The sequence below is a fragment of the Hevea brasiliensis genome, chromosome 14, assembly GCF_030052815.1.
Source record: "Hevea brasiliensis isolate MT/VB/25A 57/8 chromosome 14, ASM3005281v1, whole genome shotgun sequence".
Classification (NCBI taxonomy): Eukaryota; Viridiplantae; Streptophyta; class Magnoliopsida; order Malpighiales; family Euphorbiaceae; genus Hevea; species Hevea brasiliensis.
In genome coordinates this window covers 83,558,131-83,700,913 of record NC_079506.1, presented here as the reverse complement: position 1 = coordinate 83,700,913, position 142,783 = coordinate 83,558,131, and the positions used below count along the sequence as shown (strand labels likewise).

General features: G+C 32.2%; 13 protein-coding genes and 2 non-coding genes across 21 annotated transcripts; 9 read left to right on the top strand and 6 right to left on the bottom strand.

Annotated features, from left to right (window-relative positions):
• Positions 1–21,584: 21,584 nt before the first annotated feature.
• LOC110658646 (ubiquitin-conjugating enzyme E2 14) lies at positions 21,585–25,843 on the top strand. 2 transcript variants are annotated; one of them, XM_021816356.2, is made up of 6 exons: positions 21,591–21,798; positions 21,917–22,019; positions 23,007–23,104; positions 23,228–23,328; positions 24,622–24,699; positions 25,529–25,843. In XM_021816356.2, exons 1-6 carry the CDS (start codon positions 21,753–21,755, stop codon positions 25,604–25,606), a joined length of 504 nt encoding a protein of 167 aa, XP_021672048.1. In that variant the 5' UTR covers positions 21,591–21,752; the 3' UTR covers positions 25,607–25,843. The 2 variants fall into 2 exon arrangements, with proteins under 2 accessions (XP_057989558.1, XP_021672048.1); XM_058133575.1 differs by lacking the exons at positions 24,622–24,699; positions 25,529–25,843 and adding an exon at positions 23,537–23,660 and having other exon boundaries at positions 21,585–21,798.
• A 2,334-nt stretch (positions 25,844–28,177) lies between these two features.
• Positions 28,178–29,962, top strand: LOC110658647 (CASP-like protein 4C1). Its single transcript, XM_021816357.2, has 3 exons — positions 28,178–28,924; positions 29,270–29,405; positions 29,502–29,962. The coding sequence occupies exons 1-3, from the start codon at positions 28,695–28,697 to the stop codon at positions 29,721–29,723; spliced, it is 588 nt and encodes a 195-aa protein (XP_021672049.2). The 5' UTR covers positions 28,178–28,694; the 3' UTR covers positions 29,724–29,962.
• Positions 29,963–31,239: 1,277 nt separating this feature from the next.
• Positions 31,240–32,556, bottom strand: LOC110658645 (dolichyl-diphosphooligosaccharide--protein glycosyltransferase subunit 4A). Its single transcript, XM_021816355.2, has 2 exons — positions 32,399–32,556; positions 31,240–31,470 (listed from the first exon to the last, which is right to left on the bottom strand). The coding sequence occupies exon 2, from the start codon at positions 31,468–31,470 to the stop codon at positions 31,357–31,359; it is 114 nt and encodes a 37-aa protein (XP_021672047.1). The 5' UTR covers positions 32,399–32,556; the 3' UTR covers positions 31,240–31,356.
• TRNAR-CCG (transfer RNA arginine (anticodon CCG)) lies at positions 32,064–32,136 on the bottom strand. Its single transcript has one exon. It is a non-coding gene; the product is annotated as a tRNA-Arg (tRNA).
• A 1,056-nt stretch (positions 32,557–33,612) lies between the features above and the next one.
• TRNAH-GUG (transfer RNA histidin (anticodon GUG)) lies at positions 33,613–33,684 on the bottom strand. Its single transcript has one exon. It is a non-coding gene; the product is annotated as a tRNA-His (tRNA).
• A 160-nt stretch (positions 33,685–33,844) lies between these two features.
• LOC110658644 (meiotic recombination protein SPO11-2) lies at positions 33,845–37,298 on the bottom strand. Of its 3 annotated transcripts, XM_058133573.1 has the most exons (12): positions 36,191–37,298; positions 36,016–36,099; positions 35,795–35,924; positions 35,576–35,713; positions 35,390–35,478; positions 35,117–35,245; positions 34,937–35,031; positions 34,797–34,859; positions 34,631–34,707; positions 34,420–34,547; positions 34,152–34,312; positions 33,845–34,078 (listed from the first exon to the last, which is right to left on the bottom strand). In XM_058133573.1, exons 1-11 carry the CDS (start codon positions 36,656–36,658, stop codon positions 34,178–34,180), a joined length of 1,536 nt encoding a protein of 511 aa, XP_057989556.1. In that variant the 5' UTR covers positions 36,659–37,298; the 3' UTR covers positions 33,845–34,078; positions 34,152–34,177. The 3 variants fall into 3 exon arrangements, with proteins under 3 accessions (XP_057989556.1, XP_057989557.1, XP_057989555.1); XM_058133574.1 differs by having other exon boundaries at positions 33,845–34,312; positions 34,412–34,547; XM_058133572.1 differs by having other exon boundaries at positions 33,845–34,312.
• A 5,398-nt stretch (positions 37,299–42,696) lies between these two features.
• LOC110658642 (UDP-glucuronic acid decarboxylase 6) lies at positions 42,697–47,275 on the top strand. 4 transcript variants are annotated; one of them, XM_058133571.1, is made up of 13 exons: positions 42,697–42,718; positions 43,484–43,586; positions 44,440–44,526; positions 44,745–44,832; positions 44,939–45,030; positions 45,161–45,225; positions 45,307–45,395; positions 45,841–45,918; positions 46,016–46,109; positions 46,225–46,291; positions 46,399–46,462; positions 46,570–46,610; positions 46,886–47,275. In XM_058133571.1, exons 2-13 carry the CDS (start codon positions 43,497–43,499, stop codon positions 47,084–47,086), a joined length of 1,056 nt encoding a protein of 351 aa, XP_057989554.1. In that variant the 5' UTR covers positions 42,697–42,718; positions 43,484–43,496; the 3' UTR covers positions 47,087–47,275. The 4 variants fall into 4 exon arrangements, with proteins under 4 accessions (XP_057989554.1, XP_021672038.2, XP_021672039.2 ...); XM_021816346.2 differs by lacking the exon at positions 42,697–42,718 and adding an exon at positions 42,752–42,920; XM_021816347.2 differs by lacking the exon at positions 42,697–42,718 and adding an exon at positions 42,946–43,042.
• Positions 47,276–48,003: 728 nt separating this feature from the next.
• Positions 48,004–55,095, bottom strand: LOC110658641 (methionine--tRNA ligase, chloroplastic/mitochondrial). Its single transcript, XM_058133570.1, has 13 exons — positions 54,389–55,095; positions 53,915–54,058; positions 53,661–53,810; positions 53,112–53,279; positions 51,760–51,884; positions 51,488–51,581; positions 51,238–51,336; positions 49,536–49,716; positions 49,309–49,424; positions 48,891–49,046; positions 48,442–48,570; positions 48,159–48,300; positions 48,004–48,120 (listed from the first exon to the last, which is right to left on the bottom strand). Exons 1-13 carry the CDS (start codon positions 54,710–54,712, stop codon positions 48,092–48,094), a joined length of 1,857 nt encoding a protein of 618 aa, XP_057989553.1. The 5' UTR covers positions 54,713–55,095; the 3' UTR covers positions 48,004–48,091.
• A 9,476-nt stretch (positions 55,096–64,571) lies between these two features.
• On the top strand, positions 64,572–72,060 carry LOC110658640 (ACT domain-containing protein ACR9). Its single transcript, XM_021816342.2, has 6 exons — positions 64,572–64,902; positions 65,241–65,459; positions 65,555–65,660; positions 67,150–67,501; positions 71,119–71,403; positions 71,494–72,060. The coding sequence occupies exons 1-6, from the start codon at positions 64,746–64,748 to the stop codon at positions 71,638–71,640; spliced, it is 1,266 nt and encodes a 421-aa protein (XP_021672034.2). The 5' UTR covers positions 64,572–64,745; the 3' UTR covers positions 71,641–72,060.
• A 1,780-nt stretch (positions 72,061–73,840) lies between these two features.
• On the top strand, positions 73,841–76,041 carry LOC110658639 (uncharacterized). The gene is made up of 3 exons (XM_058133569.1): positions 73,841–73,952; positions 75,107–75,199; positions 75,360–76,041. The coding sequence occupies exons 1-3, from the start codon at positions 73,852–73,854 to the stop codon at positions 75,874–75,876; spliced, it is 711 nt and encodes a 236-aa protein (XP_057989552.1). The 5' UTR covers positions 73,841–73,851; the 3' UTR covers positions 75,877–76,041.
• Positions 76,042–76,420: 379 nt separating this feature from the next.
• On the bottom strand, positions 76,421–77,317 carry LOC110658637 (enoyl-CoA delta isomerase 1, peroxisomal). The gene has a single exon (XM_058133568.1). It carries the CDS (start codon positions 77,232–77,234, stop codon positions 76,515–76,517), a length of 720 nt encoding a protein of 239 aa, XP_057989551.1. The 5' UTR covers positions 77,235–77,317; the 3' UTR covers positions 76,421–76,514.
• A 4,019-nt stretch (positions 77,318–81,336) lies between these two features.
• Positions 81,337–106,809, top strand: LOC110658636 (uncharacterized). Its single transcript, XM_021816338.2, has 18 exons — positions 81,337–81,895; positions 83,366–83,445; positions 85,055–85,105; positions 88,224–88,745; positions 88,878–89,135; positions 90,107–90,172; positions 94,345–94,524; positions 95,575–95,626; positions 95,750–96,034; positions 96,883–96,993; positions 100,315–100,506; positions 100,616–100,891; positions 102,313–102,936; positions 103,946–104,436; positions 104,525–104,585; positions 104,680–104,748; positions 105,091–105,788; positions 106,404–106,809. Exons 1-17 carry the CDS (start codon positions 81,659–81,661, stop codon positions 105,166–105,168), a joined length of 3,633 nt encoding a protein of 1,210 aa, XP_021672030.2. The 5' UTR covers positions 81,337–81,658; the 3' UTR covers positions 105,169–105,788; positions 106,404–106,809.
• A 3,254-nt stretch (positions 106,810–110,063) lies between these two features.
• LOC110638367 (uncharacterized) lies at positions 110,064–115,968 on the top strand. The gene is made up of 6 exons (XM_058133567.1): positions 110,064–110,302; positions 111,626–111,737; positions 112,691–113,653; positions 113,761–113,810; positions 114,355–114,519; positions 114,652–115,968. Exons 1-6 carry the CDS (start codon positions 110,159–110,161, stop codon positions 115,075–115,077), a joined length of 1,860 nt encoding a protein of 619 aa, XP_057989550.1. The 5' UTR covers positions 110,064–110,158; the 3' UTR covers positions 115,078–115,968.
• On the top strand, positions 115,152–118,173 carry LOC110638363 (uncharacterized). The gene is made up of 7 exons (XM_058134663.1): positions 115,152–115,307; positions 115,432–115,621; positions 116,097–116,113; positions 116,181–116,309; positions 117,233–117,331; positions 117,408–117,533; positions 117,997–118,173. Exons 1-7 carry the CDS (start codon positions 115,152–115,154, stop codon positions 118,171–118,173), a joined length of 894 nt encoding a protein of 297 aa, XP_057990646.1.
• A 9,218-nt stretch (positions 118,174–127,391) lies between these two features.
• On the top strand, positions 127,392–131,458 carry LOC110638379 (disease resistance protein RPS5). Its single transcript, XM_021788932.2, has 3 exons — positions 127,392–129,442; positions 129,531–130,304; positions 130,634–131,458. Exon 1 carries the CDS (start codon positions 127,723–127,725, stop codon positions 129,382–129,384), a length of 1,662 nt encoding a protein of 553 aa, XP_021644624.2. The 5' UTR covers positions 127,392–127,722; the 3' UTR covers positions 129,385–129,442; positions 129,531–130,304; positions 130,634–131,458.
• Positions 131,459–142,783: the final 11,325 nt, after the last annotated feature.

Below are 142,783 nucleotides of genomic sequence, written 5' to 3'. Positions count from 1 at the left end.
TGATCAGAAAGCCAGCCACAAGTATTGGATAGATGTGCAGCTCAGATAGGGTGACTATGACTCTCATGATATTGAGCGGAGTCATCACCGATGTCATCGACCAGAACCGAGCTGCAGTTAGGACGCCCGATATGGTGAGGGGCCAAATGAACTTCAAGAGGCAGTTACCGAAATTAAGATTGAAATTAGCAGTCCTCTTGCCCGAGATCGGTCCACCCATTACATTGGTAGACCAATTCGAGATCGGCACGTTCGTCACTTTCGATCTTGATCGGTAAATTAGTCCGATTCCATCACTGTCATCAAATAACATTCTTATGGTTCTCCGATCATCGTGGTCATAAACTTTCAGGCGAAGGGCGAAGGAAACAGTCGGGGAAAAGATCAAAAGCGGCCATAATCAGAATTTTTTACCGGAGAAGCTTGAATTGGAGAAAAAGAGCATTGAAAAAAAAACTAAAGGAGAAAAGTGAAATGTGAAGGGGATTTCCCCGTTGGTGCATATATATAGGGGGCTGGGCATTTATTGCATACAAAAACCAAAGCGGATGCATTGGTAACTGAAGAATTAATTACGTTGACCAGAGCAAGTCAGATAAGGAAGAAAGATATAGAATGGGAGAGTTCGGGGAATGAGAAGGGCCTTGATGCTAGAGAAATCGGAAAAGGAGAGGATCATAATAGGGAGATCGGAAGAAATAGAGATTAGAGAGTACAGAGAGATTGAATAGCCTTCAGATAACTCTCTTCATAATCAGAGCCGAGTTAGTTAAAGCGTTGCAGGCATGATCAAATCTTCACTGCACGCCTCATTTGCAGAAACGCCTACCTAGCTGATAGACACCAAAACAGTTATGACAGTCCTGTACATTTCGATCTCCACCGATGATCACAATTGTAAGGATGGACCTAGAGCCCTTGGATCAAAAAGCAGACGACAAATTTAGCGCTTTTTATTCTCAGCCTTCGGATTCATATTGTAAGGCAAGACCCTGAGCCGTTGGATTAAAAGAAGAAAGGACAGATATTCTGAATAAAATCCCAACCCTCCATTTTGATTCTCTTTAATTCTCAGGCATTGGATTGTGTCCTTTTGAATCTAAACCCTCCGTCTCCCCTGATCAAATCCTGACCCTCCATGATGAGCACCCATTCCCTATAAATACCTGCATGCAATACTGTACAAGGGACGGACAAAAAATGTGGTGGTGATTATAGTGGAAAGACTCTGAAACTTGATCAGTCTTGCTACTTTGCCATTCTGAGCTTTTGAGAAACTTTAGAAACCAGTTTTCTTAAGTATCTTCATCGGAGGAGTTCTGAACCCTGAAATTTTTATTTTCAGTGCCTGTTCATTGCTCTGTAAAGCTATTTTCTTTGTTCAGTTTCATTCTCACCGCCCTAATATCAGTACATTACTCTCCAAGCTCAACTTCATTCCGACCTGGTTCCCGCTACTTTGAGTAAGTATTAGTTTTTTTTGGCCATCAGCTTTCACCTTCACAAGATTTGTAGACACCGGAGTTAGCCCATTAGTCTCCTTGACTCCTCACAGGTAAGTGTCTAGACTGTCATTTTATTGAATACTTGTGCTTTAATTTTCTCCATTTTTATTCTTAAAATTTTTGTTATATTCAGTCGCACTAAAATCCCAAAGTAAATTGTCCAGGCCAATAGTCATTTCCCGAGTCTTCATTTTCTATTCATTCGTAAACTCTATTTATCTCCTCATAATTTTCATTTCCTTTGAGCATAGATGTTCAGGTCATGGACAACATGTAGATAATCTAAAAGATATTGGTAGAAGTATCTTAACATGAGAGCTTCAGGCCTAAATGAATAAAAAATGACAAAAGATAGGCGTAGCAAAAGGTCGAATAAATCAGAAATAAGAATAGGTCAAATAAACAAGTTATGAGATCGGGCCTCAAAAACAAAACTAGGCAAAAGTACTATAGATTGGGGATTAAGATGAGATCGAATCCTGGGTTAGCAACAATAGAGATCAGATATTGCTAGTCGAAGAGTTCTAATAAAATGATCAGACGGAAGATCGGCAAAGAGTTCAGTCTTTCATCCACTGTCTAGTTATAGGGTCTCGAAGGCTAGGAAAAGCTTTACCCGAACTTCCTGTGTTTTTGGTACCTCGCCCCCTAAAAATGAGGAGTCAAGAGAGACCCTTACTTAAATTCTTAGTCTCAAAGTCCTTACAAAACGCCATTCTAGCAAACATTAAGAGCTTGGGAGAGAGTTCTTACCCGAGCTTAGCTTAATTATTAAATGCAAAATATAGGGAGATTGGAGGAGAGTTCTTATCCGAAATCCCTCGCTTAAAACTTTAAACAGAATACTTTAAGAGATCAGAGGAGAGTTCTTACCCGATTCTCGTCTAAAATTTCAATAAAATATAGGGAGATTGGAGGAGAGTTCTTATCCGAGATCCCTCGCTTAAAACTTTAAACAGAATACTTTAAGAGATCGGGGGAGAGTTCTTACTCGATTCTCGTCCAAAATTTCAATAAAATATAGGGAGATCGGAGGAGAGTTCTTATCCGAGATCCCTCGCTTAAGACTTTAAACAGAATACTTTAAGAGATTGGGGGAGAGTTCTTACCCGATCCTCATCCAAAATTTCAATAAAATATAGGGAGATCGGAGGAGAGTTCTTATCCGAGATCCCTCGCTTAAAGCTTTAAACAGAATACTTTAAAAGATCGAGGGAGAGTTCTTACCCGATTCTCATCCAAAATTTTAATAAAATGTGGAGATTGGAGAAGAGTTCTTATCCGAGATCCTTCACTCAAAACTTTGAACAGAATACTTTAAGAGATCGGGGTAGAGTTCTTATCTGATTCTCAGCCAAAATTTTAATAAAATATGTGGAGATCGAAGGAGAGTTCTTATCCGAAATCTCTCACTTAAATTAATACATCAAGAGATCGGGAGAGAGTCCTTACCCAAATTCTCTCGACTAAAACCCGAATTAAAACACCACAACTTCGATACACAAAGTAACCCCTAGACAAAATCTGCTACCCGACACTTACTCACTAAGGGTCATCTCATGTACTCATGTCCTTGAGCAGCCCTGAATAGTGAAATATCAAATATTCCTTTTACCCTTATGAAGGATTAACATCGTCACTCCAACCCCCAAATTACCAATTTCAATTTATAAAGAGCATAATATTAAATCTGCTTACCCTCGTTGAGGGACGAGGTGGGTTACCTAACACCTTCCCCACTCGTATACGGACCCCGAACCTATAATCTCTATTTTTAAAGTGGTTTCTTTTTAATTTACCTTTGCAAATGGTTTTCTTTAATTTCCCTCAAAATTAAAGTGGCGACTCCTCATTTTTCCCACTTCGGTGAGAGCTCGTCCAGACGACCGCAAAAACCCTTGCGGCAATATATTGAACGTGATACTAAAGAAGAGTTATAATATTAGGTTGTGTTTGGATTTTAAAAATTGAATTTCAAATATTTGGTTTAAAATTTAAAATTTGAAATTTATAAATTTAAAATTTTTTTATTTAATTAATAAAAAAAAATTTATAAAAATACTTAAAAATCACGACATCACGTAGAGATAATACATTTGATTATAATGACAATGACAAAGTAAAAATAATTATTTTATATCTTTAATTTTTCAGTTTGTTATGAATATTTGAGATTTGAACTAAATTTAAATTTATTTTCTTTTACAATATCGAAATAATACATTTAGTTCAAATCTACATTTATAAAGCCAAATTTCTCAATCCAATCATAACATTAATAAATAAATTTTAATTTACTAATATTAAAATAATTAAAAAAAAATGAGTCAAGACTCCAACAAAATAAATAAATAAATAAAAATCTTGCACTTAGCAAAGATTATTAAAATAAGAATTATTAAAATATAATTTGTTAATCATTATAATTTTTTGAGATTCAAAACCATTTCAAATTATGTTTAATATTATTATTGAAGATGATATTAATAAAAATATTTTCTTAAATATGTTAATTAAAATTTAATAATTATTAAATTAATTATAAAAATTTTAAAATAATAAAATAATTATTTAATAGTATATATATTTTTTTTACCATTTTTAGCCTTATAAAATTGTTGTTGGTCCAAAAGCTTCAGCCCAAATCCAACTCATTTTTGGGCTGAAAATGAAATTTGTGAGGAAAATTAATGAATCTATGAGAATTTTCAATGTAGTGGTCTTCCTTCCTTTTCTTAATAATTTTATTTGAGGAAGTGTTATTTTATCAGTAATTTAACAAATTAAAAAAAAAAAAACTAAATTGTAAATTTGACATACAAATCATGCATCAAATGATAAAACCATTTAAAAGTATATATAAAGTTACTTTGGAAAAAATTATTTGTAAGAAAAAAAATTTAAAAGAATTTTCTTATGATTATGTATGAATTTTATTTTTTTTAAGTAAAAAGAATTGAATTCTTTTTATTTCAAATATGATAATTAATAAAAATAAATTAATTGAATTAAATTTATATAAAATTATAATTTCCAAACAAAGATAAGGATTCAAGCTTTATCATCAAAGTATTAAAGAGAGGAAGAAACAAAAATTAGGTTAAATATTCAATTTCATCTTTATATTTATTGGGATGTTTTAATTGAAGTTAATTTTTTTAATTTAAATAAAAAAAAATCAAGAAGAACAATTTCTTGAACATTCTCAATAAATATTGGAATGAAATTGAACATTAAGGTGAAAAAAAAATTTATTGAAAGTTTGTGCAAGTTATTAACAAATTAGTTGCAAAACTATCATAGTTCCAAAGCTTTAGTATAATTGGTAAACATAAAAATTTGTTCTTTTATTAATTTAATTTTATTCAAAAGTATTTTAAATTATTTAAAAATTTTAATATATTGAAGCGATGTAAAGAAGTTTGTATTTAGAGTCGTTTAAAGGGATATGAATTTTGAGAGTATTTTCGTTATATAAAAAAAAAATTGAATTTTCCCTTTAAAATGGACTTTATAAGGCTCAAATATTCACATCTTAAAAAAAAAAAAAAAAGAGATAAGCATAATTGGGCACTTCGTGAGGTGGATAGCCAAAGACCTTTTACAGCCACTTCTATGGATTTACTGAGATTATATAATTTATTCATAATCTAATTCTTAAATTTGTTTCTAAATTAATTGGAATAAATTTATCACACCTCTATTTTAATATTCTAATATTTTATATTCATAATTTTCTTTTTATTTATTACATCCATCAATTTTTATTTTATAATTAATTGATATAATTTTATTTATCAATAAACACTACAACAAATGCTAAAATTATAGGTAAAAATTTTATAGTAACATTAATTTTATTACCTATAAAGCTAATATATAATAATAATATAAATAATTACTGTTAATGGTATATAAAAAAATATATAATATCAATTATTATTATCATTAAAAAATTTTATAAAAAATAATTATTACAGTGAGAACTATTTTTTGCAGCAATCATAATTTTATTATAAAATATATCTAAGATCACAATTTTATTCTAGAACATGCAATAATCTATTTATTGCTATTATAAATTTATGATAGTAAATTTTATATTTTTAATAGTTTTACTGTAAAATCTAACATTTATTATAGTGAAATAATTATATTATTTATTATGTGACATGACCATATCTTACATTTAAAGCTATCTTGGACTTTAAAAAAAAAAAATACAAAGAAGGGAAAAATCTAAAAGGAATAAATTCATTGATTATGTGGCACCATTTTGGGCCAGCTCACACTCTTTATGTGCCAATGAAGGATATCCAAGATCTTATTTGTAGGAGTCTAAAGCAAATGTCAATTGAAATTTGCTTGCCACTAAATTGGCCAAATTGTTAGTTACTATGTTGGCTTCCCAATGGCAATGACTAAGAATCACTTGCCAATGCTGATCCAACAACTCATGACATTGAGCAAATAAGTTCACTAGCTTGGAATAAATTGAATTTTCCCTTTAAAATAGACTTTATAAGACTCAAATATTCACATATTTTAAAAAAATAAAAGAGAGAATCTGTAATCTGTGGGGAAAAAAGCCATAGATGGGCATAACTATGCACTTTGTGAGGTAGATATTCAAATCTTGGCTGAAATACCTTTCACAAGCATTTCTATAAGTATAAATTAATTCTATGAATTTATAGAGTTTGTACAGAATCTAATTGTTAAATTTGTTTCTAAATTAATTGGAATTTCACACCTCTAATTTGTTATTTTAATATGTTATATTCATGATTTTCTTTTTATTTATTGCATCCTTCAATTTTTATTTTTATAATTAATATACATAACTTTTTATTTATCAATAAATAATTGTTAAATATACTATTTATTATATATTTCACCTTTATAATATATTAAATAGTATTTTATATACAACATTTTTTTATTCAATAAAATCCTAGTAAATCGAATAATAATTGATGGTATACACAATAAGAGGTAACCATCTCTTTTTTCTATTACACAAGTGATTTTCTTAGAATAGGTAGATGGGTAGACTCAAATTTAAAACATCTTCACTCCTTACACCTTAAGGGTCTATTTGGTAGGATGAGAAAAAGCTTATTCTTATTTACTCTTATGGTGCGTTTGGTTTGGTACGGGTTAATAAATATTAAAAATTAATCTTATAATTTTTAATACTGTTTGGATGCTTTAAAGTGAATAAGTTAATTTTTAACATCATTAATATTTAACCTCTTTTTAAAGGTTAAATGTTAACCTTGGGGTGGATAGATTAACTGCAGCTAAACACACTATTTATATATCTCATTCCTATTTCTTATCAACTATTTTATTTTTTGGTCTCTTCATCTCAAAAAACTCTTCATCTCCAATAAAAAGAAGGTATGATTTTTTTTTTTCAATAACATAAGCAAGATTATAAATTTTCTAGGTGTGAAAAATATGGATTTCTATCTTGTTTATTCCATTATGAGTTGCAAGAATTTATATAAAATTTTTATTTTGTCAAGTTGTCCAGTGTGTGTACACGTGTATATAAGTTGGCAAGATAAAGAGAACACGATAATATTATGGTAGATAATAAAAATACAGTTAATAAATTTTTTAAATTAAATTATTTACAAATAAAAAATAATATTATCAAAAATAAAAATAAAATAATTTTGATATTTATTATTAAAATATAAAAATAGATGTTTATATATTTTTATGTGAGCTCAATTTTTTAATTTTGTACCAAACATCATTAATTGTTACACCATTAATTATCTTTTACCTCCTTAATAATTACTTCCTTAAATTTTACAAGGTTAACACTTAATCCTCAATTTTTTAGTAACATTAATTTTATTACCTATAAAGCTAATATATAATAATAATATAAATAATTACTGCTAATGGAATATAAAAAAATATATAATATCAATTATTGTTATCATTAAAAAATTTTGTAAAAAATAATTATTACTGTAAAAACTATTTTTTGCAGCAATCATAATTTTATTATAAAATATACCTAAGATCACAATTTTGTTGTAGAACATGCAATAATCTATTTATTGTTACTATAAATTTATGATAGTAAATTTTATATTTCTAGTAGTTTTATTGCAAAATCTAATATTTATTGTAGTGAAATAATTATTAAATATATTATTTATTATATTTTTCACTTTTATAATATATTAAATTACATCTTATATATAACATCTTATTTGGATTATAAATTCTCTAATAAGTATATCAACATATCCAAGTAAATGTGTTAAATGTATTATTTTTAAATAAATAAATAATAGAAGATGGAATTACACTATTTAAAAATATATATAGCACCAAATGATAACATTATTATTATTATTATATATATATATATATATATATGCTCCCATGTGACATGACCATATCTTACATTTAAGAACTATCTTGGACTTAAAAAAAAAAAAAATACAAAGAAGGGAAAATCTAAAAGGAATAAATTCATTGATTATGTGGCACCATTTTAGGCCAGCTCACACTCTTCATGTGCCAATGAAGGATATCCAAGACCTTATTTGTAGGAGTCTAAAGCTTTTTATGCTTTTTAATCATTTTTCACCTTTATGCCTAGTTTATTGATTTTTCTTATAAATTACTTATAAAAATTATTTTATTCACAGGCCATGAAAATTTCTCATTTCTTTTTGTTTTATTTTTTAAAAAAAATGATAATGAATTAGATATGACTTTTTAAAAAAAAAAATTACAATGAAAAAAATAAAATATACATATTTTAAGTGTTAAATTTTATTTTATTTTTTTAATTTATAAAATATGTGAAGAAATGAAAGAGCATGGCAGTATCTATAGACATATATATTTTTTAAATTTAAATACTATTATTATTAATTAATATTTTTTTTAAAAAAATACTATTAATAATAAATGATATATATAAAAAATATTTTAATTTTTATACAAATGAAAATATATCTATATATGTATATATGTGTATAAAAAAGCAAGATGGCGTCCACTGCCTAGAATTATCGCTGCTCATACATAGGGGTGAGCAATTGGTTCAAATAGAATCAAATCGAAGCGAACCAAATTAAATTATAAAAACCGATCCATCAATTTTAGAAACCAAAACGAACCGAAATTGGTGAAAAATCGAATCGAATCGAACCGCTTTATTTCAGTTCGATTCGGTTTAAATCGATCGGTTTGATTTTTGATTGATTTTTTAATTTAGACTTGATTTTCAAGTTATTTGGTCTAATTTTAACTTTGGTTTGAACCTAATAACTATTAATCAATGAAATTAAACAATTAATATATATAAAATTAAATATAATTCATAAATTTTCCATAAAAATAAATTAATTTAAAAATCAATTCGGTTCGATTTGACTATATAAATAACTATTCGGTTTGGTTCGGTTTAAACGATTTTTTTCTCTTCAAAACCGAACCGAACTGAAATAACCGAAATTTTTATAAATTAAAACCGAACCAAACCGATTTAATTTTAAAACTGAACCGATTGAAACGAATTGACTCGATTTGGTTCGGTTTGATTTTTCGATTTGAACCGAATTCTGCTCAGCCCTACTCATACACCTTTAAAATCTCAAAGATTCTCAGGTTTACTTTAGTATTGATGTTGGTAGTTAGATTAAAAAAAATTATGTTAAAAATATTAAATAATATTTTTTAAAATTTTTAATTTTAAATTAAATTTAATATATTTTAATCATAATAATCTTAAAAAATTAAAATAGTATTTTAAAATTTATTTAATAATATTAAAAAAATATTTTATTTCAAAAAATAGTTTTGAAACAACTCTTTAACTTATTAACCACAATCTTAATATAGTTTTAAGCTCTACCCTAATTTTCTGCTAGTGAAATTGAGTGGGCCATGTTGCTGTTATGTAATTAAATTTTTAAAATATTTTTTTTTTACAACAATATATTGATAGAAATTATTTTATAAAATACCTGTAAAATTATTTTTCTAATATTATTTATTTTTCTTAATTGTGGAGTTTAATATTTAATATAATTAGAATTTGTTATTTATTATAAAATTCTTATTACTTTTAGTTTTCCTTCAATGCGCTTTCGCTCTACCCTATGTTTAGAGGAGATGAAGGGCAACATAATGTTTTTTGAAGTAAACTTTTTTGAAACAAGATTTTTTTTTATATAGTTTTTAAATAATTATAATTTTGTAGTGTTTGAAAGAAATTAATTTTTTTTTAAAGATATTTGAAGGTTTTAAAAAGAGATTAAAAGTTGGTTTATTTTAAAAAAATAGTTTTTTAAAATTTTTTTTGTATTTTTTAATGTTTGGAGAATTTAAAAGTTTAGTTAATGAAAAATATTTTTTTAGTCAAAGAAAAAATTAAGTAATTTTTAAAAAAAATATTTCTTATTTCCATAAAAAGAAGTAATTTTATAGACTTTAAAAGTTTTATTAAAATATGAAAAATACTTTTATATATAAATATATATTATTAGTTTAACATTGTAATGAGAAAATGGACATCCTTTTCATGAAAAACATTTTATTATAAATTATTTTCTGTAGAAAATATTTTTTATATATAAGTTATTTTCATAAAATAAATAGAGTCAAAAGCTCTATTTGTTTTGTGAAAAATATTTTCTTGAAAAATATTTTTTTCTATTTTTAAACGTTTGTGACACTAAAAAAATAATCAACAAAAAATATTTTCTTAATTAATGGGAAAATTAAGTCATTTTTAAGAAAAATAACATTTTTTTAAAAGAGAAAGGCATTCCAAACTATTATAATTTTATTAAAATATAAAAATACTTATACATCTATAAAATAAAATATTTATTATTAGTTTAAAATTACAACAAAACAATAAAAAATATTTTCATGAAAAATATTTTATCAAAAAATAATTTCTATTATTTTTAGATATAAATTATTTTTCATAAAATAAATGAGCCTAAATTATTTGAGTTCACCCCAATAATTTTTTTTATTATGTATACTTATAAATTTTAAACTAAATAATAAATAAATATTATATATTGTATTTAAATTTTAAAGGCTACTTCATTGAAATAATTTCACTCATAATATTATATTAAAATCTAACTATATTTTTGTCACGACTCAACCTATGGGCCGGACCGGCACTAAGACCTGCGCCAGCCTAAAGCCCCCGAGACCCGTAGTAAGCCTAACTATTCGTTAACCCAACTCCAAGGCCCATTTGGGCCCAATTTCAAGAATTCAACTGGACAGAGTCCGGCTACAAAATGGACATTTCAACGGGGAGTTTTTGACTCACCCGACTTGTAAACAAAATAAATACTCAATTGGAGAGCTCAGCTCACCCTCCACATACTCATATCAACATAAAAATAAATGGGAGCTCAGCTCCCTCATCCAGTCCATCAAAAATGCATGTGATAATAATTTTACAGGTCCAAAATAACAATTTATATTACAGACCCAAACCAATTAAATATTTCTAACACATGCAGAAATTCTAGAAATTTATAGAATTACACAAACATGAATAAATAACCTGCGAGGGAGAAAGCAGGTTAACCTCAAAAATATCCTCCTGTGGCCTGGAAAAATATTAAACAGGAGTGAGCGTTCGACTAAGAGAGTAAAATATCAATTTTAACCATAATCTCTATAACTATCTGAAACTAATGCACCCTGTAGAGTGAAATGCAACATCAGCAATAAATTCACATCATAACAGCAAAAAGGTAATTTGGAGTACTCACACACCCAGTAATATCAATCATAATATATGAGAGCTGATCCCCTATACAGCTCTCTTAAATCCAACTTGGTGCCAGCGAAGAACTCAAGACGGACTTTCGCTTAATAAACCAAATCGGGGTCCCAGCGAAGAACTCAAGCCGTGACTACTCCCGAAGGATCGGGTCCCAGCGAAGATCTCAAGCCGTGACTACTCGTCCTATCCATAGTACACACCACATCACACGCATGCCAATGCACACATACTGCTCCAAATTACCACAACAACATCCATGGCACTTTAACAGTTATGAATGCAACATAAAACGTGCCTATAGTTTAACTACATAGATACATCCATATAAGTGATGCATGGGCATGCTTAAATATATAATAATATCGAAATTATAATTAAAATTAATATTTTACTCACAGACATGACAGCAGTCACTGTGGCGGCTGAGCGGAGGAAGAAGGCTGTCCCGGCTCATATGACAATTACATTACAATTATTTAACACAACTGACTCAATACAAATCATGAAAAGACAAAATACGTCCTAAGTCGTGCTGAAAATCCGGCAGAGTCTCCCCTATACCTAGGACCTACCCAACCTGCAAAAGGGCTCAAAACACACTTCTATATTCGCAACTCATATATCCACAATTCAATCACATCACACAGCCCCTCTTGGGCCCATCCAAACAGTCATTCATCACAATATGTAAAATTTCAATTTAGTCCTTATAATTGATCATTTTTGCAAAAACTGGCCAAATAAGCTCTAAAAATTCTAAAACTTTGCCCCGCGGTCCTTAGCAATATTACTAGGCTATTGCAAAAAGAATCATAATTTTCTAAGCTACCATGAATATTTTATGCATTTTTAATCCTATTTAAGCACTAGAAAATTATGAAAAAGCAAGGTTCGGGTTTACCTTTGCAGATTCCGACTTCGAGAACGCACTCGAGACGTCTGACAATGGGGGGGTAGCCACAACCTCGGTCCAATTCGGAGACTTTTTCCGGTAGCCGGTCTGTCTAGCCGGAAATTCACAGACCCGGACAACTGTTGAATTTTTGCAAATTGAAGATACCTACACGAAGCCCATAACACGGGGGTTAGTACATAAATTTTACGGAATTTTCTAAGCTCATTAAATACTAGGAAAAACACTGCGAAGTTCCGTGGGACCCACCAAAAAACAGTGTCGAAAAATTTTGAAATTTATATCGGCTCGAAGCTCTCGACAAGTGGAGCGCTCTGGTACTCTCGGTTTTCTCGTGGGTTTCACGGTTTGCGAGAAATCTAGCCCAAAAGTCAAAATGGGCTAAAACTTCCCGGGCAAAAAATTGGACAAACCGCCTAATGGATTTCGGTGTTCTTGGTGTCTAAGGAAAGCTCTCGACGAGTAGATGAGTTTAGACATAAGACCCGGTCCGATTAGTGGCCGGATCGGCCGAATTTCATCCGGGAAGACGAAGCGGCGTGCTTAAGCGTCGCGTTGCTTCGGGCGCCGTTTTCCGGCATTCCAGGCTGCGGCCGGTGGGCTGGGACGGCTGGGGATGGGTGCCGGCGAGCTGGGGTAGCAGGGGAGGCAGCGCCGCGGTAAGGAGAGGAGGGAGGAGAGAGAAAACGGGAGAGAAGGGGAGGGAGGTAGGGACATGCGCGGGGAGGAGGAAGAAAAAGAAGAAGACCGGTTCGATTCGACTGGTCTGATCCGGTCCGGTTTGATTCGGCCGGTTCTATTTAGGATACAAAATTTTGAATTTTTACTCTGCCTTGGGATCGAAAACGAGGTCCAAAAATTCTGAAAAAATTCTAGAAAACCCAGAAAAATTTATAGACTCCAAATATATTCTTAGTTTTACCACGTGGTCTTTAAATAAATTTTTAAAAATATCAAAGTTTATATTTTCGGAAAATCGAACCCGATCTTTAAAATCCAAAAAATCTTAAAAAATTTCTTAAAATTTAAATAAAATTAAAATATCAATAATACTCATAAAATAATAAAATTTAAAATTTTGGGGTGTTACATTCTTCCCCCCTTACAGAAAATTCATCCTCGAATTTTACACAAGGTAGAATAAAGTACATGATTACACATTGAACAGATAAGGGTACTTGCTACGCATGTCCCGTTCTGACTCCCAGGTGCACTCTTTCACTGACTGACTCCTCCACAAAACCTTAACCATAGGGATTTGTTTTGATTTTAGCTGTCTCACTTGGTAGTCCACTATGGCTACAGGTTGCTCCTCAAATGTCAAGTTCTCTTTTATCTTTATTACATCCGGCTGTAGTACATGAGAAGGATCTGGAATGTATTTCCTGAGCATGGAGATGTGAAACACAGGATGAACATGAGAAAGGTTGGGTGGTAGCTTCAACTGGTAGGCAACTGCTCCAACTCTATCAGTAACCTCAAAAGGTCCGATATACCGAGATGCCAACTTGCCCTTCTTTCCAAATCTCATGACTCCCTTCATTGGAGAAACCTTCAGGAATACATAGTCGCCTACTGCAAACTCCACATCCCTCCGTCTGGGGTCTGCAAAACTCTTCTGCCTACTGAAAGCTGTTTTCAATCGTTCCCTGATTAAAGGAACTACCTCTGAAGTGTACTGCACTAGGTCTACATTATGCACCTTTGCCTCTCCCATTTCCGTCCAACACAGAGGAGACCTACACTTTCTTCCATATAGTGCCTCATAGGGTGCCATCCCTATGCTGGAATGGTAACTGTTGTTGTAGCTAACTCTACCAAAGCTAGCTGATCATCCCATTGACCTCCAAAATTCAAAACACTCATGCGAAGCATGTGTACCAGTGTTTGGATTGTCCTTTCGGACTGTCCGTCTGTCTGAGGGTGGAAAGCTGTACTAAAGTTCAACTGTGTGCCAAGTGCCTCCTGTAACTTCCTCCAAAACCAAGAAGTGAACTGGGGCCCTCTGTTAGATATTATGGAAGCCGGAACTCCATGCAATCGGACTATTTCTTGAATGTAGAGTCGGGCGTACTGTGCCACAGAATATGTAGTCTTCACAGGCAAGAAGTGAGCTGATTTGGTTAGACGGTCTACAATTACCCATATCGAATCATATCCTTGCGTGGTACGAGGCAACCCAGTCACAAAATCCATAGTGATCATTTCCCACTTCCATTCTGGGATAGGGAGCTCTTGCAGATTCCCTGACGGTCTCTAGTGTTCAAACTTCACCTTCTGACAAGTTAAGCACTTGGACACAAAGTCTGCTATGTCTCTCTTCATGCCATTCTACCAATAGCTATCCTTCACATCATGGTACATCTTGGTAGAGCCTGGGTGGACATTGTATAGTGTATAGTGTGCCTCTTACATGATTTCATTTCTGAGATTGTCCACATCGGGCACACATATCCTAGAACCTTGCATAAGGGCGCTATCATTGGCAAACCCAAACTCACCACCTTCACCTTGCTGTACTCTTTCTATGATCTTCATCAATTATTGGTCTCTGTGCTGGGAAACTCTAACTCTGTCCCGCAAGTCTGGCCTCACTGAAAAATGAGCCAACAATACCCCCTCATCTGAAAGATCTAGGATTAAACCTTGATCCATTAACTCATGTACTTCCCGAATCAACGGTCTTTTCTCTGCTGAAATGTGCGACAAACTGCCAGAAGATTTTCTGCTCAAAGCATCTGCTACTACATTGGCCTTCCCAGGTTGGTACTGGATAGTGCAATCATAGTCTTTCAGAAGCTCCATCCATCTCCTCTGTCTCAAGTTTAAATCCCTCTGTTGGAAGATGTACTTCAAATTCTTGTGGTCGGTGTATATCTCGCACACTTCACCATACAGGTAGTGTCTCCAGATTTTTAGTGCAAAGACTACAGCCGCCATTTCCAAATCATGGGTGGGGTAGTTCTGCTCATGCCTCTTCAGTGGCCTTGAAGCATAAGCCACTACTTTTCCATTCTGCATCAAAATGCACCCTAGGCCAACTCTGGAGGCGTCACAGTACACGGTGTATCCTTCACCGCTCATAGGTAGTGTCAACACAGGGGCAGTGGTTAGACACTCCTTAAGCTTCTGGAAACTCTCCTCACAGTCATCTGTCCAAATGAATGGAACATTCTTCCTAGTCAACTTAGTTAGGGGAGCCGCTATCCTGGAAAAATCTTGCACAAAACGCCTATAGTAGCTGCTATAGACCTGAAAACTTCGCACCTCGGTGGATTGTTGTAGGCCTAAGCCAATCGATTCTGACTTCAATTTTCTTGGGATCCACTTGAATACCTTCACTAGAAACCACGTGTCCCAAGAATGAGATGCTTTCTAGCCAAAATTCACATTTTGAAAATTTGGCATATAGCTGGTGCTCCCTCAAAGTCTGCAACACCATTCTCAAGTGCCACACATGTTCTTCCTCGGTCCGAGAGTATACCAAAATGTCATCTATGAATACGATGACAAAATGGTCCAAAAATGGCTTGAACAGCCTGTTCATCAAGTTCATGAAGGCTGCTTGTGCATTAGTGAGTCCAAAAGACATCACCAAAAACTCATAATGACCATATCTTGTCCTGAATGCCGTTTTGGACACGTCATCATTCCTGATTCTCAACTGATGGTAGCCTGATCGTAGGTCTATCTTGGAAAAGAATCTAGCCCCTTGGAGCTGATCAAACAGGTCATCGATCCGAGGAAGTGGATACTTGTTCTTCACAGTTACCTTGTTCAGCTATCTATAGTCAATACACAACCTCAATGACCCATCTTTCTTTCTTACAAATAGCACAGGAGCACCCCAGGGTGAAGTGCTCGGACATATGAAACCCTTGTCCAAAAGCTCCTGTAGTTGCTCCTTTAACTCTTTCAATTCTGCTGGGGCCATCTTGTAAGGCGGCATTGATATGGGGTTCGTACCCGGCATAACATCAATGCAAAACTCTATTTCCCTTCCTGGTGGTAACCCTGGAAGCTCCTCAGGAAAGACATCCATGAATTCTCTGACAACAGGAACATTTTCCATGTTGACACCTTCTACAGATGTATCTCTTACCAATGCCAAATACCCTTGACATCCACGCCTCAATATTTTTCTAGCACTAATTGCTGACACCAAATTATATGGAGCCATGCTCCTGTCACCATCAAAGCTAAACTCTTCCACACCAGGTATGTGGAAATACACCTTTTTGTTCCTGCAGTCTAAAGTGGCATAATGAGTTGCCAACCAATCCATCCCCAAGATTACATCAAAATCTATCACTAGTAGAGGAACCAAGTCTGCTAGGAGGATCTTTCCGCCCACTATTACTGGGCTACCCAGAAAAACTATATCTACATCTATGTTGTCACTAAGTGGGGTAGCTACCGACAAATGGCATTCTAAAGTTGTAGGGTTTCTACCCAACCTCATGGCAAACACAGGGGAGACAAATGAGTGCGTAGCACTCGGATCTATTAAAACATGAGCCTCATAGGAACAGACCAGAAGAATACCTGCCACAACTGCATTTGAAGCCTGAGCATCCTGATGGGTCAGGGTGAAAACCCGAGCTTGACCCCTACCATGAGTGGCAGAACCCTGATACTGACTTCTACCTCCTGATCTGCCTCCAAATCCACGTCCCCCTTATCCTCGGCCCTGTTGGCCATCGAATCGATGCCATCTTTGGAAGCACCCGGATACAACTGACGAGAAACATTTGCAACAGAACCCTATGACCCCATCTGTGGCTCGCTGAACATGGGGCATTCCCTAGCAAAGTGACTGGTTGGCCACACACAAGCATACTCTGAACCCATCATACAAGGTCTGAATGTCCTCTTCCACATTGTGCACAAGGTGCCAAGGAGGATCTGAACTGCACCAGGCTGCCAGACTGAATCGTGACCACCGCTGGATCTGCACTCGGTGCGAACCCTCAAGGTTTGTGTCTAAAACCACTCTTCTTGTTCCTACTTCTTCCTCTGAAATTACTCTAGCCACCACTATCTGGAGTACCCATGTGGGGAACACCTGAAGAACCCTCTGCTCTATTTTTCTTTGCCCTACTGCTGTCATCCACAGCATAGCTAATCTCTATCTGTTTAGCTCGATCAACTACCACATCAAAAGACTGATCAGACATCATGGCCAGGTTTGCATACCTCCTGTCCAGCCCCTTTAGGAATCTCTTCACCTTCATAGTTTCTGTAGATACTGTTGTAGGGGCATACCTGCTCAATTCCAGAAATTCTGTAGTATACTCATCTACAGACCTGCCATTCTGTCTTAAGGCCTCAAAGGCCCACTGCTTTTAATCCCTGAAGCTTTCTGGCACAAACCGATTGATGAACAGTTTCACAAACTGAGTCCACGACAAACCCTCCATCCGAGGTAATATGTAGTCATTCATCCATTGTCTAGGCATAGGCCCTATGACATGTTGCATACACTCTATAAGTCTTCTATCAGTCAACTGCAACTCTGTTCCTGCCTGTTTGCAGGAATCTAAAAACCGATATGCATCATCTGACACATCATAAGTACCAGGCACCAACTTCTTGAAATTGATTATCTGTTTGTAAGGCTCCCCTATTTTCCGCATGTGACTCCTAGTAGACTCTTCCCAACACTTAGATAATTTTTCCCTATGAATATGGAGCCTAAGCTCTGATACCACATTTGTCACGACCCAACCTATGGGCTAGATTGTCACTAGAACCTGCGCCAGCCTAATGCCCCCGAGGCCCGTAGTAAGCCTAACTATTCGTTAACCCAACTCTAAGGCCCATTTGGGCCCAATTTCAAGAATTCAACCGGACAGAGTCCGGCTACAAAATGGACCTTTCAACGGGGAGTTTTTGACTCACCCGATCTGTAAACAAAATAAATACTCAATTGGGGAGTTCAGCTCACCCTCCACATACTCATATCAACATAAAAATAAATGAGAGCTCAGCTCCCTCATCCAGTCCATCAAACATGCATGTGATAATAATTTTACAAGTCCAAAATAACAATTTATATTACAGACCCAAATCAATTAAATATTTATAACACATGCGGAAATTCTAGAAATTTACAGAATTACACAAACATGAATAAATAATCTGCGAGGGAGAAAGCAGGTTAACCTAAAAAATATCCTCCTGTGGCCTGGAAAAATATTGAACAGGAGTGAGCGTTCGACTCAGAGAGTAAAATATCAATTTTAACCATAATCTCTATAACTATTTGAAACTAATGCACCCTGTAGAGTGAAATGCAACATCAGCAATAAATTCACATCATAACAGCAAAAAGGTAATTTGGAGCACTCACACACCCAGTAATATCAATCATAATATATGAGAGCTGATCCCCTATACAGCTCTCTTAAATCCAACCTGGTGCCAGCGAAGAACTCAAGCCGGACTTTCGCTTAATAAACCAAATCGGGGTCCCACTGAAGAACTCAAGCCGTGACTACCCCCAAAGGATCGGGTCCCAGCGAAGATCTCAAGCCGTGACTACCCGTCCTATCCATAGTACACACCACATCACACGCACGCCAATGCACACACACTGCTCCAAATTACCACAACAACATCTATGACACTTTAACAGTTATGAATGCAACATAAAACGTGCATAGAGTTTAACTATATAGATACATACATATAAGTGATGCATGGGCATGCTTAAACATATAATAATATCGAAATTACAATTAAAATTAATATTTTACTCATAGACATGACAGCAGTCACTGTGGCGGCTGGGCGGAGGAAGAAGGCTGTCCCGGCTTACCTGACAATTACATTACAATTATTTAACACAACTGACTCAATACAAATCATGAAAAGACCAAATACGTCCTAAGCCGTGCCGAAAATCTGGCAGAGTCTCCCCTATACCTAGGACCTACCCAACCTGCAAAAGGGCTTAAAACACACTTCTATATTTGCAACTCATATATCCACAATTCAATCACATCACACAGCCCCTCCTGGGCCCATCCAAACAGTCATTCATCACAATATGTAAAATTTCAATTTAGTCCTTATAATTGATCATTTTTGCAAAAACTGGCCAAATAAGCTCTAAAAATTCTAAAACTTTGCTCCGCGGTCCTTAGCAATATTACTAGGCTATTGAAAAAAGAATCATAATTTTCTAAGCTACCACAAATATTTTATAGATTTTTAATCCTATTTAAGCACTAGAAAATTACGAAAAAGCAAGGTTCGGGTTTACCTTTGCCGATTCCGACTTCGGAAACGCGCTCAAGACGTCTGACAATGGGGGGATAGCCACAACCTCGGTCCAATTCGGAGACTTTTTCTGGTAGCCGGTCTATCTAGCCGAAAATTCACAGATTTGGATAACTGTCGAATTTCCCCGAATTGAAGATACCTACACAAAGCCCATAACACGGGGGTTAGTACATAAATTTTACGAAATTTTCTAAGCTCATTAAATACTCGGAAAAACACTGCGAAGTTCTGTGGGACCCACCGAAAAATGGTGTCGGAAAATTTTGAAATTTATATCGCCGCAAAGCTCTCGATAAGTGGAGCGCTTCGGTACTCTCGGTTTTCTCGTGGGTTTCACGGTTTGCGAGAAATCTAGCCCAAAAGTCAAAATGGGCTAAAACTTCCCGGGCAAAAAATTGGACAAACCGCTCAATGGATTTCGGTGTTATTGGTGTCTATGGAAAGCTCTCGACGAGTAGATGAGTTTAGACACAAGACCCGGTCCGATTAGTGGCCGAATCGGCCGGATTTCGGCCGGGAAGACGAAGCGGCGCGCTTGCACGTCGCGTCGCTTCGGGCGCCATTTTCCGGCGTTCCAGGCTGTGGCCGGTGGGCTGGGGCAGTGGGATGGCGCCGTGGCCGGGGTGGCGGGGAGGGCGCGGCAAGGGGAGGAGGGAGGAGAGAGAAAACGGGAGAGAAGGGGAGGGAGGTCGCGACCCGCGCGGGGAGGAGTAAGAAAAAGAAGAAGACCGGCTCGATTTGACCGGTCCGGTTCGATTCGGCCGGTTCGATTTAGGATATAAAATTTTGAATTTTTACTTTGCCTTGGGATCGAAAATGAGATCCAAAAATTTCGAAAAAATTCTAGAAAACTTAGAAAAATTTGTAGACTCCAAATATATTTTTAGTTTTACCACGTGGTATTTAAATAATTTTTTAAAAATCATCAAAGTTTATATTTTCGGAAAATCGAACCCGATCTTTAAAATCCGAAAAATTTCAAATAATTTCTTAAAATTTAAATAAAATTAAAATATCAATAATACTCATAAAATTATAAAATTTAAAATTTTGGGGTGTTACAATTTTATTAATTAAAATTTAACTTCACTTAAAAACATTTTAGTGTTATTAAAAAATCTTAAATTCATAAAGTTAATGCATGCTTTCTTATTGGTTTATCTATAGATTATAATCTAGATGTTAAATTTCAACCATATATTGCCCACTCCAAAAGTTGATGGTTGGAATTTTAAAAGTTAGTATTTTATTTTTATAATTAAAGTAAAAATTATATAAGCTAGAAATTTCATTTTTTTTAATTCAAAAGTAGATTTTATAATCATATGTCATCAAATTTTAGAATATTTATAAAAGTACATTTATTAGTAATTTATTAATAAAAAATAGTTTTATTTATATTTTAATATAGCCATACATTTAAATAGTGTTAAAATTATAAAAATATAATAATTTCTATAATTAGTTAGTCTAGATTAAAATGGAAACTTTTTTATATATTTTATCTCTTAAATTTTGCATAAAATGATATATATATTTTATAAAATAATTATTGTAAAATATTATTAAATTTAATTAATTAATTTAATATAATGTCTCTATCACATAAATTGATTTATGAAATTATTATTTATATATGTATATTAATGTACATATCATTAAGTTCATTAATCTAATATATTTTATACAAAGTAATTATTTTACAAAAAGTTAGTATCAATTTATGATACAAAACATAAAAATTTTATAAAATTTTAAATTTTCTATTTTTTCAAAATAAAATAATCATAAAAATATCTTATATATATATATATATTTATTAAGCATCATTTATCAAAATTTATTAATGATCTCTGCTATTTTTTTAAATAATAATGAGAAAATATAAATAAATAAATATGGTTCTTTAAAGAAAATGAGAAATTATGAATTGACCATTCTAAATTAAAATTTCAAAAATTTCAAAAAAAAAAAAAATTAAAAAGGGCACATCCGAAACTTGGCCCACACATGACCCCTTCCCCCTATAGCCTACTCGGCTACTCACCTTGGCCCTGGGTTTTTACTTTATAGGGATAGAAAGCAAAGAGGAGAAAGCTTCGGAACTTGCAATTCCCTTCTTGCTTCCTCTCCTCAACATATACCCACAACGGAATTACCAAGCGGAAGACCTTCTCTTATATTTAATCTCGTTGTCTCTCTTTTTGAGCTTCTTCTCCCTCTCTCTGTAGTCGGTAGCTAATAAATGGCGGCGTCTCAAGGCAGTCTTCTCCTCCAAAAGCAGCTCAAAGGTCAACGTCCGACAACCGAAAGAACCAACCAACCAAAATTTGCCTTTTCCTTTTTCGTTTTCGAATTGGGTTTTCTTTCTTTGTAAAAAAGTTATGATTTTTAATTATTGATTTGCAGATCTCTGCAAGAAACCCGTTGATGGATTCTCTGCGGGTTTAGTCGATGAGAACAATGTATTTGAATGGAGTGTTTCAATTATGGGACCCCCTGATACCTTATAGTGAGCACCAATTCTTTTATATATCTTTTGTGAATTTAAAGTTTGGGGTTTTAAATATCCTGTGAATTTTTCTTTTTACCTTTGAATTCTGTTTAGGAGTGTTAGATTGTCTGACTGATTATAGGTCTAGCCTCTTTTGTGCGGATGTGTTGGATATTCTTCTTATTTGTTTTACGATGGAATTTTAATGTGGCTGATTGATTTTGTTTTCAGGGTTTATGGGTTTTTGTCTTGGGGACGATTAGATTGAACCCATACTGGTTTTGGCCTTATCATTGTTAAAATATTCAAATTTTTGTATCTTTGAAGTTTGAACTGCAGTAATTATTGATTTTGATTATGATCTTAACACCCTTCTTGAGAAGCTAGTGCTTAGCCTTGGTATTGATTAGTCACTTAGTTTATTTGATTATCTGACTTTGATTATTGGGTATAGCCTCTTTGCTGCGCATGTTTGTTGGATATTCTTGTTATTTGTTTTATGATGGAAATTCAATGTGACTGATTGACTTATTGGGTTTTGTTTTGGGGGCGATTAGATTGAACGTATACTGCTTGTGGCCTTGTCATTGTTAAAATTTACATTTTTCTTGTTAGAATAATCGAAGTTTGAACTCCAGTGATTATTGATTTTGATTATGGTCTTAACACCCTTCTTGAGAAGCTAGCAGTTACAGGTTCTAATCTTTGTATATATTGTTCACTTAGATTATTTGATCACCTAATGAAGCCATCTATGAATTTATTTGCTTTTGGGCTTTGTTGCTATAGTATGTTTTGTGATAATCCAGACATGAGGCTTATAGAGTGGTACTTATCTGTTTATATAAAAATATATAAAACACAACTGAGCTTCCAGAAGTGTAACTTAATATTTTGTTTTATGGACAACTGTATCCAGAGCTTCCATGACAAGCAAATCTGTTGTGTTTTGGATAATGAGGACTGAAATACGTTATTTACTAACAATCAATCCTCTTGTTGCAGCGAAGGTGGGTTCTTTAGTGCCATCATGAGCTTTCCACAGAACTATCCCATCAGTCCTCCAACTGTAAGATTCACTACAGAGGTGTGGCACCCAAATGGTGTGTACTTTGGTTCTTAATTTTCCTGTTTTAGTTGTATGTTAACAATTTAAATTGGTGCATGCCTGAAAGCATGCATATTTGAGATGATCAAACTGGTAAAATGTTGTCACCTATTAACAGTTTACCCAGATGGAAAGGTTTGCATATCAATTCTTCATCCACCTGGCGATGACCCAAATGGCTATGAGCTTGCGACTGAGCGATGGAGTCCAGTCCACACAGTATGTGATGCTATTGTGTTTTTGTGTTGTTGCATTTATCATTGATATTTCTGGTTTGAGATAAATATGTTGACTTTTTTTTTACCTGCTTTTGGTTTTGCCAATTGACTATTGGGTGGATTATGTGCTTACTGCTTTGGTTATATTTGTTTATGTCTTTTCCTTATGGTTGCTTGTTCTCTTTGTTTGTATTTGTTGTGAATTCTAGAAGCTGCGCAGTAATTATGGCCTCACGTTATTCATGAAATATGTTGTTTTCTACTGCTTAATAATCTAACCATTGGACGGCTGCAATTATTTGGATAAGCCATCTTGCAGTTCTGATTACTTCATTCGTGGATGAGGATGAGTGCCAGCAGAGATATGCATATGGTAACTCTTTGCTTCATGCATGTTTTTAATCAACTTTCTGGCGTGATCATCTGATGGCTGTTCTGATTGGCAGTGCATCTTGATGATGGGCAACTGTAAGGACGGAAACTTGAAATGACTGCAGGACTGAATTTCACATCAGCTCTTAGGGGCTTAATTGTAGCCCAGATTGAGGTGCACTTTCCTGAGCTCTGGCACGACTGTAGTTTAAAAGAGATTGCTTGGGTTAGGATTCCTTAATATTGTAAACCCATCCTATGCATGGGAAACTAGAGCAGCCAATTTGTGAAGGAAAAGGAGATTGGTAGTGATGTTGATATGGTAAATGTTGGAATGAAAGTGATTTTTTTTTACTTAATTCATCTTTGTTTCTTTGCCCAAAGGGAGGAGCTAATGAAGGTCGGAAAATCAGAAAAGAACTTTGTGAAGCAGGATGGGTGGAGAGTAATATTTTCCTTTGCGGCAGACATTGATGGTGTATATCTTTCTGTATCATGAAGTGAATTCATCATTACGCTCTAAAGATGACTACAAATAAACGTTCCAATTGGCAGTGATGTTATGAAGGAGTAGTTGCTAAGAACAAATTTAACTGTTGAAGGAATACATCTAACTCGCCATTTGCATGAGAGGAAATTCAAGAAGTAAAGTTTGAAATATTTCATAGCATTAGATTGATATCACATGCTGCATTTTATTTTGTTGATGTATGACTTTGACCTGATCCTGACAAGTAATTAACTGCTAAGTATTTCTTATTATACTAATTTTTCTTTTCTTTTCTTTTTAATCAGGTTGCATGTTTTCTCTAAATCTTTTTGTAGTACTTGGTCGGCCAACTGGTCTCATTGCCTTTTGCTATTCATTGTCCTGTTACTAAATCTATTTAATTTTTTTTTCTAATGTGATTCTAATTTGCAGGTCGAAAGCATTGTTTTGAGCATCATATCAATGCTTTCAAGTCCTAACGATGAGTCTCCTGCCAATGTTGACGCTGCGGTAAGTATAAGATATCATTTATTTTGGTTAAAGATGCCTTTTCACAATCGCTTTTGAGGTTTGTTTCTTTGCTAGGGCTTGATGTGGTGAATTTAAGATTCTATGACTTCAGAAAATTATATGAATATTTTAAGATAGGATTTACGAATATAATGGATTATTGATATGAGAAAAATATGGGATTTAATATTAAATATTATACATGAATTTTAAGACTAAATGCAATCATTGCAATTGATGAACCATTGCCATCATTGCTTGTGGTGAACCTCCAATGTTGTCACCATTGATCTAACCATCACTCCAACCAATGAAGCACCACTACTTCATCACTATCTCAACCTTCTCTACTATCATTTGGCCATCATCAGTGGGTCATTTCCAATAGGGTGAACAATCAGTAAAACAACCTATAAACAGTCAATTCAGCAATTTTTACAGTAGTGAAATACAACGTATTTTGAGATTTTTAAACTTGAAGGACAAAAATTAGAAGTCTTGTCATTTATAAGTTCTTATGATTCAAAAATTCTGGGTATTACTCGTAAAGGATTCCCAAGAATATTGTCTCTTTTTTTTTTTTTTTTTTTTTTTCGGAATTCTGCAGTGGATTTATTAATTTAGTTGCCACCTTTGTCATATCAGAGTAGATATAACTGCATTCATATGTGTACATGACATTGCGCATATTGGAGCTTCCATAGTGGCATTGACTGTCCATTTTAATCAGTTTCTTGGTGATTACGCATACAATGATCAATTTTTCCCTTTCTTGTTCTGGTTTATTCGTATGCCTCATTGCTAACACTTCTGGATTGTATATCTGTAGAAACAATGGAGAGATAGCAAGGAGGAGTTCAGGAAGAGAGTGAGTCGATGCGTGAGAAAATCTCAGGAAATGTTGTGATCTGATGAACTGCTGCATTGCTTGCTGCTGAACATCTTCAATCAAGAGAGGGAGTGGTGGCCATCAACCATATAGTGAATCATGTAAAATTCTATTAACTTTTTGTTATCAATCCATTATAACCTTAATCCTTTTTGCTCATCTTTGAGCAATAAGTGTTAGTATGAACTTGAATGAACCTAAATTGGTTTCCTCAAAACTTGAAAGAGTTTTAAATAATAGGTATTCTTCTTCTTCTTCAATTTTGCTCACATAAAGAACAAAACTGAAAATTTTCATCATTCTGCAACTAGACTGCTATACTATGATCAGGATGAATCAAAGAACTGAGTCATTATTGGCAACAATGATGATGACAAGTCGACGACGACGACGTGGCAGAAACAATATTCATCTTTGGAGTTTACAGAAATTTTCTTAGGTTTTGGTCTTGTTCATTTATATACTATTTGGGTATCTGCAATAATAGATTTTGTATTGAGCCCTCAAAGTGGCTTCTCAGTTGAAGTCTATAAATGTGTGATTTAAGCACATATTCTACCACTTTATGAAACACATTACACTAATGGTAGGCGCACTTGGAAAGTAACATTTAAAGAGAGAATTTTATCCTTTCATATGAATTTTAATGGTTTTAAAATTTTATTTTTTGAAGCTTTAATTTATATTAAAAAATAAATATAATTTTTTTCTTTTTGAGAAATATACTTATCTAGTCTTATTAGGATTACTCATCAGGATAAAAATTTTAAAATATTAATAACATAAAACTCAATAATAAAATATTAACTTGTCTCAAAATAAAAATAGAAAAGACCATTAGTTGCTTTTCCCCTAATAATTTGATGGATTTAAAAGAGTAATTGTGAAAGAGATTGGAAGCCAAAAAGTAAAGAAGAAAAGGAAAGTAGGGGCCTTTTGAGGAGAAAAAACTCTTACCCTGGTTTGAATCCTTAATTGTGCAGAGAAAATGAAGAGAAAATAATTCTAGTTATAATGTTTGATAGATTTTTACAACATAAAATAAATTTGAGCAGGGAAGAATTTTTTTTTTTTTTTTTTTGCCCCTTCTCCCCATTTCTCCCGTCCGAACTCTACATTTCCCCCAACCAAACAATGCTTAAAAAAAGGACTGCCCCCTAAACAAGCGTAATCCAAATTCACACTTGCACAGCAACAACCGAAGGAGACGAGAAAACAATACAAACCTACCCACCCACTGCAACCACATATGCCATATCCACTTGAATGTCGTAGAGCGTGACTTTTAATACCTAAAACTCTTTAATTATAATTTAAATATTTTAATTCTTTTAGAATATTAAACAGCTTTTTTTTTTAATTAAATTATGTCAATTATTCATTTTTACAATATTTTATTAGTTATTTTTGTTAATGATGAAATTTTGATTAATGAAATTCAATATTATTGTTTATGCCAGCTCAAAAGGCATAAGTGAGCCTTAAAGAGTTCTACCACCTCCTTTCTCGATGACTTTATGTGATAGCCTGCTGTTTCATTATTTTTAGGGTCTGAATTGATAGCCTCGTTCAAAAGAGACGATGACCGAACCAAATAAATCAAATTAATTTATTTTAATTTAATAATTTAATTTAATTTTTAAAATAATTTGATTCGATTTGATTTTAAATATTAAAAATTGTGATTATTTTAATTTGATTTGATTTTTAAAAAAAAAAATTAATTGAACAGAATTAAATCAAATTATTTTATTAATTTTTAAATTAATTTATTTTTATATAAAATTTATTAATTATATATAATTATATATATAAATTATTTAATTTTATTAATTAAAATTATTAGATTCAGATCAAAATTAAAATCATATCAAATAACATAAAAATTAAGTATAAATTAAAAAATTCATCAAAACTCAAAACGATCGATTTGAATCGAATATAATCAAAATAAAGCACTTTGAATCGATTTAATTTTTTATTTATTTTAATTTAATTTTTAAAATATAATAATTTAATTGTGATAATTTAATTTAATTTAATTCAATTTAAATCAAATGCTCAAACTTAACCGGTGAATAGCATAGCAAGAGTGTAAGTAACGTTATGCTGTTGGGTCATTGTATTCGAGTTGGGTCTTTAGCTACATCTCGGTTTGTTTTTCATTCAGAGGCTTGGGTTGTATTTTTTAACCATTTGTTTGTATCCTTTAACAGGAAAATAAAGAGAAATTAAGGAGGAAAAATTTTTTTTAATTTATTTAATATTATTTAAATAAATTATTAAAATATAAAATAAATTTAATTTCTCTCTTAAAAAAATAATTATTAGAGGAATATTTAAATATTTTAATAATTATTTTTTTTATTCCTTAATAATTTGAAAAAAAAATATTTTGAGTTAAAATTTTTATTTCTTTTCTTTCATTTTTTTTTAATTTTTTCTTTATTTTAAGTCCAAATAAAAAAAATTTTAAAGAAATTAACCCAAATTTTCTTAAATAAATAAGAATTTGTTCAATTGACACAAGGCTGTAAAGCAAACGATCGCAGGGTGAAGTGGAATTTGGCAATTCGTTGTGGCAGAAAGGCACAATATACGCTCACACTTGACAGAAGCGCGTGAGTGTACAATTGCTTGGCAGCGGATAAAAAGCAAAGCAAAGCCAGAAAGCAGCAAGGATTTTGATAAAAAGAGCAGAAAAAGGAATGGAAAGGAAAGGAAGAAGAAGAAGAAGGACAGAGAAGGGAAAGATGGTTTAGTAGTTAAACCCCATCATTGCTGCTGCTTCTATTTTCTCTCTAACCAAACACACCCTTTCTAATCATCTATTCTCTCACCAACACCACGCACATTCTTTCTTTCTTTCTTTCTTTCTTTCTTTCTTTTCCCACCTTCCTTCACGTTTCCTTCCTTCACCTTTTCTCTTTCTTTCCTTCCGCTTTCTCACAAATCCCATATGAAACTCTTGCTATGTCCCGTGACTCCAACTCTACCTTCTTCGCTCTCTACCCTTTCTTCTCTTTTCATCTCATGAGTAATCCTTTTTCTCTGTTTTGCTTCTATTTTCTGCTCAAATTTACCATCACCACCATCATCAAGGATCATGCTGTCTCCGCAGCCCCTCCGTAACGGCGAGACCCCGTCGCCCCACCCGCGGATCCCGCCTCCACACTTCCATTCCACTGTATCCGTACAGAAGCTCAAACGATTCAACTCACTGATTCTGGTGTTCCGACTCGCTACTTTTTGCTTCTCTCTCACCTCTGCTGTTTTCACGCTCACTAACTCCAGAGGATCCGATTCCCCTCATTGGTATGATTTCGACGCTTTCAGGTATCAAAATCTATGCCTTCTAATCTTTTTCCTTTGTAAAATTCCTTCCTCGTCCCTGTTTGGTTGCTCAGAAAATGTTTCCTTACGTTTCTGGACCTTTGGGTTTTCAAAATTTTAAAAATTTTCCTTTAATTCAAATTCTTTTTGTTCCCGCTATTGTCATTTTCAATTTTAAATCACCTTAAAGCTGTAAACTGTGGTGTCAGACATTAATAATCCATAATATATATATTTTTTTAAAATCAAATTTTCCTTTCCATTCCTTCATTTTCTCAGCAACCGAACTAAGCATTACTACTCTTCAGTTTCTTTTAAACTAAATTTTAATACAAATTGAATCTGCAGATACGTTTTCGCTGCAAATGCAATCGTCACTCTCTACTCTCTTTTCGAAATGGCCGCCTCCGTCTGGGAAATTTCCAGAGGCGCCACTCTCTTCCCCGAAGTTCTCCAAGTCTGGTTCGACTTCGGCCATGATCAGGTAAAACTAAAATTACACACATCATCAAAAGCTGTATCTTTCTCCTAGGGTTTTGAAATCAGTGAGAGCTCTAATGGCGTATTTTTGTGCGTGTAGGTGTTCGCATACCTGCTGTTGTCGGCTAACTCGGCGGGGACGGCGCTGGCGAGGACGCTGAAGGGCGGTGACACGTGTACGGTTAGCAATGCATTCTGCGTGCAATCGTATATTGCGATTTCCTTGGGATTTGCTGGGTTTGCGTTCTTAGGGTTATCGTCCTTGCTCTCGGGTTTTCGGGTCGTATGTTTTATTATCAACGGCTCTCGATTTCATCTTTAGATTTTGATTAGATGGAGACTTTAGAAGATTTTTTAAACTTTTTTACTTTTGGCCGTGTGAGATAGGGGACTGATACGGTGTGACAGTGTGTCGTATTGTAATTTTCTTTTCTTTTTTTTTTTTCAGTTTGTACTTTTTTATGACTGGTGTACATGGGATTTTTTTTTTCTGTATTCTTTCTTTGTGTATTATTTTACTAACTAATTAATTAGCTTGAAGATCTTGCAAATTTTAATTAATATGATTGATTAGTTTGTTATTATCGGTGATAATTGTGAGAATGATGAAATTCTTTTCTTTTTGTTTCACGATAAATATTTATTTATTTTTTTTTTTTTAATGCTTGTTTTTATTAAAAAAATTTCTTTAAAAAAAATCTTTCTCAAAAGAAAAAGTTATAAATTTTAATAATTTTATTAAGATACTAATATTTATATATATATATAATTAAATAATAAAAAAATATTTTTATAAAAATAATTTTACATAAAATAACTTTTTTATAGTAAATATTTTTATAATAAATATTATACAAATATTTACTATAAAAAAGTTATTTTATGTAAAATAAAAGAATTTTAAATTTTAACTTGCTTTTTGCTAATTACCCGAATCAGAGTGAGCAAAGCCTAATCTAAGATTACCGATTCTTGTTCGTACTAAGTTGAGAGTACTATAATTGATGGAGGGTGCATAATCACGCTAACAATGACGTCTTAAACTTTCGAAGGCTAAAATATTCTCCATGTTTTCGAGATGCTTCTCAAATTTCTCATTGACAAGAGAGGAATTTTCGCAACGGACCTACTCTTATAAACAGAGTTAGATTTTTGAACTTGTTAAGACACTCCATTAATCAAGATTAACCAATAAGAGAGACAAGATTCACTTCATTAATCAAGATTGACCCAGAAGCGAGATAATATAGTGATTATTATTATTATTACTATTATTATTATTATTACTTATTGTGAGTGGACCCCTAGAAATTCCAACACTACGGTGAAAAAGTTAGGGCCTAACACTCAACATGAAAATGTAGAAATCCCTAGAAATTCCTTCTCTTGATGCTACTTGTGCTGTTAATGCATATTGAAAGTCTTGGAACTGTCATGAACATGATTATAAAGATAAAAATTCCCTGCAAATTTGACAAAGCACTTGTAAAAGTAGCCAATTACCTGCACATAGAAAGCATCCCAATTTTCAAAGGGAAAAAAAGGAAAAAAAAATCTGATCATAGAGAAAGTGCACACCTTTTCTCATAATCATTTCCACTAAGTATTGATGTTTATCATCTCCCAACCAGCCATCCCCACTCAAACACCATATCCCACATGAACTAATGATAATGAATTTGTTCATATAATAAAGTAGTATTTGTTATCAGAATAAATACCTAGAATGGTAAAGATTTTTTTACTTAATATGGTGCACAAAGAAAAATCTTTAGTAGGCTAAATGCTTAAACAACTTTGATTTCAATGAAGATGACTATAAAGCATTCACGCAATGATGATAACAACTAGGAAATATATTGAAGGCTAAAATTTCCATGACAGCAGAACTAAAAATATTGACATGGTTTAACCATGCAAGTGTCATTCAGCCTCTGATCTAAGAAACAACAGTTTCAATTGCCTTCATATTTTGGGTCAGCCATCACATAATGATAAGCTATCACCAGGACAAATATAAAAATGCCAAGAAAATTGGCAAAAAATCCCAGGTCTTGATCATCAAACATCTGCAAAAACATAAACAAAATCCAAATTTATCAGCACCGAAGCTCATTTAATTTGTTATTTTATCTTTATCAAGAAAAATGGCAATGAACTTGCTTACGCTTACAATTTCACAATCTTAAGGAGAATATGAACTCCTATGATGAACAAGGGTACTGACTAATGTAATAAACGCAAATTAATGAAAGCACTGAAAATAAGTTATCCAACATTAAATCTGTGGACACACTTGCGTGTCTGTGTCTGGGGTCCCCAAAAGCAATTCCTCTACAATCCCACCAAACCTTCATGGGGATCCAAACACAGGAAGGCAAAATGTGCAAGCATCCAGAAAAGTCTGAGAACCGATTTCAGGATTCTAAACCAACATTACGAAATTCAAAGCAATTTCACTGACTTCAACTAAAGAACAATACGCAATGCCTCAGTGTAGTAGCATTAGCATATCACACTTATTTCAGACACATTAAAAACAAATACATATACCCTTAAATTAGGAAATGTGAATTCACAAAAAAAGTTATTGAAATTGAGCAATGCTGAAATCAACACATCCCAGATCCCAGATGACAGATTCACTATAAAAGAAGGGAAGCGATCGCAGTGGGATTAGAACCCACGACCTTTAGATCCGGAGTCTAAAGCGATATCCACTCCGCTATGCGATCGCGTGTTCATATGATTTTCTCTTTACAATTTAAATGGCACTTGAAAATCACTAAAACCCACAGAAGAAAAACGCAACAATTCTCAACCCCAATCCCAAAAGAGAGAAAACGTAATTCGAATAAATTCCAAACGATCAGAAAATGAATCCAAAAAACAGCTTAAATGCCATTATTTGATCCAAAACACAACACAATCAGATCTCTGATAAGATCCGAGTGTCTAGCACTGGATGAAGAGAAAATGAGAGATCACGGAAGTTACCTTTTTGCTGATTCGGGGGGGAAAGAAGCCGAAGCAGTGAGTAGATCTCGATAACCAGAGAGTAAAGCGTCTCCTCTCTCTCGACGTGGAGGTTTTTGCAGAGGACCCGGAGAGTTTACTAAAGAGGAAACTGTGCCCTATACTAGCTTTTTATTCTGACTAAATTACTATTTAGTCATTAAATTTTAATAAAATAATTATTTGACATATACTTTAAAAATATACTATTTAATTATTATATCATTAACTTTTTTATTAATTCATAGATTTTAATATTAACCAAATTAATATTTAATATTTTTATTTTAATAAAATTAATTAATTAATATCTATATTTTAAAAACACTATAATTTACTTTTTTATTTCAATTAATAAATTTATATTTTTTAATTATTTAAGTATTTTTATTAATTTCAATATCATTTATGTGTTTAATTTATTACAAAATAATTTTTTTGATTTATTGCGTTAATTACGTAAAGATTTAAGAGAGTTTATTAATTTTTTTTTTTACAAATAATTTGTATTGTTTTTCATTAAAAGATGAAAAATATGGAAAGAATAAGAAAGGGTATGGATATATGGAGAAAAACATAAAGAGAAGCAAAGAAAGGCAAGAAAAAAATAAATAAGAGATAATTAGAATAATTTGAGTATAAAAAATTAAAAAAAAAGTAAATAACATAAGTGTGTAATTAAATTACATGATGTAATAATTATATAGAGGGACTAAATATAATTTGACTTACATTAAATTTGTTGATTAATGTAAAATTTAATAAAATACTAAACAATTAAATGAAAATGTAAATATTAAATAATTAATTTTAATAAAATATGAAAATTAAATAATAATTTTCTCCTTTATTATTGCTGGATCAAACACGTGGATAGCCCATGAGATTTAGATTTTCTTTTCTCCATTGCTCCCTGGACTGGACCCATCAACATCAGGCTGGGTTCCTCTACTGCCGTCAAAGCTTGTTTTAAAACTTATATATTTCCTAAATATTTATATTTATTTAATATAAGTTTTTTTAATTAATATAAGTTAATACAATCTCTCTTTTTTTACTAGAAAATAAAAATAAATAAAAGCAAATACATTTAATAAAAATAATAAGACACTTGCAACCTTAGAGGTTATAGATTATATAAAAGAACAAAAACAACTAGATAAAAGATGTGGTGTTAAAAAAAAAAAAAAAAAAGATGTGGCTGCTGGGATTCGAGCCCAGGTCTCCACGGCCACAACGTGGAATTCTCACCACTAAACTACAGCCACTGAGTGGCAACTTCCTCTAAATTATCATTACTTCTCATATCCTGTAGTTACAAAAAGATTCTGAAACCAGAGCAACCTTGAGAGAAGCACTAAACCAATTTAAATTCCAAAACATTTTTATGAATTGTTTCAAGTTCTTTTGTTTACTTGAACTAAACATTTTTATGAATTGTTTCAAGTTCTTTTGTTTACTTGAACTAAGTGTTTAAGTCAGAGCCGATATGGGCATGGCTTCTCTATTGACAAGGTGTTGCAACTCTGCATTTGGGGATCAGTTTAACTTCAACTGATCACCTTACCTTCCTATATAAATTTTGAGTGCCTATATTTGAGTGTAGACATTGCTCTCTTATAATTTCTTTTGATATATTTCCAAACGTTGAAGAAGTATTAACTGGGACACCAGGGCCAAAGTCAGAGTTTCATATATTCTTGCCTCTCAATGCCATACAGATGCTACTTCATACCTTTCATTTCTTGGTTTGCCCTGGTGTTATATGTAATTGGCTTGTACAATTTTCTTTGCCATGTACTTCCCCAAATATTCGTATCCATGGAAGTATAGAGCTTCAATTTCTGCTCTTTTTCCACTTTGAATCATTAATGCCAATTCTTCCCTGTGGCTCTCCTGTCAAGTAACCATATCACTTGTTAAATATGCTTGTTTTTTTCATTATCATAATTTGAATATAAATAAAATAAAGCTAGGACTAAGATCATTAAATACAACTGTACGGGTAAAATTTCGGAGGACATCAAGCTGTTAGCAATCTGCAGGTCCCGTGGCTTCAACTGGACTAGTGATTCTTCAGGTATTAGCTGTAGATCACCCCCTCGCAGTCCCAACCACTTTACATTGCAGGCTGGACAAAGGAAGAAACCATTGAATAAAATCCTGGGCAAACAGACAATGATAAAATTTGGAATGATACTGGCAAGAAAGCACCATATCTGTATGCCTCCAGACCCATCCCTATGCTTCCAAACTTGAAGGTGCACAGTATAGCTAATCCTGCTGGGTTCCTTAAAAAAGTTTCAAGAAATCATTTGCCAGCATGACTCTCTGTTATATGACAATTGCTCGGAGTAGAAGAATAGAAGATCATATGTACCAGTCAACCAGTGCCAAAATTGGCAATTCAGGGAAAGTGCGGCTCATTCGGTGAAGAAAAAACCTATAGTTAAAACTAGTATTACTTGTAACATATCTTAAATGCTGTTTTCTAATCTTTGTCAATTGTTCATGAGATACCTTGTGGCTATATCAGGGTACCCTTTAGCTGTAATGAGAATGCTAGGGATGTGATTGAACACACGATCCTCTGCCAACCGCTGGAATATTGCATGCTGCAAAATTCAAGAATATTAAAGCTTGGAAACTGGAAAGCCATTGTATAATGTTCACGGAAGAGCAACTATGACAAAAAAATACCTTCTCCACCACAATGATGTAACGTGCATCTGTTTTCATAAGCAATTTGTCCAACATATTCAAGTCACCAGAAATGGCATACCCAGAAGATCCACATTCAGCACAATCCACAACTTCTTGGTTTGGTTCCTATCATGTTTCATACAGAACAAAAACCAGGAATAAGATTGATAAATGATCATGCCTAATGTAAAGAATGCAGCTATAGACTTCTGATAAGCATCATTTTGCTGAATTAGTCACAAACATAATGCCAAAGGTAAAATTAGGCACCTGAAGCAACAAGCGCCCAGCAACAACTCCTCTGCTAGAGGCCATGATTCCAAGACTATAACGGCTGCATCGAAGCAAGGCTACAACATCTATGGCGCGCACAAAGAAAATCATGAGTATTCTATTCTATGAATTAAGAAATAATAAGAAGACCAATGAAGGTTCAGAAATAAGGAGAGAAGAGACCTTGGATTGTCCTATTAACCTGCAACTGAGATGAGAAATATTCAGGTGAAACACAAAGCAACTTGTAAAAGAGCTCTCTCTGTGTGACCCTCTTTTCTTGAACCAGAATCAAAAAGCAAACCTCCATCACCTTCCAAACTAAACTAGCAGAAAAAGGATTTCGGTTCAAGTTAATGCAAAAATGAAGAAGAAACAAATAGAAAAGATTTTGGGTAGTACCTCTAACAAACGCCTTAGCTGCATTGGCTCTCATGAGAGACCTTGTACAAAATGAATGAGAGAGGAAAACCCACGAAAGATCAGTCAACAATCCACGACTTACTCTGCTATTACTCGAATTCCTTTTTATCTACTCATTTGAAAAGGAAGCTCCACTTAACTTAATCTTCAGCATAAAATCTTTAAGAAGAAAAATTCAATCAGAAAATGTGATTGGATACCAGAGGAAGATCGGAGATTGCAGGATCAGGAGAAGTCAAGATCCTGAGAAAATTGAGCACTGCGACTTCGATTCTGGCCCGAACCTTATGAATTTACTCAAAATTGAGAAAAAAAATAGATAAACAAAACAGTTTTGATAAAAGTGAAACTGGGGCTTAATAGCGCGATGATTACCTCAGAGGGAGTGAGGATATCGGCGTAGCAGAGTTGTTGATCGGAAAAGAACTTCAGCGATGACCTTCTCAGATTTTCCATTATCTTTAACTTCTTCTTTTGATCTGCGGAATTCAGAGAGAAATTGCCAATATTGGGGTGGCTCCAACACGCGCTACTTGTGCGCGCGAGAAGAAATGATTTTGAATTTGGCTTTTTTTTTTTCCTGAAACCGGGAATTATAAAAGAAGTCTCTAAGAGCCTTTGAAGCCAAAGCATGGGCAGTTTTATTAGCATTTCGTCTAACAAAAATGAAAGAAACCGACTGTAATGATCTTGAGAGGATTTGTATGTCTCTGATGATTTCCTGAATCTCAACTGGACTTGGGTTCCTTGGATGGCGTTGATAACCACTTGAGAATCCCCTTCTATTATCACTCTCTGGAAACCTTTTGAGCAGGCTAACTGTACAGCTTCCCTACAAGCCATACATTCAAGAATTAATGGGGAAGAGATGGCTCCAAGCACGAGGGACCCCTGAACGATCTCTAGCCACTACTGCAATTGATCTCCCACATTCACGCATATTTGTGGCAGCATCAAAGTTTAATTTCATGACATTAACTGGGGGAGGAGGAAAGACTATCATATCAATAGAGGATTCTCAGCAGCTGGACCTGCAGAAGGAGAATTATTGGCATTGTTGAATTCTTTAAGGTAGTGAATAGCTGTTGCTATCACATCTTGGTAAGAAAGATTTTTATGGTTGAAGATAAAGCTGTTTTTGCACTTCCAAATCGACCAGAGCATAAACACGCACAATTGAATCAACTTGTTGCCGTCCAATTGATGGTTCAGATGCACTAGAATCTCTGTCCACAGGTCCATGGTCGTAGAACCCTGTAAATGGTTTGCTCTTAATTGGAGAGGGGAGTTCAACCATACTTCGATAGCCTAAATGGAGCCAAAGAAAAGATGTTTAGCTGATTCTACTTCACCACTACTGCACATTCTTTAGGAAGATTAGGAAGCCTACTGTGGAGTTTTGCATTTGTGGGATGATTGTCTTGAAGCAAACGCCAAAGAAAGCAGGCAAGCTTTTCCGTCCCAAGAAGTGCCATTAACATGAGATGAGACACCCAAACCACATTGGTTTCGGCTTTACAGATGTTTGATTTAGTCATAAATTAATTTCACTAGTTATAAATTTTAAAAATAAATTTACTCATTATTTTTAATATTTTTTATTTTTTAAATATGTTATATTTATAAGATGATTTAATTAAATAAATATTTTATCATATTAATTTTATTTAATTTTTAAAATTTTATTATATCTTTTATTTAATAACTCAATTTTACATTTGTACTTAATATGTTATTTTTAACTTTTTATTCAAATTGATTTAAAAGTTTCAATTTAAACTCAATTTTCTAAAAAATTAAAGAAATTGAGTTCATTAATTTCTTAATTTAAATTAAGAAATTTAATAAAAAATTAATAATTAAAAAAAAACTTCATACACTTCATCCAATCATATGGATGAGTACACTTTCACAATTTTTGTTTGGATAAAAGCTCATTCTTTGTCTTTGAACTTTGTTTTTTTAATCCATATTTAATTTTTATTTATAAATTTTTTATTCAATTTATCAAAAACTTTTGATTTAAGTTTAAATTAATTCTCCTTTTATAAAAGTATTGTATAAATTATTCTTTAAATATTTTTAATATTAATTAACAAAAATTATGGGTTAATTACTTTCGTAGGGAAGAGACTAATTTAACCTTAAATTTAAAGATTTAGATTAATTAGGTTAAAAACTTGAAAATGGACAAAATTAAACATGAACACAAATTTAGGAGAAAAATGAACTTTATTCTATTTTTGTTTTATTTGAGATATAACTGTAATTTTATGTTTATAAAAAAATATTTAGTAATTATTTAAAATGTTAAAAAAGACACTATTTTAATATTTATCATAGGATTATATTTTTTTAACTGATTTTTATTTTAACATGCGTTATACATTAATTTACTTGTTATATGAATCGTGATTTAAATTTTTTTATATAATTTTTTTTAAATATAATATAATATTATCATTATATATTATTTTTAATAGTTAATTAAATTTAGTTATTTATTATCATTACTGTATTTTATTTCTAATTAAAATAGATTTAAAAAAGTTATAAGAAAATAAAATTAATAAGTTATATTACTTTATTTGATTAAAATTTATAAGTAAAATATATGAAATAGAATTTTTAATATATATTATTTTAGTTATTAAAATATTATAAATAAAATACCATAAATATGATATGGGAATAGGAATATTTTGATTTTATAAATTAAAATTTATTATTTATTAAAACTTATTTTCAAAATAGTTTCAGTTTTTTTTAATGAAGTTATTATAGTTCATTAAAATAAATATTGTATGAAAAAAATGTGTTTTATTTCTTGATTTTATCTTATTGCAATAAGAATTTTAGAACTAATAATTTTTTTATAAAAACATTTTTTTATTTTTTTAAATAATAAAAATAATAAAGGATGTTTTCGAAAATTCTAATATTCTTTCATCCCTTTTTTTTTTTACTTCTTGCTATTATACTTAATTTTTTAATTTTTGAGAATTTTAACTTGATTTTAAATATTTTTTTAGTGAGTAATGAAAATTGAAATAGATTAACAGTCAAAATTGTGAGTGGAAGACAAATCAACAATTAAAACTACATCACGTTAATTTATTTAAATCAATTTAGACTATAAGTTAAAAAAAAAACTTTTAAAATCATGCTAAAATTGTTAAAAAAATTAGTGACGATAATATTTGGAAGGTTAATATGCATTATTGGCGATGAGTTATTTATCTGTCGTTATAAATATGTTTGTTTTATATTTTTATAAATAATAGATAGATTAATAATAATTTTTATTTATTTGTTTCATGTTTTAAATAATTACTTTTTGTAAAATTTTATATTTAATTGAAGTTAAATACAAGTAGAATTAAAAATTTTAAATTTATGTGAACTCTAAAAATTAAGAATTCTAATTTTATACAACCTTTAATATTTATTTCAATAATAAAAATATAATTATAATTAATAGATAGATAAATATTAATTTTTATTTTTTTATTTATCAATTTCTTATTTTAGTTAATTATTTATTCTAAAATTTTATATTTAACTGAGTTAAATATAAGTAGGATTAAGAATTTTAAATTTATACAAATTTTAAAATTAATTTTAATAATAAAAATATAATTATAATTAATTTAAAAAATAAAAAGGCAATTTGAATAAAGCTAGTGTTCCTTTCCTTCAAACATTTATATACAATATAAATTTATTTAGTTATTTATATCTTAAATTTAAAATAATTTTTTTAATAATATAATTAAATAAATCATAACTTTTGATTAATTATAAAATAAAAATATATTAATTAACATATTTAGTAATTTTTTAAGGAATATTTAACAATTATTATCATTACAAAATTTAAAAATTATGTTTATTAATCATAAAAAATTATACGCTTCTTTACACTAATTTTATAAAATTCATATGTTCAATAAAAAAAAAAATATCTAATCTAACTATAGATTGGGAGGAATGTGTTTCTCTCTTACTACACTATTCCTTTTTTTTTTTTTATTGTTTCAAGGAATATATATTGACCGAATAAATTCAAACCTTTATGTTTGTAATTTATTATATTTAAAATTTTTATTTTTTATAATTTAATAATAACTTTTTAAATTAAAAAAATTATTTAAATTTTAAAAATTAATTTGAGAATTTTGATTTTTTATACTTAAATTGTGATGTGACCATTTACAATAGAATTTAATTTTAATATTTTTGGACTCTAATTAATTAATGAGTCTAAAATGTTAAATTAAATTACTAATTTAATGTGACCGGATTCATAGCCCAAGTTGATAGAAACTAATAGTCAATGAGTATTAATTATGTATAGTTATATTAATTAAAGGTATCAGTATATTCATTGGACAATTAGAAATATTCATTGTCTAAAAATATATATAAAAGATGAGCATGAAATGAAGTCGTGAGAAAATAGTAAAGAAGTGTGAGTGGGTTGTTATGGAGTTAGTGGGTAATTTTTAATAGTTGTTGGTGGTTATGGGAGGCTATGGACAATGGGCTAGTGGAGAGGAAAATGTGACAAGCAGTGGAAGTGGTAACCACTAAACTTGCCCATAAAGCAAACTTTTTCCTATAAATAAATGTGTTGTGTTTAAGAAATAAAATACATAAAAATAACTAAACAATTAATCAATACCTGACAGACACAATATCTTAACTCAAATATTCTCTAGTTTAACAATCTCTTCATATTTTCAAGCAATTTTTTACTTTTCAGTATAGCATCAGATTCAATTGTAGTTGTTATTTTCAATTCAGGCAATCAATTTCCAATTCTTCAGCAAATATTTCCATTCTTGTAGTCAATCCTTTCACTCTTCAATGCAATTTATAATTTCCTATTTATATTATAGTTCTTACAATTTAACTCTTTAATTTTTTGGCAAGCTAGTTTTTAATTTTTTTTGCAAATATTTACATTTTCAAGTAAATCAACTTTTTAATTTTCCAAAACTCTCATTTATTTTTTTTTTTCACATATAAGCAATTTACTTTTTCTTTCAATTAAGTGCAAATTTTAATTTTATGCATAAAATTACTTTTTGAAGCAATCAATCATAATAAGTCTTTACTTTTCAAGTATAATATTTACTCTTTTATACAAAAATGATCTCTTAATTTATTAACATTCAATTACAATTCTCAAATTTTTCAAGTTGATCCGGAAGAAATATTGACAAAGTGCATACTAGTAGAGCCAAGGAATCCAAGAGAGAATTTAAACATCTATTTCTCATCAATTGCTATGATTAGAAGTCAGAGCAGTGCAAATACACTTATAAATGGGATTATACGTGATCTTGGTATGCCCGCAATCCAACTTTCACGTGCAAAAAGATCATATCCACCTTTGATACATGCAAATTTAATAAAATCAATTTCATGCGGAAACAATGATATACTATGTTATATTTTTCTAAATTTTTACATAGCATATCATATCATATGACAATCCATATATAAAAAGTTAAAATAATTTTTAAAATTTAAATAAAAAATTTTTAATTTTAAAATTATAATTAAATTATTTAAAATTAAAAAAATTAAATATAATATTTAAATTTATGTAGTCAATAAACCTTATTTTGATATTAAATTTATATTAAGTAAAAAGAAATAAATATCAAATTACATCATTATTTTGTTTTTTATTTTAAATAATTAAACTATTTATATTTCTTTTTCCCATTTTATGGGTTGGATCTGACGCGGAGGATAAGGCTGGCACGTAGAACCTGATAGACTGCCCCTTGACTTGGCATCTCAAATTTAGAAAATGAGTTGGATCACGCGTGGCAAATATTTTCTAGGAAAGTATGGCTTGCCGATTTGCAATGACGGTGAGAACTAATAATCGTCTGTTCCGTATACCACTTTATTACCCGTGGACCAACCCAATCCAAACGTTGATTGGCTCTTGTTTTCCACTTTTTAATTTTTTATGACTTCAAGTCCTTTTACACTCTTATTTTATTACACTTCAAAAACTTTTATTTTTCAATATATTTTTGCTAAAGGAAATATTTCATCATTTAAATGTCTATAGATTATTGACCTAGTAACCAGAACGAAATAAGTTAATCACATGATTAAAAATTAATTTTTAATTTAATAAATATTTAATAAGTTTGATAATAATTAATAATCTACATAATTAAAAATTAAGGATTATAATATGTTGTGTATTTTAAAAAAAATTATATAATATAACTGATGTATGATTATAATGAAACTATCACAACCAATTATTTCAATAAATAGTTGTGTATATATTAATTGTACTAAATAAAAATTTTTATTTTTAGTATTTAATTCAAATTAGATATTAAATAGATTTAAATTTTAAAAAATTAATATAATATTTATAAATTTTTATATATTATATTTTAAATATATATAATTTAAATATTTTATAAAATTATTAAATTTTAAAATATAAATTATTAATAAAAAGCATATTTTTTAAAATTATTAATAATAATAGTTAAAGTATTATTTAAATAATAATAATAACAAATTTGACAAGAATTTAAAGAGTTTAAAATAAATTTTAATCAAATTTAAAATAAATTTAAATAATAAATAATTATAAATATATTTAAAAAAATAAAATTTTTTAATATATTTAACTTAAATTTAAATTTAAATTTGAGGCTTCACAAGTTTGTACGTGACTCTAATACTAAATATTGTTATTTTCCCCTTAAATTTTAATTAGCCTCACCGTGAGGTCTACTGCATCAAAGAACTCCCAAAGAATAAAACTCGATTACGTTAACAAATTGCAATCCAGGGGAGAAGGAGTACGTGTCCTTCAGTTACTGCAAAACGGCATCGCATGCGGGCGTTTTGAAGGTAAAGAAAACGAAATCCTATCTCTAGGCGTCTAGCGCCAGTTTCGGTTTCGTATCCTTTCGTGATCAAACCATTCAAACATCAACATCAAACACTCCACTATATATAATGTTCTCTCCATCTCTATCCACTGTATAACGTACTATCGGAAATCGTAGAATTTAGAAATCTCTCTATCTAAATTTCTCACTTAAGTTCAGCGGTACTTTCCCTGTTTAATCTTAATCTCTGTTTTCCGTTTGGTGTTTTATATTTTTTTGAAAAGTGAGAATTTTTAGTTTGATTTTGAGGTCAGATTCAGATCTGCAATCTTGGAAATCGGTGGTGGGTATGGTTTGGTTTCGGTGATTTGAAAGCTTTCTGAGCTTTAAGTGTTTTTGAAGTTTCCTTATAGTTTGTTAGCGTAATTATTGTTGTTATTTTTTCTTTTTTTTTTTTTGTTTTTAATCATTGTGTTTTATTAGTCAATTCGGTGCAATTCAGTTCCTTATATAAAGCTCTAAGCTTTCAGTTGTTCTTGCTTCGTTGCTAAAATTGAAAAATTTTCTTTTAATATATATATATATATATATATATATATATATATATATATATATATATATATATATGTTTTGGGCAATTCCCAGGTGATCTTTTTCTTTTTTGAGCTGAAATTTATAGGCTGGTATGATTAAGGAATATAATTTGTGGGTTTTGAGTAAAATTGGTGGCGATGGTGAATTTTTATTTTTATTTTTTTTTTAATGAAAACTGTTCGTTCTTCAGGAATTCAACAATAATGGCTAAGGAAGCAGCTAATGGAAATCACAACTCTGCATCAAAACCACCACCGACCCCATCTCCTTTGAGATTCTCCAAGTTCTTTCAGGTGCTAAAAAAAAAAAAAAATTTATTATTATTATTTTTTTAATAATCCTTTTGTGCTATTATTGACATGGCATAGAATTATGGTAACATGTTTCCGGCAATTTGTGGATAGGACTCCCTTTTCTTGCTACTTGGAGTTGTTTTTAGGGTGAGACAATGTTAAACTCAATTTTTTCTCTAACACTGAAATTTAGTGCAATGCAGTTAGTTGCTTACCATAATATGTTAGTTGTAATCTAATTTTTTTTTCAATTTAAGTAATGAAAGAAGGTGTTAAAAGATGGAAATAAAAAAACAAGAGATAGTAAGCCTTCGGAAAGAGGAATGCAAAATTTAAGCCTGCCAAAGATTCTAAATTGGTTTTTTAAGATTTTGGTGGCTGATTGAGACAGTAGAAGATAGGGTTAACTATTAAATTGGCCGGTCCCAATTTGAAGCCTAATATGCTTTTTCTTTTTTTTTTTTTTTAAATTTTTTTATTCACTTTGTTTGCACTTTATTGTTTTTACCATTAGATGAATCATTATTAATTCATCCAATGGTGGTAATCTACAAAGTTTTACTTTTTTAAAAATAAAGTAACCATTGAATCTCCCTTCCAATTTGCCATAATAGCATACACTTGAAATAATTGCAACTTGAATAAGTTTTTTTAAACCCTAAAAGATATGCTGTAGCTTGTGGCTATTCTTCTGCTTTCATTTTCATAATTTTGTGTGTTGTTGAGATTATTTCTTGTTTTGTAATTTTAATGATAGCAATTGTTTGTTATGAGAAAGCAGATTGTTTCTTTAGAGCCAGCATGGCTTGTGTAGTTCTGTATTATCTGATAAAACTTTTGCTTTTGGTGGCAGTCCAATATGAGAATTTTGGTCACTGGAGGAGCTGGATTTATTGGCTCTCACCTGGTGGACAAGTTGATGGAAAATGAAAAGAACGAGGTAAGCACATTTTCAATTTAAAATCTCTGGTATGAAGATATGCAAATGGAGTGTGATGTTTTGTCAATTTATATATTTATTTTTGATTTAACATAATTCCTCTTGCTTAGCAGTTAAACACACGTGCACACCCCTTGCACAAGAGACAATGATGCTATGTTTAACATTAAAAACTTCTTCATAGAAGGTTTTAACCTCTATTTGTGTATTTCACTCAGGTGATTGTTGTAGATAACTACTTCACTGGCTCAAAAGACAACCTGAAGAAATGGATTGGTCATCCAAGATTTGAACTCATTCGTCATGGTACTGTTGTTCTGATCTTAAATCTTCAGTGTTTCACTGCCAATCCATGTTGATAATGGAAGAATGGGGTTTTTATATTAAATGTTGCCTCTGTATCTTTCTACAGATGTCACTGAACCATTGCTTATTGAGGTTGACCAAATATACCATCTTGCTTGCCCTGCTTCTCCAATCTTCTACAAATACAATCCTGTAAAGGTATGCGCGTCTGTGTAATTGTATATAATGCACCTCTGTTCCCTCTTCCTGATAGTAGTCCCTCTGGTGAGTTCTGCTAATATTGATATTGAGTGGCGGTTTGATCTATAACTTTCCCCATCTTTGACAGACCATAAAGACAAATGTGATTGGTACATTGAACATGTTGGGTCTTGCCAAGCGTGTTGGGGCAAGGTTTGAGACTAATGCTCAGTCTCTTTGATAATACCCAGTTTGGCATTTTTATATTACTAATGGCATAATAATTGGAAACAGGATTTTGCTTACCTCAACTTCAGAGGTGTACGGAGATCCACTTGTGCATCCTCAGGATGAAAGCTATTGGGGAAACGTCAATCCAATTGGTATGTTTACTGTTCTGTACAAGAACTTGTGAATTCATTCAACTGCATATATTGGTTGCTGGAATATGGTTCAGTTGTTGAAGGATTTCCATGTGACTATGCAATCTTTTTTAATCTTTTTTTGTGGAATCATGATGGTCATTTGAAATTATATGAGATGTGATAGCAAATAGGATTTTTAGGGTGGGTGGGTGGTGAACCTTATGATTATGATAAGCTTGACCTGGAAAACAAAAATTCCTGTCCAACTATTTTTTGTTGAGGGCTTATTACGTATTGAATTTATGCTTTCCGTTGCTTTTAAGATAAATTTTTATGCATGGAGTTTTTTTAACGGTTTAGGAGGTACAATATGTGCTTTGGCATGCAAAAAACTTGTGGTGTTCATGTGTACTCTGTGTTATAACAGATTGATTGTTATTCTTATGTTTGCGAAATTTTCCAGGAGTTAGGAGTTGCTATGATGAGGGAAAGCGTGTAGCTGAAACTTTGATGTTTGATTACCATAGACAGCATGGGATTGGTAAAGTGCCTTCTCTTATCACTCTCTCATGGTTAATTTTGTAATCTGGAAGTTTATTTATTTTTTAAATTCTTACCAAAATTTGATTCTCTATCAGAGATACGAATTGCCAGAATTTTCAACACATATGGACCGCGCATGAACATTGATGATGGGCGTGTTGTCAGCAATTTCATAGCCCAAGCAATCCGGTAATTTGTTTAAAAGTCAGATCTAAAGAGGACCTACTACTGTTAACATTTAGGTCTTTTTAGTAATTATGTAATTTTGATATTATTGTCACTTGCTTTGTCAATAAATATGCAGTAATGAGCCCTTGACTGTTCAAGCACCAGGAACACAAACCCGGAGTTTCTGTTATGTGTCTGACATGGTATGTAAGAATTTAATCATAGCATTTGATAATGATGAATGATTGAAATGAATTATAATAAGGTGCTAATCATAATTTGTCTCACATTTGGATGTTAATTGTCAAAGGTTGATGGTCTTATTCGATTGATGGAAGGAGAGAACACTGGGCCTATCAATATTGGGAATCCAGGTAATTATTTAAACTCTGTAACAAATAATTGGCTTCTTTCAGGCACTCTAAAAATAGATGAAAAACCTTTGTTACTGTTATTAAGCTTTGGCTTTTTGATGTTTTAGGTGAATTTACAATGCTTGAACTTGCTGAGAATGTTAAGGAGGTTAGTTCAGTTTTGCCTACTCTTTGAACCTAACTTGAATTGCTTTCTTTTCGTTTAGTATATTGAGGCATGTGATACTTGCTGAAGCAAATAATATATTTGCCACGTTGTTGATGGCCTTTTATACATAATTGTGGATTTACAGCCTAATCTTTATCCGAAAATTGTCTATCCAAAGACAAAACTGAAAAATAAAAGAGAAAAAAATATAAGCTTTCCCATGTACAAAGTTAATAAATTTTTGGGAACTCATAATTGATCAATGTGACTTGCAGCTTATCAATCCTGATGTGAAGATCGCTATGGTGGAAAACACACCAGATGATCCTCGTCAAAGGAAGCCAGACATTACAAAAGCAAAGGAGCTGCTAGGATGGGAACCTAAGATCAAGCTGCGTGATGGTCTCCCACTTATGGAGGATGATTTCCGACAGAGGCTTGGGGTCCCCAGAAAGAATTTAAATGCATGCTGCTAGAAAATTTTTACTGGAGCAAATAGTCGACACCCCAGTCACCTGTTTCTTCCAATGTCTTACTATAATTTACAATAAATGGATTGTTCCCTTATGATTTAAAGTAGGCAATAGTGTAAACAGTAGAACTTGCATCTATTGATTCAACCACTTGGTACATGAATTAATCATGAGAGAAGCATTTTTATAACATTGATAAGTTCGCAGCCCCTTGTTTTTTTTTTTTTCCCTCTTTTTCCCCAAGTTTTTATTCTATATATCTAAAACAAATTACTACAAATTGCACCAAATCAGATCATATGCGTTCCTAACTGCCACATTTTTGAGAGCATGCATTAGACACCTTTCTGATGGAAGTTGATGTCAATGGTTAATTACTCCATAAGCCTGGCAGCTATCATTAACCTCCATAATTATTGCCCAACAGAGGCTCCTTGCCCAAATGGCTTTGGGCCAGGACTACAGGATCAAGCCAACCACTCCTTTGACAAGCCTACTTCCCATATAAATGTAACCTCCAAAACATGCTGACTCTGTTTCTTTGGAGTCGCCAACCGGTGCAGTTTCAACCTCTATGAGTACCGCAGAAATCAACCACCACCTAACTGGTACCCGCCAATCCAAAGCTTTTCCCCTCACCAACCAGTTGGTTCAGTGAGAGGCATCGCTTAACGAATTAAGCAACAATATACACTCGCGTTTCTCCAACATCAGTTTAGTGATGTTTATAAGAATTTCCTCACCGTCATTCTATTTGTTATAGCAGATATAAAATAAATAAATCATAGAAAATCCTTTTTCTTTTTGGAGAAATTTTGCGAATAATTATTAATTCTTTTCATGCACATTTGATAGTTAAGTACAATAGCAAGGCCCAATACGCCCTAAATGCAATGATAAAGCAGTCTACTGAGCTGAACTTATATCAACTTTGATAATATTAATGGAAGTAGCGGAAGTAAAAAAAATGACATGCTAAGGATTAAAAATACATTCAAAATGGGATTTCTAAGCTTCTGCAACAACTTGAGATTTAGGTTTTTTCTCTAAGCTTCTGCAACAACTTGAGATTTAGGTTTTTTCTCCTTGTTTTTCACGAACTTCTTACTTGCTGCTTCACTATCTTCAGTTTCTGTTCTGTTCTCAATCCTTGCAAAGACTGGTTTAGGCTGAGCCATGACCTGACCGCCCTTCAGGCCACCCCACTTGGTCTCGCTCTACAGTGCAAAATCCAGTAAAAAATTAATAAAACAAATAGAGAAAGGAGTGTTTCTGGCATTCATGCATGCATGTAGATAATGGACAGAAGCGTGTTTCCATGTGTGCACGCGTGCACGCCTGCAGAGAGAGAGACCAACCCATGTAACAGTGTTAAAATGGTCCTTCGAGTAGCCGAGCTGAGCATATATTCTCCAACATAAACTTGGTGCGACAGGGGACAAAGCAATTGCTATGATCCTCATTGCCTCCAATATAATCACGAGATCCTGCTCAGCATCAACCAAAATAAAAATAGCATTTCAATAGCATCTCATGCTAGGTCAGTTTTTTACAATGTGCAATTAAGTTCAACTTCTAACCATTTATCTTATGCTCATAACACACACACACACACACACACACACACACACACATATATATATATATATATTTTACCTATACTATGGAGCAGTAAGTGGTTTACTCATTAGAAGATTGACAAATTCATTAATATTTCCTCTGTCAAAATTGAAGTCATTGACGGATAACATTGAGATCAAACATTGCTAAAGACATTCTTCAAGAAACAGAGGCACGAATGAGATACCTTTGCAGCAGCTTCAGAAGCAGCACCCCCTTGCTTAAAGAGAGACCATGGAGCACGCTCATCCATATAGACATTGCCAGCATTACCAATCTCTAGAATAGTCTCACAAGCCAATGAAAGGGAGAGATTTGCATAATGAATCCGAGCCTTTTCAACCTGTAAATACAGTATTTGGAGGACATTATTTAAAAGTCTATTTCAGAATTCAATTTTATTGGTGCTACCAGATTTACGTTAGAGGCAAAACCGAACTCTTCAATTGTGAAAGGAACTGCATGGATAAAAATTATAATGTAGGATTCGAGGCAAAATAAGTCATTCCACTTCTAGTGATTGAAATATTTGAACAGAAAAATGGATATATTTTTTACTAAGCTCAAATTTAATGACACTAGTATCAAAAGTTTCAGAGGCCTACCAACTTCTCAACAGTGTCTTTGAATGCATTTCCTTCAGCTGCAATAGCTGAATCATCCACCAAAGTTGATTGACAGTTCTTTTTAAGAAGTCCGAGGGTACGGTTAAGGAGGTTTCCTGCAGAGGATGAGTAAGGACCATGTTATCTTTTTGACATGCAATTGGAATCAGTATGTACATCTCAGCTTCCTACTTAAATAAACATAAAAATTCATTAATTATAAATACCTATAGTATTGGCGAGATGTGCATTGACAATGTTAACAAAACGTTCTTCAGAGTAGTCCCCATCATTGCCAAACTCCACCTCTCTAAGGAAGAAGTACCTGACTGCATCGGACCCAAATTTTTGAACCAACTCGTTTGGTTCAAGTGTATTCCCTAATGACTTTCCCATCTTCAGGCCATCCTATCATTTTCAAAATAAAAAGCATTGCTGCATGAAATAAAATTAGGTGTAAGAGGAAAAAAAATTAAATTAAAGGCTTGCTCATTCATACAATATTGTCACTATAGTTAACAACATGAATTTCATGTTTCAAATAAGTACATTTGTAAGATGTTAACTCCAAAATCAGTATAAAGTATTCACTAAGAAAACTAAAAAAAAATTCTTCAAAGCAACTAAAATCACTAACACAAAATAGTCCATTAACCTTTTGCTATTTTTTGGATTTTTATGGTCTTATATCGGACCAAACTATCCATTTACTGCTAGAGCCAAGGCACAGGTGCTCATGCAAATTGTCAATTGAAAAGATTTATAAATATAGTCACTAGCTTGGCATGCAATGTGCTTTCTGAATTTGAAACACTAGGAATTCCCTTTTCTTCCTAATCTGCATTCAGATTTTCTTATCTGTGATCTGTACTCCACCTTTGGGTTAGAGTCATGATCTTCAACAACACCAATATTATTGTTACAAAATCTTTTAAATAAACCTAAGAATTTGAATCAATCAATCTTTATTCACTCAAATGTAATGAATAGTCCTAGAACTAATTTAAGCAGCCGACAAAGCTAAGACCAAAAAGAGAGAAGTACACATGCACAACCTAGTTCCCAAACCTATATAGATGACATTAGAGGGAGAGTAAGATAGAATTACTAGAAGTACCCCTAAGAGTTGGCATAATTAGATCCTTGTTGTTTCAAAAATATGCACTCTAGTTTTTGTGGTTTGGTAAAGAGTGCAATACTTTTGTCCTTCACATGAAAATGCTAAAAAAATTTTCTTCACTTTCAAAATTAGTACACTTAATCACTTAAGATGTAACACCCTAGTCCATCAAATTCTTAGGTTTTAGCTGATGGTAGCACAAAGACTAGAATTTTTTTTTTCTTTTGAAACAAAAGGACCTCAGTGTTTATTATGTTAGATCTCTTGGGGGTTCTAGTAGTTTTCCCAAATAAAAGAAAATTAAAAAAAAAAGGCTTTGCACTTTCTACTCAAGAAGCCATTATCTGTTTTTCCCAAAAAAATAAAAAATAAAAAATTAAAAAAAAAACTATCTGGAAGAGTACAAGCAAATGGTTTGATCTTGAGAATTCCAACTTAAAGGTTGCAGCATTGCACACATCTAAATCCTACTGCAATGTGGGTCAGCGACTGCTGTGGGACAAGAAAGCATACCATCTTGTGCATCCAAAGTCCAATGGCCTACCAGCCTACACTGATCCAAAAAAGAAGGACAAGTAGAAGATGAAAAACGTTATCTACTCTAGAAGTGGTCCTACCCTTTAGCATTTTTGCATGTGAAGCCTTTCAAGCTTTGAAATGGCAACTTCATAGCTGGACAGTTTTCAATCCAGAACCCTGGCCATTGCACTTGGCAATGTCCCAAAAAAAGATCTAGCATCCAAAGTAAAATAGAAATAGCTATTTTAAAAGGAAACGATGTGGTATATTAGGGTTAGTAATATGAATACCTTTGTCAAGAATCCATGCCCAAACACCACCTTAGGGAGGCCTAGGCCAGCAGACATCAGCATAGCCGGCCAATAAACTGCATGAAAACGTAAAATATCCTGCACAAGAATAAGAGAACCATAAGAGAGAAATTGCCAACTGAATTCTGTTTAGATATGTTTTTGAGGAAAAAGGGACTCAGATTCATAAACAAAGAAGCAATAAGTAAAACAGGAAAAAAGTGGAACAAAGCAATTAAAAAGGTAAGACCTTTCCAATTAAATGCAGTGATGCAGGCCAGCCAGAAGAAACAGCACTTTGCAAATTAGTTTGTTCCTTGTCCTCTGATAAAGCTGATAGATAACTACTCATCAAAAGTAAGAAGGCAGTCAAGTAACAAATTGAGGCAGAAAGGTTACAATCTATACTCTATTCTATGTTTTTAGTGAGCTGTAGACAAAGAAGAAGACTTAAACAAGTGTATTGATCAAGGAGGGACAAGCTCATAATATGATTCTGAACTAGATGAGAAAGAATTATACCCCAATAAAGCATCAAACCAAACATATATAGTCTGCTTATTGTCATTAGGAACAGGAATGCCCCAATCCACTGATGCACGAGAAATTGAAAAGTCTTTCAAGCCACATTTGATCCAGCTTTGCACCTAAAAGTAATGATAGTAGAAAAGTGATGTTAAATGCAACTCCCATGGATGGAACAAAAAAAAAAACAAAAGAAAAAAGGAACCCTATAAGTAAATACAAAACGCTAGTGGGACTTCAAAAAGCTAACTACTTGACAGAAACAATAACTTTTAGGTTCAAAAAGAATAAAAAAATTAAAATAGCAAATGGAAAAGATTGCCAGACACTAAAGAAACTATCAGATTTCTATTTCTTCCATGATAGCACAAGTAAATGTCCAGATAATGAACAACAAAAGCACAAGGTATCCCAAGGCAACATTCCAGGCACATGCTGCAAATCACATTAATGCCAAACAAAGATAAGTAAAGTTAAAAACAAACCAAATTAATGAAATTTTTCTATCCCACATTGCCACTCCCTAAAATCACTGATGTCCTTTTACGTTTGAATTTGAAGTCACCTGCTGATACATGGAAACCTGGAGCTAGAAGTAAAGGCAAAAGGGCACGTTAGAATCCCTATCATCAATCAGAGTACCATTAAAGGACAGTACAAACATTTTCTTGGCACTTGTAAGAAAGTACCAGACTTGAACTTGAAAAGTAGGCTCTTAGTTATCCTATATGGAATTGTAGAGTTCATCAGAATTTAGAAGCCAAATTCACCAAGCCATAACATTAAAGCTAAAATTAGCACCAGAGGTTGACCCGTAACTGACAGAATTTTCAGCTCAATTTTTGATAAGATTCCTAATTATTATTCAGTTCGTTTAAAGTGTGCAGGAACTGATTCCATACCACCAAAACTTTCTAAGTAAAAATAAAGCCAGATCCCTTGTCTTAGAAAAATTAAGACTCCAGAAAACAGACAATTAAATCTGTTTTCAAAAGCATGTCTAGGAGACTTCAGCTCAAGAAAGAACATACACATACGTATAACTAGTTATTGGATATTGTAAACTATCCATAAAGAATATATCATCAGTAAGACCAGAAACTCTTAAGATAGTAGTATTAGAGTTGTCATTACTTTTTATTTTTTTAATTTAATGTTGACAGTAATACATATTACTAGTAAATATGCAGGTAATGGGTAACATGAACTTATAAGTTCTAACTTGGCATTAACCAAAACATGATTATATTCAACACAACAAATTCATAAGCTTCTAAGATAATGTTTATAAAATAAAAAAGAATGCTTCAATTTAGCTGAGAAGAAAATAAAATTGTTCATTCCCAAACCTCATTCAAACGGAATGAAGGCTGCACAAAATTTGGATTCTGTGCCAAAGTTTCTTCTAATAGTTTTTGGTACTTTGACAAGGCAAAAAAGTAATTATCCTCTTTCCGCTGAATACATGGCTTTAGATGCATGGGGCAACAATTGTTATCAAGTAGCTCCTTTTCATCCTGCAAAATTAGAAAGCTAATGTTGTTACTCACCAGCAAATATTAACGTCAATAATAGTTAAAGATTTGTATCAAAAAATAAAAAAGTCAAAGAAAATGGGGTTACTAAATGCATTATAAAAAACATAGACTAGGAGAGTCATCTCATATCAACAACACAATTTTTTTTTTCTCTGAAATTTGAAAAGAATGAAAAACAAGGAATTTTTGAAATTTTTTTGTCTTTTCAAGTCTCTGTTTGTTCAAGAATATCATATAGAAGCAGAATTAGCAGCATCAGAACCCTCTCAATCCCATTAATTGCAAATACAAAGCAATGCATCTAAACATAAAGCCTTGAAAATGATATTGCATGAAGTAGATGGAAATGCAAGTGGCCACCTTATACTCCTCACAGCTGACACAGTAAAGTCCCTCATAGTCAGCACGGTAAATGTCCCCATTGGCAAGAACCCTAGAATAAAATTCCTTGACAATTGCTTCATGCCTGGGATCGGTTGTCCGAATGAATTTGTCATAAGCAATTTCTAACTGCCCTCCAGAAAACATAAAACAGGTACAGCAATCAGAACATCCACAAAAATCAAACCAGCAAGTTGAAAGAGTAAAATTGTCAGGTGGAGAAAAAAATTCACATCTTTCCAAAGTTTCTTGTAAGCTTCAGATACGACATCACAGTGCTCACTTGGGCTGGAGCCACAGGCAGCTGCAGCAGTTGCAATCTTCTCTCCATGCTCATCTGTGCCAGTGACGAATATAACCTTCTTTCCTAAAAGCCTCTGCCGATTGATATAAGCAGCAAGAATCAGCCTCTTTTATCCAACACAACAACCACAGAAACTGCCAACTATCTCTATATTCCATTGAGGAACACAAATTTATAAGTAAAACCACAGTAAATATAAATATTGAAAATGCAAGTGACTAAAACAAGATTACAAAAAATGCAGATAAATTGTCAATAAGCTAAACCTTCAACCAAAATCAATCCAATTCACACATGCTGACCAGAAGCAATCTGACCAAATGACAGTGCGTATAAACAACATACACATACACTTGTCCTAACCGATCAGGCTAAAAATTCTGCAACAAAATAATAACTTAACCTGAAATCGAGCTATGGCATCAGCAGCGATGGTGGTGTAGGCACTACCCATATGCGGAGGAGCATTCACGTAATAAAGCGGAGTTGTGAGGACGAATGTTTCTGCTGCCACTGCTTCGCCGTTTTGGGCACTATTGGGATTGCTATTGGCAACTGTGCAAAACGCAGCCTTTCGGGATTGAGAAGAAGAAAAGAAGAGTTTTGTGGGAAAACTGAGACGATTCTTGAAATGGGCAGTTGTCGTTGATCTTGCACTGATTGAAGAACATAGACTGTTTAAAAGGGAAAGAGTGTTTTGTATCGAGTAGTTTATTCTCGCAGCCATTTCTTTTCTTCCCTTCCCCTTAAACTCAGTACTAGGTTTCTCACTGTTCAGGGCGCACTGTTGCAGCTTGCAATCAGCTTTTGGTTCTTATTGAAACACAGAGGCCTATCGATAAAGGGCATCAGATGAGGAAAGGAGGGGAGAGGAGAGGCCTATCGATAAAGCAGCTGCGCTCGGTTTTGGTTCTGTTAGCCCAAACTGCAGGATTAAATTTACATAATTACGATGTCGTTTTGGGTTTGCTTATGCACGTCATTTCCTTAATTCAGTTTCGCTGATCACCACCGATTTGGAAACTCCATAGCTAGACCACATCTTGTCTTGAAAAGTTCTGTATTTCCATTTTCTTTATCTCGATAGTCAAAATCATTGATCAATGGGTGCAGTTTTTCTTCTTCTTTATTACTTCCTCCATTCTATTGTTTTTTGATTTTCTTTTGTAGACTTGGGCTCGGGGATAGTGATCTGGGTTTTGTTTGTTTTGTTGTGTAGTTGCATTTTTAAGTCAAAGACACTAAGCTGAAAGTGATAGTGTTCGCTACGAAGCCTGCAACATTCTGCCATTTTAAGGTGTTTTTTAAGGTGTTTGATCTGGTCTTTGATTCACTTTCAATTATTTCAGCATGATTTTTTCTATTATTCTCACTTGGTTCTAAGTTCCTAGTTACCATGATTAGTTGATGATCCTGATTTATTTTGGTACTTGATTTCCTGCATTGATCCTATAGTTATGTTGCTGCCGCATGTATGGAAAATATTATTTTCCAAGTTTGTAATATGCATTGTCTCTTGGTTTGATCCTTTTGGTGTCTTATTGGGATTTTTGTGAATGGGAAACAAAGAAAATTGTTTGCATGGTTGTTTTGGCCGCGGCTATTTAGGATTAAGATATATGTATCCATCTTCTTGTTTTGATGGATCCTGGAGTGGAGTTTCATTGCTAGAAATGAACTGGCAGAGTGTTATGATAATATAGCAAATTTCTTTAAGCAAAAATTTATCATAAGCTTGACCAAATCCCATAAGATATTCTCTATTTTGATCATTTTTAGATGTGTCCAGAGCCCCATGTCTAAATATTACAAGAAATTAACTTTTTAAGCTCCAAGCTCCGAGATAGTTGCCATGGTTACAGTTCTACACTTGTAGAACTCCCAAGCAAATTGGACCCTAGGTGGTACAATATTCTAAATCCTAACTAGAATATACCTATGCCTAACCACCCAAGAAAATAAAAGTATAAATATCCAGCATTTTCTATGGCCCTACATCTCCACCCTAGGACAAAATCACTCAACTTTCTGAGCAAATTGCTGCTGTACCCCTGAGGAGCGACATCAAATTGGCCCTACTCTCCAATACAAGTTAAAGCATCCAAAACTGCAGCCAATTTCAACTGAAGGCATGGACTTGGGTCCCCAAGGAGCCCCAGCAGCTGAATCTAGAAAGACTGAGGAGAAGATGGAGAAAACAACCTTTGATATGAAGCTGGAGAAATTTGATGCAGCAGCAAATAATCATGGTGATTAAAGAGTTCAGCCCTTTTAGGGTTGATGGAGGGCAAAGTCCTGGTTGAGAATCTGCTGCTCAGAAATCTCACATCAAGTCGAACAATTTCCTCCAGATTCAATTACTCCAGTTCCAAATGACCAAGAAAAGAAGAAAAAACATATAAAAGCATTAACAACAGCAAATCAAATAGCTAATACTGGAAAATGGTACGATCACCCTCCATAGCCAGAAGACAATCAGAAGAACAAAAGTTCTCATTTCTCATTTCTGAGAAAATACACATCCATATGCTTAGAGTTCTTCTTCAGAAACAAGCATGGTCTTCATTCATTATACATCTGACAACCAAGCAAAGAAAGATCTTCTATTTTCAGATGTACCCCAAAAAAAAAAAAAAAAAGACGTTCCACCTTTAAAAGGCCAGTTGCTCTAGTCTGTGCACCGAGCATTTCCATAATGACATATGAAGCCATGAGAATCATGATTAGATCGTTTAGAATTTTGCAAAGAATTATATTCCAACTTTTACTATTACTGGCATTAAAAGTACACAATTGTGATGAATTTGTTTTTCTTTTTCATCTATTTGACTGCAAGCTCCTTTAATATTGCTTTCTTGACACGGGGCAGGAACAGGAGAAAGTAAAGAGTGGAAACTTACAGGGTTTTTACCGTACAAGGGTAAGTTAAAAATAAAAATTACAGAAAAAGGGTGCGGTATGAAAAATTTACGAGATCAGGGTGAGAAAAATTAAGAGTCCTAAAAACACTAGTGTAAGTAGCGTTTTAATGTCCAAAACGCTATTACTGATAGCGTTTTGTACAAATTAAAAAAAAAATAAAAAAAAAACAAGCTGGACGCTACTTATAGTAGCGTCCAGCTTTGTTTTAATTTTTTTAATATTTTAAATAAAATATAAATATTATTTTAAAAAATAATATTATAATAATTAATATTATATATTATAATATTTTTATTATAAAAAATTATTTTTTAATTTAAAATTAAATTAAAATTTAATAAAATTAAAAATTTAATAAAATTAAAAATTAAAAGAAAAATTGGACGCTACTATAAGTAGCGTCCAATTTTTCTTTAACTTTTTATTTATTTTTTTTATATTTTAAATAAAATATAGATATTATTTTAATAAATAAAATTATAATATTTAATAATATATATTATAATATTTTTATTATAAATATTATTTTTTAATTTAAAATTAAATTAAAATTTAATAAAATTAAAAATTTAATAAAATTAAAAATTAAAAGAAAAATTGGACGCTACTTATAGTAGCGTCCAATTTTTCTTAAACTTTTTATTTATTTTCTTTTATATTTTAAATAAAATATAAATATTATTTTAATAAAAATATTATAATATATATATTTTAATAAATAAAATTATAATATTTAATAATATATATTATAATATTTTTATTATAAATATTATTTTTTAATTTAAAATTAAATTAAAATTTAATAACATAAAATATAAAAAAAATAAATAAAAAGTTTAAGAAAAATTGGACGCAGTAGCGTCCAATTTTTCTTTTAATTTTTAATTTTATTAAATTTTTAATTTTATTAAATTTTAATTTAACTTTAAATTAAAAAATAATATTTATAATAAAAATATTATAATATATATTATTAAATATTATAATTTTATTTATTAAAATAATATTTATATTTTATTTAAAATATAAAAAAAATAAATAAAAAATTTAAGAAAAATTGGACGCTACTCCAATTTTTCTTTTAATTTTTAATTTTATTAAATTTTTAATTTTATTAAATTTTAATTTAATTTTAAATTAAAAAATAATATTTATAATAAAAATATTATAATATATATTATTAAATATTATAATTTTATTTATTAAAATAATATTTATATTTTATTTAAAATATAAAAAAAATAAATAAAAAGTTTAAGAAAAATTGGACGCTACTATGAGTAGCGTCCAATTTTTCTTTTAATTTTTAATTTTATTAAATTTTTAATTTTATTAAATTTTAATTTAATTTTAAATTAAAAAATAATATTTATAATAAAAATATTATAATATATATTATTAAATATTATAATTTTATTTATTAAAATAATATTTATATTTTATTTAAAATATAAAAAAAAATAAAAAAAAATTTAAGAAAATTTGGACGCTACTATAAGTAGCGTCCAATTTTTCTTTTAATTTTTAATTTTATTAAATTTTAATTTAATTTTAAATTAAAAAATAATTTTTTATAATAAAAATATTATAATATATAATATTAATTATTATAATATTATTTATTAAAATAATATTTATATTTTATTTAAAATATTAAAAAAATTAAAACAAAGCTGGACGCTACTTATAGTAGTGTCCAGCTTGTTTTTTTTTTTTTTTTTTTTTTAATTTGTACAAAACGCTATCAGTAATAGCGTTTTGGACATTAAAACGCTACTGACACTAGCGTTTTTAGGACTCTTGACTTTTCTCACCCTGATCTCGTAAATTTTTCATACCGCACCCTTTTTTTGTAATTTTTATTTTTAACTTACGGTAAAAAACCCAAACTTACAGGGAGCCTGCTAGAGCAATTACCCCTTTAACATTTACAAGTGTCAATGCCTGCATAGGAAATCCATTAGCAGAAATCACAACCACACTCCGCACAAGCCACAGAAAAGTGGGCTGCTGGACTAGTCAGGCACTTCAGAACCTGTTTAGGAATGTGGTAGAAACTACTTTCCTAGAAAAATATCCAAGTTTTGAAAAAAATAGTTCGGTATTTTAGAGATGTTATGACTAAAATATTACGCCTAGCTAAATTCAAGCCCTCCATAAATCTTGAAAATTTCCCATGTAGCACATAAATATCATAATCTCGTCACACAGATAGCTACATCATTTGATTGAAATGAAATGCTCAAGAAAAGCTAACCTTTTGTGCCTCTGCACGAAAGGAGACTTCTTTGCATCCTCCTCTGCAAAATGAAAACCATAACAACAGTAACTTCTTGCAAAGTTGCTGTACATATAATTATTATCAGTTTTAGTTTATTTATTTAATTTTATTAATTTATTTATTAATTTTAATATTTTCATTAATTTTAATAAATTATTGATAAAAAAATATAATAATTAAATAATATATCTAAAAATAAAAAATTGAAATATTTAAATATAAAATATTAATAAATAATATAAGCAAAATAACTCTAATTATAACTTCGGTGTACTTGATTCAACTCTAATGGCAATTGGATTTGATTACATCACTTGATGTAAGTCTCCCTCAAATAACACTATATATGACAAGATACTAAACAATCATAGCGTGACCAAATTATTCAATGCGCATGCCTTCAATAAATCACTTAAATATATATTTAGCCTGCAATAATATTTCAACCACGAAAATGCAATATCTTTTTCTTACTCATTAAACTATGTAGTATGCATAAAATAAATAAATATTTAAATAAGTACTCCCTTAATCTATTTTTATCTATTTAATCAATAATTATCTATAATTTTAAAACATTAAGAGTATTAATTTTCTTTTTCAAATTTATTTTTATTTCTACTAAATACAGTACTCCCTCACTTACTTTTATCAATTATTTAAGATTTTTGTTAGGTGATTAAGAAAGTAATTAAATCACTTAAAATATAATAAAATATACTTTAATTTGACTAAAATACTTTTTACATCACTTAATTAATAGTAAGGTAATAAGATGGGTATTAGAAAATTATAAAAGTAGTTATTGTATTTAATAGAGATGAAGATAAAATTGGAAAAATAATTAATACTTCTTAATTTTTTTCAAAATAGCAACTAATTATGGATAAAATAATTTCTCAAAAATGACAAATAAAAGTGTATAAAGGAAGTAACTATTTGTTCAATTTCTTAAAACCCATATTAACAAACCTCTTTTTTCTCTCTTAATTAGGTGATATATAAAATAATTTAGTAAAATTAATAAATATTTTGTTATAATTTATATATTTAATTGTTTTTGGATTCACCATACAAAAAACCTTAAACAACAAGTAAAAGTGAACGGATAGAGACTCCAAAATTTAAATAGAAAAGCTAAATTTAATTTATAAAATGGCTAATTTCATTGTGTTATATTTTTTAAGGGTAATTATCACATATAGTCTATAAATATTTTTATAAAAGTTATTAAATTTTAATTTTTTTTTACAAAACTCATTAAACTTTAATTTGATTTTATGAAAGTCATTGTAACCAGAAATTAAAAGTTTTTAAGTTAACCTACTGACTTACATAATTAGTAGTTGTTGGTGAAGAAGAAATGAAAAAATAAGAGGAGTTTAACAATAAGAGAGTAGCTGAATGCATTTTATGCATTTTATATTTTTTATTTACAAAACCAATAAATAAGATAGTTTGATTTATAAAATTTTATTTATAAAACAGTGAAAAACTTAACAGGTTAATATGAAAACTTTTAATTTTTTATCATAATAATTTTTATAAAATCAATTAGAAGTTTAATTTTATAAAAAAATTAAAATTTAATAATTTTATAAAAAAATTAAAATTTAATAATTTTATGAAAATATTCATAAAATTGAGTGATCAGTTGATATTTTTGCTCTCATTAACTATGGAAAATGTCTCTTAATGATGAAAAAACTAATGTAATTTTTGCTCTACAACTTTATATACATCTGTGAGTTTACCATTAATCAGCTATATATAATTCCATCAAAAAGTATAATTTATTACATTTGAGAATATTATTTATTAATAAATTTTATAGCTTTTTATGCAATTTTTTTTAACATTTTTATATGTAAAAAATTTGTTTAATTAAATTAAAAATTCACTTCACATTTTATTTTAATTGTATTAATTTATTTTAAAAATTATGAAATGTCAATTTTAAATTTTAATAAAGTTTAATAAATTAAAATAAATACGTATATATTAATAAGCTAGCCAATCTCTCAATGCATGTAAGATTTTTATAATAATTATAATTATTTTTCAACATTATCCTCATGAGTCATTGTTAACTCAGATCTAATAATTGATAATTATTATAGGGAAACATGTAGGCTGAAATAGCTCTCCCAAACACCAAATGAGAACCCTAACACACCAAGACAACTCCATAGCACATACGAGCAAGGAGACTTCTGTAGAGATTGACGAGCAAGGACCATGGAAAGTCAACGAATCGGGAGAGGCTAGGCAGTGCTTAGGTGTCTTACTCTCGTATAACCGAAAGGGATCAAAACTCAGCTACTACAAAATCAATGCTAGATTAACCCTTGAGATGCCTGCCAAGCAAAGGGAAGTTCTTGGAACCACTGAAGTTTCAATCAAAAAGTCCACGATATGCACAAACAACTCTTGAAAACAGCCTCTGAAACTTCAACACTATCACCCTTTAGTTGATGAGGGAGAGGCTGGAATCAAAGAATAGCTACAAAAAGAGAAAAAAAAAGCTCCCTTGCAGAAGAAAGATAAGCTCTCACTGAAACTAAATTAAAAAAAAACAAAACGCAACCAACTAAAGCAATTAACAGATGAACAGAGGGGGAGGGGGTTATTTTTTTTATATACAGTTCTTATTCTTCAATTTTTAGGTTTGCTTTTCTTTGAGTGTCCTTCAATTTCTACAACTTCTTCACCATTGAGGGTAATGAGGAGCCGATTCCTGCAGCTTGTGGTTACTGTTGTTGATATCATAAAGCCAGAAATAACAATGAAGATTTCTATGCTAGAATTGAGATCTACCATTTTTTATTAATTTTTAGGCTGATTTTTTTCGTATTTTTTCAGTTTTTAGATTAGTATGAACTTAAATTTTATCAATAAGTCTTAATTTAATATTATTAAATTCATTTTTTTACGTACCATATATATATAATAAAAGTTAAATATATCATTTCATATCTAAATTTTATTAGAGATTTATTATTACGTTTTGAATTTTTAAAACATCTTATCATGATATTATTTTATAAAATTTAGGGGTTTATTTAGAATTGAGCATTCGATTTAAATCGAATCGAATCGAATTATTAAAATTGAATTAATTAAATTATTATATTTTAGAAATCAATTAAACCGAATTGAAATAAATAAAAATTAAATCGAATTAAACCATTCTATTTCGGTTTGATTTGATTCTAATTGATTAATTTTTGAGTTTTGATGTATTTTTTAATTTAGACTTAATTTTTAAATTATTTAGTCTGATTTTAACATTGATTTGAACCTAATAATTATTAATCAATAAAATTAAATAATTTATATATATAATTACTATAATTCATAAACTCTCTATAAAAATAATCAATTTAAAAATTAATAAAGTAAGTAAAGCAATTTAATTTAATTTGATTCAATTATTTTTTTTTCTATTTAAAATTAAATCATCAAAATAATTAAAAATTTTAAAATATAAAATCAAACTAAATTAAATTATTTTAAAAATAAAATTAAATAAAATATTTAATTCAATTTATTCAATTCAATATCACTCTTAGGTTTATTTATATATTCTGCTTAAAATAAATTTTGTGGCCGCTGACCGACTAAGACAATTATTATTATTATTATTATTATTATTATTATTATTATCTAAAAGAGAATAACCTTTGCCATTATATTTACCTTTCAGCCCTCAAAAGTCGCCGAAACCTAATTCAGATAAATACAAAAATTTGCACCCAAAGCCAGCATCTCTAGGGGAGAGAGTTTTCGATTTAATTTGAAAAATTAAATTAAATTGAGTTAATTTAATTTAATTAATTTAATTTTAAATTTAATTAATTTAATTTAATTTATAATTTTTATTAATTTTGATTAATATGTTTGGTTCGATTATTTTTTATAAAAAATAAAAAAAATCGAATCAAATTGAAATTATTAATATATATATCAAGAAAATCAAAGAAAATGGAATCGAACCCTAAGATTTAGGTTTGATTGATTTAAAATTAAAACGAACCAAGTTAAAAATCAAATACTCAATTTATAAATTTCAATTTGATCGGTTTAAAATCAAATCAAACAAATATTTATCGATTTAATTCGATTTGATTTTCTCTTATTAATCGATTTGATTCGATTTTTAAAATTTTTAATTTTTAATTTTCAACTTTATCAATTCAATTCAGTTCAAAATCGAACCGATCGTTTGCACACCCCTAGCCCCTCCTGTCTTAATGAGACCATCAATCTATAACGAGACCGAGAATTATAAAAAATTGTGATCTTTGAGCGGGCAAATTACATGGGGTATAAAGAGTATTTTATTATTATAATTATGTCAAAAAAAATTAATATATTTAAAATATTTATGAAACTTTTTAAATTTAAATTTATTATAACTTAATCATAAAAATTTCGTAATTTTCAAAATAACATTTAAAAATACTTCTTAATTTTAATTTTTTAGAAAGATTACAATCAAAGCACAATTCAATTAATTAATATTTCCTTTTTTTTCTTTTATTTTCTTTCTATTTTTTAAACTACTTATATATTATTATTATTATAAGGTTCGTAAAACAGTAAAATGACCTATTTATCCCTTTCTTGAATTCAAATACCTCGATATTGTTTGTTTGCCAATTGTCACATATTCAAACTCATGAGTCTTTTTCTCGTGGTTGTATATACTTTTTTTTTTTTTTAAACATTTTCTTGTTTACCAGATGCATTATATTATATTATATAAATATAATTTTACCCTCTCATCTTGCACTCTACTTTTTTTTTCCTTTTTAATTTCTATTTTAAATTATTAAATTTATTTTTATATTTTAATTTTATATATTTTTAATTATTTAATTATTATTATTTTAAATAAAATAATTTTAAATTAATTTTATTTGTAATAAAGTTTAATTCATTGTTTTAACAACAATTTTGTATTATTTTTTTTCAATTAATTGAATTTTTTAAACTATTAAAGAATTACTCGAGGATTTCTTTAAATTTTTATTTAGAGGTTAAATTTTATTTATTAAATTTTTAAATTTTTATTTATTTATTTTAATTTTTAAATCTTCATAAAATATTTTTTTAATATTTTATTTGTTTTTAGCTAGATTATTTAATTTTTTAATGATAAATTCACATTAATTATTATTATATTTATTAAACTAATATTAATTTTACTTCATCTATGATAAAATGAATGCGCTTTATAAAACAGCATTATATTAATGAAATATTAGATTTTGCTCTCGTTTTGTTTCTTTGCGGCGGCTGAAATTACAGAAAACACCCTTCTCGCAACCTGCCAAACGATACGCGTCCCCACATGAACTTTCTTCTCTACCGACAGCCAAAGATGAAAAATGTCTAATCTCAGCGCTGTTACCACCTAAACAGCCACCCGCACCTTATCGCAACCTGCACCTGAAACTTTTCGCATTCCGACAATACCCATACCCGACAGCTCTCTAACCTTAACGTTTTCGCAGGTAGAGTTCTGTGCTCTTCAACTGTCTCTTGCAAAGCAATGAGGATCCCTAGCGGCGATGATGTCGTCTTAATCCAACAACCCAGGAGCCCCGGCGACCCCACCGTCATCACCGTCAATTGCCCCGACAAGCCTGGCCTCGGCTGCGACCTCTGCCGTATAATTCTCGAGTTTGGTCTTTCCATTACTCGCGCAGGTTTTCTCTAATTCCACCCATTTCCCTCCCTCTCTCTCTCTCTGGGCGCGTGTTTTTCTAAGTATCGCATAGATTTGCATCTATGGGCTGCGTTTATCGTCTTGTTATTGTGATTCTGTATTCTTTCTGGATTCTTTTTTGAAGATTCTTTATTTTTTGTAAATTCTACTGAGCAATTTGCTTGTGTTTTACGGGTCTTTAAGAAGTGAGAAAGAGAAGAAAATTTTGCATCTTGTGACCTCTAATAGCCTCTTTTTCCATGGGAACTTTCTGATTTTCTCTTTTATACAATTTTCAAGTAGTAGAGAGTTGAAAAGGAATAGTTTTTTGGATGGCAGACTTTTCAACTGATGGAAGATGGTGTTACATAGTATTCTGGGTGGTTCCAGACCCCACCTCGCATAGACTTGATTGGGACAGCTTGAAAAATAGGCTCTTTTTTGCGTCCCCTCCTTGTTTGGTTCCATTCTATTTTGATCAGAAATCTAATGGTCCTTCGCTGCCTCCACTCTATCTCTTGAAGGTTTGTTTTGTTGACCAGAAAGGGTTGCTACACGGTAATTAAAAACTACTTGGTTTTATCTGTTTTCATTTGAAATTTTAGGTTACTTGTTAACCTGCATCGATGTTTGTTCTCTTTCTGTTTATGTAGATGTTACTAAAGTACTTACTGAGCTTGAATTTACCATTCAAAGAGTGAAAGTGATGAAAACGCCGGATGGGAAAGTTGTGGACCTGTTCTTCATCACAGATGGCAAGTGAGTTTTATCTTGGATTCACAAGAAATTACTATATATATATATATATATATATATATATATATATATATATATATATATATATATGTATATTAGTATTTTCATTTCATTGTAAGTTATCAGGACTGTGTATCTTTTGATAGTGGCAAGTAGGTTTGGTTTTTCATTTGTTGTTCTTTTAGCCTGTCTAGTTGTTTCCTGCTTATGCATTGAGATTTATACATTATTCTTGTAATTTTCATTTCTTGGCTGATGGCTTGTTTGAAACTACTATTTCATTTTTCATGTTATTATTTACCTTGGATTTAGTGGAATTGGTTTACTGAAAATGTAGATATTAGTAACTTTATAATGGTTTTGCCAGCTGAGATAATTACATTTCCCTTCTTTCCCTCTTCCGCGCCCCCCGCCCTTTTTCATTATGCTTATAAGATATGGCTGCTAACCTAAGTGAGATGAGAAAACATGTAGTTTGAAAGAACAGGATTAGAAATGAGCATATTTTGCCAGCCTATTAGATCAGACATCTGTCAAAGCTAAAAAAGGTCAAAACACATGATGCTGCTCTGAATACGTGCTAGGGAAGATTTGCTAGTTCTCTTCTTTTCAACAACTACTTTCTTGAAACCAAAGCATGACTGAGGGTTCCCCAGATTTGCAATTTATGCAGCTTTGTCAGCTATTGGTACATAGCATGTTTGTGCAACTGGTCATCTTTTTCTGTATAGCATGCATAAAAAGGCATCAATAAAATTTGGTTATAGAAATCAACAAGATATTGGTGGTTATTTGCTCCTTGAAATACCATCAGGTTGTGCAAAAATTTATGCTTGTTCAATGTTATTGGCTCATTGTAATTATAATATGTACGCTCTATATGTGGTGAAAAAGAGAAGAGGAAAGAAAAATTCTGAAATTTTGTAGTGTAATGGATTTTTCTAAGATCTCCAATATGGTTTAACCCAAAACTCTAAAATGAGCTGATGAACTTTTCATTGTGATATGTAAAGGAAAATACTTTTCATAGACTTAAATAGTTGAGTTACCTTTTTGTTTAATAGTAAATTAACCATGAGGAAAATTTCTGCTTCATTATTTAGTTGGCCGTCTGTTCTATACTTCATTTTTAAATATCAAAAGCCTTGCAGTGTCCTGTTTATCTGATTAAGAAGATGAATATTTCCAGAGAATGGACTTTATAATAAAGAAAAGAGAATTCCTCTCTTGAGTCTGTTGACTTTCTTGAAGTGAATTCCTCTCTGATTAAGAAGATGAATATTTCCAGAGAATAGACCCTATAAAAAAAAAGTTAATCCCTCTCTTGAGTTTAACGAGCCTCACTATGTATATTTGTATGCGTCAAAGATGCATATTGTCTCCTATTACATTTCAACTACATTGAAGTGCATTAATATTCTATTATGTGATGCTGTGGAAATTGTTACAGTTCGTCATTATTATCAGTTGACATTGGTTAATCTCATTTCAGGGAACTTTTACACACAGAAAAAAGGCGACGTGAAACATGTAGACATCTGGTTTCTGTTTTTAAAGAGTGTTGCATTAGCTGCGAACTTCAACTGGCAGGACCTGAATATGAAAGTCTTCAGGCTTTCTCTTCCCTCCCACTGGCAATTGCAGAGGAATTATTTAGCTGTGAACCATCAGAAGGGAAATCCTGTACCCAAGCATTCTGCACAGATATAGCAATAGCAGAGAAGGCTTCTGTTACAATGGATAATCATTTGAGCCCAGCTCGTACATTACTTCAAATTCAATGTATTGATCAGAAAGGCCTATTGTATGACATATTGAGGACCTCAAAGGACTGCAATATCCAGGTATTTCGCTTGTGATTTTTCATGATAAAATCTGTTGTTACTGTTCATCGTTCAGCCATCTTGGATTTATCCATATTGTGTCACTCTTTCTATTGCAATATGCTTGCACTCATAGAGAGTTGAAGTAATTTATGTATGTATTATCTAGTGTCCGTCCTACTGTCACAGAATCCCTTCAATTAGGGTTTTTGTGATCGGGAATTTAGAAAGAAAGAGAGAGAAAAGAATAGAAGATAGAGAGAGAGAATATTCTTTATTGATATCAACTGATGTCCAATTATACAGGTGCATTTCCTATTTGTAGTGCAATCCTATAACTTTTCTAGTAACTCTCTAGGCACTTAATTACTTAAGTTATTTCCAGCTTATTCAACTTCCTACAGTTACATCAGCTCACAACTGATTCACATTCCCTCCACAAACTATCCTCTCTTGACTCCACCATCTATTCATTTCTTCCAGCTCAGGCCCTCTATCTACTTATATACAATACCCTCCCTCTAAAACCTTCTTGTCCCCAAGAAGGTTTGAATTCTGGAATTTGTGCCTGAATGAAGGCTTGAGCTTCCCAATAGTATTCTCTTTAATAACTGCAACCGTTTAGTGAGGCCCTGAGTGACTAAAATGTCATTAATCATAATGCTTTGGAGCTGAAATAAGTTCTTTGGAGCTACTTCCAATTGATTATCTTTAGTGTTGCCAGAAATTGAATATAGACTGGAATGGTTGTGCTGACTGTCAGTATCCTCAAAATCCTTCCCATTCTTGTGCACTAGCTGTTGAAGTCTAGCACAGGGCACCATCCTTTACACCGTAGAAGTTTCAGTCAACCCTTGCAAATTAATGAATCTACTTCCCTTCTTGAAAATGACTTGGGAACCTTCAAAGTTAAACATTATTGGATTGAAGCTTTTCATCCAATCAACCCCCAATATCACATCAAAGCTACCCAATTCCAATACCTTCAAGTCAAAAATAAACTGATTTTGCTGTATTTCCCAATTAAACTGATGACAAACACTAGCACACTCCATCTTTCTCCCATTTGCTACTGCAACAGTAAATGTAGGAACCTTTACCAGTGCTAATTTAAGTGCCTTGGCCACCCCAACATCCAAAAAACTATGAGTACTGCCACTGTCTGTCAATATCAGCAATTTCCTGTTTTGGCGTTGCCCCATTACCTTGATAGTTGCCGCTTCTTGGCTGCCCTTCAAAGCATGAATAGAAAGAGTCATATCCTCTTGTTTCCATTCAGCCTCCTCCTCCTGAGAAATGTCATGCCATTCCTCCCTTTTCTCACCTTCTTTTTCCTGAGTATAATATTTCTCCTTATCAGCCTTGTTGAAATGCTTTACCTTTGCTGATTTCTGCTTGCATACATGACCAGGAAAATATTTCTCTCCACACCTGTAAAATGGCTTAGGTTCTCTTAAGCCAGCTGAATTGTGTTGTGGTGGTATTTTCATTGCAGATTGGTTAGATGAAGACTGACTACACCTGGATGGAATGGTTTTGCTGGTTGTTTTTTGGAATTTCAAAGTTGTAGTGGCATTAGTGTTTGTTGGCTTTGGACAATGGGGAAAATTCTAATGCAACTGTGAAATTTCGTATGGCATAGCTGGAGGGTTAGGACTAGTATTTGTTGCGAAGGGGCTGAAGGTATTACAAACTGGTTTAGGGTTGTAATCAACTCCTCCACTACTTCCAAGGAGCTGCTCCTGAAATCTAGCAACTTCAAATGCATGAGACAAAGTGGCAGGTCTCATCATCCTTACCATAAGCCTAATTTCATCTTTTAACCCTTCAATAAATCCAGACAAGAAATAAATCTCTCCTAATTCAGGCATGAGTCTCTCCATTCTAATTCTCAGGTCTTCAAAGACATCCTGATATTCCTCTACAGTATTTTCTTGCCTTAATTTCATGGATTCCTCAACCATATCCTCCATTCCCTCATCACCAAGCCTATTACAAATCTCCTCAAATTCTTCCCAAGAATGGACCTTCCTCTCGTCCCAATTATGGAACCAAGCATCAGCCCTTTCCAATAAAAACGGAATTGCTATCCCCACTCTTTGATCCAAAGGCACTTTATAAACCTCAAAATACTTGACACATTTTCTGAGCCATGCCCTAGGCTTTTTGCTCTCAAAGGTAACTAACTCTATCTTAGGCAACATAGATTTAACATCATCAGCATTAGAAGTGCTTTCAGAGTTACCTTGATCTTTCAATTGAGACACAGAACCCAAATTTGGATTGGGTAACAGTTACCTGTTCTCAAGAACCCTGTTTTCTGAGACTCCATTCCCCATTCCAAAAACCTTCTCACTTCTATGACAACCTTCTTTTCCTTTTCCTTTCATTCCTTTCAACACAATGCTCATAAAGGCTCGCACCTCCTCCCTAAACTCACTGCCTTCGTTATTGGATTTTTTCATTTCATCTTTCAACACATTCAGATCTTTAGTATTCCTCTGCACAACTGACTGCAAATTCCAGACTTGCTCTTCAAGTTCTGCAACCCTAACAGCTTCTTGATTCACCACCACACTTCTAGTCATCTTGCAACACCAGTGGAATGAATTGGAAGCAAAGCCCACACGTGAAGAACTTAAAGAAGCAAAGAAAATGAAGAAAGGGTAGAACTCTTATTCTTGGAAAGCAGAATAGGAACTTAGGGAAAGGAAATTTTTGGGGGGAAATCAAGAAAATAGGAAGAAGAATTCCAAGAAAGGAAGAAGAACAGAAAAGAAATCTGAACGGGGAAATGGAAGAGAAATAGAAGAAAGGAGAAGAAGAGAGGAAGCGGGTAGATCAGAAAAGTAAGAACAGAAGAAGAAGGAGAAGAAGAATAGAGGGAAAGAAGGAAGAAATCTCAGACAAGGAGAAAGAATAATTTAGAGGGCAAGAGGAGAGATAGAGAGAGAGAAAAGAGCAGAAAGAAACCTGGAATTCTGGAAGACTCCCATTGATCTGCTCCGGATTGCAACTCCAGCAGCGAGGATTGGAAGCAAACCCAGCTCAGAACAGGGCTCTAATACCAATTTGTCACAGAATCCCTTAGATTAGGTTTTCTGCTCTAGGGAATTTAGAAAGAAAGGGAAAGAAAAGAACAGAAGATATAAGGAAAGCTAAATTCTTTATTAATCTCCACTGATGCCCAATTATACAGGTTCATTTCCTATTTATAGCGCAATCCTATAACTGTTCTAGTAACTCCCTAACTGCTTAACTACTCATTTATTTCCAGCCCATTCAACTTCCTGCAGTTACATCGGCTGACAGCTGACTCAAATTCCCTCCTATAACTATCATCTCTTGACTCCACCATCTATTCATTTCTTCCAGCTCAGGCCTTCTATCTACTTATGTGACACCTAGCCTTGAAGGTCTTTTGCTGGTCAACTTCTTTTAGTTTCTTGATTGTCTATGCAATGGGTTTTTTTGTTTCTTTATCCATGTAAAATAAATTTATTTACTTGTCTCTCACAATAGAACCCTATTCAATGTGTGCTTTGTTGGGCTTCTGTGTTTTTGTGTAATTGATTATATCAATTAATACTTTCAATTATTAGTTTACCAATATGGTTTTGTTCGTTTTTCTCATATAGATTGCTTATGGTAGATTCTCTTCAAATGTAAAAGGGTGCCGGAATGTGGATCTTCTTATTCAACTAACCAATGGAAATAAGATAGTAGATCCTAAGCTTCAGCTTACTTTGTGTTCTCGTCTAAAGGCAGAGATGCTTCATCCATTTCGAGTGATTATTGCCAACCGCGGCCCAGATACTGAACTCTTGGTTGCTAACCCTGTTGAATTATGTGGGAGGGGAAGACCTCGTGTTTTCTATGACGTTACTTTTGCTCTGAAAACATTGGGAGTGTGCATTTTCTCTGTAAGTATATATAATCCCCCCACAATTTTATGCTTTATACCATCTCCAACCTATGCAAATAAGCTCATTCTCCTTGCTGCCAATTTGTAGGCTGAAATTGGAAGACACTCAACTAAGGATCAACAGTGGGAAGTCTACAGATTTCTCTTGGATGAAAATTCTAAAGGTCCATTAGCAGGTGCTCGAGCCGGAAAAGAAATAGCGGATAGAGTGACACGGACACTGATGGGTTGGTAAGATCTGCATCCTAACGATGCTGGCTAGGAACATAGTTATGGTGTCCCATAATTACTCTCAAGCTGGACATCTCAGCACAGCAGGGGTATATGTATTCGCTGATGTCGGAAGAAAGCCAATTTAAGGTTGTCCATTGAGATGATTTGTGCTAATATTGCCTCTCCTTTGTATTCTATCTGGTACTATCCCTGCTTGGCTCCATGTTTTGCAGTGTAATCAAAGAGAATCATTCATAGCATTCTTAATGGATAGGTAAGGCAACCGGTTTCAGTTGAGGATTGTAAATATCTTGGAATTTCGTTTTCCTTGTTATTTTATCAAATCTCTTAAGTGGGTTTTACTCATTTCCTTTAGTGGAGTGGTGTATATAATCTGATTTGATCTAATAGCTGAAAGAGGTTGGAATCTCTACTCTCTTAATCTTCTACTCTATGTATTTTGTTTTGGTTAATTCACTCTATTTTTACAATTTAGCCCCCTTTGTTGCATAGAAAATATTCTTTATGGAAAATTTTTCATTAAAATAGTTTTTATTATTTTGTTGCTATGTTAAAATTTATATTATTTATCCGCATGACATTTTAATAAAATTATTAAAATTTATAAAATAAAAAATATCTTCCTTCTTAGAGTGGGATGTTATTTTCTTTAAAAATAATTTAATTTTTTCTTTAATTAAAATTTTTTTTTATTAACTCATTTTTAATTGAGAAAAAAAATACATTCGTGTATATACAAGTAGATAATTCAAAACTTCTAAAAAATATTATCACACTATCTATAAAAAGATTTTAATATAGTTTGATGTATTTTTATATAACAGGCTTCAAAACCTAGTTATAGATAATGAATCAAAATATAATTATATTAAAATAATAAAATAAATTTAGTTGGATGCATAATTCAATTTTTATTAATTTTATTTTTTATTTAATTTAATTTTAAGTAATGATAATAATACAATTATATATTTCTATTTTTAATGTAAAAGAAATTAAAAGATTTTTCAAATGGAAAATTGGGCGTTAACCTTAATCATATTGGATTACTGAACACATAATTAAAAGAAAAAAAAAACAAATAACAAAAAACAAAAAAAAAAAAAAAAAACAAAAAAAAAAAAAAAAAAAAAAAAAAAAAAAAAAAAAAAAATAGTGAGTGAGAGGATCAAAAAAACTAAAAACAAAAAAAAAAAAAAAAAACAAAAACAAAACAAAATCTTCTTTCTTCTCTTTCTTTTTTTTTCTTTTTTCTCTCTTTCTTTCTTTTCTCTTCTTTCTATATTTATATATTATATATAATTATATATTATATATATATTTATAATTAATTTTTTTATTTTTTTTTTTTTTTTTTTTTTTTTTTTTTTTTTTTTTTTTTTTTTTTTTTTTTTATTTAAATAAATAAAAAAAAAAAAAAAATTATAATTTTTTTTTTTTTTTTTTTTTTTTTTTTTTTTTTTTTTTTTTTTTTTTTTTTTTTTTTTTTTTTTTTTTTTTTTTTTTTTTTTTTTTTTTTTTTTTTTTTTTTTTTTTTTTTTTTTTTTTTTTTTAATTTTTTATTTTTTTTTTTTTTTTTTTTTTTTTTTGTTTGTTTTTTTTTATGTTTTTATTTTTTTTTTGTGTTTTGTTATTTGTGTTTGTTTTTTATTTTTGTTTTTTTTTTTTTTTTTTATTTTTTTTCTATTTTTTTTTATTTGTTTTTTTGTGTTTTTGTGTTGTTGTTTTGTGTGTTGTGTATTTTGAAAAAATTGAGAAAAATTGATCTGAAGAATCATGATTGAAATTTTATTGTATGAAAAAAAAAAAAAAAAAAAAAAAAAAAAATTAAAAAAAAAAAGTCAAATTGTATCAATTAATTTTTTTTTTTATTTTTTTTTTTTTTTTTTTTTTTTTTTTTTTTTTTTTTTTTTTTTTTTTTTTTTTTTTTTTTTTTTTTTTTTTTTTTTTTTTTTTTTTTTTTTTTTTTTTTGTTTTTTTTTTTTTTTTTACTAATTTTTTTTTTTTTTTTTTTTTTTTTTTTTTTTTTTTTTTTTTTTTTTTTTTATTATTTTTTTTTTTTTTTTTTTTTTTTAATTTTTTTTTTTTTTTGTTTTTTTTTTTTTTTATTTTTTTTTTTTTTTTGTTTTTGTTTTTTTTTTTTTTTGTTTGTCTTTTTGATTTTGGGGGTGTGTTTGTGTTTTTTTTTTTCTTTTTTTTTTGTTTTTTTGACATGAGTCTGGATAGAAGTGGAAGCCCACCGCGAGCTAAGAGGTTTCGCACCAATGCATCTTATCGTGATGCACCTTATTCCAGGGATCATCGTAGGTACAGGTATGCTTTAGTTCCTATATAGTCTGATTTAGGAAATCTTAGATATTTTAGGACTACTTATTTTAGGAAAAGTTAGAGGAAATAGTAGTTTATTTTATTTAATAGTTTGATTTGATTTGTAATTCCTAATTAGAGTTGGAATTAGGGTTCTTAATCCTAATGTAATGAGGATTGCAAAACTCTATAAATATGGTCTAGGATTACAGATTTTATTGTGATGAGTGACTATTAATTTTGAGAAAACAAATTGAGAGTTTGTTTCATTTCAATTTGAGAATTTGGTCTCACCCTGAATCCCTTAATACCTATTGGTTCTACGTCAGTGTGTTTTTCTTTTGCTGTACACAATACCTTTCCTAATTGTTTTTGTTCTTTCTGTCAACTTCTTTCTTCCTAGACTGCTATTTAATAATAGATTATATTCTTTTTTATTAGCTTATTGCTTATTGCTGAAAATTTCTTGTTTCTATGAACCTTTAATGTTTTTGTTTGTCATGAATATCACATTATTTTTTACCCTCTTATATAGTCACTTGCCAATTGTTGATGGCATTGCACATGGAACAACATCCAAGAATTACTTTAATTTTTAAATGAGTCTTGCTGATGGCAAAGCTTCTAGGGTGCTTGGTGGCCCTACTTGTCTAAGTGAAGGAAATACATCTTAACAAAAACAAATAAATAAGTAAAGGAGAAACATTTTCTCTTGCATGAGGTCACTTGCATATGATGCTCATCAAACTAAATGAGTTATTCTGTTATTTCTGCAAGTATGGAGTGACTTATGGGACCTGGCAGAAAAAGTAAAAAATGGATTAGAAGAATTGGAGGAACAAAAAGCACTAAAAACTTTGAATGAACAGCGTCATGGAAATTAAGGTTAATTGTGAAAAGGAAATCAAGGAAATTGAATTTATTGAATTAATTTTTGCTGTACTGAAAGTAGTCCGTATCTTGAAGAATGGTGAAGATTGATCGTCTTTTACTGATTTTGCTTCATTATGGTTCAGTACTTCATGCTTTGGCCACAGAATTGCTATATTTTCTAATCAAATTTCATGATGCTAGCTATCCAAATTTTTAAGAAACTGAGATATTCTATTGCCACTGCCACCTTTGGGATTATTTTTGACTAGTTATATTTTACATTTCAGGCAAGACTACCTATGCAATAAATGCAAACGACCTGGGCATTTTGCCCGAGATTGTCCAAATATGACCGTATGCAACAACTGCGGACTTCCTGGGTGAGATGATTATATCCATGTTTACTTTGCAAAACCTTTCATTTGCAGCTCAAGAGCAATGGAATTTAAATATGGTTCCTTGGTGGGCTGCAGTCTGTTGATCAATCTGCTTTCTGTTGTAGAGTTCTAATTACCTATATCAAATATTATTTTGTTTCAGCCACATTGCTGCTGAATGCAACTCAACAACTATGTGTTGGAATTGTAAGGAGCCTGGACATCTTGCAAACCAATGCCCAAATGATCCAGTCTGCCATATGTGTGGTAAAATGGGTCACCTTGCTCGTGATTGTTATAATCCTAGTCTTCCAGCCCATGATGCAAGGCCCTGCAACAATTGCTACAAGCCAGGTCACATTGCTGCTGACTGCACCAATGAGAAGGCTTGCAACAATTGTCGTAAGACCGGTCATCTTGCTCGTGATTGCCCCAATGAGCCAGTCTGCAACATTTGCAACATATCAGGTCATGTTGCCCGCCAATGCCCCAAATCGAGCTTGGCATCAGATGTAGGAGGCCCTTTTAATGATGTTATTTGTCGCAATTGTGGCCAGCCAGGCCATTTCAGCAACGAATGTGTGGCCATTGTCATTTGCAACAATTGCGGTGGGAGGGGTCACCAAGCTTTCAAGTGCCCTTCTGCTCCATTTTATGACCATGGTCCACGGAGGTATTGATCTATAGGGGAGAATTAACTCTCCTGAACTGCTTATAGGGAACTAGGTCTCCTCGTGCTTCTAGATTTGAATTTGAAATTCACTTGGGTCTCATTTTGAGCATTCATTTTGTAGTTATTGTAGCTCTCTCTCACTTTGAAATGATATGAAATTATAATTTTTTTAGCTTTTGCTTCCTTTTTTTTAACTGAATTTTCACTTCCAGGTTTTGGCAACTCTATTGAACCAAATTGAATTTTTCTCTTGGACTCTAATCTCTAAACACTCCATATCTTTCTTTGGAAAAATATAATCATAGATTATTTGCTATGAAGTGGGAAAGAACTCGCACATTTATAAAATTATGATTTTTCTTGTTTGAACTTTATTTATTATAAATTTAAAATATTATGAATTTTTTTTTACTTAAATTTAATTTACTTTGCGGTAATGCTCTTAGTAAAATTAAAAATATTTTTATTTATTTTATATAAGAGTCTCATCAAGTTCAAGAATTGACTATAAAAAAGAATTCTACAGGTAAAAGTGTTGGAACATCAAGAAATTATCCAGAATAGTAAGTAGCATTTATTTAATACGATATTTTACCAAGCATTACAACTTTGACTCCCTTATTTGGCATCTCTCAGCAACCACCATTACAGTTTTGACTTGGTCTTCATCTCCTCCTTCACGGTATCATGATCAAGCTCAATTTTCTCTGAAACTTCGCTCAGAAGCACCATTCTATTCTTCCCATATACATCGCCATCCCAACCTCTTTTCACCAGCTCCTCTCCCAACCTAACTGCTGCATCAACTGTCTCCTCTGGGCTATCATGCGCGGAGTGCACGATCCCTCTCACCACCGCCATCTCAGCCGTTAATTTGGCGGCTGTCATGATAACCTCACGCCTGACGTTAGGATCCGCTATCTTGCACTTCAAGAAAGCCATGAACCATTCTGGTATAACAAGTCTAATATCCATCTCGCTCATGTAGAGAAACCCTCTGTCTTTCCTCATGAGGACATAGTCATGACACAGTGCCAAGATCATTCCAGCTGCTGATGCATGGCCTGTGACTGCAGCTATCGTTGGCATAGGAAGAGATATGAATTCTGATGCAAGTGATTTGAGTTTTGAAGCCATGAGTTGAAGACGTTGTTGAGAGGATTGTGCCCAGGCAAGGTCAAAGCCATTGGAGAAGAACTTGCCATGGGCAGTGGTGATGAGAGCTGAGCAAGGAGAGGTTGGCTCAGCATGGAGTCTACGCAGAGCGGATCTGATGGAGTCGATGAGAGTAGGATTGAGCCGGTGCTCGCCTAAGCCGGTCAGAGTTAGGATGTAGATGTTGCCTCTCTTCTCTAGGGTGCACATTTGATTTCCTTCTTTTTGTCTCTTTAACACAGCAAATAGTTGAAACCCTTTTGCTTACAAGTTACAAAAACATTCTAGTCTTGAATCTTGTAGAAGAAAGAAGCAAAACAGACAAAATAGAAGTCTGCTAACCATCTTAGTGGTAGCGTTAAAGACTTATTCTTCTCCTCCAATTAATTAATGAAGATATCTGAAATTTCAATGCGTTGGGCTGCCCTTGAAATTTCAAAGGGAAATGAAGTTCTTTTCAGGTTGCTTTGGGACTTCTTTCATAATTACTAGTCTCTTATAAGTGTCAGATGTTATCTAACTTTAAAGATTTTAGGTTTGATATTTGGATAACACATTTAAACCCATATCATAAAGTGTGTGACAAAATTTTTACTTTGTATATCACTTATCGCATCTCTCCTCATTCATCCGGACTTGAGACCGATTAAGTGCAAATTACTTAGACAAAATTATTTAAATAATATATTATTAAAATAATAATAAATTTAAATGAATTAATCTTCCATAAATCATAGATATAAAAATGCTTTCATGAATATCATCTTCAGTAGCTACTGGTTGATTTGAGCATAAAATACATATAATTCCATTACTCAACTGGGTATTGGCAATATCTTTTGGGCATTAGGTAAGTGTGGGGCCTTCTTTATTTATGTCCATTAATTAAAGAATATTCCGAATATCCTTTTTAACACTTATGGTTATTTAGCATGAAGTTAATAATAAGCAATTAATATTTTTATAATTTTTAGTATGTATTTAGTAGAAAATTAAAAAATAAAAATTAAATATTATTCTTATAAATTTTAATTTTAAAGTGAATAATTATTAATTTAAGCTCTCTAAAATTAATATTTAACTTATCAAAAAAAGTATAAATATTAATAATATAAAAAATTATCTTACTCTCTTTTAAATATCTAAATAATATTAATGAATGTTAAAAGTTATAAAAGTAATAATTATCCTCTTGTTAATCTCAAACATAGATTTTTTTTATTAATATTATTTAAATACTTAAAAATATTAAGTTAATTTTTTTATTTTATTGATATTTATATTTTTTTAGAAATTAAATATTAATATTAGAGAGTTTAGATTAATAATTATACTTTTTAAAAATTAAAATTTATAAAAATAATATTTAATTATTAATTTCTTAATCTTCTACAAAACACAGTCTTATGATATTTAGTTATTCTTTTTCGAAACTACACTTTGAATATCATTTTTATATATTGATTATTAATTTTAGTAACTAGACTATTTTATAGCACAATTTCATGGGATAAAAACGTTGGAACTAAAGTAAGGAGGAAACGGGATGGACATGGGCATGCGAGTGATACGCTTGTAGTTTTAGGTGAGGTGATGGAAAAAAGAAATTTGGTTTGATGAAATTTGTCAACCGATCGGCCAGTTCAATTAAGAAACAAAAAAGCTTATAATCGGGTCCTTGACGATTTGATTTATACTTAGATGTCATTTTGACAAAAATGGATAAAAACCTGACGAGAAAAATATTTTTTTTTTAAAATTAAAAATTTTTATCTATATTTAATTTATTATAAATTTAAAATATAAATATATAAAATTTATATATTTAATTAATAAATTATATTATATATATATTATATATTAAATTTACAGTAAATTAAAAGAAAAGATACTCGTTAGACATTGATGATCAAAATTACTTTTCAAAAATGAAATATTATTTTAGTGTCTGTTTGGCATAATGTTTTAAGAGGTTAAAATTATTATTTTTTTTTATAAGTAAAAATATTATTTTAGATATTATTAAAAAAATAATTTTAAAAAAAATTATATTATTATTTTAATAATTTTATGATTAAAATTTATTAATTTTAATTTTAAATTATTTTTTAATATTTTTTAATTAATATATTTTAAAAAATAATTTTCTCTATTAAATAGACTTTTAAATTACATTAAAAAAATTAAAATTAATTTAATATTTATATAATTAAAATTTATTAAATTTAATTTTAAATTATTTTTTTATACTTTTTAATTAATATATTTTAAAAAATATTTTTTGAACAATAGCCCCTGGAACAATACCCACAATACCCAAACATATACAGACAAAATTTTTTTCCAGCTATCTATGCAAATGACGTCTCTTTTCTTTTTCCTTTTTTTTTTTTTTTATTAAATTCATGACTGCATAAAGTAAAAAATATGATGTCTAGCTATATACTCACCGGTGATTGGTGCACATTTATTTTTTTTGAAAAATCATGAACTTTAGCAAGGGAAAATTATATATATATATATATATATATATATATATATATATATATAAAATTAATTAATTAATTAATTAATTAAGAAATTAATCTCAATTTAACTAAAAAATTTAAAAAAATAAATTTTTTAATTTTTAGATTAATTTAAGAAATTAAGAAATTTAGTTTGGAAATAAAAAAAAATTAAGCTTCTTAATTTTTTTAATTTAAATTGAAAAATAAGAAATTTAGCTCATACATTTTAATTTTTAAATTAAATTGAGTTTAAATTAAATTTTTTTTATTAAATTAAACAAAAAATTAAAAATTATTAAATTAAACTCTCTAATAAATATAGAAATTAAATTAAATATTTTGTTCATTATTATATAATCGTCTGGATAAAATTACTATTATTTTATTAAAGAACCTAATTTTTTCTTGAACTCGTTGAATAAATAAAAAAAAAAAACTTTACTTCTTATATTTTTATTTTGTTTTTATATATTATTAACAGATATAATTTGCTCAGCTCAATTATCACGCACCATAATAAATCATTAAATTGTTTCAAAAAATATTAAATAATATATTTAATTTAAAATTCATCAATAAATTAGGAAAATAATGTTTATTAAATATCAAAATGAAAAGATATAATGTATAAAAATAAAAGATAATAATATAATATATTAAAATAAATGATTAAAAGTGCAATGGATTTTTCATATTGAGTTTACGGACAAACTATATTTATTAGACCTATTTAAATTTGTACACTCCTCAAGAAATTTAGCAAGAAGAAGCATTTTATATCTAGATTGGTCTTGACCTTTTGCTGTGTCTGTGTACATGGTCCAGTTTGATTTGGAGTTTGAATTAAACCAGAATTTAATCCATCAAAATCGAAATCAAAACTATTATCAATTTATATAATAAAATCAAATTTGGTTTGGTTTGAGGTTATTTGAATTTTAAATTAGACCAATCAAAATTATTAATTTGATTTATTGATTCAGATCAATTTGATTAAAGTACCCAGACATAAAAAGTGACATTTTATGAACGTGACACATGATACTTATGGTCGTATTACATTTAAATCGAATTAAAATCAAATTAAAACGGCTCAAAATCAAAATCTCATGAAACTGAATCTATAAATGATGAATTTATTACCAGTTTTACATTAATATAATTATTATTTAATGAATATTTAATTAAATTATTATAAATATTTAATTTAAAATTATTATAAATTGATATATAATTTTAATGGTGAAAGTAGACCCTCTTTAGATATTGAAAAATTAAATTATTATGTTCTATTATTTGATTTGATATTAAAAAAATGGCATTTAATTTTAAAAAATGTTTGTATTTTTTTTACAAAAATTTTGTTAATATATAGGTTGAATACATAAATTTATTCTTAAATTTTATTAAAAAAAATTCTCATATTACTTTTAATTTTTAAAATATTTCATAATACACTTTAATTTTTAATAAGTGAAATTAAAATATCTTTAAGATCTATATAAATTTTACTCACATTAATATATTAATTTAATTATTAAAATTAGTAAGATATCTTAATTTTATTTTTATATGAGTTAAAAATCCTGCATGAACTCTACTCATGCTCACATATTATTTATTAGCTAAAATTTAAAGAGTGTCTTAATTTCACTTAAATGTGTAATATTTACAGAAGTAGAAAAATATATAAAAAAAAAGGATGGAATTGTAATGTTTGGAAACTTCATCAAAAAATGTCAAACCAGAGGGACTTTGATGTAATATTTCCCAAAGCAAAAACATGATTTAGCAGTTGCCAGCTAATACAAACCCATAAATCCCTCTCTCTCTCTCTCTCTCTCTCTCTGTATATATACACAGAGGCAATGCTCAAATTTAAGAATTAATTAATTAAAAATAAAAACCATTGTTAATGTTTCTGCATCTTGAATAAATACGTCGCTCTCAAATCTCTTTCTAGCTTCAACAGACACAGGGCAAAATCCACTTTCAATTTCGATTCTCTGTTCAAATGTGGAGTCTTCGTCTACGTACGGACTTCGTAGAGTTCCTTTTGCAGCCCTAAAACTGACATCTGTTGCTTTGAGCGCACAAACACACAGAGATTCCGCCACCTCTTCAATGTCTTCTACCTTCAGTCCTTCCCGGAACAGCCACGGCAGTTCCCGGCTGCAGCTGCACCAGCTCGCCGCTTTTGGTAGCGCTTCTCGCCTGAGATCATCTTCTCTCAAGAAGCCTCCCGAGCCCCTCCGCCATGCCATCGCTGATTGCCTCTCATCCGCTGCTGCTTCTGCCGTCGCCATCTCTCACCATGGGAATCCCTCCGTCGCTGTCACTGAAGCTTCTAGAACTCTTCGCGTAAGTAATTAGCAATTGCATGGCCTCCGCCTTTTTTTTTATATTTTTTATTCTGTTGGATTCTGATTGGATCTTGGGGTTGTGGATTTCTGTTTGAGGTTTAAATTGACGATTTAGTTTGGCGTTAAGTTGTAAATTTGAGAATTTCGGTATTAGAATTTTAATAAACTGAAGGGGATTGAGGAAATTGAGTATGTTTAGGCTTGTTAGCTGGAGCTCTTGCAGTTTCTCAGCTTTTAAAAGAAGTTGTAGAATTTGATTCAATTTTAGCTTATTTCTGCATTTTCTATGCGTAAATCAGTCTATAACTGTTTGTGGAAATTATGTTATTATTTTTGTGAATTTTTTTTTTTTGGATAGTGAAAATGGTTCTGAAAATAATTATCTTTTAGATTTGTGAGCGATTAGTTGATTTGGCTTTCTAATACTAGTATTTTTGTGTTATTGGCTTTTTTATTCTATATGTATGTATGGTCATTTGTTTTATTTTTTTGTCATATTTATTTTCAACCTTTAAATGGCCTTTATTCCTCTCGAGAAAGCTTACATGGGATAAATTTTGCTTCTTGCGGTAATTTACTATTGCTGCTGGTGTCTTAATTGATTGCTTTTGTGTTTTTGACAGGGAGGGCAGTTTAAATAATTTTGGATTAGGATATATAAGGGTCCCCCTCCCCCTCCCTTCCTTTCCTCATTTCTCCTTTCCTATACTTTCACAATGCATTAATATTTGTTGAAATTCTAGAAAGAGAGAGAGAGAGGGAAGGGAATCTTGAACATGCTTAATTGAATCACTATTGATGTATTCCTTTCTTTGTCATTATTGTTTCTAAAGCCCAACAGAGCCTTCTTTTAAATTATTACCTCTATAGCCCAATAGAACTTTGTCTCACATTGGTTTGTGACAAAGACTTTGTATTGCATATAAGACTTGGGCAAGTTAGCTTTTGGGGTGGAGATAGGCCCGTCTATTTTCTTATTTTAATGTTGGGCCACCTACAAATGTGTTTATAAGCAAATTTAATGCTCCAGATATTCATGCCTGGACGTGAGGGGGTGTGTTGTTCCATTTTGGTTTGGGATAAGGACTTTGTACTATATATAAGACATGGGCAAACCTCCTCTCTTTGAGCTAGCTTTTGGGGTAGAGTTAGGTCTGGTCCATTTTTTTTACATAGAAACCTTGAATTAGCATTGATATCTTGCTGCATCAATACATTGAGAACATAAGGCTGTTTGCAAAGCAAAGCATACTCCCCATCTAATCAAATATAGTCTTTGTGATACTCTCTATATGAGTGATGTGTGCTTGGCTCTTGGCCTATAGCTTAAGTGATAAAGTGAGTTTGTTCATTTTTGGTTGGTTTTGGGATCAAATCATTTGATTCAATGGATAAAAATGCTATCTTTACTGCATTATGTGTATGGTATATAATTCTGATTCTTACAACTTTAATTCTTGAATGGCAGGATTATCTTGCATCACCTGCAACAACTGATCTGGCTTATATTGTAATTTTAGAACATACAATTGCTGAAAGGGAGCGCAGGTAGATATATATATATATATATATATATATATATATATGTGTGTTTTATTCTTTTTTCATATTGCTATTTTCTCTTCTTAAAATTTTGGCTTTATGATTGGGTGATTTGAGTCATGTGAATGAGTGACCTGGTATTCTGGTGCCTTAACATGCATCATGTTAAATAAGAGAATGGAAACCTTAACCATCTTGTAGGAAAGAAAGAGAGTTGCTTCCATTTGAATATTTTTGTAATTATGTGCTGCTTCAGCCCATATGCACATGATATGAGAAATGCATAATCAGGTTCATAAATGGTGGAGCTGTTTAGTGTGACAACATCTTTTTTCTTTTGGCTGGGTGGGCCTAGGAGAGAAGTGAAATTCCAACCTTGTTTGACTTGCCCCTATTGTGTTGAATCTTCCTGATTTTTACTTGCTCTCCATATTCTACAAAAAAAGGGGGAAAATACTACTGAAAAAGAGCATGAGAAGGACATCCAAGTTCGAAGCAACATCATGTCAATGGACTTTTTTAAGTCTACTTGACATGTTCAATATAATCAAAATTTTGGCTATTGTGAACTCCGGCTGGTTGGCGATCTTGTAACCTTCAATTGTAAAATAGGGTTGTGGCATGTTCAACTTGAAGGCTATATTAATAGGGCTTATATATGGAAGTTTTAGAACCTGTCAACCGATACATGGCTCATAGTTTTAAGAGGTTTCTTTCGATTAAAGCTTATCTGCTGTTGCTAAAAATTGTGAAGTCAACAATCCTACTAGAAGTATTGTTGAATTTAATAGTTGTATAATCTGGTAAAGCTTCTATATGAAGGTTTTAGTTACTCATATCATTAATCTGATGTGACTTAAATAGAATATTTTTATCCATAGATAAGATTCACACGTTCTTATGTCACATGGTACATTCACACACAGAGACTCACACACACATGCTGCTCCTTTGATAATCTATGATTATTATTAAAATAAAGGATTTGTATTTATAATTTCAATATTGGTTGTGATAATAATTTTTTCCACATCAAAATAACACTAAAAATCACAAGGAGAAACATGTTAACGTTGAATAAACTTATAATTTTCTAAGAGTTTCTAATTGGTTTCTAAAATTGTTTATTAACTCTTTGATCTTAATGCTACATTTTTGATGCAGTGTTCAATAATATCTTAATATTTAATACAACAAATTTATTTGATATTATCATTATGAAAATAATATATTTTATTCAATAAACGCGATTTTCTATGTTTTATTATCACTACTTGTCATGTGCCATTCATGCTTCAAAATGGCTAATGATAATAAAATTTCCTAAATGGTACTAAAACCTAAACATTAAATTATCAAGAAAAATTCATATTTAAAAAAATAAATCAAAATAATTCCTGTATCTTGTTTAGTTGTTTTCCTTTACTGCATCACCAATGTTCTGTGGATCTTCACAGATTATTCTTTTTATTGATATGCTACAACTTATGACCTCTTTACGCTACAACTTATGACCTCTTTAAGCATATTTTGTAACATAATGGTTGTCTTCTCTTTTTTTTTTTTTTTTTTTTTTTTTGGCTGCTGCTGTTGATGTGGCTTTACTCTGCACCAGCCCAGCGGTTGTTGCAAGGTGTGTGGCACTTTTGAAGCGGTACCTTCTACGGTATGTCTTCTTGGTCAAATTTATTTTATCTTTTATCTTTTGAGTGTAAAATAGATGATCATCGAACATATGCAGAGAAGTTGTGTGAATCATCATTAATCTTTTAGTAGTAGTTATTTTGTTGTAGTTACCTTCTAAATTTTGCTAACCTGCTGTTGTTTTTGGCTATTCATATTCCTGACAGCACATGGTTCTTCAAAGCCTATATGCAAATGCCATTTATAATTCAGTCTTTCCCTTTAGAATTTGTATGAAGACTTGAGATGCTAATGTAAGACGTGCACATATAATTAACTGTTATCTTATTTAGGCTTGCAACCGGAAGAACTGTTTTCATTGTATCCTTTACTGGTATTTATGGTATAGCTTCAGATTTTGTTAGATTTAAAGTGGGAAAGCAAAACTGAACTGCAAATATGTTCTGGATTGTGTATCACGCGCATGCATACACACACATATATTAGAGGATACAGAGTGCACTTGAGATTGTAATATATATGTTTTTATCTTTTCAAGTTATCTCTACTTCAGAACAATTCTCTACCTTATAGAAAATGGGAGTGGCATGGTTAATTAAATTATTTAATAAGATTCTAAACTCAAAGAAAATGCCTGATGAATGGAGAAGTATTTTAGTATCTATTTTTAAAAATAAGGAAGACATACAGAGTTGCTCGAATTATAGGGGAATTAAACTCATGAGCCATACTATGAAGTTGTGAGAGAGAGTTGTGGAGCATCGACTATGTCATGATACTTCTATATCTCTCAATCAATTTGACTTCATGCCCGGTCGTTCAATTATAGAAGCGATCTTTCTCATTAGAAGCTTGATGGATAAATATAGAGATGTGAAGAAAGATCTACACATGGTTTTTATTGATTTGGAGAAGGCTTATGATAGTGTTTCAAGAGATGTCTTATGGAGTGTGTTAGAACAAAAGAGAGTATCTATTAGGTACATACAAGTGTTGAAAGATATGTATAAAGGAGCAACTACTATTGTGCGCACAGTGAGAGGGGACACAAGAGATTTTCTGATCTCAATTGGATTACACCAAGGATCAGCTATAAGCCCTTACCTTTGTACATTAGTTTTAGATGAATTGACGAAACATATACAAGAGAATATTCCTTGGTGCATGATGTTTGCGGATGATATTGTTCTGATAGATGAGACGCGAGAAGGAGTCAATAGAAAGTTAGAGCTTTGGAGAAGTACTCTAGAGTCAAAGGGCTTTAAGTTAAGTAGAACGAAAACAGAATACATGCATTGCAAGTTCAGTGGAGGCCAAACTGGTGATAGGGAAGGAGTTAGTTTGGATGGAGTGGTACTGTCCTAAAGTAATAACTTTAAATATCTCGGCTCAGTCCTTCAAGTAGATGGGGGATGTGAGGAGGATGTTAGTCATAGGATTAAAGCCGGATGGTTGAAGTGGAGACGTGCTACGGGAGTTTTATGTGATCGCAAGATTTCCAATAAGTTGAAAGGAAAGTTTGACCATACAGTCATACGACCGGCCATGTTATATGGTAGTGAGTATTGGGCACTGAAGGAGTCGTATGTGTCTAAGATAAGAGTTGCGGAGATGAGAATGTTAAGGTGGATGAGTGGCTATACTAGACTAGATAAATTCCGTAATGAGAGTATTAGAGAAAAGGTAGGAGTGGTGCCAATTGAGGATAAGTTGAGAGAAGAGAGATGAGATTGAGGTGGTTTGGTCATGTGAAGCGTAAACGTACGGAGGTCCCAGTTAGACAAGTAGAGCATATTAGATTAGAGGATGGAAAGAAAAAAAAATGGGTAAACCTAAATTGACTTGGAGGAAAGCAGTATGATATGACCTAGAAGCATTACACATTTCTGAGGATTTAACCCAAAATCGTTTAGAGTGGGGAAAGCGAATTCATAAAGCCGACCTCAAATTTTTGGGATAAAAACTTAATTGAGTTGAGTTGAGTTGAGTATATTATAGTTTGATAGAATCCCATCTTACCTTATTAAAGCAGTGGCATATGCTACGTGGATGGTACTTGGATGAGTTCCATTTAAGTTTGATCAGATGTGGTTTGATCTGTAGTGACTGAATTTTGTCTGCCTTCAGTGGAGCAGTAAGAATTAAGAAATATATATTTATTCGAAACAATCTCTTGCACTGCTTTGTGGTTGTTATTCAGATCAGAGTGTTATGAGGTGTTCCTTGGATATCTTTCTATGTATCTCCTAGATTAGCTAGTGAGCAAATTTATGCCAGGGCAGTGTGTGTGTGGACAATTGCAAAGCCAAAGCCATACAATACCAAATTACCAACTTGTCTCTTCTGGTTAGCTATATATCTTTTCTTTTTAAGAGTTGTTTTTGCTTCATGATTTCTTAAGATTCTGGTAGTATGTTTGTATATGTTCTCCTTGTGCTTGGTACATCTTTGAGCTGTAGTCAAATAAGACTGTATAGGTTCTGAGTCTTGTTGTGCTTATGCTTATGTCTTCCCTAGGTGTTGAGCTAACCTGGATGTTGAAGTGTACTTACACATCTTTCCTAATAAAATGATGGTCACTGGTCAGTAAATGACGCAATTGAATAAAAAAAAAGGAAAATTGTGTAAAAAGATAATTTCGACTGTCTGCCATTTTTTACCTAAGCTTATGACTTGTTTGGCTTGGTCAATCTGGATCTATGAGTACTTGCAGACTTGTCTAATAGAATGTGGTTAGTAAAGGATGCACTTGATAAAAATGAGACAATTCACATCTGAAAAGCTATAGATATATATTTATGGTTGTAATATTTCTACCTTGCATTGATCCTGCAATTTGTCATAACATGCAATATTTTGGTTTTTTGTCTTGATGATTTGCCACTGCAAATGTATTTTAACTGCAATTTTACCAGTTCTGTGAAATTTGGGAAGAATACAGGTTGCTTTTTTTCAATTATCTTTATATTAAATAACTTGTTGAAGTTGACATAATGAAACTTCAGATCTCCTTAAAGGCTCTCCTGAGATGTCCATTGACTGCATCGGATATCTTTTCCACATGTGCCTTTTGATAAAGTAGCCAGTTCTGGTAGATTCTACTCATTAGGTTTTATGAGATTATTGTTCTTGTGCTGCAGATATAAACCTAGTGAAGAGACACTACTTCAGATTGATCGGTTTTGTGTGTGCACAATTGCTGAGTGTGATACGAGTTCAAATAGATGGTCATCACCATGGTCACGATCTATGAATCAACAGTCCGTTGTGTCAGCAGCTTCTACAAATTCTTCACCTTCTTTGCCTGTATCTAGTTTTGCTTCTGGGGCACTTGTAAAGTCATTAAATTATGTGCGTTCCCTAGTGGCTAAATATGTAACCAAGCGGTCATTCCAACCAGCAGCTTTTGCCGGAGCTCGCTCTGCATCAAGACAGTCACTTCCATCACTGTCATCTTTGTTGAGTAGATCCTTTAATTCTCAGTTAAGCCCTGCTAATGCTGGAGAATCTTCAGAGAAGAAAGATGCTACCAACTTACCTATTTCAAATTTGTCAAATTTTGAAAAAGTTGACGCAAGAGAAGACCTGGATTATATTGCTGCTGATGTTTTGAAGTGGTATTGGGTTGCGGAACATTCGTTATCATTTCTTTCTGCTGAAAAGTAATTGAATTTTGAATGTGCCTTCTGTCTTCATCTACCTTTTCATTTTTGCAATTTTTAGCCTTATCATATGGTTCTGTATTATGTTGCTTAAATAATTCAATTGAAAGCATGCCATGTTTTGTGATGCAGTGGCCGTTCTGTGGACCTCCAAGATATGAGCATACGTAATTTTCTAGAATTAGGTGCTGCAGCTCTGCTCGTAGGAGACATGGAAGCCAAAATGAAGGGTCAGCCTTGGAAATATTTTGGAACTGCTGATATGCCATATCTTGATCAACTGTTGCAGCCCTCATCATTTACAACGGTCACTAATTCGGCCTCTGCTCGTTCTCATTTGAGAGCAATAACTGCATCTAAACGCAGTAAATCAGGACCTCGGCAAATTTGGCATGTTCTTCTAACTGAAATTTTTACTTTGTCATGCATGGAGAATTTTGTTCCTATTATGATTACTTTCTTCCCTTCTGCACATAGATGCATTTCTTCTCTTAACAGATAATTGCTGACTTATTTGTGCTAAGACCAAGCTCAAAGTTGCCTTTCATTTAAGCAAGGGTGTTTGTGTGATTGTAGCGATATTAAAGTTAACTTTGGCTTGAATCTGGAGCGTAGTGTAACGGTTTATGTTGTCCAGCTGGCCTTATCTTTTCTCCACCTGGCCTCATTTATTTGTCTTTGAAGTTTGTAAATATATGAATCCTAATGTTCTAGATATGCTAGGAATCATCTTTGTGTCAGTTTGGTTTAGACTATCCAAATTTGACCATGGTAAATTCTCACAAATGTTCTTCACTGTACCAGCTAGTGAAAGGAATTGAATCAGATCAGCATGTGAATAGTTGAGTTGATTGATTTCTTTTAGTGCTTATTGTCATATCTTTAATTTTTTTTATTTTATTTTTATTTTTTTATAAAATTAGTTGTGCATTAGCTTTTGTGGCATAGGAGCTAGGGGGAGAAAGAATAATAGTTGGAAAAGTTAATTTAGTTTTGCCTAGACAGTTGCAAGAACTGTAGACAAGATATAGTATTACTAAATGGACAAATAATTATATCATGAGATGGTAAAGAAAATTTTATCTATTCATGCAGTTTGCACTTGAGATTTATTATATAACTTTGGTCAGAGGAAAATACAAGTGGAATTTTGGAAACAAAACTAAAATGTTTGAATTTGTTTTTTTTACAACCTTTTTTTAATATCACAGTCTTGGACACACACTTCATGGACGTGAAGCTTTTTCTGAGGCCTTGCTTATGATAATTCAGATGCTCTGAACTGTGCAGTTCAAGTATAGTCTAACCTTATAGCTTGAAAACTTGATATGTTTCTAACTATTCTGGCGCCTGTTTTGCAGGGAGGATTCTCCTGCAAGCACATTTCGCACACGTGCTCGACCACTGTTCCAGTATCGCCACTACAGGTACAAAATAGGAGATCCTTGCAATTATGTTCCCAGTGTTTTCCTGTATCTAGATGACTGTTACTCTGGTTTTTGTTGATTATGTTTTATGGTCATTTATAACCATAACCACTGCACCAGTTTGTTTTTTGTTTTTGTTTTTTCCTCTGTTTTAATGACATGAATTTATCTGTATTTTCAGTGTTACATGAAATAGTTATACTTTAGTATTTCTACAAGCTACAATACCAATGAGATGCTGCGAGCATAATTTTTTCTAATTAAAGTTTTATAATGTTATTAATAAATGATATTTTTTATATGTATATATTTTATATCATTTAGAATTTATTATAAAAATTATTTAATTATTTCCATTTCTTACACGTAAAATGTATTCATATATAGTTTGATTAAAAAATTATAGTGCTATGATTTTATAAATTAACAAGCTAAAGTAAACAACTAGGAATAATTTTTTGATAAAAACAATTATGTCTCTATTGCCAGATTTATTATAATTATTTGTTATTTTTTTTTGTTATATATATATATATTTACTTTAGAGATAATCCATAGTGATTTAGATAAAAGCAAAAATTTAATAGTTAAAAATAATTAAAATAAATAAAATTTTGAAATTAGATATTGCAACAAAAAGTTGAATGTAGAAATTGGGAGGATTAAACCAATTAAAATAAGAAGGAAAATAAGAAAAAAACCTAATAAAATTTTTACAATATTGCTATCGGAATACTATAATTTGTATCAATTAAAGAAAGATGGAGAAATTATTTGGATGATCTCTTTAATAACAGTCAAAATGGTAATAGCGTGAATATAGACTACAGAGCAATAGAAAAAAATGTGAATTATACTAGAAGGATTAGATTTTTAGAAGTAAAGGAAGAACTTAAGAGAATGAAAGTGGGTAAAGCCTGTGGAACCGATGGAATACCAATTGAAGTGTGGAAATGTTTAGGAGATATGAGAATGGCATGGTTAACTAAATTGTTTAATAAGATTCTAAACTCAAAGAAAATGCTTGATGAATGGAGGAGGAGTATTTTAGTACCTAATTTTAAAAATAAGGGAGACATACAGAGTTGCTCAAACTATAGGGGAATTAAACTCATGAGCCATACTATGAAGTTGTGGGAGAGAGTTGTGGAACATCGACTACGTCATGATACTTCTATCTCTCCCAATCAATTTGGCTTCATGTCCGGTCGTTCAACTATGGAAGCGATCTTTCTTATTAGAAGTTTGATGGAGAAATATAGAGATGTGAAGAAAGATTTATGCATTGTTTTTATCGATTTGGAGAAGACTTATGATAGTGTTCCAAGAGATGTCTTATGGAGAGATAGAACAAAAGATGGTATCTATTAGGTACATACAAGTGTTGAAAGATATGTATGAAGGAGCAACTACTATTGTGCGCACAGTGAGAGGGAACAAAAGAGATTTTCTTACCTCAGTTGGATTACACTAAGGTTTAGCTGTAAGCCTTTACCTTTTTACATTAGTTTTAGATGAATTGACGAAACATATACAAGAGAGTATCCCTTGGTGCATGATGTTTGTGGATGATATAGTTCTGATAGATGAGACGCGAGAATGAGTCAATAGAAAGCTAGAGCTTTGGAGAAGTACTCTAGAGTCAAAGGGTTTTAATTTAAGTAGAACGAAGACAGAATACATGCATTGCAAGTTCAGTGAAGGCGGAACTGGTGCTAGAGAAGGAGTTAGTTTGGATGGAGTGGTACTGTCTCAAAGTAATTACTTTAAATATCTCAGTTCAGTCTTTCAAGTAGATGGGGGATGTGAGGAGGATGTTAGTCATAGGATTAAAGCTGGATGGTTGAAGTGGAGACGTTCCATGGGGGTTTTATGTGATCGTAAGATTTCTAATAAGTTGAAAGGAAAGTTTGACCGTACAGCCATACGATTGGCCATGTTATATGGTAGCGAGTGTTGGGTACTGAAGGAGTCGTATGTGTCTAAGATAAGAGTTGCGGAGATGAGAATGTTAAGGTGGATGAGTGGCTATACTAGATTAGACAAAGTCTGTAATGAGAGTTAATGAGAGTATTAGAGAAAAGGTAGGAGTGGTGCCAATTGAGGCTAAGTTGAGAAAAGGGAGATTGAGGTGGTTTGGTCACGTGAAGCGTAGACATACGGAGGCTCCAGTTAGACGAGTAGAGCACATTAGGTTAGAGGATAGAAAGAAAAAAATGGGTATACCTAAATTGACTTGGAGGAGAGTAGTACAATATGACCTAGAAGCATTACACATTTCCGAGTATTTAACCCAAAATCGTTTAGATTGGAGAAAGAGGATCCATATAGCTGACCCCAAATTTTTGGAATAAAGGCTTAGTTAAGTTGATTTGAGTTGTATCAATTAAAAAAATTATATTTTATAAATTTGTGTTGTTAAGGTATCTATTTATGAAAAAAAGATAAAAATGTCTTTTTGCATTCAACATATAATTTTAGATTTTAATTGAATTTAAATAATATTATCTTTTTATACAAATATTGAATAAGTTTAATTACCTGAAAAATAAAAAATAAAAAAGAAAGAAATAAAAAATAAAAAATGAAAAAAATTAAAAAGCAAGATAAAAATTCAAAGAGTCTAAAACTTCATAAAATAAAAAATCACTTGAAAGAAAAGGATGCTTGACAGGGTGGAATATTTGGTGAAATCATCAAGGGTATTGAGTAAATCAGATCTCAATCTTGCTAAGAGAATAAATAATTTTAAAAAAATTTATTAAAAAGAAATCGTTTGGGTGCTATTCCTATGAACAATGTTTAGAGACACACTCTCTCTCTCTCTCTCTCTCTCTCTCTCTCTCTCTCTCTCTCTCTCTATATATATATATATATATATATATATATATATTATTTTGAGTTATCATGTAAAAAAAGCTATAACTATCCTTGGGCCTGTGTAATAATAAATGGAAACTGAGATAGAAAATGAGATAAACTAATTTATAATTTTTTTTAAAGAAATTTACTTTTTCTATTAAATTAAATAAAAAATTTTAAAATATATATTAAAATAATGAAATATATAATTAGAGTTTTTGTGTAGTCAATATTTTATATGCTATATTAATTTTAAAAAAGAGAGAGTACAAAATTTTATCTGTTATTAAATACAATATAACTTTAAAGCAACAATAAAAGCCACTAAATGCATTTGGCTTAAATCTTTCTGTTTCTTGTGTAATAATCGGCTTAGGATGTAAATAGTAATCTTCTCATAAATATATTGTTTGAAACAGTGATGCTATTCAACATGGAAATTCATGCACTAATTCAATACACCAAGAAATGTAGACAGTTGAATGAATGTGTCCCACTCATTCCAGCGTGGGTCCCACTCATTTAACGGTTCAAATTACTTGTGTACTGAATTTTTTTTACACATTTCTCATACAATAACATTTTCCATTAAAGAAAAATAAAAAGAAAAAAAAAGGTAATATGGACAGTGCCAAGTGGACCGAAATCAATTTAGAAGTGGCAAAATGGTCTTCCTATTGTTTTTTAGAACAGTAAAAGCGTTGGTTGTTTTAGTATATTAGTATAATTTCTAGGGGGAGCTCCATTTTTCCCTGTTAAAACATTTTCCCTCTTGAAATACAAAGAAAATTGTAGTACAAGGAGAGTGGAGGAGAATAGGTCTTCTCATTAAATAAGCTTGGGAAGAAGAAAAGAACATATGAAAGCAAATCAAAAGAAGAGGACTTTCTGATTATGTTGGTCTGAAGAAACTCCCATTACTGTCTTTTAATTATGTAATTTTATCATTCTTAAATTCATAATGCCTTTTGAAGTTGAATCTAAAACTTCAACCTGCATATCTGATTTCACACTAATATCATTCTCAGACATCATGGTGTGTCTGGATATAATTAATAATTTTCCATTAGTGATTTTGCCTTTCTGGTCTTGGATTTAAACTATCCATGTTCCTCTCTGCTGCAAGGGTTTTGAATTTGTTACCTTCTATTTGACTTGCTTATTTGATGTAGTGGATGAAGGAAGTTATTCATTAAAATTCATAATTACCTTTGTTTCTGTTTATGAATAGAAGTTAAAATCATTAGTTTTTACCATTCCCCTGTCCATCCTTCCTTCTCTCATCCTTTTTCTTTTGAAATGTGATTTAGTGAACAGCAACCTTTACGACTGAATCCTGCTGAGGTATGCGAGGTCATTGCTGCTGTTAGTTCCGAGACATATTCTCCGACTGCTAATAATTTCACCATATCATCTAGACTAAGTAATAACAGTGGAAAGCCATCAATGGATGTGGCTGTGAGCGTCCTTATTAAACTTGTCATTGATATGTAAGTTTTGATGCAGTTACCTGCTGTTATTATTTCTCTCTATTGTATATTTTATCTTCAACCTGTCTCTGTATCATTTTGTATCTATATGTGTGCTTTCATAGATATGCATGCATCAAAGTAAATGGTTAATCAATTCACTATGTTCATGATATTGTAATTATGTTGGAAATTACCTAGTTACTGGACTTTCTCAATCGTCTTCTGGGCCAAAGTTGTTTGAAATATGGACTGCCATGTCATATGCAATATGGGAAAGGAAAGTTGCATGAAAGTATTCCAAATTGTGGGGATTAGCCTTATTTACAGCATATATGGATTGTTTAATTAGATGTGAGTGGTGAGATTAGCTTAAAATCAGAGAAGTTTGAGATGAAAGCATTCCTTTCATCAATGGTTTCTCAAACCACAGTTTGGTGGGGTAATTGCAAATTTTGATTATTGTGGTTCAGTTATAGTAACAGTCAATTCCATACGCTTAAGTCCTTAGAGTGTTCAATACAAAGAGTGACTAGGATGAAATTTTTTTCTTTTTTTTGACTTGACCATTTTCATGTTCAGCAAGCAAATATTGATTAAGTTAGCATAGATATCTATTTGGCCTTTGACCTTGACCATTTTTTGAATTTTCAACGATTATGATTGTAGGAAACTCTATATAGCCAACCTCAACTAGTTTGAGATTATGGCTGAGTTGTTGTTGTTCTTGTGTTGTGTGATTGTACGAAACATCTTCTGAAATTTAGTGCCATAATTTAATGCAAATAACTGTTTGTGGTACTTAAATTGTCAAAACAATGAAATTTGGGCTATTTCAATTTGGAAATAGAAACAACTGATCATAAGCATATACTGTGGGTTCCTTCTTGGACTGAAAGTGAAAAATAAGGGAATCTTAAGAGTCTTAAGGTTTAATGCAGTTGGATTCTCATCACTCCTTTTCTTTATCTTCTTAATGTTGAAAAATAAGTCAATGAGCTCATTTTCTTATTTTTTCTTGCCATTCTACCAGAATGGCTCATTAAAGATTGTTTAACATTTTCTTTGTAGGTATGTAGTGGACTCTGGGACTGCTGCCCCCCTAACTCTGTCCATGCTTGAGGTGCAGCATCAATGAAAATTTTGAGTTTTTATTTAATTTTATTTTTTACTTTTTATTATTATTATTTGTTATGATTGCAGATGGTGAAAGATTTTAATGTTTGTTTTCGAAATCATTGTTCAGGAAATGCTTAGTTCTCCAAAAGCAACTTGTAGGGTTCGTGCTTTTGATTTGATTCTGAACCTTGGTGTCCATGGTCATTTACTGGAACCAATGATGGTGGATGGTACTTCCACAATTAAAGAAGAGTACTCACAAGAGGCATTTGCTGATACCGATGAGCAACTTGCAGCACAGGAGAATAGAAAAGCAGATTCTGTTAACAAGTTGGGCTGTTTGTCAGCTATTGATAACTTTGAGTCTTGGATTTTAAACATTTTGTATGAGATACTTCTTCTTCTTGTCCAGGTATGGATTTGGTTAGCATCATTTAAGCGACTCTTTGGTTAGTTGATTTACCTTGACTTTTCTTTACCATTTGATTGCATGGTCTTGAGTCTGCTTATTGCTAAACTTTACCTAAAACTATAATACTTCCTGAACCTTTTGAAGAGACTAGGGTGTTTGATTAAATGGACTGGACTGGACAATTATCTGCTGTTCTGTGCTTGGTGCTGTAATTGGACAGTGCAAAAGTGAATTATTTTCTTGTCTAGTATTGATTTATTTTGGCTCCACTTCCCATGGGACAGCTTGTCCAGTCCCATGAAATAGTAGCAATAAAATTTATATTTGAAAAAGAACCCTTAAAAATGATATGAACAATATTATATTTTGGATACTGTAAATTGAGAGAATTCTTTTTAACAAATTTCTTATTTTGTGTTGTTTATATTTATCATTTCATTTTATGTTATATTTTAAAATATTTGTTTTTTTGGTGTTTAAATAAATATTTTGTTGGTTGGTTTATCGTGTATGCATGAAACACAATATAGTATAGTTATGTCTTCACTTGTACCAAACTCAGCCAGTCCGTTGAAATTCAAACTAATATTATCATGGTTGGATCTGTCATGCAAAGTCTGTGCATATTAATGAAGGACTCTTTTGTAGGATTGATCATAGGACTTAGAACATAAAAGAGACTGCATTAAGGATTTTTTTAAAGCTATTTTAGTTGAAGTCCAGAAACAAAAATGTTTCACCAACTAGTTAATATTGCAACATAATGCTTTCTCTATCTGCTGTTATTAATGTACTATGTTGATAGTTTTTATAATTTAACCAACTGATCTTTGAAAAATTTTTTGCAGACTGAGGAGAAGGAAGAATCTGTCTGGGCTTCTGCTTTGAGCTGTTTACTTTATTTTGTTTGTGATAGAGGCAAAATCTTGAGAAACCGGTTAGAAGGCCTTGACATAAGGGTGAGCTAGTATTTCTTTCCTAGCTTTTCTTCTTTGTGGTTTATATCATGGGAATTCAATTTCTTCTTCCCCCTCACCTCACACCCATAAATCGGTAATATTCTTAATATTAATTATTATTATTAATATATAAAATGAAAGGATCACGATATATTGCATGTAGATTTAATATGATTTTGGTGTTCACATTAACTACTACAAATCATATGATATTGGTGTTTGACTATTAAATGATAATCTATTTGGTTCACATTTGAATAAATAGTTTTAATTTAATTTTTTGTTGTTTATTCTTTCCCTGCTCAATACGGCCAAAGATCTCTATTTCGTCTATTTTTCTCACAACCATTCTCATATTGGGTTGGCATGAGGATGAGCTACCTTTTCAACTTGGTATTACCATTGTGGAATAGCAATTTTCTTTAGGCTTAATTGCAAGAAAAAGGAAAAAAAAAGCTTTTTTTAAAATTCTATCAAGTTTTAATTTTAGCAATTAGGTGTTTTAACTTTTCATTTTTTTTTCCTTTTCCCAATTCTGTCTTCCAATCAAATTTCTTCCATTTTTGGAAATGATGAGCAGGGGAGAGCATAAATCAGTTTTAACCAAACCAAACTGATTTGATTTGGTTTTATGGTTCGATTTTGGTTAATATATTAGAGAATTTTCGGTTATTTTGGTCACTTCGGTTAATTCAATAAAAAACCAAACTAACCGAATTATACAGAAAATGGATCGAGTTTAACTCCACCTCAAAAGCTAGCTCAAGGAAGGAGGTTTACTCAAGTCTTATATATAACTCAAACACTTCATCCTAAACCAATGTGGCACAGCACACAACCCCACCCCCCCACTCACACTCAGGCATGAACATATGGAGTGTGAAGTTTGTAGGCAAATACAGCTGTGGCCCAACATTAAAGTAGGGTAGGCTCTTGTACCATGTAGGAAAAATATACCAGGCCTAACTCCACTCCAAAGTTAGTTCAAGGAAGGAGGTTTGCCCAAGTTTTATATATAGCTCAAATACCTCATCTCAAACTAATGTGGCACAACATGAACCAATTTTTCTCCATTCCAAATGCAACATCGTTTTCACCTCATGTAGAAATAACAAGACCCTAGCTATTTAAATGCCCTCTGCTGACTACCCCTCTCTGTTTCATCACATGACCTTCCCTTCTTCTTCTTCTTCTAATCGCCAGGTTCCCTCCCTCCTCCTCCTCCTCCTCCTCCTTTGCTGATGAAACCCCTCAGCCTTCAGATTCAGATTCATAGCTGTTCTCAGCTATATATACAGCCGTTGAAACCCCTCCCTGGTTTCCCTCTCTGTCCTCTCGAGCCAAACACAACTCATGGGTCATCTACTCATCACCTCACCTGTGCTGCATGTCCAAGAAATCCAAGTCACATGTCCAAGAATTCCTGGTTCCAACATTCTCTCTTTCTGTAGATATGTCCTTATATAGGGCTGAATTTGTGTGATTCTATGAAATGTGATTGTAGATTTGCGGATTTATTTAGATAGAAATGTATTTGATATATTAGAGCTAATTGACATTATTGTAATTCGAGTTAATCTCTTAGTTTCCATTCTATTTTTGTGATTCTGTGTTATTGTTGGATTATATTTGATGGGTGTTGTGTTGTTGATGAATTGATGATTTGGGCGAAGTTTTGCCGAGTATTTGGGGAGAGTTTTGCTCTGTAATCATGGATTGGGGAAAGTTCTTGGAACTGATGGACTGAACTAAACTGATTTTTTCGGTTCAGTTTGATTCGGTTTTACTATTTGTTCGGCTCAGTTCACAAAAATATACTTTTCGTCTTCTCCATTATTCTGTTTTTGTGGTTTGATTCGGTTTGAAATTGAACCGATCGATTGCACAATCTTATTGATGATAAGTGGAAGGTATCCCAAAGATTCCCACAGCTCCAACTTTCGTTTGGGACTGGTGGTGACAACTATGGTGGCTGGAGGAGGGAGATTGAGGGAGAAGGTACCAAAACTTAAAATGGTTGATTTGCCAAACGGTTGCTTAGTTCAGCATATGACCGCCACCAATGTACTCTTGACAATGGCACGATTTTGGTGGTATGGTCAATTGATTTAGACAATCAAATTAGGTCATTGTGATTTTCCTTAAGTAGCTTTGGTGGTAGAATTGAAAAAAAAATTGAAGGTAAAAAAATTTAATTGCCAAAATAGAACTTCCTGATGGATTTGAAAAACTGCTTATGTTCAAGTTTCTTTTGCAATTAGGCCTTTTCTTTAACCCTTTATTTATGCTGCTCTAACCAGTGAGAACATATCTATTGTCTATGTTTATTGCTGTAATAAGTATAAAGTAAATTTGGATTATTCAATAGGAAATTAACTTTTAAAAGGTGTACAAATTGGAGATGTTGCAGAGATTTTGATTCCTTAATCACGTGTCCCATGCCTAAAGCCCTAAACAGTGTCCTATGGATGAGGAATTCTGCCTAAACTATTCAATGGCCCTTTGTTCAACTGGGTGTTTACATTCAGTAGTCATCAATATCTGTGTTACTTGGGGGTTTGAAAGACATATTTCTGTCATATCAATGGAAGTCTGGACTTTAATTTGTGTTACCAGCCCTCAGGGAATGCAGTCTGATCCTTGTGAATCAGAGAATATATTGAGTGGAAGAAATAACTGTTGTGCAGTTTTTCAAATTTCAATTTATAATTTGGGATAAGAATCAGCTTGAACGAATTTCACTGTGATTTATCGTTATCATTATTATTGTTGTTCTTCTTTTTATTACACCATTTATGGTTCAACTTATAACTTTTAATTTCCTGAAGGTTGTTGAAATGAAACGCTTGAAAACCTGGCCCTCATTCAGGTGCTATAAGCTTGGTTTGGGAAAGCTACTCCAAGAGAAGAATCATAGTGAAGAACTTTTTAGCAGATTGGTTTTAGTTGCATAAGCTTTAAGTGAGAAAACAAGAAAAGAGAATACGAAAAAGAAATGTCCAGCTAGAATCTTTCCTGTTCTTCCTTTCTTTTTGGGTTTATTGGGCCTAGTTCTCACAACCTTAGGGACTAATCCAATACCACTGAGCCAACACATCCCTATGTACAAATACTCAGGCCTGAAATTGGACATCTTTTTTTCTTCTTGTTAACTTTATGAGCTATTAAATTTATGTTACAAGTGGAGTTTATGGTTTGGATTTCCTGTTTGTATGGCACTGTGCAATAATATCCATGCTCTAATCAGATGTGAATTTTTGTGCCTGTGTCGACCTTCTTTTGAGACTGAGGTATGATAATTTTTTCTGCATCCATTTTCAGGTTATTAAGACACTTATAGAGATTAGCAGGGTAAATTCTTGGGCAGAATTAGTTCACAGCAGGCTTGTTTGCATGTTAACAAATATGTGTTATCAAGTTCCTGATGAGCCGACACTAGATGTTTCAAAGGCCCCAATTTTTCTCATAGACCAGGTTGTGTTGATTGGAGGAATTGAGTTCATTTTCTATGAGGTATGCAAATCAGTAACACGTACTTGAGATTAAGCTATTTAAGTACTTTTGATTGTCTTTCGTATTTTAATGAATCCATCTGTATCTGAATCTTTTTTTTTATTTGTAGTATTCTCTTTCTTCCTTGAGAGAAGACAGGAGAAATCTATATTTGGTTCTTTTTGACTATGTTATGCACCAAATAAATGAAGCATGTATAGCTACTGGAATTTCTGAATATAGTGATGATGAGATTCAACTTCTATCAGCCCTGCTTTCTCTTGCTGATGCACCTGAGGCTTTTTTCATTTCTGTTAAACTTGGGTTAGAAGGCATTGCAGAGCTTTTGAGAAGATCAGTTTCTGCTGCATTGTCAAGATATTCCAACAATGAACGACTAAATACGGTAAGCTTAATTGAGATGGTTTGTATATGAGTCCAAGGGTGTGGATGTCTTGTTTCATCTAGAAAGGGCTTTTGCTGAGAAATGTATGCATACATAATTACATATACATATTTTGCATTTTCTGGTAAAATAAGTAGGTTGATAGGTTAGAATATCCAAAATCATTGTCGATTTGGTCATTCTCAGTATTCTTACTTTCTGTTCTGTGAATATCAATCAAATGTTCAATGATAGGTGCTGTGCACCTATGTTTCTGATTGCTTTCCTACAAATGAATCGAGTTCCCAGTTTGGCAGTAGCATGCCTCAAGATGCATTTGTTTAATTTTTATAGTAGCAGTGTTTTCACCTCCTTTTTTAATCTTGAATTTTATTCTTAGGATATCAAAGGACAATCCAGATATGAATGCCTTTTGCTATTGATACTGAATTTTATCCTAATCTTGCAACCAATAAGTTGTTGGGTTATTAAAGAATTCGTGCATTCGTACATTATGCGGATACGTGTCAGCCTTCTCAACATGTTCACAGCAGGGTCTTAACATTTAGTCTTTCAGAACTTAGCCTGGCCAAAACTATTTGGCCACTCAATTTTGGGCCTCTGCTATGTCTTCTAAATATATGTTCTGTGTAACCCATCATGACCCAGTACAAGGATGATTCATTTTATACATCCTTGTGATTGGTTAATATAATGTATATCACTTAGATTAAGTATTCAAATTATGTAATGATTACCATGCTTCTAGCTGTTTGTGTTGCTATTGTTGTGGGATGTATGAAGAGGATTTTACTGTTTACAAAAACCCAATATATATGATAGATACAGCCAGAATAGGTTTCCATTATTCTTCTATTTAACAGTGAAAGCTGCATTATTAATGCTTCTAACTATTTTTGTTGCTGGAGTTATGGGTTGTATGAAGATGAAAGTTACCATTTGTAAAAGACTATTCTATATGATAGATTTACCTGTATCCTTTTGCAGTTCAGTTTGAGCCTTTTCTCATGGTTGTTTGGATTGTCATTTGATGAGACCAAACTGAGTTGTTTAGGTTGAAAATATAGTGCACCTGTTCACAGTTTTTGGAGCTTTTGGCAGTTTGCCATTCAGTACTGGTTTTGCTTGCCACACAGAGACACGCTGACTTTTCATTGAACAAGATGATTTTGCAAGCTCAAATAAACACACACACAGTTTTATCATTGTATGAAATATTTTATTGTTACCTGCTTCATCATGTGAAATTCGCATGCTTTCTTTCCTTGTCCTTTGTTGAGTTCTATGATAGTGATATAGTATGGAATTGCTGAAGTACATTGCATCAGCTCATAGGCTTCCTATGTGGAAATATTGGAATATAGATTAGTTGCAATTATTAATCACTGCTGCATTTTTAAATCTAATTTTATCTTTTGCAGCTCTTAGAGAACATAACAGAGAAATTGGACGCAATAATTGGTTCTTTTACTCATTTAGACAAAGAGTTTTCCCATCTAATGCAGATAACAAAATCTTACAAGTTCCTGGAAAGCATTGAGAGTGCAGGCCTAAGAAATAGTGTTATCATGAAAGCAAAGCTTGCATGGGCTACTTTGCATTCTCTTCTTCATTCAGAAAGAATTGCTTACCGCCAGAATGGCTATACCTGGTTAGGCGATCTGCTTATTGCAGAAATTAGTGATGGAAGGGATGGGAGTATATGGTCGAATATCAATAACTTGCAGCATATAATTGCCCATGCTAGTGTTCATGATTCTTCAGTCGCTTCAGATGTTCCTTTGTCCATTTGGCTTATGTGTGGGCTTCTGAAGTCCAAGGACTATCTCATCAGATGGGGCTTCCTATTTGTCCTAGAGAGGCTTCTCATGCGATGTAAATTTTTATTGGGTGAGAATGAAATGCAACAGTTAAACAGCATCAATGCTGGTCATGAACATTTGGATAGCCGGCTTGAGAAAGCAAATGCAGTGATAGACATTATGAGCAGTGCCTTATCTTTGGTAGCTCAAATAAATGAAACAGATCGCATTAACATTTTGAAGGTATCTGTCTTTGATAACTTGTAAAGTGTGAACCAATTGATTAAATATCTGGGATAATCATGAGATTATGGGTATATTAATTGTGATAGGCATGTAAATGGGATCCACCACTGCCAGCTTGAAGATTTGATCAACCTAGGATATTTCTCATGCTAATTCCACTTTACATTTTATTGAATAATTCTGCTTGATTAGATGGCCTATTTGCTAGTATTTTGTTTTTGTCCTAAATTTCTTGGAGAATAAAGTGTAGAATTATCTGATATTTTTGTTGTCAAGGAAACATCTTTCCCTTTGATTCACGAGTTATGACCTAAAAAATTCAGAACTTCAGTGTATCAATATTGACGCCGGCCAGTTTTGCCAATTAAATTCCCAAATTTGGAGGGGGTGTTATTAATTATAACCTTCCCTTGTGTTGACCTAATTCAGGCAAGGACCAGTTCTATAGGTCTAACTACACATGTGGCTTCTACAACTATCCTATAAAAAAAAAAAAAATTAACCCAATACGAAAAATTCTAAAAAAAATAAATAATTTCTTACATGTAATGTCATTTTTTTTTGTAGAAATGTTAATGTGGCATGTCTTTTTTTAGTTTATAGTACATGTTAGCTTGCCATATCTTGTACATATGAGACTAACAACAAATCTGCAATTGAAGTCTTAAAACAATGGATGACTATAATTGATACCAAAGTTTGGGATGTAAGTGACAAAATTGAAAGATGGACAGAATTGGTATGCATTGTGGATTTTTTTTTAGTTGATTTGGCGTACAAAATAAACATATGCTAGTGAAATGATATCTAGTGTTAATTGGTATTATTTCTCTAATATTAGTTGGCATTGCTTTTGGTTTTTTTTGAAAACTATTGATTCTAGGCACCAAACTGGTTGCATTTAATTTTAGGACCTCCTGATGCATAATTCATGTTTATTGAAACTATTGCATATGATTTGATAATGATTGTTATACCTTACATTCTGTTGGTTTTTTCTGTGCAGATGTGTGACATACTATTCTCTCAGTTGTGCCTGAAAGTTCTACCATCAACTGTGATGCCATATGGAGAGCATACCCAAGGTGGCACAGCCGAGAGTAAAAAAATTGATGGTGCTGAGCCTGTCTCTCAACAAGAGAACAGTCCCCGGAATGAATTTGTTGAGGAAACTGATGGCAGGTCCAGCTACAACATTAACGGTTCTCTGAAGTGCGAGACAGCATCAATGGCAGCCATGCTTCTGAAAGGACAGGCTATTGTTCCTATGCAATTAGTTGCACGTGTTCCTGCTGTATTGTTCTATTGGCCATTGATTCAGCTTGCTGGCGCAGCAGCAGACAATATTTCACTGGGTGTTGCTGTTGGTAGCAAAGGAAGAGGAAACCTTCCTGGTGCTGCATCAGATATTAGGGCCACTCTTCTATTGCTTCTAATTGGTAAATGCACAGCAGACCCTTCTGCTTTTCAAGAAGTTGGTGGAGAGGAGTTTTTTAGGTGATCTCTCTTTCCCTACTGTAAGGGAGATTCTGCTTCCCATTTTTGTAAGACATATCAAATATCTTCCACTTTTGGTTTTTGGCAGGGAACTTTTAGATGATACAGATTCAAGGGTAGCATATTATTCTTCAGCTTTTCTTTTGAAGGCAAGATGCTTTTCTTTTCCTTTACTGATGACCTTGAACCGTTAGCTTTCATTAATTTCAATCTATGCTTACTCATCAATCTGGGACTTTTCAGAGAATGATGACAGAAAAACCTGATGAGTACCAACACATGCTTCAGAACCTTGTCTTTAAAGCACAACAGGTAGGATTTTATTATACTGTTTAAAGCAAGCACTGCTATTTTAAGTATGAAATGATAACAGTATGAGAGCAATAGATAATGTTCAAGTATGATCCATGCTTTTCTGTCTTTTACGTGTACAGTTAGGTATACTAATAATTAATAATGATGGGTCCATTCCATCCTTCAAGTACCACTTCAGAGTATTGAGATGTTCTCTAATTAAATCCATATATTCATTCGGACCATCTCATTTTTGTGGTGCTATTGTAGTTCTGCTCTTGGGATAGCAGAGATAAATGTCACTTGATCATAGCAGTCATAAATATCACTTACTTTTTTACTTGTGCTTCTGCTGTTCAGAGCAACAATGAAAAGCTGTTGGAAAATCCATACCTTCAGATGCGTGGGATACTCCAGTTATCAAATGATGGGCTATAGTCTAGTGACCCCTGTGCAATTTTATTGCTGCTGATCTTGGAGAGAGTGCATTCACGCTAAAATTGCTGTTCTTTGCTCAACAGTCATGATCTTCCACCTGGCAACATTTGACCAAGTTCTGAACATCCACAATTGGATTGCACTTGATTTTCTAGGCATAAATTGAAAAGCTACTCTGATTAATGGAGCACTTCAACCAGGCAAAAAATTTTGATTTAAGGAGTAGCAGGTTCCTAGTCCTCCTCCTCCTCCCCAAATGAAAAATAAGAAAAAGGCTGATTATACAAGTTGAAATTGGTTTTACCTGGGAAATCCATTGTGCTTTTTATACATGCACTCTTATGCGAGGTTCCTCTTTAGTTTATTCACCCTGACACCTAGGAAAACATTGAGCTTGATGATGCCTGCTTCCTGTATCTCAATAATCATTATTTGGCTGTTGGGAACTTCTTCATACAATCATGAATAGACATCATCCGAAGATTGAAATCTGGAAACTGGAGGCTTGTTTTTAAAGCCAGACTACAAGTTCAGGAAACTTATTGGAGTAATTCTATTCATTGATTGGCCATCCTTCATTTTGCCTCCTGTTCAGATTTTGAGATCCAACATATCTTCAGGTACTTCATCTGTTCTCAGCTTTTAGTATTTAAATTATTTACAAATTCAAATCTACTGGCTATTGTTTAGTGCTATGGAAAAATCTTTAAGACCTGAGCAATATATTTGGAAGTTTAAATAGGAGGAGAAGGTATGGAATGAATTGGAGTGTGTTTGAGGAGAGAGAAGGGAAATTACCCTGAAGAGGGGGGGAAGTTATTAAGAAAATAAATGAAATGAACAATAATATGGGAATTACCCCTAAAAAATTAAACAAAAAAAGGAAAAAGAAAATGGGTGTTAAGAGTCATTACCATTCATTTCCCTCTGCCAATTTAAAATTTCCTCCCTTGTATTGCCTTCCTCTCCGCACCCTATTATTAGGGAATTCTAGGTCCAAAACCTGATAAGAGTCGCTTGATGCAAAATGCTAAATGTCAGGAATGTCTAGAATTTCCTGCTTCTATGAACCCAACATTGATGGGTCCATAAATTGGTAGTGACCTAATCTAACGCTTGAACTTTATTCTTTTTTGAACGTTTGAAATCTTGAATGTTCATTATATTTTTTTGTTCGTTGTCATTGTTCTGTCATTGCATGTATTGACGTACGTGTGTTTTTCATGTGGATGCAGTAACTGGTGTGCATTTTGTTTATAGAAGATTTCCCCGACAATATCAGGAGAGCTTTTTTTTTTTTTTTTTTTTAGTACAAAATCGTAATTCCCATTGTTCATTCTTTTTTTTTTTTTTTTTTAATTTAATTCCAGAAGATGACATCAATGCTGGCTTCTTTTTAAAACAGCCATCCTTGCATAATAAAAACCGAGTTCTTTCTAACTCGGAGGTTTGTTAACTTAATTGTGATTAAGGACACACCTTGGATTTTGTATGTTTAGAAAATAGGATTTTGGTCACAAGGCTTTCTTACATTTTCGTTGGGGGCATTGTGTAGATGTCTGTAACTAAAGACATCTATTTTTGCAGCTGATATGTTTTTATTTATTTATTTATTTTGCAATATGTAAATATTTAATTTCATCTTGTTTCTGTACTAATTGCGGTTGTTTGTATAATGGGTTGAGAAATAATCTTCTTCTTGTCTTGAATTTGAAATGTGTGAGTTGTTTTAAATAAATAGAAAATTTTGTTTATTCTCTCTTTTTTTTTTTTCATTATCTTTCTTTGATTTAACGTTTATTATCAAATGATATCATGATTGATTTGAGTATCCGTATAACCTGTTAGGCTTTAAAGAGATCAAACTGTCTTTATAAAGTTCTACCAGGTGTGTATTTATCTTTTAGTTCCTTTCCATTTTATGATTAGTTGGCCTGTTTGGACGTCTTGCACCTCAAAATATTTTAGATTGTGTTTGACTTATAATTGATTAAACCTGCATTTAAGTAAGTTAGTATATAGTGTGATTTATAAATTAAAAATATTATTTAAAATAAATTAAAAATTATAAGTAATAATATTTTATTTATAACTTATCTACTTATTTATAATTTATCTATTTATTTTAAAATTATACTGTGAAATGTTATTTCTTTGAAATTGATTGAATTATTAAAATATATAATAATTTATATGTTAAAAAATAATAATTTTATAAAAATTTAAATTATTTTTTTAAAGTATAATATATTTAAAATTATAAATATTATTATAAAAAATAATTTATATTTAATTATTTATTTATAGAAATAGATCCAAGTATTTAATATAAAATTTAAATTTAATATGTATTTTTTTTTTAATTTAAATTCTTTTTAAATACATACTATTTGAACTCATTGTGGATAACTTCCAAAAATATATAATCTGGATCATCCCGCTGTCTTCATCTCTCTGTAATGAAACACGGAATAAGACAATATAGAAAGTTTTTAAATGTAATAATAAAAAAAAAGAAAATAAAAAAAACTCGCCAAGCAAGCTCTATCAAATTGTTTTCCAAAAACATCAAGCTCCCTGCTCTCTTTGAAGAGAAAATCTTAGTTCAAAATTGCAAGGAGAGAGAAATGGGTAAAGGCTGAACTTCTTGCCATAAGTGGTGATTCGAATGGCGTTGAAGTGAGTGAGAACTATCAACTAGAACTTATCATGCTTTCGGCGGTCGATCTGCACAGATGGCAACGTGAGTCTGCCGCCGGAGAAGGAGAGAATCTTTAATCAAATTGTTTTCCTTTGATTTTCTCAAATCAAGAAGTTTGCAGGTATTATTTGAGTGGTACGCCTTCCGTTTTGATTGAGTGTTAAATATATATAAATGATTTAAAATATATATTTTTAAATAAAATATTAATTTATAAAGAATTACTCATTATAATAATTAAAAACCTAATTTATTAAATTTGATAATTTGTGTTTGTTAATTATGTATGAAAAAAAACAATATTTTTATTAATTATGTATGGGTAATTTTAAAATATAAATAAATGAAATTAAGCTTATCCACCAATTTGATAATTTCAAAAATTTAGCAAATATTATGATTTTTAAACTATGAAAAAATCATGGAATATCATAATTATGACATTATTATTTTCAAACACAATTAAAAATCATACCCTACGCTGATAAATCATCGTTTTCCATGATCCAAACAAAGGGTAAGAGAACCTTGATATTGTCATCCGATATCGGAAGCGGCAGCACCGAAGAGAAGAAGCATAGAGAGTTACGTTTTGCTCGGTAAGGGGAGCTTGGGTGAGGACAGAGGGAGAGCGGCATTAAAATTGATTTTTTAATTAGTACTATTTTTTTTAATTTCAATTTAATTAATTTAATTAAATTATAATCAATTTAATTAATTTAATCTAAATTGTCAAAATTATAATAATTAAATTAAAACTCAAATTTATAAAAAAGTTTGAATTTTCTTTTTTAATTAGGCCTAAATAAATCTTTCACATAACCTGAAAAAATATATTATTAAAAAATATAAATATTTTTAATATATATATATATATATATATATATATATTACATGGGTCATCTACTTTTACCACTGATTTATTTGGGTTAGGGTATAGAAGCCTTTTTACTTTGCATTAAAATATTCGACTAAAATGGATGAGCATTTATCCCTTTCATTTATTCTTTCATTTGAGGCTATTTTATTGACTCGGTTTAAAGTTTTTATATTGTTTAAAATTATTTTATATTATAATATATATATTTGAAACAAATAAAAAAATATGAAATATATAAATAAAATACTAATTAAACTCTCTTTATTTTATGAAAAATATTTTTTAAAAAAATATTTTTTATATTTTCTAATATTTAAGATGCTTGAAAAAATTAATTAATAAAAAATATTTTTATAATCAAAGAAAAATTAAGTTAGTTTTAAAAAAAATGTTTCTATTATTTTTCAAGACTTTAATGATTTATTTAAATATAAAAACATTTATAAATATATGATATAAGCATATACTATTAATTTAATTTTATAATTAAATAATAAAAATAATTTTATAAAAATATATTTATAAAAAATATTTTTTATATATAATAATTTTTTTAAAAAATATATTTTTATATAATTTATTTTTTACAAAATAAATGGAGCCTAAACTTTATATTGATTGATATCCTTAACATAAAAATTTGTGCAATTTTAAGGACTAATTTAATAAATCAATTAGGAAAATGTGAATAAATGTCTATTACAAAAATTTACCCCTAAATTGAAAAACTAAAAGCTAGTCTGAATAAAAAGCTATAAAAATATTTATCCAAAATTAATATATGATAATAAAAAAATAAATTAAATTATATAAACCAAGAAAATATTTCCACTAACTTTCTTTTGATTTGTCATAATTTTGACTCAATATTTCTTGTATTTTTTTTTAATTTTTTCATCATATTCAAATTAAAAAAATAAATATCAAAACAAAGATATTAAAAAAAATTATATTTAATTTTCAAAGAAAATAAAAAGGAGTCAGAGGCCTAGCATTGAAATTTAATAGTTAGTTGCTATTGGCAATTACAGTTTATTTTATTTATATATTTTTCATATTTAAATATAAATATTATATAAATAAGAAAAATTCATTTTATCTAAAATTATTTTTTATGTTTTTATGATGATCAATAGATTTGTTAAAAAAAAATTATACAGTGACTAGGATTGCGGAGCAAAGAAAGGACAAAGTTGGTAATAGATCGACAAAATCAAGGATAAGTACGTATTTTCACTGCAACACCGGCCCAGGCTCACTTCTCACTAATCTTTTTGATTCCTTCATTTGATTTGCGCAGCGCAACTGATTGCTGGCTGCTTCTAACTGTCGTCTTTCCTACAGAAAGGAACGGAAATCAAACAAGGAAAGAGGCGCTTCGGCTGCTGTTTTTGGATAGAGAGAGAAAGATGTCGAACATCACCGATGAACTCAAGATGAAGAATACCAAATCCAAGTCCCTTAATCCTTCTATTTCTGAAAATCCTAATCCACCTCACTCCCACACCAAAACTAGAGAAGAAGGCGAGATCTCTTCTTCAACTGATGGCGACGTATCACTTCTTTAAACCCTATCTCAAGTGCTCAACACTTTATTTGCTTCCGTATCAGTGTTCTTTTTCTTTTTTATTTATTTTAATTTTTTTTCTGTAAATTGTAACGTTCATTGATGGATTCATCAACTGTGAGTGCCATTCTTGCTGCTTTTTTTTTTTAAAAAAAAATTTGGTCTGGTGTCTGTTTGGTTGCTGAGAAAATGTGTGAACAAAGGGGAAAGGAAAGGGACTGTTTTCAGGGTAATTGTCATGCCTTGCTACTTGTCAAGAAATTGAATGCTACCTCGAGTTAGTCACGTGCCTTTAGTTTTTTTCAGTTTATTTTGCGAGTTTTAGCTTCATTTTCTTTTCTTATTGAATTTAGGATTTCTTTGAATAAATCATTTGCAAGACGGCAATCATACTTGATTTCTATTTTTTTAAATGATTCTTTTTTAGGTTAAAAAGAATTGAAAATTCTTTCAATCTAAATTCCAAACATGAGAATTTACCAAAAAGAAACTAATGGAATTGAATTCTTGTAAAATTCTAGTCTCCAAAAAGTGGATTAATGTGCTGTTGCTGAGAAATAGAAGAACAATGAAAGAAAGTTGATGTGTAGTATTACTTTTGTTTTTGATAATGGAAGTTACCTTCACTAAGCCAGTTACTTGTTTTAGGTTTTTAGTTGAGTTTTATTGCTGAGATATAAGTACTTTATTTCCTTGTCATTTTATATTTTAAATTTGTCAATTCTTAGTCTGCATTTATGATTGGTGTTGCATTCTATGGTTACTATCCAGCGAATATGTGCTATTCTTTAAGAAGTTGATTTTATGGTTCGATTACTTGATGTTTTTTTGTGTGCTTTGTGGCTATGATTCCTCTGGCTAATGCCTTGATGGCTGCAGAGATATTATTTCTTTTTAATTGGATTTCATATTCACTTTCTGTAGCTTCTTTGTGAGTGCTTGGGGTAACTGTATTATGTAAATGGATAGGCTACCTAGTTTCATTTTTCACTTTGATTATTGAGTTTCATGCTTATTTTGCTTTGATACATTTGCATTATGATGGTTGGAATGGCGCGGCGCTGTAGGAACCGGTTGGATTCGAACTGACAAATAGAAGTTTTGCAGACTCATGCCTTAGCCACTTGGCTACAGTTCCCTATCAATTCCATGTCTTAGCTAGTAATGTCGCTTCATTAATTGGAATTTGCGGTTATTAAACCAATTGCTTGCTTTAGTTTGTTTTAAAATTAAAATTTTTTGGGCCAAAGTTTAATTTGTCCCTTTTAATTAAAAGATGCTAATAAAGTGTTCTGATTTTGTGTCACAGGAAAATCCTGTTTGCTCAGCTACACAGCCTGCTGGTTCAGCTAAACAACCTGCACCTGCTGGGTCCATTCATGCGCCTACATTGAACAAATTCACTGAACACATTCAGGCCAGTAAGTCTGTGTTGCCTTAAGTTGAGAAATTCAGATTCCTTATTCTTCGTTCTATTGAATATAAAAACTCTTTATTCTTGTCTCGATTCAATGTATTTAACACCATAGCTTGTGATATTTCATGAATTATAATGACTTATGCTTTCTCCGCTCTTGCTTTGAGCTGTAACTTGTAAGTTGATGTGCACCACCTTTTTTTGTTCTGTTTGAGATTATAGTGCTATTGTATATTAAGCAAGTTGTGTGGAAGATTTGTTTGTGCACAGTGGCATGGTAAGGGTGAAAACAAATCATATTGATATACTCATTGGTGTGCAAGTTAGTCCTGCTTACTCTCTCTTTCTCTCTTGTACGCACACACATATTTGGGGGAACTGTGGAATGGGACTTGAATTTTGGCCTTCCTTGTTAGAAGAGGGATGACTACCAATTAAACTGTACCTGGGCTGTTGCTTGATGCAATCTTTCACTTTTCGACTTCCTGAATATTTTTAGACTGCCTATTTCTTGAGTAGAAAATGTTTTAGATGCTATTATCCCACCAATTAGTTACTCCAGATTTTGAACCTCAATTAAATGAGAAAGACATCTACCATGGAAAAAAATGTTTTAGATGTAACATATAGAAGGGCATCACTGCTTTAGTTATTTTTAAATTACTTCATTTTGAATTTTTAATGAATCAACCTCATTTCTTGGCTACATGTGATCTAATATTTCTGGCAACTAAAAACTCAAGTACGAGTCTTCTAATTTACAAGTTTAATTCCTTAATTTCATTTCATGGCTAATTACTTAGGTTTCACGTCGTGATGATATGATGCATTTGGAAAGAAATTTATCTCATATTTATGTATTTAGATACAGAAATTTGATCTGTGATGTATTTGATTTCTTGGAAAGTAATTGGATATTTTGCTATAAAAAGAAAATCTGAGGGATCTACTGTACAGGGAAGTTTACTTTTGGCACAAATCCACCAAACTCTGCTGATGTTCAGTCCCGAGCATCTGTGCTACCAAATAATGACAAGAGCTTTGAGAAGAATTGGGTGCCATTGAAATCAGCTAATCCTGGATGGCATGGGCCTCCAGGTGCTGATACTAACCTAGTGGTAAGCTTCTTGGATGATGACACAGGAAGTGAATCAGAAGATCACAGAGCAGAAAAGGCTTTGGAAAATAAATGGAACATGGCTGGGGTGGATGGTAATCAAAGGCCGCCTTCTCTTTTATCAGAAAGATCAAGTAAATTACAACAGACTGCTGGAAATGTAAGCAAAATAATGGCCAAGAAATTATCTCTTAGTCGCACATATATCTCATCAACTGCAAAGATTACTGGTGGAGCCCATTGCAGTAGTTCTGTACCCTCATCTGTTGATCAAGGATCTCAAGTTAGCGTTTTTAATAATATGAACAGAAAATTTACAAGCCCAGAGCATGGTTTCATTCAAGGTGTGGGTTCGAATATCACCAAACTTTGGGACTTTAGGCAGCAGATAGCACTTCGAGAAAGAGAACTGAAGCTTAAGGCTGCCCAGCAGAATGAGGAATCTGCTTCAGTTTCTGGCAGGGATTGCACTGCTGTGAAACTAGGCTCTGACACAGTCGGGAAATATAATGCAGTCTCTGCTGATGTTGGACAAATAGAAGTAAAAGAGCCAGATGGGAAACGCTTAAAAGTCAGTGGATCTTATTCTACCCAGTTAGCATCAGAAAGGAGACAAGAAATGCTAGCTGTAAAATCTGTTTTACCATTGAAAGAGCAAGCAGTAGAGAGCAGTACTTTGCAGGACAGGAATACTGTTGATCATAACCAAAAAGAAAGTCCCACAAGAAGGGCAGAGTCGAGCGTTGTTAAATGGCAAAAACAAGACAATAAGCGGGTGGAGAATTCATTAGAGAATCTACCTAGTGAGTTGAAAGATTGTGAATGCTTTGTTTGTCATGCCTAAATCCTATCCTGTACCTTAATCCCATTACCAAATTTCCATAACAAATAGGTTTGTTATGCTTTGCAGGGGTTGACATCAATAGTAATTGCTCTCAGACTGACAGGAGCGCTATGCAGGTAGATCCCTGTGTCTTGTTGAACCAAACAGCAACTGCAACAAATATGAATTCCAGTGTGTTGCCAAAGAATATAGTAATTCAGAAACCTAGAATATGTCACATATACTTAATTAGTGATTGTGCAATACTCTCCCTCTGATACTTTTTAAGATACTGTTATCCTGCTTATGTAAATGAATTTAATTGAGCATTATTCCATACTTGTTAATAGGAATTAGCTTGATTGAATTTCCAGCTGCTCTCGTATTTGCCTCTGTATTACATGGATTTTTACAGAGAGACACACACTATCATAACATATTCTGTTAAGTTTGTTTAATTTTCATTTTTTTTTTTGTTCATTTGGCTCTGATTTGAACTCGAACTGAAGACCTTACAGCTTTGGATATGACACCAGTATCACTGAGCTAAAGCTCATTGGTTGTTTAATTTAGTTTTTATATAATGTAACAAATTTTGGTGGTAGAATTTTTTCATATATTATCATACTCGATCCATACTTCTTGTATTTGTTCCCCTTTAATATTATTGCAACTTTACAGAAAAGTATGGAGTTGAATCATCCAGTTAATATTGGTTGGAACCAACTACTGGGTTCTCTCTTAAAGATATCAACTAGTGAACAGCATTTAATGGTTGGTTGTGATTGTCATGAAGGTGTATCCAATGACAGGAGAGCTGAATCATCATTGAACAATATTTCTCAGGTTTGTTCCTGTCCCTAGATATCAAATTTGAGGCTGCTGATTTATGCCTGTGTTAACATTTGCTTATTGCTTCTTCCCTGTCTCTCTGCCTCTTTCCACTCTGATTTTTTTGTGCAACATTGATGTGTTCAGGCATCTTTGGACGATGTAGGCCTTTGGAATTATTTAGGTGCTCCAAATGTCTCAGATCATAGCAACATAAATATGCATTCGTTGGTTGAAATGGAGGAATCATTGGACAAGGAGTTGGAGGAAGCGCAAGAGCATAGACGCATATGTGAAATTGAAGAAAGAAATGCTCTTAAAGCTCATCGAAAAGCCCAAAGGGCTTTGTTTGATGCTAATGCTAAGCGTACTGAACTTTATCGTAAAAAGGAACTGTACTCAGCTCAATTTCAATGTTTCATTTTGAATGATTCCAGTTTGTTATGGTCCATGAGAAAGCATCAACAGGTTGGACTTGGGTTGAATTATACAGACAAAAAATCTAGAAAACTAGAACTAATGCCACCATCTAGCGATTCAGGAGGCTTGGGTATGATGGTCATAACCAACTAGAGTATGATTCAAACATCCAATGTGCCAATGGTGGTCCCTTGAAAATGTCCTATAGGCATGTCAATGGGCAAAATATGGGGTCTGAACCATGTGGTGAACCAGATGCAAGTACATCAGAGCCATTGCATCTTAAGAGGAAAAATGTTGCAAATGTACTAAGCTCTCCATCACATGATCCTAATATTTCAGCAGATGAAGACGAGGAGACATCTCCACTAGACCATGAAACTGTGCAACCCACTTTCAAAAATCAACAAAGAGAACAAAATTCCTTGGGAAGGCTAAAAAAAAACTAGTAATCATTCAAACAAAAATTTCTCCATTGATGGCACCCAAGATTCTTTTATTCTCGAGGCAACATTAAGTTCTGAACTATTTGCGCGGCTAGGAAGGAGAATTTTGCCAAAGAATAATGTTTTATCCAACTTTGAGCCTGCAAATGAGCTGGGGACTGAAAATGACAATGGAAGTGACAGAACTCAGACAAACAATGGCAGTGTTCCATTATCAGAGGCAGGAAGAAATCAAGAATTTAATCTTGAAGGTAATTTTCTTTGAAGGATAATGTTTACTCCTCTAGTCCATAGAAAACGTCTGGCTTTTGGCTTTTTGTTGAATGTTGAGCTGATTAATTGTTTCCGTGAATGAAATTGATATTCTTTGCAATCATGTGTCATTCTAGAACTATTCACTATTATTATGTTGTATCACAACTTTTCTTGTGAATGTTCATGCTTGCATGCGCGCATAGTCAAACTCACAGAAATGTTATGTATTATTCTTGCAACTTGTTTAATGTGTGGTAAAGGCATTCTCTACTTCTGTGCTTTATTATTTAGCAGATAGTTCTCAATGGCTTGCGCATCCAATTAAGTGCTTTCTACTCAACTGAACCTTGTTTGCTTGCTTGTAATTGTTGTATTAGTTCTCTGATTGTTTGGAAAGTTGTGCATTATTCTTGCAACTTATTTAATGTGTGGTAAAGGCATTCTCTACTTCTGTGCTTTATTATTTAGCAGATGGTTCTCTATGGCTAGTGAATCAAATTAAGTACTTTCTACTCAACTGGAACCTTGTTTGCTTCCTTGTTATTGTCGTCTAAGTTCTCAAATTTACTTCAAAAGGATTTGCCTGCTGATGAGCCCTTTTTGCTTGGCAATGATGGTCGTATCGAGATCAATGGGAGTTGGGACAAGCAATCATCATACTTTCAGAGTAGAAAAAGCATTGTGGTTTGTTTGTTGCTATTTTCCTTTACTGGCCTATATTTTCTCTTTGATTGTCATCTGTTGTTGTATTATTAGAAGATATTTTACTGGCAATTGTAGTTATTAGTAGCTAAGTCCTACTCTCTAGCTTCAACTTAAATACATGTCCTGGATAGGAAAGTGTTTTTTTGTCTAATGCTTTTCTATTCGTTTCTATTGTTAAAGAAACTTGTGTCATAAATTTCCAGTTTGCCTAGTGTTTAATTTTCACAAGAAATGTTCTCCATCATCTCTACGATGTTTAGGATTGAGTTATGAAAAATGTTGACCAACTACTTGATCCCGGAAATCTTACCATCTTCTTGTATATGTTTTACTTGTTTCTAAGAGTGCATTTTGAAATGCAAGTGTCCTATGTTGTGAAAGTACTTTTTACTGTCCTTTTTAACATATTAGTCTAATATTCTCAAGTAGACTTGCTTAATTGTTGTGAAATTAGAGCTCTAGCTATATCCAATTGGGATGTATGCCACACATATTTCATTCATTGTAGCTATATCTTAAAACGTGCTCCTCCTAAAGACTGTCTCCTCTGATTTGACAACAAGAAACTCGAGAAATCAAGTTGAAAGATTCAATACTCAACTCAACTCAACTCAACTCAACTAAGCCTTTATCCCAAAAATTTGGGGTCGGCTATATGGATTCGCTTTCTCCACTCTAAACGATTTTGAAGTTGAAAGATTCAATAGTCAAGTTATTTCTATCCCCTTGATACATTAATGATTTACCTCAACATAGATTGTGCTTGCTCACTTGTGCCTCTTTAAGAGGCCCTCTTGTATCAATGTGTTTTTTTTTTTCATGTTACTGATGTATGACTGACTTCTTATGTTGTTTAATCGACCATCTCATTTAAGTTTACTTTATGCTAACTGTACACTTAGAATCATCTGAATCAATTGCTACCTGCTGATGTGCAATCCCTGGAGAAGGCCCTTCTTATTCTCAGTCAGGAGGTTAACAAGCTAGAGGGTATGAGAAAGGTAAGCTTTTTGCCTTGCATTTTAACCTGCTACATCATGATTGGTCTGCTATGATTGTCCCACTTTATTCTTGCAGGCACTTTCTATATTTTCACAATCAATTGAGGCTGATCCAAAATCTGAAATTCTGTGGATAAGTTACCTTCTTATTTACTATGGCAGCATCAAATCAATTGCGAATGAGGACATGTTCTCCCATGTGGTATGTTAGTAAGAGTAAGGGAGTTAACTTCCTGATTTTCCACAGTAGTAGATTTTCAGAGATTGGTTATAGCTCTCTTTTTTCATTTGTTACTAAAGTAAGATAAGAAATTTTGTCTAGGTAGACTTCACCATTAGTCAATTGTAATTAGAAGATCTAGGTAGATCATGTTCTTTAATTTTTTTGAAGACATCAATATTCCTCTTTTTCTTTATATAGATGATATGTGGACATGCCTACCCTTTAGTTTTCATTATAAAAGCAGATAACATACAGGTGGTACCGTGGACTGGAGGGTTTTTGTGTTTATGAGGTTTGCTTGTATTATTGCAAGTGTGTGTTCATTTATTGTTTTAGCAATAGTATGCACTATGTACTTATTTCTGAATCTATACTTTTTTCTCTCTTAATGTAATTGAAATGCAATTTTGTGTGTGGAAACCATTTCCTTCTTGTTCTTCAGGTCAAACACAATGACAGGTCCTATGGACTTCGGCTTATGTATATCAACAGTCATATGCATCTTGATGATCGGTTAGCTGCCTATGTTGCCGCCCTCACAGCACTCTGCCGCCAATCATTTGCTTGTGAAAGGGTTGAAATGAATGCTAGCACATGCTTTTTAGACTTGTTTTTGTAGATGATGGATTTTTTGTGTATGTCTGGTAATGTTGAGAAGGCCATTCAGAACATCTGTGTGCTCTTTTCTGTGGCATCTATTTCGGATCAGCCTCATTCTTTGTTGCTATCTGATATCCTTGCATGCTTAACAATTTCTGACAAATATATGTTCTGTGTTTGTTGTGTGTACTTAGTTATTTACAGGAAGTTGCCAGAGGCTGTTTTACAAAAATTTGAATGTGACAAAGAACTTCTTGCAATTGAATGGCCTTATGTACACTTGCTAGAAGAGGAGAAGCTGAGGGCCATTAAGCTGGTAGAAATGGCAGTGGATTCTGTTAAATTGTCTTTTGATACTGCCTCACGTGGAAGTGGGGCTGATCTTAGATTAGTGCAACATTTTGGTCTCTGCCATATTAGATGTATGGTGGCACTTGATGGCTTAGAATGCTGTCGGAGTTTGTTGGATGAATATATGAAGTTGTACCCATTCTGCTTAGAATTTGTTCTCATATCAGCGAGGATTCAGATGAATGAATTAGAGGGTTTGAGTGTTGAGGGTTTTGAGGAAGTTCTTAGGAACTGGCCAAAGGAAACCCCTGGAATTCATTGCATCTGGAATCAATATATTGAATATGCCCTCCAAAAGGGAGGTGTTGATTTTGGAAAAGAACTCCTTATCCGATGGTTCAACGCCTTTTCACAAGTTCAATATGCTCAGAAAGAAAGCTTGGATGCTATAGTTACAAATAGCTCAGATGCATTATTGGGATTGGCTTCAACATCCAATCCAGACTTTTTGACATCCAATTCTAACCAGATGGACATGACATTTGGATATATTAATCTCTCTCTTGCTAAATTAGTGCATAACGATCATGCTGAGGCTCGCAGGCCATTGACAAAGCATTGAAGGCTGCAGCTCCACCGATCTTCAAGCATTGCTTGAGAGAACATGCAAACTTCTTGCTTACCTATGAGTTACAGTTAAAGGAGGATGCTTTTATTTTTGAGCAACTGAATATGTTGAGTGGTTATTTGGATGATGCCCAGGCTCTTCTGTCTTTTGAGCCATTATCTAGACGATTCTTGAATAAATTTGAGAAGCCAAGAGTTTAGCAGCTAATTAGCAACATGTTGAATAAATTTTAGAAGCCATTATCTATACATGGGCCTTACCAAAATACAAAAGACTAATGAGGTGAACTCTAAACTATATGCAGATCTGGTCAACTGCGGTCAGAACACAACTGTGGTGGCTGCAGATCTCCAGTACCTATATGACTTTTTTGTACTTTGGTAATAAATTAATTGTCAGTATCTTTTCTGTTCATTTCTCATACAGTCTGAGTCATTTTATGACTTTTCTGTACTTTGGTAATAAATTAATTATTAGTATCTTTTCTGGGTATTAATTTCATTATTTGGCCTTTTAAACTCATATTAGAGTCTTTGAAATCATATCAATGTATTTTATGTCATATCGGTGTATTTCATATCATATTTGTATTTTATGTCACATCAGTGTATTTTATGTCATATCTGTATTTTTGTGCTCAAGTAACCTATAACAAACTATAATGTTAGATACACGGGAGTATACAGGTTAAATAGCTATATGTCTACCCTGTATACATCTGTTAGGCACGAGGCCAGCTGTCAGGCTTGTAAAGCCAGAAATAAGGTTAGGTACAATAGCCAATGGGTAGGCATATAGCCTGTAGAACAATCATATCAGACATATATTGTCAGTTCATGATTTGCTCTGTAAGCAGTACTTCCATATGTGGTCCCTAATTGGTATACTAATCAATCCAACTATATAAATATAAGCCTAGGTTTACTATGGACAATTTAGTACTATTAAGCACTTATAGTTTTATTTTTTTTTTCATGCTATGTACTATTAAGGGTTCATAACATTTTGTTATTTCACTTCATGTACTATCTATGCTTTATACCATTTTCATGTCATTATAATGGGAACATAGGTCCCAAGTGTATTTTTCTATGACTTATATATTTAGCAAACTGTTTAGGTAAATTTACATTTCATATATTAACTAATTTCATGTTACCTTGTAGTGGGAATGTAGGTCCCACATACCTATTTCATGTAATTTAGCATGTAGTGACTTATTAGGGATAAGTCCTTACTAAAAACAATTTAATTCAAGAACCTTTCTTTAGGTTCAGTTTCACTGTTTTGACTTTACATATCAAATTGAGCAATTACACATTATTACTTATTTCTTTGAAATGTACATATCACTTTATAGTGGTAAAATAGGTCCCACATACCCCTTTCATGTGGTTTAGTGTTTAATGGCTTGTTAGGGTTAAATTCCTTACCATAAGATACTTTATCTCATGGATCCTTCTTTGGTTCAGTTTTTGTGTCTTTACTTTTGCCTATCCATTTGATCAGTTTGCAGCCACTGTTTGGCTACACTTCCTTCATGGAAGTTGTTCCCCTATATCTTATTTTTATTTTTCTCTTTGAATCATATCAATTTGATTTTTAGAACTCAAGTTAGGGTCTGGTAACCATAACTGACTCATTTCCAGATTCTTATTTCTTAACTAGGAAGCTTTCGGACTTAAAGTTTACCTAATTAATGAAACAGGTTGCAGTCACTTTTAGGCATAGTTATCTTCATAGAAATTGTTACCCTATTTCTTATGATCATTGAGAAATTTGTATCACAATTTTTCAAGTTTTGTGGAATTATTTATGGCTAATTAACTGACCTGGGTTCATGTACCCTGTGCTAATAGGGGCTCAGTTCAGGACAGTGATTGCAGGTCACTTTTTAAGGTTCTTAAATTCATAATTTGAGGAAGATTCCTAAAACAAAGTTGTAGCCCTGTTTCTCAAGTTTCTAGAAAGGTATGACTCATCTCAATTGGATTTTTCTAGTGGGAGTTAAAACTAAAAGACTGTTCTGGGGTCAAGTGAGGTTTAGTCAGATTGCAAATTTTGATGCTGTTTGACCTAGTTCTCTTATTTTTTGGGTTTTGGTCAAAACACTAATTTTGTAGATCTGTGTCTTGTGGACATTTTGCCACTAGTTTCACTACAATTAAGTTCTTGTAGACTAAGTTATAGCCATTTTGCCAAAACTGGTCAGGTAAGTTTATGTCCAGGAGTTTCTGGGAAACCTAATTCTGAATAGTTTTGTGACCCAACTTGGGCCAGCAATTTGGTTTAGTTTTTGGCATTTCTAGGTTCAGTGGTCTTCATGAAAATTGTAGCCCTATATCTAAGCTTTCCAATGGTATCAAATTTAGGTTATTTGGACCAGTGTAGAGGGAGTTATGACCAATTGTTCATTTGGTTATTTTCTGGGTTTGGTGCAACATAATCCAGATTTGGGCAGTATTTAGGTTAAGTTTTGGACAGAATTTGGGCATGGTTTCTTTATGGAAAATGGGCTATTTTGGGTCTAGTTTCACCTTCAATTAGCCTCATACTAATTGGAGTCACATATTTTCAGTTATGGTTCAAAACTCATGCTGGACTCATTGAGCCTCAAAACCTGCAGAAAACAAGCACTCCCAATTTCAATTTCCTTCATCTTCCTTACTTCAATTGGCATGCATAGCACTTCTATAAGCAAAAATCTCAACTCAACCAAGTCAATTTCAAGCATTTACATAAAGTCCCCACATCATATACATAAACCCTAATTCCAATCACCCAATTTACACAAACTCAACTCTTTTACACTTCTTATCATACCAACTATTCAAACATCCTTATGGAACCATTTTTCATCATTTAAAAACATCAAACCTCACAAGATTCATGGCTACCGAAATTAGGGTTCTTCAATTCCTTTTTATTTGTTTTCATTTTCATGGAATACTCACTCATCTCATCATTCTTACAAGATTTAAAGAAGAGAGGGAGTGGTATTTTTGCAATTACCTTGTGACCCAACTTGCAAACTTCAATTTCTCTTCTTCAAATGGGTATCTAAAGCTTTCTTATGGAGTGGGAAGGATTATTTGTGAAAAGAGCTATGGGTTTTGATGGGTAAATGAAGAGGAAATCAAGCTTTAAGCTTGATAACAATGGTGGGGAGGGAGAGACCAAGAGAGACGGTAAGAAGAGAGAGAGAAGAGGAAGAAGAAGATGGTTGGTAGAGTTTTGTCTCTTATGGGTATTTATATATACATTTATGTGTACTTAATTTTTTTTTAATTTCATAAGCCTTTTTTTTCCTTTTCTTTTCTTTTCTCATTTTCCAATTCATTTCATAAATTTTTAATTTATGTTAATTATTTTATTCCCCCAATTTTTAATTTGACATTTAGATCAAAATTCACCTCTGGAGGGTGAAATGACCAAAATGCCATTCGGGATGCATATCGGGTTATTTTTATTATTTTCGTATCAATTAATAAATTCTGTAAATCTTATTTTATTTTCTCTAAATTTTCTTTAACATCTTTAATGTCATTTTTACCTAAATAAACCTTAAAATTGGGTCTCAAAATTATTTCCTATATTTATTAAAATTTTTCTTTACATTTATTTTATTAATTTAGGTCTCTTCACTATAGTTTAAGTGTAGTCTCACACAGTCTGACTGTCCAAACAGACATTGGTCGTCAGAACAGTAGAATGTATAGACTACCTACGGTGAGGGCGTTACATACATAATTTGTCAATTGTCAAAATTGACATTTCATCCCGCTGACAGTATGGTATAGTTCAACAGCTTCCATCATAATACAGCCACTCTCCCTTTGTACCATTGTAATGCAAATACATTGTGAAATATCCATTAAGATCACCTTCTGCAAAACCAATTATAAACAATTATTATAATATTGTTAAACCCTAACCTTCATTTTTCCATAGCTGTATGCAACATAAAGCCAATTTAAAAAAAATAATTATTAGAAAATTTATGCAATAGTATACCTATGCGCAGAGCGTGCAAAGTGTGCATTTAAAATATATGTACCGACTTGGAAAAGGACCCTCCGTTTTCATGTCAGTCTCATAATGTTGAAGAATGAACCGTATACTTCAGTGGTCCTTGTCAAAATATTTTTACTTTCCCGCTTTAGAAAACACACTCCTTTCTCTCATATATAAACAAAATATGGAAAGTTGAAAGCTTGCTTACAAAAGCTAAAGAGAAAATGTTTACCTTTTACACAATCGTACTCTCCACTGTCACAACATGCCCAAAAAAATTCAAGCTTTTAACCGGTGTCTTCCAATGGGTTTCCCTTCGTTGACACTGCGAACAGAGTTTTTTGGGTTTTATTTGGTCTTCCCTTTGCAGATTCAAGGATGGATGAATTTAAAATAGAGTTAGGTATCATGAAATTGAAGATTGGGTTTAGGTTTTGCACTTTCAATATTGAAGGAAGAAGAAGATAACGATTAAAAGAGAGAGATTCTACTCGGCTGCATGGACGAGAATGAAAGGCCACGTTTGATATTATTTAGTTTTTTATTTATTTAAATGACAGCATGTAAAGCCACGTAAGCATCAAAATGGAGCTCCCACCAGAATCTGGTGATAGGAATTTTTTAATGTGATAAAATTAAAGTATTTTTAAGTGACAAAATAAAGTTCAGGGACAAAAGTGGAACACCATGTAAAGTTCAAGGACGGGCAATAAAAATTACCCGGATTAAAAGAGAATAAAAAATTATAATACCTTGAATTGTCCATTCTATATATTGATTATCTGTAAGGCAAATAGAAGATATATTGAAAAAAGAAGATATATTCTCTCCTCCTTTGGCGGCAGCGCCACCACTAGGACCACAACCAGTAGAGCTCTCCCCACATGTCCTAGAGTTATGGTCTTGTTTCCACACTGGGAGCAACTGCGAGACATCCTTGGACTTAGATGATGATGTGAGAATCAAACGTTTGAAGAGGAAGAGAGAAATAAGATTGTGTATCCCATGCAAGAGAAGGAAAGGGAAAATTGAGAAATGGTGAGCGAAGGCTGATTCGGTTGATATAGTAGTTAAAGAGCAGTTATTTTAAGGTTAAGGGATTTGGTTGTGTTTAAACAAATAAATACTAGCATATTGGATCACAAAGGTATTGCTACGCTTTTATCATGCGGGGAATTCATTTTGATCATGATTTCTTGACCGTCCATTGTCTTGACTTTGTAATATCGATCAAGATTTCTTGACCATCCATTGTTTTGACTTCTTAATGTCGATGTAAACAAAGAACCATTGTTATAGTGATGTTCTACCCTTTAATTCTTGGGCAATGGCCACTCTCAATAAGAAAGTCACTCGTCTAATTATATCAGCGATACTCAAGATAACTTTTAAAATAAAAATCCCGATATATCTACAATAATCAGAATTACATTCGTTAAAAGATTTAATTGGTAAGATCATAATTTCAATCGATCATAAAACTTCTAATCCTGATAACATATTATCTAAAAGACTTATATAAAGATCATCATATATACATAATATACAAATTTTTATTCATACTAATAATTATGGATATAATTTGAGATGTGCAATATATAAGTTTAATTTATGCGATGGTGTTGAGAGTTCCACACTCAGTGGGAAATGTCTGCTCGCTTATTGAAACTAATGCAATATTAAAAAGGAAAATAAAATAAAATAAAAGGGATGGTGGAGGAGCAGAGTGTCTCTCTACCGTCAACTGAGCATATTCTCTTCGTTGTCTCTTCTTATGGTGTGGTAGTGGTGGTGGAGGATAAGAGAGCATGCGGGCCCACCCATCATCTACACTTCCCGTATCCCTTCATTGCCAAACAACACCTTTACCCTGGAGATTGCTTTTTGCTCTATTTTCTTGGTGGGCCAACCCTTTCGATTTCTCTCCTAAAACAACAAGTCGTTTGGATTCTAAATCTTCACGGTCCAATAGTGGTAGACCACTTAAGCAATGAGAAATTAAAGCATTGGACAGTGATATGAATAAAGAAGAAAAAACAGGTGAGTGTAGAACTGCTTTTGGAGAGCACGGGTTCCTCACTTGCGCAGATGGGTTTTTCTTAATGAGAATGAATTAATACGGTGGGTTCGTGTCCGTAAGGGAAGTGGTGGGCTTTGTTTTGTCAAAAATCAAAATGCCATCTGAGTCGATGCGTACGTTGTTAGGGCACTTCGATGCGCACGAAATTATGGCTGCCAACGTTGCTCGCGAGCTAATCATACAATACATCGAACGCATTAATTTCTAGTGTTCTTTAGATATAAATTTTTTTATTTTTTTTATATAAGTTATTTAATATTAATTTTATTAAAAAAATATAATAATTAAATTTATTAAGAGTTAATTTAAATATGTTTATAAAAAAAGTTAATTTAAATATAGATATTAATTTTTTAATAAAATAGAGTTATTTAATTTTTCATTATAAAAGTATATTTCATACTAAAAAATAAAGTTTAATATTTAAATTTAATAGGATCAATTTCTAAAAGTATATATTTATATAATAGTAATTAAAAAAAAGTTAATACTCCTTATTCATACTAACATCGACCATTATTTTTTAAGTATTTTATGTAAAATATATTTTTGATATTAATATTATTATTTTGATGTTAATTTTATTAATATTTTAATGTTAAAAATTTATAATTTTTTTTATTCTTTTAAAATAAACAATAATACTATAATATAAAGATTAAGATTCAAATTGAAATTACCACTAAAATTGAATTATATATATTCAACTTACTATTGATTTTTTTCATATTTGCTATTTCGATCAATGAAAGAGGTTCCTAGTCTTATATTGACTTTTACTTCACCTACTCTTGACAAATAGGGTGTGGATTTCAGATTGGTTTGGTATCTGTTTATAAATTGAAATTGAACTAAAATTTTGATATGATTTTAATTTAATTTTTTTATTATTTAGGTTCCATTTCAATACTATTCTTAATTTTAATTCGATTTGATACAGTTTTGATTTAATTCTCTATTTGTAAAATAATTTTATGTAATTATTTTTTTTAAAATCATATATGAATTAGTATTTAAATTTTAAATTAAATTTTTAATAAATAATATATTATATAATATATTTTTTAACTATTTTTAAATTATATAATCTTTAACTATAAAGTGTATACATAATATATTATATAATATAGTAATATAAGTTTATCATATAATATATATTTTAATGATATATATATATTATAATTAAAAATTTTAAAGTAATTTAATATATTTATAATTAAAATTATTAAAAAAAATAAAAATATATAATATAATATAAGGCTGTATTTATTTCATATATAGATATATAATTATATTAAAAATATATAATATATCTAAAAAATTATAAATATATATATATATATTTCAATATAATATAATTTTAATATAATTTTAATTTAATTTAATTTTTAATAAAAAATTAAAATTAAATTATAATATTAAAATAATTTTAATTTAATACCATTTTTAATTCAATTCGAAACCATAAGCATGCACAGCCCTCCCAAGAAGTTTATCTTCTTTCATTTTCAAATGTCATTCTTTTCTAACAAATTGACTCATACTAACTCTTGTCTTCTACCATTTATGCTTTTCTTTTCTTTATTTATTTATTTATTTATTATTCTTTTGGAAGAGCTTGGAAATTTCAAAGAATCCACTTTCCACGATGAGCATAGGCTCCTTGAATTGCCTTTTGAGCCACTCCACATGACACTCAAAAATTCTTCCCATAGGTTAAATAAATTAGGCTGCGCCTTTGTGGGGGATATGAAGAGATAGTGACACCAGAAATTATAATACTTTAGGGCTCCTCCACAAAAATATAATTTCATTATATATAGATTGAAATATAAAACATAAAGATAATATAATCTAATATGTATATAAATTAATAATTTTTGATAAAATTTTAAAAAATAAAGATTTTATTTCAATTTTTTACTCCATCTTTCTCTGTTTTCTCTATTGAAGATGACGAGTAATGGGAATGAAATATGGGTTTCTGGTTACATTATTTACTATCTTGTCCATACCTTTGGACAGGAAAGCAAACAATTAAAATTTTTTTTTTTATTTTTTTGCGATCCATGTGAAGGGTAATTATAACTAGAAAGAAAAAAAAAAGCAATAATTTAACCATGACAAAAGGTGTTTTGGTGAATATGGTGGGCCACAATCAATAATTCAAGATGAACAGGTGCAGCAATAATTTTCCTTTCATTAGTTTCCAACGACTGGGCGAGTAGTCCACTCTTTCGCCTTGGCAATCCTCATTCAATCAAATCTCATACACAGCTTTCCCTTTGCTCTCCGTCTCTTACCATTCACTCTCCACTTTTCTTTCGCTCTTCTGTCTCAAAATTCACCATAATTTTGCTTTCTTTGTTCTTGATTTCCAAAAACTTCTTTAGTTCTGTTGGCTTTTAAGGTCCTTATACCTTTTTCATCTTTCCCTTGAATTTCTTTGCACTTTTTCCTCTCCTTTTGTCTGCTTGCGATTTGTATTCACTGTTCTTGCTATTTGCATCTGTTGTTCACCCCCCAACCCCACCCAAAAAAAAAAAAGATAGAAAATGGCCCTGGATATCATTCTTGCTATTGTTCCGACGATTGTGGAGTGCACTTTCGTCCCCATCAAGCGACACCTCAGTTATGCTTTAAACTCCAGAAGCAAGGTTGAAAAGCTCAAGAATCAGGTCAATAACTTGACAAATCAGAGAGACGGTTTGAAGCAGTCTGTTGATGAAGCTACGAGGCAAGGAGATGAGATCTATGATAATTTTCAAAATTGGCTGACCAGTGTGGGCAAAGCTATTGAAGAGGCTGAGGATCTCGTCACCGGCGAAGAACAAGCAATGCAAAGGTGTTTCTTGGGATTGATTCCCAATTTGAAGAAGCGTTACCAGCTTAGCAAGAAAGTGGAGAAGAAAGCTCTAACGGTGGATGCGCTCCGGGAGGCAGGCAGATTTGATCGAATTTCCCATCGCCTCCCTCTTCGGCAAATAGTGGCTCCTTCTGTCTATAATAACGAAGTCTTGCATTCAAGAGTCTCTATCTTGGAGAAAGTTATGGGTGCGCTGATGGATCCTGCTGTTAACATGATAGGGGTGTATGGTATGGGTGGTGTTGGTAAAAACACTTTAGCTAAAGTTCACAGGAAAGCTATAGAAGACAAGTTATTCGATGTTATAGTTATGGTTACTGTGACTGAAACACCAGAGGTTAGAAAAATTCAATGGAAGATTGCTGATGTGCTGGGCTTGAAATTAGAGGAGTCTGAAGATGGAAGAGCATATCGATTGCATCAACGATTGATGAATGAGAAGAAGATCCTCGTAATTTTGGATGATATTTGGGAACAACTCGAACCGGAGAAAGTAGGAATTCCTTATGGTAATGATCACAAAGGATGCAAAATATTTCTGACCTCCAGAAGAGAAGATATATTGTCTCGAGACATGGGTACCCAAGAAAGTTTTGAGCTTCGAGTTTTATCAGAAGCGGAGGCGTGGAGTTTATTTGTGACAATGGCTGGTGATGTTACAAATCAGGCCTTGTGCTCTATAGCAACTGAAGTAGCCAAAAAATGTGCAGGTTTACCTGTTTTGATTGTTACAGTTGCAAGAGCTTTGAAGAATAAGGAATTGCATGAATGGAGGTTTGCCTTGCAGGAGCTATCTAGGGCTGACAATGAAGGAATTCAGGCAAAAGTATATTCAGCTCTAGAGTTGAGCTACAACCATCTGGCTAGTGAAGAACTAAAGTCATTTTTCTTGATTTGCGCTCAATTTGCTCAGGGTGATATTCAAATAAGAGATTTGCTGCTGTACAGTATGGGTTTGGATTTGCTTAGAAGCAAAGGTACAGTGGAGGATGCAAGATACAGAGTGTATAAATTGATAAGTGACCTCAAAGCTTCTTGCTTGCTACTAGATGGTGACAGGAATGGGTTTGTGAAAATGCATGACGTTGTTAGAGATGTTGCTCTTTTTATGGCATCTAAATCTCAAAACCTATTCACATTCAGAGATATAGTTGAACCGAAGAAATGGCCAAACAGGGATCTCAGAAACTGCTCCAGAATTTCTTTACCTTACTGTGAAATCCATGAGCTTCCTGAACGATTAGAGTACCCAGAATTAGAGTTACTAGTCGTTGGCACTGAAGATATTCATTCAAAAGACCGCCCTGATTTGAAAGCTGCAGTGTATACAATTGACAAAAAATCATTTTGAGAATTGGCTTTGGGAGGGCAACCTCAATGCCACCATACAACAGTTGTATATGGAAATGGTATGTATCCATCTAATTTTTTTAAAATTCTAGTTTGAGAGTAATTTTATTTGATCTTTAACTAATGCAACATTTTTTGTTTTTTCAGGATGGATTTAATAGCATTCAGAACTTGAAACTTTCTAAATATCCCCAGCTAAAGGAAAAATGGCATACCCAACTTCCTTTGAAGTTCTTAGGCAGTTTATGGACACTGGTGATGGACAATTGTGAGTTGTTCTCAAAAGCCTTATCCTCGAATCAACTGCAGTGCTTGAACTATTTGGAGGTGCTGATTATAGAAAAATGTGTGTCACACTAGAAGAAAATATTTGATTTGGAAGGGATGAATGCAGATGAAGGGCATGCTGGGTTGATGCCGCTGTTAGAGAAATTGCATTTAATTGATCTACCACAGTTGAGGTGTATATGGAACAAGGATCCTAAAGGAATTGTGGGTTTTAAATACCTAAAATGGCTGAAGGTTTATAATTGTAGCAGCTTGAGTAATATATTTACTCTTCCCATGGCTTTGGAGCTTGTAAAACTTAGTTGCATAGAAATAAAGAGATGTAGTCTGTTGGAGCAAATCATCAATAAAGAAGGGGACAAAGAAGAAGAAGGAGCAAGGGATAAGATCATATTCCCTTCATTACACTGCATCATTCTTGAGTATTTGCCTAGTTTAATAAGCTTTTATTCAGGGAGTGATGTTTTGAAATGTACGTCACTAAAAAAAATTGAAATAATTGACCGTCCTAAGATAGAGACGTTTGTTTCCACACTTTCAATTAAAAATAACCCGGGCGTGGTTGTTGGGGGAAACGAAGAGGCTTGCTAGGAATGTTTTGATGCTCCTACTGTACCCATTTTCAGTGGCAAGGTCAGTTCTTAAAATTCTTTCATGATATATTTAGTAATTTGGCTAGTTTGTGATGCACAAATAGCAAAGTTAATTGTGGAATTAGTAGGAAATTGTTGTTTATGTTTGTATGACTTTTCATTAATCAATGGTTGATTCAGCAACTAAGATTCAAAGGTTGAAGTTGAATTATGAAAATCAATATATTCAGTTGAGTTCAAGAAATTCAGGAAACTAATATTGGTTTTGTTCGTGATTGGACCTCCGCCAATTTTAAACTAATGGCATGTTTAGGGAACATGGATTCCTATTTTTATCATTGATTTTGTTTTTATTTTTATTTTTTCTAGATTGCGATTCAGAGGTTGGAAGAACTAAAGGTGGAATGGAACGTATTGAAGGAGATATGGCATGAAATGTTTCAAGCAGGGTCCCTTCAGAGCTTGAAAGTAATTGAGCTGGTAGGCTTTCCCGGTGGATCTGCACTTTTTCCATTAGATTTTCTTCAAAGGTTACCCGATCTAAAGAAGCTTGTTCTGAGTGATTCTTTAATAGAAAAAATAATCCTAGATGAACTGAACATTCATGAGGCACAATTGAAAGTACTCAAGTTGTCTAAGTTGCCAAAGCTTAAGTGTACAGCGGAGGAGAACTCCCAATCTGCCCAAGTTTTTGAATATCTGGCAACCTTGGAGGTATCTGAATGCTGCATGTTGAATATGTTAGTGCCATCCTCATTTTCATTCCAAAATCTGACAAATTTGGAAGTATCAAAATGTCATGGAATGATTAATCTGATAACTTCCTTAACAGCTAGAAGTTTGGTGCAACTCACTAGAATGAGTGTAAATGTTAGCAGGCCTTTGAAGTTCTACAAGAGATTCACTCATGGGCGAAAGAGGAGGATGCAAAGAGACCAAGTCCAAGCCAATTCAGACAGTTGAGATTTTTGTTGCCATGTTCTTAGTGCTGCTGCTATCATGTCCTTAGTGCTGCTGCCAAGTTCTTAGTTATTAATTTGTGATGTAAATAGTGGATTTTCAGTTATTGTTTTAATATTCATTCCCTTAGTTGTAGGAGGGTGATCCTCCGTGTTTGTTTATGGTTCCTTGTTTTTAGGAGATGGTTATCTCTCCAATTTGTATTAATAAAAGAAGTATAAGAAAATTCCAAAAGTTATTTGAGTACTTTAACTCGAAGAGATTTAAGGTTCTAGCCTACATCATTACAAACATAGGTCAAAAAAAGAAATTCTCATTCCATTCTTCAATCTCCTGTCCCGAATCACCAGTCCATAGACCCATAACACGATCTGTCTCGAGGGACCCTAACATTTTGGTGACAGTCAATTGACATCCTCCTCTTTCGCTCATGAGTGAATCTCTTGTAGAACTTCAAAGGCCTGCTAACATTACTCCCTCCCTCCAAAATGCGCTTGTCCTTGAGGAAATTGCTCTTGTAGGGAAGAAACAGATTCCCAAGACGCATCTGCTGGTGAAGAATTTTGCCAATGGACTAGTACTTCTAGTTGACCAGCACGATTTCGACTATCCAAAATTGCCAAAGGTAGGCGAACCACAGACTCTGGTTGACAAGGAGGCAGCTGGGATATGCTTGGATCCTAACCCTCATGATATGCCTTAAGATTGGAAACATGAAAAACTGGATGCAAACGAGAGTCCGGAGGTAATTCCAATTTATATGCCAGTTGCCCAATGGTAAGACAGTAAAAGGCCCATTAAACTTAGCTAAGAGCTTTTGGTGACGTCGATTCGCCAGGAAGAATTGAACTCCAAATTGGAGGCACTTACCCGAGACATTGCCCAATCTTCCCAAGCACACACCTATGAAGGTAGCAGCCATACTCGAGCACAAAGAGGGAAGGGAACAACAACTTTGGCTGGTTCAGAAAATTCTGGGGGTAGTTCTGTTATCCCAAAATTCACCAAATTAGATTTTCCACACTTTAATGGACAAGATGACCCCTTGGGTTGGCTCAGCCGCTGCGAGCACTTCTTTCGCCATCAGCAAACCACCACCGAATTCCTTTAGAACAAGGTGCCAGACCGGTGGTGGTTCGTCCTTACAGATATCCACATGCTCAAAAGGATGAAATTGAAAAGCAATGCGCTGCAATGTTGCAATAAGGCATTATCAGACCCAGTCACTCTCCATTCTCTTCTCCAGTCATCCTTGTTCCTAAGTCCAATGGTTCTTGGCGCCTATGTGTGGATTACCATGAACTTAATGCCAAAATAGTGAGGGATAAGTTTCCAATACCTGTAATTGATGAACTATTGGAAGAACTTGGAGGAGCAAAATTCTTCACAAAGCTGGATTTGCGCTCGGGCTATCATTAAGTTCGAATGTTTTCACCTGATATTAAGAAGACTGCCTTCCGTACACACCATGGCCACTTCGAATTTTTAATCATGCCTTTTGGACTTACTAACGCCCCTTCTACATTTCAAGCGTTGATGAACGAGGTATTCCGACCCTATTTAAGAAAGTTCGTTTTGGTGTTCTTTGACGATATTCTTATCTATAGTAGGACTTGGGTGGAGCATATGTATCATCTGCGACTGGTTTTCCAACTTCTCTCCATCAACAAGTTGTTCCTCAAGCAATCCAAGTGCTCTTTCGCACAATCTCAAATCGCATACTTGGGTCATATCATTACACAAAATGGAGTAAAGGCAGATCAATAAAAAATTTCAGCTATGCTCGAATGGCCTCGCCCAACAACAATACGAGGACTACGAGGATTTTTGGGACTCACTGGTTACTACCGTAAATTTGTTCAAAATTATGGAGTTATTGCTACCCCTCTCACTGCATTGTTGCACAAAAATTCCTTCTAGTGGACAGACCAGGTAGTTTAGGCCTTTTATACACTTAAAACCATGATGACAACCACTCCAATTTTGGCCCTTCCAGACTTTGATCAACCTTTTGTGGTGGAGTGTCACACATCTGATTCTGGAATGGGAGCAGTCCTCTTGCAAAACAATTGACCTTTAGCTTACTTCAGTCATGTTATGGCAATGAGGCATCACAATCTTCTAGCATATGAGAAAGAACTATTTGGGTTGGTTAAAGCAGTCAGACATTGGCATTCTTACTTATGGGGACGCAAGTTCGTAGTCCGGACAGACCATTACAGCTTGAAATTTCTCTTGGAACAAAAGGTATTGACTCCCTCTCAATAACATTGGTATAACAAGTTATTGGGTTTCTCTTTCACAGTTGAGTACAGGGCTGGACGCTTAAACACAGTGGCAGATGCTCTCTCACGGCAGGATGCTGATGCAGCAGTATTAATGGCCATCTCTATGCCACAACTGAGCATATTTGATGAACTCCGAAAGGAACAGCAGGATTCTACGGAAATCCAGCACCATATTTCACTCATTCATGCCAATAAGGCAGCTGATACTTAAAGTGTCAAACAAGGACTTCTCTTCTACAAAAAAAGAGTTTACGTTCCTACCAATTCTCCTTCTATTCAAACCATTATGACAACACTTCACAATCAAGGCCATGAGGGATACCAGAAAATCTTATTTCGAATTACAAGAGATTTTTATTAGTCTGGAATGAGAGCTCTATCACGACTCAAAATTCTGAACTGTGACCGGCACATAATTTAAGTATTCTTAAATCATGTAAACTTTATCAGAGTATCTTGAATAAATATATTGTCACTTACTAATATCAAAAATAGACAAAATCCAAATAAATAAAATACTAAATAAATATAATAAATATCCCATAAGTAAACTGCGAAATCTCTACAGATTTCAAATAAAAACTTAAACTGTTCAATAGAACATGAATTCGGGCATACCATGAGAACAAATTAAAGTTATCCCTCTCCAGAAAATGGACTGAATATTTGGATCAGTTGCAGAATTCTACTGATTTGAAACAGATAACAGATAGAGAAAACGTGGTTTGAGCTAAATGCTCAGTGAATGATAATTATAGCATACAACGGAATAGGAACTGGCAGACGCTTGATTAATTTCACAATAAATTTTCTATTCAATAAAATCATGCTCATACTATCAAAATTATTAATAAAATAATTTCATAAAACATATATATAAAATAAATTCATTTAATAAAAATTTTATGGTACAATGCACCAGAGTTATGATACTCCATGTCACCAAAGGCTAGATGGTAAGCGTGCTACCAGATATTAAATACCTTCCTCCTCCTTCACAGATATCAATGCATATGATACTAATGCAACCCATAAACTGCAATGATGCATGACTCGATAATGCAACCTAATACCGTGATAATCCACACGGCGGGGCCAGATAACATAAACAGATACTGGGCACAGGTACCAATTCAAAATAGAAAATCAATTTGTAAAAATCAATCAAAATCAATAAAAAATTTCAGATAGCCAATAATAACTAATAGTGTAATTCCAATAGTGTATTTCAATAGTTTCAGAGAGTCAATAAAATTAAATCAACCTCAAATCAATTCAATGTAACACATTGGTAAATTTTATAGTCAAATATCAATCAATATAAATACATTAAAGGCATGTTCCTGGAATACTAATGGGTCTAATGCAGAGATAGTTGACAAAATCAATTATTTAATCAAAATCGAAATAAAATTCAATAATAAAATAAAACTCTAGAAAATCACATATAAAATAATTATTAAAATATTGATTTAAAATTTCATTTAATAATAAACTTTAATGCTAAGAAATTTTAAAAGGGACTAAACGGTGCCATGTACTATAATTACCACTCACCTGGAACCTCCAAGATAATAGTTATTTTCAATAGAAGAGAGACAATTTCAATTGACTGATTGAATATTCAAATCTCATACACACCCAAAATATTAAAAAAAATATCAAATAATAATAAAATAAAATAACATATATATATAATAATCAATTATTGTCCAACTGTAATTATAATCAACCCAATTCAATATCAATGATCAAAAATAAATTTTTAGAGTAGTTGTAACAGATCAAGAAAGAAAAGAAAATTAGATTCATCCATTATTGAACAAGGAATGTGAATTTTTACCTTGAAAACAGAATCGAAAGTGATGAATTGAGAAATAAAATTTTAGAAATTTTCTGCGTACATCAGATTATAAATCGTAAATTTTTATATATTTATATATATATGTACATATATAACAATAATTAAAAGACAATGAAAATACCTGTTGAGAGTATTTGGTAGAAAAAGGAGGTGACAAACAGGTCTTGAGAGCAAAGTTTAGCAGAAGAGATGAATATGGTGTGTATATATATATATATATATATATATATATATATATATATATATATATATATATATATATATATATATATATATATAAATAAATAAATAGGCTATCCCATAAAATATATATTATTTTTTTTCTTATAAATATATTAAATTATTGTTAGCTAATTAAAATAAAATAAATAATAAATATATATGGGTTTCCACAAGCTCAATTCAAGGAATTTGTTCGAGCATGTGGAATCTGTCAAAGGCACAAAACTGAGACGCTTCAACCAGCAGGTCTCCTTCAATCTCTTCCTGTTCCTACTCAAACATGGGCTAACATTTCCTTAGATTTTGTCGAAGGGTTGCCAATGTCTAGAGGCAAAAATGTGTTGCTCGTAGTGGTTGATTGCTTCTCCAAATTTGCTCACTTCCTTCGCCTTTCACAGCCATACACAGCTGTAAGTGTGGCGAGAGTATTCTTTGATCACATCTTCAAGTTACATGGTTTACCTGAAACTATGGTTAGTGATCGTGATGTTACATTTACAAGTTCCTTCTGGACTGAATTATTTCAATTGAGTGGAACTAAATTATCTTTTAGCTCAGCATATCACCCAAAATCCGATGGCCAAACGGAAGTGGTTAACAGGACAATAGAGATGTATCTTCGTTGTTTTACTAGTGAACATCCAACCAAATGGATGGATTGGTTATCATGGGCAAAATATTGCTACAACACCAGCTACCACTCCTCCTTGCATACTACTCCATTTGATGTGGTTTATGGTCGCCCTCCGCCTCGGCTGATTTCTTACACTCCGGGAAGTTTAGTTATTGATGCAGTTTATCAAGCTCTTCAAACTCGAGATGAATTTTTGACTTCCATTCACCAAAATTTGCTAAAGGCTCAACAGAAAATGAAAGATACTTATGACAAGCATCATCATGAGGTTGACTTTCAAGTTGGCGATAAAGTGCTGCTTCGTTTGCAACCATATAGGCAATTATCCCTAGCCAATCGACGTCACCAAAAGCTCTTAGTTAAGTTTTATGGGCCTTTTACTGTCTTACAGTGCATTGGGCAAGTGGCATATAAATTGGAATTACCTCCGGACTCTCATTTGCATCCAGTTTTTCAAGTTTCCAATCTTAAGGCATATCATGAGGTTCAAGATCCAGGCATATCCCAGCTGCCTCTTTGTCAACCAGAGTCTGTGGTTCGCCTACCTTTGGCAATTTTGGATAGTCAAAATCGTGCTGGTCAACTAGAAGTACTAGTCCATTGGCAAAATTCTTCACCAGCAGATGCGTCTTGGGAATCTATTTCTTCCCTACAAGAGCAATTTCCTGAGTTTGCGCTTGAGGACAAGCGCATTTTGGAGGGAGGGAGTAATGTTAGCAGGCCTTTAAAGTTCTACAAGAGATTCACTCATGGGCAAAAGAGGAGGATGCAAAGAGACCAATTCCAAGCCAATTCAGACAGTTGAGATTTTTGCTGCCATGTTCTTAGTGCTACTGCTATCATGTCCTTAGTGTTGCTGCCTAGTTCTTAGTTATTAATTTGTGATGTAAATAGTGGATTTTCAGTTATTGTTTTAATCTTCATTCCCTTAGTTATAGGAGGGTGATCCTCCATGTTTGTTTATGGTTCCTTGTTTTTAGGAGATGGTTATCTCTCCAATTTGTATTTAAAGGCAGCATGTTAATAAAAGAAGTATCAGAAAATTTCAAAAGTTATTTGAGTACTTTAACTCAAAGAGATTTAAGGTTCTCTCTAAGGAGCCTACATCATTACAAACATAGGTCGAAAAAAGAAATTCTCATTCCATTCTTCAATATGCTGTTCCGAATCACCAGTCCATAGACCCATAACACGATCTGTCTCGAGGGATCCTAACAGTAAACGATTGTGAAATTATACAAGAAATTGTGGCAAGCGAGGGAGATGGAGTAGTGGGTGAGAGATGTTTCAGCTAACTAAAAGATTTGCAACTTCGATGTTTACCATGCCTTGCAAGCTTCTGCTTTGGTTATTATACCTTCAATTTCCCATCTTTAGAAAACGTGATTATCATAGGATGTTCCAAGATGAAGATTTTTGCTCAATGAGTCTTAGGCACACCAAAAACTTCGCCTAAGTAGTTTGCGCCCGGGTGTGGTGTTAAATGAGCAAGGGTTCTCACATCATAGACGGGTGTGGGTAAAGAAGTTAGTCCATAGGATAGATAGTAGAATAGATAGTGGAACAGAATACAAGATAGACATAGAAAATAATAGAAGATATCATAAAAGGAGACCAATTAAGAAGGAATAGGATAAGAGGAGGATCAGGGTTGGTACTTGGAATATTAGATCACTTACAGAAAAATTAATGGAGCTTGTGGATACCTTGGAAAGGAGAAGGGTGAATATTGCTTGCATTCAGGAGACTAAATGGGTAGGAGAGAAAAACAAGGAAGTAGGTAATTCAGGGTACAAACTATGATTTGCTAGAAAAAAGAGAAACAAGAACGGAGTGAACATAATCATAGACAGGATATTGAAAGACACTGTAATAGCTGTGAAAAGAGTAGGAGATAGAATTATACTAGTAAAGCTAGTACTAGAAGGAGAAATAATAAATGTAGTTAGTGCTTATGCCCCACAAATAAGACTAGATAGTGAGAGTAAATAAAGATTTTGGGAAGATATGGATAATTTAATGCAAAGCATACCAAATGAAGAGAATGTTTTCATTGATGAAGATCTGAATGGATACGTAGGAAGTGATAGGCAAGGTTATGAGAATGTTTATGGAGGTTTTGGTTTTGGTAGTAAAAATGAGGAGGAAAAAAGCATCCTGGATTTTGTTATGGCATACGGCCTAATACTAGCAAATACCTACTTTATAAAAAGAGAGTCACATTTAGTGACTTTTAAAAGTGGGAAACATAGAAGCCAAATCGACTTTCTCTTAACTAGGAAGACAAATAGAGCTCTATGCAAGGATTGCAAGGTCATTCCAGGAGAGGCTTTAACAAGTCAACATCGGTTAGTGGTCTTGGATGTCAAGTTTAGGAACAAGTTAAGTAAGGTCAGAAGAAATAGTGTAACTCAAACAAAGTGGTGGGAGTTCAAAGGAGTAAAGCAAGTGAAGTTCAAAAATGAACTTCTCGAGTCCGAAGCATAGAAGCTGGATATAGAGGCCAATGATATGTGGATACATATGGCATCAAAGATTAGATAAGTAGCTAGAAAAGCACTTGGAGAGTCTAAAGGATATAGACCACCCTCAAAAGAGAGATGGTAGTGAAATGAGGAAGTACAAAAGGCAGTGAAGAGAAAAAGGAAATGGTATAAGAAATTACTTAAATATGATAATAATGAGACATATGAACAGTACAAGATAGCAAAGAAAGAGGCAAAAAAGACAGTTAGTCAAGCAAGAGCACAGGCTTTTGAAAAGTTATATGAGAAACTTGGAACTAAAGAAGGGGAGAAAGATATTTACAGATTAACAAGGAGGAGAGAAATGAAATGTCAAAATCTCAATCAAGTTAGGTGTATTAAGGATAAAGAAAGAAAATTATTGGTGAAAGATGAGGACATTAAAGAAAGATGAATAAATTAGTTTAATGATCTCTTTAATAATAGTCAAAATAGTAATAGCGTGAATATAGACTATGGAACAATAGAAAAAAATATAAATTATACTAGAAGGATTAGATTTTTAGAAGTAAAAGAAGCACTTAAGAGAATGAAAGTGGGTAAAACCTATGGACCCGATAGAATACCAATTGAAGTATGGAAGTGTTTGGGAGATATGAGAGTGGCATGGTTAACAAATTATTTAATAAGATGCTAAACTCAAAGAAAATGCCTGATGAATGGAGGAGGAGTATTTTAGTACCTATTTTTAAAAATAAGGAAGACATACAGAGTTGCTCAAACTATAGGGGAATTAAACTTATGAGTCATACTATGAAGTTGTAGGAGAGAGTTGTGGAGCATCGACTACGTCATAATACTTTTATCTCTCTCAATCAATTTGGCTTCATGCCCGGTCGTTCAACTATGGAAGCGATCTTTCTCATTCGAAGCTTGATGGAGAAATATAGAGATGTGAAAAAAGATCTACAGATGGTTTTTATTGATTTAGAGAAGGCTTATGATAGTGTTACAAGAGATGTCTTATGAAAAGTGTTAGAACAAAAGAGGGTATATATTAGGTACATACAAGTATTGAAAGATATGTATGAAGGAGCAACTACTATTGTGCGCACAGTGGGAGGAGACACAAGAGATTTTTTAATCTCAATTAGATTACACCAAAGATTAGCTATAAGCTCTTACCTTTTTATATTAGTTTTAGATGAATTGACAAAACATATACAAGAGAGTATTTCTTGGTGTATGATATTTGCGGATGATATTGTTCTGATAGATGAGATACGAGAAGGAGTCAATAGAAAGCTAGAGCTTTAGAGAAGTACTCTAGAGTTAAAGGGCTTTAATTTAAGTAGAATGAAGACAAAATACATGCATTGCAAGTTCAGTGAAGGCCAAACTGGTGATAGAAAAGGAGTTAGTTTGGATGGAGTGGTACTGTCCCAAAGTAATCACTTTAAATATCTCGGTTCAGTACTTCAAATAGATGGGGGATGTGAAGAGGATGTTAGTCATAGGATTAAAGCCGGATGATTGAAGTGGAGACGTGCCACAGGAGTTTTATGTGATCGCCAGATTCCCAATAAGTTGAAAGGAAAATTTTACCGTATAGCCATACGATCGGCCATGTTATATGGTAGTGAGTGTTGGGCACTGAAGGAGTTGTATGCGTCTAAGATAAGAGTTGTAGAGATGAGAATGTTAAGGTGGATGAATGACCATACTAGACTAGATAAAATCCGTAATGAGAGTATTAGAGAAAAGGTAGGAGTGGTGCCAATTGAGAATAAGTTGAGAAAAGAAAGATTGAGGTACTTTGGTCATGTAAAGCGTAGACATACGGAGACTCCAGTTAAACAAGTAGATCACATTAGATTAGAGGATAAAAAGAAAAAAAGGGGTAGACCTAAATTGACTTGGAGGAGAGTAGTACAATATGACCTAGAAGTATTACACAATTAATTCTGAGGATTTAACCCAAAATCGTTTAGAGTGGAGAAAGCGAATCCATATAATCGACCCCAAATTTTTGGGATAAACGCTTAATTTAGTTGAGTTGAGTTAAATTGAGTTGAGTTTTAAGCACACCAAAGCTAAAGTATATACAAATAGACAATGGAGGTTATTTTGGATGGCATTGGAAAGGTAGTCTCAATAAGACCATACAAGATTTATTCACTGGAATGGTAAGCACTCTTTGACCAAATTTATCTTATTTTTTAGGTTCCAAGATTAGAATCTTATTCCTTGATTTTAATCCTAAGAAAAAATTTAATTAACAAAAAGAAGAGATCCGAAGTTTTTCCAAATGGCCATAATTGTTCATTCCCACATTAATAACACTAGCATTTGATAATCATGGTTCACCATTATTGTCAAATCATGATTAATATAAAATGTAGCAGCCAAAAACAAAGAATACATATCTGGCTGATTACATGATTAGTGAAAGCTCGAACTTAAAAAACGTAAATTAATAGGTAAAATTTCCAATACTTTCTGAAACCTTACGCACCTTATGTGGAAAGGATATATATAATAACAGAAAGGGGAAGGAAAAAAAAAAGCAAGTACTTCTTTTATGTAATGTCTAAAGAACTGATAATGTCTAGCACTGTCGATTTTATACGAGAGGCATCTGTCATAACATTCTTTTTTCCTGCTGTCCCTGACAATAAAAAAATGTCCAGGATAATGAAGAAAATTGAAGCCATCTTTCGTTTTTGCAAAGCTGGAACAAGGAGGCAGCTTTTCAGTGAAGTAAGAGGCCTTTCAATCCATTCCATTCACTTATATGAGAGTGGTTTTCCTTCGAGATTTTGATTTTGGGAGGAACTGTTACTCCTATTCTACTCTAGATAGACTATGTCTTGCAACTTGTATTGGCTTGCCAGTGTTAACTTTCCAAGACAGACAAATGCTATTTGAAGATTTAGCATTGCAAGCCGTTGACGGAAATTCTGGCAGATGAAGGAGATGGAACAACAGAAAAGATTGAATTCCAGTAAACTGAGAACTTCAGAACTCAGTCATTTAAATAGCCTTACAAGCTTTTGCTTGCTTGGTTTAACCTTCAACCATTCATTTGCGCACTGCTTGTATTCTTAGTATTGAATTTCGAAAGCTGTAATTGTTTAGTTACAATCTAAATTTCTCCAATTCATGATGCATAATTTCTCTTTATTTTGGGGTGGGGGACTAGGAATTAATACACTTATGGGTTATCTTTGAGTAATGGTTAGAATGCTAATGATTCTGCAGATAACAGATACTGATGCATGGTTTGCAAAGGCTCTCACAATGAAGAGAAGAAAGAAACTGGATAGCATGTGGATATGTTGTTTTAATATACTTCCACAAGTATATTATTCATTAAAATTTTATTTCGAATATATTATTCACAAGAAAAAAATTTAATTAAATTTTACAATATGCTTATGTCTATTTATTTGAAAATAATTTTTTTAAATTAAAAAAATTAAATTCTTTCATTCAAAATATAAAAATTGACAAAGGCATTAATAGGAATTTCATTGTATCATTAAGACTATGAGAACTTATTTAATCCATTTCATTAGATATCTATTTTCATTTTCATCTTCATAAAGAAAAAATAATTTTCACAATAAACATTTAATCTTCAGTTTGAGACAAATGATGGGCAGCTTTTGGTAAATTTCATTTGGCTAATATTGCTTTTAACAGACATTTAAATAATAATTTTACGGGAGCCATTTGGAAATGAAATTATTATAAAAATTAACATTCAAATATGCATGTTAAAGTTTAACTCATTTTTAGAATAACTTAACAAAAATAATCCCATCCTTATTTCTTAAAAAAATATATTTAAATGATGCATTTAAGGTGTGATTAATTTTTTCCATTAATTTGTAGACAAAATGAAAAGAAGAAAAATCAATGTTCTTGGAAGGAAAAATTTAGAAGGAAATGAACGAGGAAAAGAAAATTCTTTAAAGAGAAGAAAAATCAATGTTCTTGGAAGGTAAAATTTAGAAGGAAATGAAAGTAAAAAAAAAAAAATTCGTTAAAGGTGATTAATTTTTTTCCATTAATTTGTAGACA

Coding starts and splice junctions, on each gene's coding strand:
- LOC110658641 (XM_058133570.1), bottom strand. CDS start 54,712: ATGGCTGCGAGAATAAACTACTCGATACAAAACACTCTTTCCCTTTTA. Junction 49,717..51,237: donor GGCATGGATTCTTGACAAAG/GTATTCATATTA, acceptor TGAAAATGATAG/GATGGCCTGAAGATGGGAAA. Junction 49,047..49,308: donor AAGACACTGTTGAGAAGTTG/GTAGGCCTCTGA, acceptor CTGTATTTACAG/GTTGAAAAGGCTCGGATTCA.
- LOC110638379 (XM_021788932.2), top strand. CDS start 127,723: ATGGCCCTGGATATCATTCTTGCTATTGTTCCGACGATTGTGGAGTGC.
- LOC110658642 (XM_058133571.1), top strand. CDS start 43,497: ATGGCTAAGGAAGCAGCTAATGGAAATCACAACTCTGCATCAAAACCA. Junction 44,527..44,744: donor TGGAAAATGAAAAGAACGAG/GTAAGCACATTT, acceptor TATTTCACTCAG/GTGATTGTTGTAGATAACTA. Junction 45,226..45,306: donor GCCAAGCGTGTTGGGGCAAG/GTTTGAGACTAA, acceptor AATTGGAAACAG/GATTTTGCTTACCTCAACTT.
- LOC110638363 (XM_058134663.1), top strand. CDS start 115,152: ATGGGGTCTGAACCATGTGGTGAACCAGATGCAAGTACATCAGAGCCA. Junction 116,310..117,232: donor AGAGTAGAAAAAGCATTGTG/GTTTGTTTGTTG, acceptor CTGTACACTTAG/AATCATCTGAATCAATTGCT. Junction 117,332..117,407: donor AGCTAGAGGGTATGAGAAAG/GTAAGCTTTTTG, acceptor TTATTCTTGCAG/GCACTTTCTATATTTTCACA.
- LOC110658644 (XM_058133572.1), bottom strand. CDS start 36,658: ATGGCTTGTAGGGAAGCTGTACAGTTAGCCTGCTCAAAAGGTTTCCAG. Junction 35,479..35,575: donor GGTTAATAGGACAATCCAAG/GTCTCTTCTCTC, acceptor TGCGCGCCATAG/ATGTTGTAGCCTTGCTTCGA. Junction 35,032..35,116: donor ACATCATTGTGGTGGAGAAG/GTATTTTTTTGT, acceptor TGAATTTTGCAG/CATGCAATATTCCAGCGGTT.
- LOC110658646 (XM_021816356.2), top strand. CDS start 21,753: ATGGCGGCGTCTCAAGGCAGTCTTCTCCTCCAAAAGCAGCTCAAAG. Junction 21,799..21,916: donor CCTCCAAAAGCAGCTCAAAG/GTCAACGTCCGA, acceptor ATTGATTTGCAG/ATCTCTGCAAGAAACCCGTT. Junction 24,700..25,528: donor CTGCCAATGTTGACGCTGCG/GTAAGTATAAGA, acceptor GTATATCTGTAG/AAACAATGGAGAGATAGCAA.
- LOC110658637 (XM_058133568.1), bottom strand. CDS start 77,234: ATGTGCACCCTAGAGAAGAGAGGCAACATCTACATCCTAACTCTGACC.
- LOC110658639 (XM_058133569.1), top strand. CDS start 73,852: ATGAGTCTGGATAGAAGTGGAAGCCCACCGCGAGCTAAGAGGTTTCGC. Junction 73,953..75,106: donor AGGGATCATCGTAGGTACAG/GTATGCTTTAGT, acceptor TTTACATTTCAG/GCAAGACTACCTATGCAATA. Junction 75,200..75,359: donor AACAACTGCGGACTTCCTGG/GTGAGATGATTA, acceptor ATTTTGTTTCAG/CCACATTGCTGCTGAATGCA.
- LOC110658636 (XM_021816338.2), top strand. CDS start 81,659: ATGTCTTCTACCTTCAGTCCTTCCCGGAACAGCCACGGCAGTTCCCGG. Junction 90,173..94,344: donor TTCCAGTATCGCCACTACAG/GTACAAAATAGG, acceptor AATGTGATTTAG/TGAACAGCAACCTTTACGAC. Junction 95,627..95,749: donor TAACTCTGTCCATGCTTGAG/GTGCAGCATCAA, acceptor ATCATTGTTCAG/GAAATGCTTAGTTCTCCAAA.
- LOC110658645 (XM_021816355.2), bottom strand. CDS start 31,470: ATGTTTGATGATCAAGACCTGGGATTTTTTGCCAATTTTCTTGGCATT.
- LOC110638367 (XM_058133567.1), top strand. CDS start 110,159: ATGTCGAACATCACCGATGAACTCAAGATGAAGAATACCAAATCCAAG. Junction 111,738..112,690: donor CACTGAACACATTCAGGCCA/GTAAGTCTGTGT, acceptor TCTACTGTACAG/GGAAGTTTACTTTTGGCACA. Junction 113,811..114,354: donor CTGACAGGAGCGCTATGCAG/GTAGATCCCTGT, acceptor GCAACTTTACAG/AAAAGTATGGAGTTGAATCA.
- LOC110658647 (XM_021816357.2), top strand. CDS start 28,695: ATGCTGTCTCCGCAGCCCCTCCGTAACGGCGAGACCCCGTCGCCCCAC. Junction 28,925..29,269: donor TATGATTTCGACGCTTTCAG/GTATCAAAATCT, acceptor TTGAATCTGCAG/ATACGTTTTCGCTGCAAATG. Junction 29,406..29,501: donor TCGACTTCGGCCATGATCAG/GTAAAACTAAAA, acceptor TTGTGCGTGTAG/GTGTTCGCATACCTGCTGTT.
- LOC110658640 (XM_021816342.2), top strand. CDS start 64,746: ATGAGGATCCCTAGCGGCGATGATGTCGTCTTAATCCAACAACCCAGG. Junction 65,661..67,149: donor TTCTTCATCACAGATGGCAA/GTGAGTTTTATC, acceptor ATCTCATTTCAG/GGAACTTTTACACACAGAAA. Junction 67,502..71,118: donor CAAAGGACTGCAATATCCAG/GTATTTCGCTTG, acceptor TTTCTCATATAG/ATTGCTTATGGTAGATTCTC.